At 56.7% G+C, this 116,009-nt stretch overlaps 1 protein-coding gene across 1 annotated transcript; it reads left to right on the top strand.

Annotated features, from left to right (window-relative positions):
• Positions 1–27,964: 27,964 nt before the first annotated feature.
• On the top strand, positions 27,965–107,017 carry LRGUK (leucine rich repeats and guanylate kinase domain containing). The gene is made up of 18 exons (XM_048501473.1): positions 27,965–28,309; positions 30,338–30,445; positions 34,089–34,280; positions 54,972–55,115; positions 57,782–57,862; positions 65,568–65,654; positions 67,534–67,640; positions 69,375–69,494; positions 75,633–75,729; positions 77,105–77,218; positions 80,592–80,793; positions 81,983–82,081; positions 85,690–85,841; positions 96,821–96,909; positions 100,630–100,752; positions 100,995–101,021; positions 102,699–102,841; positions 106,359–107,017. Exons 1-18 carry the CDS (start codon positions 28,058–28,060, stop codon positions 106,508–106,510), a joined length of 2,289 nt encoding a protein of 762 aa, XP_048357430.1. The 5' UTR covers positions 27,965–28,057; the 3' UTR covers positions 106,511–107,017.
• Positions 107,018–116,009: the final 8,992 nt, after the last annotated feature.

Here is a 116,009-nt window from a genome sequence, read left to right as displayed (position 1 = left end):
TTTGCATAGTTCAACAGTTAAACGTTAAACTTTTACACGCTGTTTTTTTTATCACACCCCTACAATGTGATCAAGGCACGCCCCATCAAGGCACGCCAACCAATCAGGGGAGACCGGCGAAGCAAGCTCGCCTGGTAGTGGGGATTGCTAAGAGTTCTGCAACCGGGTGTGTCTGCTGTGTGCTCGCTGCGGTGGGCAGGGAGAAACTCCGATGAAGAGGACAATTTCACAACGAACAGGTTTGGATCTGCGTGCAAATTTCAAGTGGGGATTCGACCTAAGTCTCCTCCTTTGGAGGTTTTTAAAGAGAGACTGGATTGCTTTCTGTCTTCCTGTAAGGAATTCCAACGAGGCAGAAATAAAAGGCTTTTGGTTGAAAGACCATTTATTCAGACATCTTAGAAAGCTCGTACACACGGCATGACTGGAATGGGGCCTCCCGCTTAAACTACAGAATATAACGGAATTCTCATCTCACTCTATGAGATAACAGTGTGGTTGCTGCGGATTCTGGCCCGTCGCCCGTGCCAGGGAACTCAGTCAAGGCCAAACGGCTGTGAAGAGATTCAGCACCACTGAGATCTTTACACTTCAACTACAGGGGGTTCAACTACATCCTCGGAAGATGCCAGCCACAGATGCAGGTGAAACATCAGGAGAGAATGCTACTGGAACACGACCATACAACCCAGAAAACCCACAACACCCTAGAGATAAGCACCTGTGAGAAGAAATGAAAGAATTCACACAGTAATTCACACACAAAAATCCAAACTTCACATACACGCTACAGGGGTCAGTGCTATCAGTCACAGACCAGGAGAGGGATTTGGGCGTCTTAGTGGATAGTTCCATGGGAATGTCAACTCAATGCATGGCAGCTGTGAAAAAGGCAAACTCTATGCTGGGGATCATTAGGAAAGGAGTTGATAATAAAACTGCAAGGATTGTCATGCCCTTCTATAAAGCCGTGGATGCTGACCAGCACTTGGAGTCCTGTGTCCAGTTCTGGTGCAGCTGCATCTCAAAAAAAGGATATCGAAGAGATAGAAAAAGTGCAGAGAAGGGCAACGAGGATGATTGAAGGATTGGAGCACCTTCCTTGTGAGGAGAGGCTGCAGCGGTTGGGACTCTTTAGTTTGGAGAGGAGACGTCTGAGGGGGGATATGATTGAAGTCTATAAAATTATGCATGGGGTAGAAAATGTTGACAGAGAGAAATTTTTCTCTCTTTCTCACAATACTAGAACCAGGGGGCATTCATTGAAAATGCTGGGGGGAAGAATTAGGACTAATCAAAGGAAACGCTTCTTCACGCAACGTGTGATTGGTGTTTGGAATATGCTGCCATAGGAGGGGGTGATGGCCACTAACCTGGAGAGCTTTAAAAAGGGCTTGGACAGATTTATGGAGGAGAAGTCAATCTATGGCTCCCAATCTTGATCCTCCTTGATCTGAGGTTGCAAATGCCTTAGCAGACCAGGTGCTCAGGAGCAGCAGCAGCAGCAGAAGGCCCTTGCTTTCACATCCTGCATGTGAGCTCCCAAAGGCACCTGGTGGGCCACTGCGAGTAGCAGAATGCTGGACTAGATGGACTCTGGTCTGATCCAGCAGGCTAGTTCTTATGTTCTTATGTTAATTACCCATCCCCCTGAAACACAGTGTTCACAGTTATAGTGAGCTAGTCTCCTAGCGTGGTATAGTGGTTAAGAGCAGGTGGATTCTAATCTGGAGAACCAGGTTTGATTCCCCACTACTCCACCTGAGTGGCAGAGGCTTATCTGGTGAACCGGATGTGTTTCTACCAATCCAATGCAAAAACCTTTATTAGGCATAAACCAGAATTACCATACGTTCCAAGTACAAAAACATGATCATTGTTATATATCATGTAGAACGTGGATTTAAAAATGTAGCAACTGCTTCAGAAATTTCTACATTAGGGCTGTTCAATAGCTTAGACATTCTTAGTTTTTCTGAGAGAAACATACATTCTAGAGGTAGTAAAGCTCCCAGATCGGTTCTAATATCATTATACCTTGAACAGTAAAGCAGGATATGAGGGATTGAGTCCATAGCGTGTTTCTACCCTCCTACATTCCTGCTGGGTGACCTTGGCCTAGTCACAGTTCTCTCAGGACTCTCTCAGCCCCACCTGCCTCACCAGGTGTCTGTTGTGGGGAGAGGAAGGGAAAGTAGCTTGTAAGCCACCCTGAGTCTCCTTACAGGAGAGAAGGGTGGGGTATAGATCCAAACGTGGCTGCGTGTGGCCGGCTTCTTTGTCTGCTTCGCTCGGAAACCGTTGCTGCGTGAGTCAGATGGGAACAATGGCCGTCGCGGCCCCACACGGCAAGTGGCGGCTTGTGCTGTTAGAAAACACAATTTCAGGTTCGTCCCAGAGCGAGCCAGGCCAGCTCGCTAATAGAGCAACTGATGGTTTGCCAAAAAATGTTCTGCCGCACGGCTCGGCGCGGGAAATTGCCAACGCGGGCGGCCCGAGACCCTAACAAGCCAATCTTCCCCCTTGATTGCTGCTTGCCCTTCTGAGCCTAACTGAGTAAACGCTGGATGCTGATGCAAAGGACGCGCTCATAAATTGCTGCTGATGAAAAGCAAATTCCATGATTACAGCCAGGCGGCTGCGAGGGAATTGTGTTTGTTGCCGTTTCTCTTTCCCCGCTGCCCCATCGGCTCAGGTACGTAGAGCAAAACAGCAGGAAGAAGAAGGAGGAGGAGGAGGAGGAGGAGGAGGAGTTTGGATTTATATCCCCTCTTTCTCTCCTGCAGGAGACTCAAAGGGGCTGACAATCTCCTTGCCCTTCCCCCCTCACAACAAACACCCTGTGAGGTAGGTGGGACTGAGAGAGCTCCGAGAAGCTGTGACTAGCCCAAGGTCACCCAGCTGGCATGTGTGGGAGTGTACAGGCTAATCTGAATTCCCCAGATAAGCCTCCACAGCTCAGGCGGCAGAGCTGGGAATCAAACCCGGTTCCTCCAGATTAGACAAATGAGCTCCTAACCTCCTACACCACTGCTGCTGGCAGTGGGCAGCGGGGTTGCCAACTCCGTGTTGGGAAATTTCTGGAGATTTGGGGGTGGGGTTTGGGGAAAGCAGAGTCTGGGAAGGGAAGGGCCTCCGAGGAGCATTCTGTATGATGCTTTGGGATACTGTCAGGTGTCCGGCTCAAGGTTGACTCAGCCTTGTAGCCTTCCGAGGTCGGTCAAACGAGTACCCACTTCCTAAAAACATTTGGTGGATGCCAGGAACGGTGTTGGCGGCAGAATGCTACCCACAGGTGCCACTTTGGCAGAGGTGGGATCCAACAGGTTCTCACCAGTTCCTGAGAGTGGAATTATTTGTGTATGCCGAGAGGGGGTTACTAATTGGGTCCGCTTTTCCATCTCCACGCCCTCGCCTCCCCCTCTCTTCTTCTTTTTTGTAGCCCGGAGCTTGCCGGCTAGTAAGAGGAGGGACCCTTTAACTACTGTTGGGTCCAGGGGACTCTTTACTTGCTTGCTAGGCTATTTATTTTGGCACACAAGTTCCTTGTTTAAGGAAAGTATCCTTCTTTTGATTTCTAGAAACAAAAGTAAGTATTTGAAAGTATTAAGTATTTGACAGGCAGTCAATTAGAGGAGAAGTAGTTGTTTCTGTTGGCAGTAGACGATAGGACTTGCTATAATGAGTTTAAATTATGGACAGAAAGATACCAGCTGGAAATTAGGAACTTTTTTTTTACAGTAAGAGTTTTTTACAGTAACAGAGAAATTATTAATGCCCCGCCCCCGGAATGCCCGGCCACGCCCCCATCGTGCCCCGCCCAGCCCCATTGGCGCTACACCACTGTTTGAATCCCACCACCATGGGAACCTATTACTAAAATGTTTGGATCCCACCACTCCACATTGGATCCCCTAGACCAGGGGTCTTCAAACTATGGCCCTCCAGATGTTCATGGACTACAATTCCCATCAGCCCCTGCCAGCATGGCCAAGTGGTAGGGCTCATGGGAATTGTAGTCTCTGAACATCTGGAGGGCCATAGTTTGAAGACCCCTGCCCTAGACTATAGCAAAGAGTCCCCCAGCACACACACGCGGGCCTATAGCTCACTCAAGGTTTGGATTTCTATCATAGGAGTATTGAAACTGGTCTTACTTGGCCTCTTAGCAGGGGAAAGAGGCCCAAGGGAAGTGGGGCTAGTTAGGGGTCTGCAACCTGCAGCTCTCCAGATGTTCATGGACTACAAATCTCATCAGCCCCATGCTGGCAGGGGATGATGGGATTTGTAGTCCATGGACATCTGGAGAGCCGCAGGTTGCAGACCTCAAAGAGGTGGCAACCACGGGGGTAGGGGGCAGAACTAAGATGCCGGAACAAAGGCCCCTTTTCCAAACAGTATCTGCAGTGACCGAAAATGAGCAGCTGCCCTGCGGTGCGGACCGGGCGAACGCTAATCAGTCTTTATCCTGAAATTAAAACCTGCTGAGATGTTAATAAGGAACAGCCAGCGACAGAGATTTAAAGATTATTTCCATGTGCATAATTATGACTCAGGCCTGTGCCCAGCGGTGTGATGGGAATTGTCTCCTTGGCTTCCTGCACAAAACGCCGGCCCTTTCGCATCGCCCCGTCCTCTTGCTGGTTACGAGGCTGTCCAATTATAGCTTTCTGTTCCAAACACACGTGCCCCCGCCTCGGGTCTTTCGCTGATCAGACGCTCTCTATCAGATGAGTAAAGACTTCACAGTGTTGTAGAAGAAGAAGAAGAGTTTGGATTTATATCCCCCCTTTCTCTCCTGTAAGGAGACTCAAAGGGGCTGACAGTCTCCTTGCCCTTCCCCCCTCACAACAAACACCCTGTGAGGTAGGTGGGGCTGAGAGAGCTCCGAGAAGCTGTGACTAGCCCAAGGTCACCCAGCTGGTGTGTGTGGGAGTGTACAGGCCAATCTGAATTCCCCAGATAAGCCTCCACAGCTCAGGCGGCAGAGCGGGGAATCAAACCCGGTTCCTCCAGATTAGATGCATGAGCTCTTAACCTCCTACGCCACTGCTGCTCCTTGTCGTAACAGCTAAGGGGCCAAGATCTCCTCTGGATAGCTGGGGCCGTTATACAGGGTACTTTCTAGTGAACAACAACCGCTTCTCCTACGTATGCGTTTGTATCTTCGAAGATAAGCTCCGTGGAATTTTTTTAAAAGGAGGGGAAAGCTTTATATTGTTGCGACCTGCGGGACCGGCGGAGTACGACCGTGTTTTTTTCCGTGCTGAAATGGCACCCGGGATCAGAGCCTGCATAGCAAACGTCCAGGGTAACGTATTGTCGAAGGCTTTCACGGCCGGAATCACTGGGGTGCTGTGTGGTTTCCGGGCTGTATGGCTGTGTTCTAGTAGCATTTTCTCCTGACGTTTCTCCTGCATCTGTCCTCTGAAGGATCCTCTGAAGATGCCACCCACAGATGCAGGCGAAACGTCAGGAGAGAATGCTGCTAGAACACGGCCAGACAGCCCGGAAACCACACAGCACCCCAGTCCAGGGTAGCCTTCACCACATGGCTGCATGCACGCAGAATCCCTGCAGCACAAAATGTTGGGTACCAAAACTGACAAAAAAGCTTTTACAGTTGGGGTGGGGGGAAACTTCTTTCTCCTCTGATGCCTTTTTTGTCCCTGCCGTTCGAACAAAAAATTAGGAGGAGGCTTTTTGAAAGACATCTCCAGGCGGTCTTATTTGTGCTGTGCACAACTGGCCAAAGAAAACATAAACAAAGGAACAGACAGTAGGAATTGTAAATACGAGACAGAATCCTGTGCAGATGCCAATAAGAACATAAGAACAAGCCAGCTGGATCAGACCAGAGTCCATCTAGTCCAGCTCTCTGCTACTCGCAGTGGCCCACCAGGTGCCTTTGGGAGCTCACAGGCAGGATGTGAAAGCAATGGCCTTCTGCTGCTGCTGCTCCTGAGCACCTGGTCTGCTCAGGCATTTGCCATCTCAGATCAAAGAGGATCAAGATTGGTAGCCATAGATCGACTTCTCCTCCATAAATCTGTCCAAGCCCCTTTTAAAGCTATCCAGGTGAGTGGCCATCACCACCTCCTGTGGCAGCATATTCCAATCACACGTTGCGTGAGGAATTTTTCCTTTTATTAGTCCTAATTCTTCCCCCCAGCATTTTCAATGAATGCCCCCTGGTTCTAGTATTGTGAGAAAGAGAGAAAAATGTCTCTCTGTCCACATTTTCTGCCCCATGCATAATTTTATAGACTTCAATCATATCCCCCTTCAGATGCCTCCTCTCCAAACTAAAGAGTCCCAAACGCTGCAGCCCCTCCTCATAAGGAAGGTGCTCCAATCCCTCAATCATCCTCGTTGCCCTTCTCTGCACTTTTTCTATCTCTTCGATATCCTTTTTGAGATGTGCCGACCAGAACTGAATAACCCGGCAAAAGTTTTAATAATGTATCATAATAAAATCTTAAACCTACGTAGTGGTTCTTTTGCCTTTCATCTTGCACCTGCTTCGGCTACATCAGTTCAGGTAGAAATTTAATTGCTTGCATTGATATGTCCAGCACAATACAGACAGAAATTCAACTTGCTTCCAGCCAATATTGACGCAGAACAAGCGGCAATTCAGCTTGCTTCCAGCCACTAGCTTCCACCAGGTCCAACAGAAATTCAGCTTGTTTTGATTAATATGTTGACATAATACAGGCAGAAGTTCGGCTGGCTTCCTGTCAGCGATGGCACCTAGTTGATTGAGGTGCGTTCCTGAACCGACACAGCCTGATAGTATTGAAATATATTTCTGACAGTGTACTGGTGACAAAATATATGTACACAGCCTGCTATGTGTAACCATGCTAGAAATGGATATTCTTTCCTTGATCTTTACTCTCTCACTCTTTCATACACTTTGTAGTTAACCGGGCTTATCCAGTGGTGGGATCCAAAAATTTTAGTAACAGGTTCCCATGGTGGTGGGATTCAAACTGTGGCGTAGCGCCAATGGGGCTGGGCGGGGCACTCCTGGGCGTGGCCAGGCATTCCGGGGGCGGGGCATTCCTGGGCGGGGCTGTGGCAAGGACTCAGCCACTGCGCTGGTCCTTGAGCGGGAAACAAATACATGCAGGCGCAGGCTGCTACGCACGCCGGTGCACCTCCTGCTAGACTGCTTCCAGTTCTGCGTGCTACTGCTGAGAGAAGGGGCGTAACTAAGGCAAAAATCACGTGGCAAAATCACCAATTAGTAATCCCCTCTCGGCACACACAAATAATTAGTCACCTACTCTCGGGAACCTGTGAGAACCTGCAGGATCCCACCTCTGGGCTTATCCCTGACACCTTCCTCTCCCACGGGAAGAGGACGAGGGGATGTTTCCATTGGCTCGTGGGGGTGGAAGTCCAGGTGGCTGTATCTTTATCCGTTGCTGACCTTGGGGCCCTGTGGCACCGAAATAACTTTCTTACATTCTTTGGGAAAACGGAAAGGGGGGATTGTTTCTGAATAAAGAAGGGGGCAAAAGCCAGGGTCGTCAGAACTGTCTTCTTGCAACTTGGGTGCTCCGTTGCCTTCCCAATAAACACTACTGATCAACTATCCAGAGCCTGGTTATTGTTTGAAGGATTGAGACATAAAACAAATGGTGGCCGCCCAAGAAAGTATCTGCACTGACCCTCCTGATTTGTGCTTCCCGGATGGTGCTCGGAGCTGGATCTTTTCGTGGCTAGCAGTCTGACATCTGCGTAGGAACACCAGCCTACCGGTGGTGGATGGAGATCACCTGGGATTAAGAACATAAGAACATAAGAACAAGCCAGCTGGATTAGACCAGAGTCCATCTAGTCCAGGTCTCTGCTACTCGCAGTGGCCCACCAGGTGCCTTTGGGAGCTCACACGCAGGATGTGAAAGCAAGGGCCTTCTGCTGCTGCTGCTGCTCCCGAGCACCTGGTCTGCTAAGGCATTTGCAATCTCAGATCAAAGAGGATCAAGATTGGTAGCCATAAATCAACTTCTCCTCCATAAATCTGTCCAAGCCCCTTTTAAAGCTATCCAGGTTAGTGGCCATCACCACCGCCTGTGGCAGCATATTCCAAACACCAATCACACGTTGCGTGAAGAAGTGATTACAACTGATCTCCATCTGGCAGAGGTCAGATCTCCTGGAGCAGGGGTCTGCAACCTGCGGCTCTCCAGATGTTCATGAACTACATTTCCCATCAGCCCCTGGGGCAGGGGCTGATGGGAATTGTAGTTCATGAACATCTGGAGAGCCACAGGTTGCAAACCCCTGTACCTGGATAAATGGCCACTTTTTTGGTAGGCTTTATGGCATGGATTTCCCTCCAATCCCCAGGCTCCGCCCTCCTCAGGCTCCACCTCCAAAATATCCAGGCATTTCGTGACCAGGAGCTGGCAACCCTATGGGCCTGTGGCGTGAGATTGCAAATGCCTTAGCAGACCAGGTGCTCAGGAGCAGCAGCAGCCGCAGAAGACCCTTGCTTTCACATCCTCCATGTGAGCTCCCAAAGGCACCTGGTGGGCCACTGCGAGTAGCAGAGAGCTGGACTAGATGGACTCTGGTCTGATCCAGCAGGCTTGTTCTTATGTTCTTATGTAAAAGAGACTGACCTTGACCAGAACTCCAGGGACTGAATATCACATCTGCTTTGAGTCAGCAGTCACCATTTGATGTACAACAGGGACTGTTTATCTTTTTAACATTTGTTAGCCACCTGCCTACTTTGTCACACTCAAGGTGCCTTATCGCATCAATAAGACAACAGTTACAGGATACATAAAAAAACAGCAGTGTAAAATTTCAGTTAGGATGCTACTCTGTTTCACATAAAGATGTTAGCAGATTGTATATTCCTCCGCCACAGAACTCAACATGCTGGATCTTCTGAGCTGTGGAGGCTTATCTGGGGAATTCAGATTAGCCTGTGCACTCCCACACGCGCCAGCTGGGTGACCTTGGGCTAGTCACAGCTTCTCGGAGCTCTCTCAGCCCCCCCTACCTCACAGGGTGTTTGTTGTGAGGGGGGAAGGGCAAGGAGATTGTCAGCCCCTTTGAGTCTCCTGCAGGAGACAAAGGGGGGATATAAATCCAAACTCCTCCTCCTCCTCCTCCTCCTCCTCCTCCTCCTCCTCCTCCTCTTCTTCTTCTTCTTCTTCTTCTTCTTCTTCTTCTTCTTCTTCTTCTTTGTAGAATGCTCTATCTGGATCCTAGTGCCTACCTAGCCACCCCTCCCCCCGATCCATTTGAACATTTGATGATAGTCATTCAGTGAACTATAAATGCTCTTGCATCAAAGTGCCATGTTCAATAATGCACAAAATAATGGTTCCGACAAAGGCGCTGCGTAAAAATAAATGATAATTTTCATATTTGTTTGGGACTGTATTCTAATGCAGAAGCATGCAGTGCTCCTCAACCGAACAAACAAACATCTTTATGTGAAACAGAGTATATCAGTAAATAGAAACTAGGCTTGTCAAAATGCAATCCTAAATAAAACTGTTTTCAGCTGCCTCGGGGGAAGTTGTCCCACAATCCTGGGACCATCACCAAAAAGGCCCCTCTCTTGTGTACACACCAGATGAGCTTCTTTGATTGGCGGGACAGTCATGAGAGGCGGGACAGTCAGGTGTGATCTAAATTTCCCAGCAGGAACATATAGGACATAGGTGTCAAACTCGCGGCCCTCCAGATGTTATGGACTACAGTTCCCATCATCCCCTGCCAGCATGATGCCGCAAGTTTGATACCTGTGATATAGGAGAAGATGGTTCTTCAGATACCCAATCTTAAACCCTGCATATCTTTGAAGGACAACATCAACATCTTGAATTGGGATCAGGAGCAGATAGCTAACCAATGTAAATGCTGTAATATCCTGGTCTCGTATTCCCAATAGCTGACTCCAATCAGCATTCTAGCCACAGAACTTTGCACTAGCTACAGCTTCCAAACACTCTTCAAGGGGAGCCCCAAATAGAGCGCATTGCAGTAGTCCAGTCAAGATGTAACTAAGGCATGGATCGCTGTGGCTTAATCTGAATGAACCAGGAACAGGCACAGTTGATGCACCCAGCCAAAACTGGGCAAACGCACTCCAAACCACCACAGTCATGTGGTGTTCAAAGGTGACCTTTTTTTGGGGTTACATAACACTCCTAAGCTGTGAACTTGACCCCATCCAAGACAGCAAAGATCTCAAGTCCCTGGTCTGCCTTTCTAGAGTCATAGAGTTGGACGAGACCACAGTTGGGATCCAGCAGGTTCTCACAGGTTCCCGAGAGTAGGTTACTAATTCTTTGTGTGTGCCGAGAGGGGGTTACTAATTGGTGATTTTGCCACGTGATTTTTGCCTTAGTTACGCCCCTCCTCTCAGCAGTAGCGCGCAGAACTTGAAGCAGTCTAGCAGGAGGGGCACCGGCATGCGTGGCAGCCTGCGCCTGCGTACATTCGTTTCCCGCCCAAGGACCGGCGCAGCAGCTGCGTCCTTGCCACAGCCCCGCCCAGGAATGCCCTGCCCCGGAATGCCCGGCCACGCCCCCGTTGTGCCCCGCCCAGCCCCATTGGCGCTAGGCCACAGTTTGAATCCCACCACCATGGGAACCTGTTACTAAACATTTTGGATCCCACCACTGGACGAGACCAATAGGGCCATCCAGTCCAATAAAGCACTCCCAAAAGATGGCCATCCAGCCCCTGTTTAACAACCTCCAAAGGAGACCATCCTTTGAGGCAGCGTATTCCACTGTCGAACAGCCCTTGCTCCCAGGAAGTTCTTCCTGATGTTTAGGTGGAATCTCTTTTCCTGCATCTTGACTCCATTACTCCTAGTCTCTGGAGCAGCAGAAAACAAGCTTGCCCCCTCTTCAACATGACATCTATTTAACAACCACCACCACCTTTATTTGGCATTTAAAAATAGGTTCTAGAGCGTTGCCAGACATTTTTGAAGTACATATCAAGAGTACATTCAAAGCGCAGACAGGAAGACTGTATATAGCAGTAAACATTACTTAGAGAGTTCTGTCACTTGTAAAAGAAATTTTGCTACTTTTTCCAAGAGCATGACATCTGTGTTGTTTAACAGAAGCTCCACAACAGAGCAGTCAGAGTCACTTTCAGATTTGTCTAGGGCCAGCCTGGGAGAGAAATTCCTAAGGCCCACAGATCTCGGACAGTCAAGAATAATGTGAGCAAGAGTCTCCACTTGATTTTTAGAGTGTGGACAAACCCGATCCTGGAGAGGGACGGATAAGTAACGACCCTTTGTAATGGCCGATGGGAAGGTATTGGATCTGGCCCTTGTGATAATTCAAGATATTTGGCTATGTGCCCCTGTTCCGGTATTATTCCGACAGAGAAGGGTGAGCATGATTTATTGGCTTGCCCCAACAAGATATGATATTCCGGTTCTAGAGACATCTATTTAAACATGGCTATCATGTCACTCCTTGACCAACACACGCAGCTCCCAAAGTCTCACCTCATAGGACATGGATTCCGGACCTTTGGCCATTTCGGTCAGAGGCGTTCCTCCCATTGGGCAAAATGGGCAGCTGCCCAGGGCGCCACCTTGTGGTGGGCGACAAAATTGCAGGTTCGTTTGTGTGGGATTTTGTATTTTTAGTGTTTTTTTTCATTTTTGGCCTGCAGGGGGCGCATATTTTAGGCTAGCAGCACCAAAATTTCAGGGATTTTTTGGGAGACTCTCCTGATGATATGACCCAGGTTTGGTGAGGTTTGGTTTAGAGAGTCCAAAGTTATGGACTCCCAAAGGGCGTGCCCCATCCCCCATTGTTTCCAATGGGAGCTAATAGGAGATGGGGCTACACCTTTGAGGGTCCATACCTTTGGACCCCCTGAACCAAACTCCACCAAACCTGGGTGGTATCATCAGTAGGGTCTCACGAAGATACTCTGAAATTTTGGTGCTGCTATCTTAATAATTGCACCCCTGACAACAGGCACCCCCTACATTTCCCCAGAGTCTCTTTTTAAATCCAGATTTGTGAGTTGGGGGATGTTCTATAATGTGATGGTGACTTTGAAACAACCTGGTGGAAAAAATCATTGTTTGATCACGGTGGGGGAGGGTGGCCGCCCATGGGGGGGGCATCAGGTTTTGCCCAGGGCTCCAGTTTGCCTAGGTACGCCTCTGATTTCGGTCGCCCTCCTCTGGACACATTCCAGCTTCTTGGATTCACTGTTTGCACTCCAGTTTCATTCAAGGCCGGGTCATTTCTCCGAGGATGTCGCCGTTCTTCCCTTGCAATAGACATGATGCCTCTGCACTCTGAACCGCGCTCGTGCGCTCCAAAGGCCCAGCTCACAGCCACCAGACGCACGGAAGGAGCCACTCCTCTGACTGCAAGAGAGGAGGCAACTATCTCCGCTTTGCCAAAGGTGAGCAGATGGTGGGGTTTCTCGGGCCTGAAGTTTTTAATAATCTCTTCTCTTGGCTGAACCCCGGAGAATCCCAGCGGAAGGGCAGGCATTTTCCAGATGGCAGGAAATAAACTTTGGAACACTCCAGTGGGGAGAACTCATTAACCTATGCTGGCGAGAAGCCAAAATCCCCGAAGTTCATGGAAGATGCCCTGGGCCCCTCGCTATCTCTCTCTCCCCCCAACACCTCCCATAGGGGTCTTCCATGGATGATTTACCAGATGAACCATTAATTTGATTATAGGAGGCCTTTGTCTTGTGTGTGTGCGTGCGTGCGTGCGTGTCAGGGCGGGGTTTGAGATTTGATTCTCCAGTTGGACTCTTCCAAGATATTTTTTTTAAATGAGCAATTTAGAAATGACACTTCCTTGATTCTTACAAGCAGGGTTAAAACCTTAGCTCTGAGAGCTGAGAATCTTGCCAAGCGGAAACAAACTAGGGACACATTTATTTTGCAAGAAGAGCGAAACCAGAGTTGGGATCCAGCCGGTTCTCACAGGTTCCCGAGAGTAGGTTACTAATTGTTTGTGTGTGCTGAGAGGGGGTTACTAATGGGTGATTTTGCCACGTGATTTTTGCCTTAGTTACGCCCCTCCTCTCAGCAGTAGCGCGCAGAACTGGAAGCAGTCTAGCAGGAGGTGCACCGGCGTGCGTGGCAGCCTGCACCTGCATGCATTTGTTTGCCGCCCAAGGACCGGCGCAGCGGCTGCGTCCTTGCCACAGCCCCGCCCAGCAATGCCCCGTCCCCGGAATGCCCGACCACGCCCCCGTCGTGCCCCGCCCAGCCCCATTGGCGCTACGCCACAGTTTGAATCCCACCACCATGGGAACCTGTTACTAAAATTTTTGGATCCCACCACTGAACTGATCTCCAAATAACCCAGATGGTTCTCTGGAGAAAATGGCTGCTTTGGAGGGTGGAACCATTGGCATTATACCCTGCTGAGGTTCAACCTCTCCCCAAATCCTGCGCTCTCCAGACTCCACCTCCAAATCTCTGGGAATTTCCCCGCTCAAAGTTGTCAGACCTGGGGTTCTGACAAGCTAAAACCTGATAGTGGAAAACTGCTGTCAAGTCTCTGCTGGTTGATGGTGACTCCACAGGGCTTTCAAGGTGAGAGATGTTCGAAGGTGGTTTGCCATCGCCTTCTGCTGCGTGGGCTGAGAGAGTTCCAAGAGAACTGTGACTGGCCCAAGGTCATCCAGCAGGCTTCATGTGGAGGAGTGAGGAATCAAACCCTGTTCTCCAGATTAGAAGAAGAAGAAGAGAAGAAGAGTTTGGATTTATATCCCCCCTTTCTCTCCTGTAGGAGACTCAAAGGGGCTGACAATCTCCTTGCCCTTCCCCCCTCACAACAAACACCCTGTGAGGTAGGTGGGGCTGAGAGAGCTCCGAGAAGCTGTGACTAGCCCAAGGTCACCTAGCTGGCGTGTGTGGGAGTGCAGAGGCTAATCTGAATTCCCCAGATAAGCCTCCACAGCTCAGGCGGCAGAGCTGGGAATCAAACCCGGTTCCTCCAGATTAGATACACGAGCTCTTAACCTCCTACGCCACTGCTGCTTAGAGTCCATAGCTCATGTGGAGGAGTGAGGAATCAAACCTGATTCTCACTGTAACTGTGAACACTGTGTTTCAGGGGGATGGGCAGTTACTGTCCGTGTGAATTCTTTCATTTCTTCTCACAGGTGCTTATCGCTAGGGCAGTGGTGGCGAACCTATGGCATGGGTGCCAGAGGTGGCACTCAGAGCCCTCTCTGTGGGCATGTGCAAACGGTCCCCTCCCCCCACACACGCACATCTAGGCTGGCCTGGGCCGCTGGGCTCAATTATTAGCATTAAACCTAAGACCTAGTTTTGGGGAAACAGTGTAGGTAACCCTGTTAAGCGCTGTTAAACCCCACTGATTTTCATGCAAAGAACTAAAGCGCGATCCTTTACCTGGGAGTAAGCTCGGTTGCTGGCAATGGGGTTTGCTTCTGAGTAAACCCTCCTAGGGTCGTGATTCATCCGTTGGAAGAGTTGCACGGTTGCTTCAAAGCAAAGCCACCGACTACCACCAAGCTTACTCCCGAGTAACGCACGCCTCTGAGCCAACTGTTTTTTCTAAACTAAAACCTCAGTATTCGGGTTAAATTGCCGTGTTGGCACTTTGTGATAAATAAGCGGGTTTTGGGGTTGCAATTTGGGCACTCAGTCTCGAAAAGGTTCGCCATCACTGGACTAGTCCCTTTGGTAATTCATAATTTTATTGTGAAACCAGCAAAGGTGGGCACGACACAACAGCTTTTCCTTTCCTTCCTTCTGTAACTGCTGGTGGCTCCCAAGTTCCGGACATGCATTGCCCGGACATGTACCAAACGGAGGCCAACATGCAGGCCGGGGGACCTTCTCCAGCAGACCGAGGGTGCTTAGCGGGGAAAGTGCCCATCTCATTAAAGGCCTTTTGCTTTTAAGGCTGGCAAAAGAATGAAGGAAAGTCATTTGGGCGACTTTTACTGCTGCCGCTAGTACATTCCCTCGAAGCGGCACAGATAAAAGTCAGTGCATGCGTAACCTCTAACTGTGGGTTCTGTGGGGCAGAACTTGGAAGGAGTTGCAAAGAACTAAATTTTAAAACAAAATGGTTTACTTCCTTAACAAATAACACTTTTCACATTAACATTTAACAATAACAATTTACAGTCCTTCTAGGTTGCATTTCAAGTCCTTATCTTGACAATCTACTGATAAATGCCAAGTCCAATTCTTCCTGCTGGTGGTTGGCTTATGAAGACTTCAGAGGCTTGGTGAATGGGATCCAAGATGATGAAGGTCCCCAAACGAACTCCCATCAACTACATACATAGCAAGCCCTGAAACAAGGTGTTAAGAGCTTATAAAGAATTAAATCAAGGTCCCAGCCTGGTAGCCTGAGAGCTTCCTCCAACTTCACCAGTTTTTGCAGCCTTCTGCTGCTTTGAGTCTCCACCCCCTTTCTGGGTCAACCCATTCTGAACGTAGGAGTTACACATGATGTTCAGAATGGGTCCTCCTCCCTGCCCCAATCCTTACTGAGAGGCATGGCAATCAAAGATTATCCCAACATTATGAGTTCAAGATGGAGAGTGGAACTAGCCAAGTAGCTGACTCAAAGCCTGGCTCTTTGGAGACGAGCATCAGTGATCGGAAACTGGATCTTTAGATGGCTTTTTTGTTTTTTGCAGGCAAGGGAGAAGAAGAGGATGATTTTGGCCCCTTCTGCCTTCCTACTGAAGCCCTCCCCCTGCTAGATTTTGGAAGTACCTGGAGAATTTTGGGATGGAGCTTGAGAAGAGCATGGGTTGGAAAGGGAGGGATGTTGCCAGAGGTGGGATCCAGCAGGTTCTCACAGGTTCCCGAGAGTAGGTTACTCATTATTTGTGTGTGCCGAGAGGGGGTTACTAATTGGTGATTTTGCCACGTGATTTTTGCCTTAGTTACGCCCCTCCTCTCAGCAGTAGTGCGCAGAACTTGAAGCAGTCTAGCAGGAGGTGCACCGGCGTGCGTGGCAGCCTGCGCCTGCATGCATTCGTTTCCCGCCCAAGGACCGGCGCAGCGGCTGCGTCCTTGCCACAGCCCCGCCCAGGAATGCCCCGCCCCCAGAAAGCCCGGCCACGCTCATCCATGCATCCATGCATATCTATCTATCTATCTATCTATCTATCTATCTATCTATCTATCTATCTATCTATCTATCTATCTATCTATCTATCTATCTATCTATCTATCTATCTATCTATCTATCTATCTATCTATCTATCTATCTATCCATGCATCCATCCATCCATCCAGTCATCTATCCATCCATCCACGCATCCATCCAGACATGCATTCATCCATCTATTCATCCATCTATTCATCCATCCATGTATCCATCCATCTATTCATTCATCCATCCAGTCATCCATCTATTCATCCATCCATCCATCCATCCAGTCATCCATCCATCCATCCAGACATCCATCTAGACATCTATCCATCTATTCATCCATCCATCCATCCATCCATCCAGACATCCATCCAGACATCTATCCATCTATTCATTCATCCATCTATCCGTCCGTCTGTGTATTCAGCTTTCTATTCAACCCTATTACATCCCTCGATCTAGACATATCTACATAAAATTGGCAGTTCAATAACATATGAGCGATAATCATGGTTAATATTGAAACTAAAGTTATACATCGTCGATTACATGGCGTTAAATATTTCAACAAGGAAATCGAAGCAAGGTTTCTAGGGCTGATTCCGCACGGGCCAAAAACAGCGGTGTGAAAACAGTGTGAAAACAGTATAAACCCTTTTACACCGTTTTAAACTCTTTCACACCATTTTCACACTGCTGTTTTTGGCCCATGCGGAATCAGCCTAGGAATGTAGAGAGAAACTTTATTCGTGAAGAAAAGGAGCCTCGGGGAATCGTTTCATTACAAAAGTGCCATCACGAGTTGTTTACACAAAGTGGGTATACTGTTGCTACAATTCTGCTAACCTTGTGCCATATAAGGTCAGCCTTTAGCACTGCCTTTACCAAACTGGTTACTGACACTGGGGCAGAATAAAATCAGTTAATTCCGGTCTGTTTGAATTGTTAAACAAGTACATCGTCTGCCTTAAAATAACCAAAAAATACACGTTCTGTTAAAAACCAAGGCAGAAAGATACCTTTTCGACTGGTTTCCTAGCTGAAAACAATGGCCTGTTCTGTTCTCTCCTCCCCGAAGGCTGTTGCCATGGTAAAAAATTATGTAGCTAGAAGTTTAGTTTCGAGATAAGGAAACAGCAACTCTGAACATTAGACGGGTAGAGAGAAATCACGGAAAACGCTTTGCGCATTGCTTACTGATTGGTATATAAAAACAGGTCGTAGAGATATTCCTCAATCAATACCCATTCATGGCCATACATATATATCCATTATTTCCTTCAGTGGGGAGGAGGAGAGAAAAAGGGCAGCGGCGGGGGGGGGGGGGGGAGTTGCCATGGCTGGAGGGGACCAATGTTAAGAAATGGTGACCATTTGGATCGGAAATTCCAAAGTTAGAATAAAATCAACTTGTTATTGTATTTATTATTTATTTATTGGATTTATATCCCGCCCAATCCCCAAAGGGCACTGGGCGGGTTACAACAAGCTCAGAACATTAAAATATGGCACTCAGCTCAAACTGGCTGAACACACGTTCACAACCAGCAACCCATGCTGAAAAATGATGCTCTTCTCACAGTCAACGGGAGACTTTTCTTGCCCAAAGACCGTCTCCAACCAGGGCCTGCAACACACCAAGATCTGTCCTCCTATCCACTCATTCACTCGTTCATTTGCCATTTACAGCTTCTTACCACAGTCCTATGCTCCATTGTCTTGCATACCTCTTACGTGAAATTGCTTTTGAGCTGTTGTGAGTTTTCTGGGCGGTGTGGCTGCGGTCTGGTGCTTTTGGCTCCTAATGTGTTGCCTGCATCTATGGCTGCCAAATGCACAGGCCATGCGTCGACAACTGCAAATCAATTGCACCCAGACACATGCAAACGCGCTTCCCCCGCCCACCCCCTGATATGAACATATAGCTTATAATGTTTTAAGCCATTGTATTTAATCGTATAAGTTATATGAGTGTAATTCACGAGGCACCAATGTAAAGGATTCAATGGTGTTGATGGTGAAGTAACCTTGAGTGCATTCCACAGCCCGGGTGATGGGCCAGATGCATCGGCGGAGACTTTATCTTTGCGCGGGAGATGAAGCCTCTGTTCCCATGGGAAGCAGGAAGGGGGGATGGGGTGCCTGGTATTATAACCTGTGCTTCTGGCGGGAAGTGTCATTCCTGCCACTGCGTGTACTTGAGCTTTCTAAGATGTCTTAATAAATGGACTTTTACCCCAAAAGCCTTTTATTTCTGCTTCTATGGAATTCCTTACATTGTGGCAGGAATCCTAATTCATCTATATTCCTGTGCAGTGGACCTCTTGTCTTGCGATGGAGAGGTTGAATTTTACTGCGGAAGGTGCGGTAGCCCCCAAAGAGGGCTCCGACCTTTCCCTTCTGGATCTGGAGGAACCAGCAGGAGAACGGGCCTCGCTGGTGGCTCTTTCCCGTCCTCGTATCAGCACGAGTCTTCCTTTACTCCGTTGGAACGAGGGACGTGACGACGACCATGGGGACTTACATGAGTCGTTTGGGGCGCTGTCCATGGATCGAGCGCCTGTGGATCGGATCTCTACCCGTTTTCGTGTGGATTACAAACCTCAGATGCAACCTGTCATGGAGGAGACGGGCTTGACCACCTTTCATGCGGCAACCCAGGAGTCCATTGAACGATTCCTGGACTCGTATTTTGGTGATGCTCCCAAAGAACCACCGTGGCACAGCACTGGGGCCCGTCCAAAGGACACCGGGACTAAACCTGGAATTGGGAGGGGTATCCGTACCGCTTCCCAATCGGACCCCCCTAATCCCGGGCCAGCAACCGCACCGGAGGTGCCTCGGGGAGCCACCGGTGGCTACGGCGGCTACGGTGCCTCCGATGCCTCGCTTCCAGACGACGAAGAGTCCGAGGAAAGCTTGCCTTCCCAGCCGGACCGGTTTCCTCTCCCATCGAGAGAGGACTGGGATGAGGAAGTGGGACGACTGCGAGATGCCCAAGCGGCATGGAACCGTGAACGCCAGCTATGGGAGGAGGAACGGGCACAGTTGCAGCAAGAGCGCGAAAACCTGCAGAGGGACCGGGAACAGCAACGCAAAGAAGTCCAGCTCGAGTTGGACCGTGCCAAAGACGCGCTCCAACGACAATATGCCCAGAATCGGTCAGTCCATGATAAAGTCCTGGAACATTCCAGACTGGATTTACAACGGCAACGCGAAAGCGTTCAGGCTCTGCGCACGCAAAGTGAGCTCACTGAAGCCCTTAAACGGGACGAACTGGCTAAATTGGAACGAGAAAAAGCTGCTTTGCATGCGCACCAGGATGCATTGGCTCGCAAGGAGAGGGATCTGGCTGCGCTGGAGAGGGAACTCAGGAGGCAGCAGACCGGGAAGCCCCAAGTTGGAGTCTATGCTGTTACTGATCATGCCGGTGCCAGGGGGGCCACGTACCTGGGTCCTGCCACCCAAACGCCAGCGGCACCGCCAGCGCCCCCGATTCCGGCTCCCCCCGTACAACAGCTGCCTGCCCAACCTGCTCAACCCGCGCAACCACCTCCCCAGCAGGCGCCAAGAGCCGTCGAACGGGGCTACTATCGGCCTCCGATACCAGCCCGTTTTGATGGGACCGCTTCCAAACTTCCCTACTTCATCTTGCAACTCAATGCCCACTTGGAAGACTATGATGATCTATACCGGTCTGAACGCGAAAAAATACGGGACATCGGCTCAGTCCTGGATGGGGCAGCAGCCGACTGGTTCGTGACTGTTTTGGATTTGCAGGATGAGGACTCTCGTACAGTGCCCGCATTCCTCCAAGCTTTAAGAGCGCGCTTTCAAGATCCAGGCGCTGAGAACGAAGCCATCCGCACCATCAAAACCATCCAGCAGGGCAACCGCCCGTTTGCAGAATTTGTCCGTGAATTTCGTGCGGCGGCTGCTCGACTTCCTCCTGAGTGGCCTGAGCGCATGAAATGCGAATACTTCTCGGATGCTGTGGACAGCAAACTACGTGAAACGGTGTTTTTAATTCGGGTTCCTCGTACCATTGCAGATTGGATCCAGTTGGGGTCTCAAGTGGCGTCTCGTTTGGAATACGCTCGTCAAGGAGGCCGCCCACGCCCTAAAACCACTACTGTGTCCACCAAATCAAGCCCAGCCGCTCCTACCGAAACCACCTCCGAACGCCGTCGCCGACTTGGGTTGTGCCTTTACTGCGGAGGGCCAGGTCATCTAGCCGCCAACTGTCCCAAGAAGCAAAAACCAACCACTCCAGCTCCGCGCACTCCGTCGGCCAAACCACCACGCAGGTCAGGGCCGCCTCCCACTGGCTCGTCTAAAGCGGTGACCGAAGGCGACCCAGAGGAGGGGGAAGCAGCTGTTTGTCTTTCTTCAGCCCCCATGGACATGGGCCCAACTCCTGACGCGGTGAGTGAAGGCAGCGCTCCCATTACTGTTCAAGCATTTCTGGCCAACCCCGCTAAACACACTCGCATTATAGCCTCGGCCCTTGTGGATTCCGGCTGCTCCCACTGTTTAATGCGGCCCCAGGTGGCAGAGGAGCTCGGTTTAGACCGAATTCCCCTGGCTAAGCCCATACCATTCACCCAAATGGACGGCAGCCCCCTCGGAAACGAAGGTCCGGCCCAGTACAAAACACAGCCGGTTCTCCTCCGTTGCGCCGACCATTGGGAGAAAATTAGTTTCATTTTGGCGCCAGTGGCCAAACACTCCATAGTTTTGGGCATGCCTTGGTTATTGTTACATGAACCAAAATTCATTTGGAAGGAGAGGATCCTAGAATTCACTGACCCTCCCTGTGGTGAACACATGAACTGGGAAGAAAACCCAACGTCTCCTGACACACCCCCCTCTCTGGCTTCCTCAGTGATTGCTCCCGATTCTATTGGCATCCCACCTGCATATCAGGATCTAGCCAGAGTTTTTCAGGAGCAGGAATGCGATCAGTTGCCCCCCCACAGAGACACTGACTGTAAAATTGTCATACAACCAGGGGCACAACTACCCAAGGGTAGAATCTACCGCATGAGTCCCAATGAGGAGAAGGAACTTCGTGCCTTCTTAGATAAGAACCTTGCTCGCGGTTTCATACGACGGGCTACCAAACACACACACGCTGCTCCCGTTTTGTTTGTCAAAAAGAAAGATGGGTCTTTACGGCTTTGCACAGATTATCGAGGTCTCAATGCGGTCTCCCTGTCCAATAAATATCCTTTGCCTTTGATCAAGGACCTTTTAGATGCACTCGGCAAAGGACGCATTTTTACTAAATTGGACTTGAGAGAAGCTTACTACAGAGTCAGAATTGCTGAAGGATATGAACACCTGACTGCGTTTAACACAAAGTTTGGACAGTTTGAATATTTAATAATGCCATTCGGGTTAAGTGGGGCCCCCGGAGCTTTCATGGCCCTTATCAACGAAGTTCTCCATGATTTACTGTACAAGGGAGTGGTTGTATACTTAGATGACGTTTTAATTTACTCGCAAACTATAGAAGAGCATGAAATATTGGTTCGAGAGGTATTGAAACGCTTGCTTGACAACTCTCTCTTTGCCAAACTCTCCAAATGCTGCTTTCATCAGACCTCCATTGACTATTTGGGTTACCGGATCTCGCCCGAGGGCTTAACAATGGATCCTGCTAAAATTGAAGCAGTCCTCCAATGGCCTGCCCCCACCAACCGCAAAGAACTCCAGTCGTTTCTTGGTTTTGCTAATTTCTATCGTGATTTTATACCCCAATTTGCTGAACTAACTCTCCCTCTCACAGACCTCTTACGCACTAAGGGTAAAGATCCACTGTCCGCCAAGCCCGGGGCCCCCCTTTTTTGGTCTGAGAAATGTCAAACAGCCTTTCAACTATTAAAATCTACGTTTACCACCGAACCGATCCTAAAGCACCCTGACCCGGATCTCCCGTTTGTGGTTCACGTGGACGCCTCGGACAAAGCACTTGGGGCAGCCCTGTTGCAGAAAAATAAAGATGGTAGACTGGTTCCGTGTGCTTATTTGTCAAAAAAATTCTCTGGTGCCGAACTCAACTGGACTGTGGGAGACAAGGAGACTGCGGCCATCAAAGCAGCACTCTCCACTTGGCGCCACTGGCTGGAGGGGGCTAAGCACCCCTTCCAAGTTTGGTCGGATCATAAAAACCTGGCAGCTCTTTCCACCCCCCTCAAGATGTCCGCAAAACAACTTCGTTGGGCCGATTTCTTTTCTCGTTTCTCTTTTACAGTCCATTTTTTCCCTGGGAAAACCAACAAACTGGCTGACGCGCTCTCGCGCCTACCCGGGGAGGGGGGTGGAGCTGCCTTACGAGACATTCCACGCACTGTTCTTACCCCCTCCCAGTTGGGGTTGGCGGTCACCCGTTCTCAAACGTCCACTTCTCCTCCACCCCCCGTTCCCAGTCTCGTCTCTCCTTTCCTGCGGGAATTGGAGGAGGCGGGGCTGCGTGAGCCTCCAGCAGCCGAGGGAGACTCCCAATTGCGTTTGGAGAATGGAGTTTGGCGGAGGGGGGAATGTTGGTATGTGCCTCCCCCCCTCCGCAAGCAAGTTCTTGAAGCTTGCCACGATGCCCGTTCAGCTGGACATTTTGGCTTTTTGAAAACTCTGCACTTAGCCCGCCGGCAGTTCTGGTGGCGCGCAATGCGCAAAGACATTGAGGCATACATTAAAGGCTGCTCGGTTTGTGCAGAAGCCAAAACCATCCCGGGAAAGCCCCATGGACTATTGAAGCCTCTCCCGGTAGCTTCCCGCCCTTGGGAAGTCATCTCCATGGATTTCATTACAGATTTGCCCGAAAGTCATGGCAATACGGTTTTATGGGTGGTGGTAGACTTATTCTCTAAGCAAGCCCATTTTATTCCATGTGCTTCCATCCCCTCCGCTCCTAAGTTGGCACGGCTGTTTATTCAACATGTTTACCGTCTCCATTCCGCCCCCGTTAAGGTGGTCTCCGACCGCGGCCCCCAATTCATCTCAAAGTTCTGGAAGGCGTTTTTAGGGTTGTTGGGGGCCGCCCCGGCCGTCGCCGCCCCCTACCACGTTCAAAGTGACGGCGAGACGGAGAGAACGAACAGAACCCTAGAGCAGTATTTACGTTGTTACACCAACTACCACCAAGACAATTGGTGCGAGCTTATTCCGTTTGCGGAGTACGCCTATAACAATGCGGTTCATAGTAGTACAAAAAAAAACCCCCTTTGAAATTGTGTCTGGTCGCTCCTTCCCGCCGTTGCCACAACTGCCCGCAGCTGCTTTGGACCCCCCAGAATTTCAACAATGAATTTCATCCCTAGCCGAGGGATGGAAGTCGGTCCAGACCGCCTTACAACAAGCAAAGGACTCCCAAAAACTGCAAGCGGATAAACACCGCTCGGATTTCCCTCTGCGTGTGGGCTCCTGGGTGTATTTATCTACAAAAAATCTCAGAGACGTGCATAGATATTCCAAACTTGGCAAGAGATTTGTGGGACCTTTTCAGATTACTAAAGTGATTAATGATGTCACTGCCCGCTTAGATTTGCCTAACTCTCTTAGTAACATCCATCCTGTCTTCCATTCCAGCTTACTCAAGGAGGCTCCCGCTTCCGATGCTTGGCACGACCCGCCGGAGAGGCCCCCACCGACTATTATTGATGGCCACAAACACTACGAAATTGACGCTATCCTGGACTCTCGCTTTAATCGCAAACGCTTGCAATATTTAGTTTCTTGGGTGGGATATTCCTCTGGGTATAATCAATGGGTTTATTCCGAAAACATTGAAGCCCCCACCCTTATTGCTGCTTTCCACCGCGCCTTTCCGCACAAACCTGGGGGGAAGGGGTTTTCTTTAGGGGAGGCAGAGTGTAAAGGATTCAATGGTGTTGATGGTGAAGTAACCTTGAGTGCATTCCACAGCCCGGGCGATGGGCCAGATGCATCGGCGGAGACTTTATCTTTGCGCGGGAGATGAAGCCTCTGTTCCCATGGGAAGCAGGAAGGGGGGATGGGGTGCCTGGTATTATAACCTGTGCTTCTGGCGGGAAGTGTCATTCCTGCCACTGCGTGTACTTGAGCTTTCTAAGATGTCTTAATAAATGGACTTTTACCCCAAAAGCCTTTTATTTCTGCTTCTATGGAATTCCTTACACCAAGCACTTCAAAAACTTCCTTTTGTTGGAAGGAACGAAACTCATGGGGCAGCCTGACGCTGAGCTTTGATTTGGGAAAACAGGGTCCCTCCGTAGAGCTAAGAAGTTAGCAGAAGCTCACACATACAGATAAAGATGAAGTAAAATCTTAGTTGGTCTAGAAACCAGTAGTTGTTATAGAAACCTTTTACGTAAGGTGTTTTTGACTTAAGTTTCACTAAAAATGGGAGTGGGCAAGGTGTATAAGAGGTGGGATGAAATGACCAGGTCTGTACGTCTTCTTGACTCAAACCAATGAGCAAAAGACAAGGAGGGATGTTTTTATGGCTATAAATTACGTTACACGGACGGCAGCACTCCGAACCTCCTCTCTGTCCTGCTTGACGAAGGAGAGTTCCCTCTTCTGCGCAGAATTGAAAGAAAACCATACATTTCTGAATACTGAAGAAGCTTCGGGATGGTTATTCATAACCGGCTATTGCCTTGAGGGCGGGGCTTTTGACCTGGGCCTAACACCCCCAACCGGTGAAGTGGGCAAAATATATATTCCACCACACAGTCGCTCTACACTGTGCCACAGAGATGTTACCACGGGGTAACGTGTTTAATAATAGTTAGCTAATAAGCTTGAGCCGACAAGGAATAATTAAATAATTTTTATTTAGGGTCTGTTTTAGAATCAGAGGAGTCGCCACACAATGGCTGCTGTCTCTTACTTTTATAGGTTACATCTAAACAGTTCATTAGCAAGCATACACCCCAAAAGTAGCATCATCAATCAATCATACAGAGAGGTGGAGATTTCCCAAACCCCCAAAATATTTGAGTATTCTAAGACCCTTATTGGAAGCTGGGAGCATCTGATCCTTTGACGCAAGATGAACTAGGACCTGTTGCTTTCCTATCTCTATTGCCTTTTGTTGTCCTTCTTCCTAAGAAAAGAGCCTAAACATTTTCATGTTTCTCTCTCTTCTGTCTCCAGAAGAAGGGCAAATTCAAGGCATCTAAGACCTTAAAACAGTTGAATCTGCACATTCTGTATAACTCTGGACAAAGGGCACTCTGCTGAACTATCAAGCTTGCCTAGCGACAGAAAGAGAATAGACTTTCAGGCCTGCATCTTTTCTTTGCTTAGCTGCATTATGGTTGCCAACTCCCCATTACAGAAAGAAAGTAATGGGGGGGGGGGGGCAAGAAGAAAACTTTTGCATATAACAAAGTATATCTTTTATATGCCTTCTGCGCATACAGAGAGAAGCACATCTTACTGTGTGCCTGTGGAGATGCCAGCCACAGAAGCAGCAAAATGTTTGGAGCAAAAACGACCAGACCACAAATTTCCAAACCCAGTGTTAGTGTAGGCGCAGAAGGCATATAAAGGATATACTTTGTTATATGCAAAGGTTTTCTTCTTGCCCCCCCCCCCCATTACTTTCTTTCTGTAATGGGGAGTTGGCAACCATAATGTAGCTGAGCAAAGAAAAGATGCAGGCCTGAAAGTCTATTCTCTTTCTGTTACTAGGCAAGCTTGATAGTTTAAGCCAGGGGTCCCCAAACTACGGCCCGGGGGCCAAATGTGGCCCCCTGAAGGCATTTATCTGGCCCGCCAGGCATGGCGGCGATGGCTCCATTCATGTGCAGTGGGGGCTCGAGGGAGAGGAGGAACCGGCCCCAATGGCTGTTGATTGCAATTACATGATGGCACCCCCAAATCTCCATGAATTTTCTGACCCAGAGTTGGAAACCTTACATGTGGCAATGCCTGCTCCGCCCTTCCCTCTCAGCTACTCCATGTGTTGCTCTCAGGCTTTCTGTTCCGCCTCACTCCCATTGGCATCAGCCAGGCTGGCGAATCGCTCGCTGGCTGCTAGGGAGGAAAGAACCCAGGAAGATACCTGATCCTGGGTTAGATGGAATGTTTCATTGGGAAAGTTCTGCTTTTTTTTTTTTACAGGGGAAGGTATTCCACAGCCTCCCCAACAATATTTGGAGCCCACCCTGTACTTGACATACTTTGGTCACTGTTCTAAAAATAGACCATGACAGAAAGGCTGAAAGGTGAAATCAAACATTTTACAATCATTTGTGTATAGGAATTTGTTCATAGTTTTTTTTTAGTCCGGCCCTCCAACAGTCTGAGGGACAGTGAACTGGCCCCCTGTTTAAAAAGTTTGGGGACCCCTGGTTTAAGCAGAGTGCCCTTTGTCCAGAGTTATACAGAATGTGCACATTCAACTGTTTTAAGGTCTTAGATGCCTTGAATTTGCCCTTCTTCTGGAGACAGAAGAGAGAGAAACATGAAAATGTTTAGGCTCTTTTCCTAGGAAGAAGGACAACAAAAGGCAATAGAGATAGGAAAGAAACAGGCCCTAGTTCATCTTGCGTCAAAGGATCAGATGCTCCCATCTTCCAATAAGGGTCTTAGAATACTCAAATGTTTTTGGGAAAAGGGAAAATCTCCACCTTTCTGTATGTCTGATTGATGATGATGAATTTTGGGGTGTATCCTTTTTACTGCTATTCTGATGTCACCTATAAAAGTAAGAACACGCTGTCATCTTAGGTCAGTGATGGCGAACCTTTTCGAGACCGAGTGCCCAAATTGCAACCCCAAACCCATGTATTTATTGCAAAGTGCCAACACGGCAATTTAACCTGAATACTGAGGTTTTAGTTTTTTTAAAAATGGTTGGCTCCGAGGCACGCGTTACTCAGGAGTAAGCTTAGTGAAGCAACCGTACAACGCTTCAAATGGGTGAATCACGATCCTACGAGGGTTTACTCAGAAGCAAGCCCCATTGCCAGCAACCGAGCTTCCTCCCAGATAAAGGATCATGCCCAGGCCAGCCTAGATGTGTGTGTGTGTGTGTGTGTGGGGGGGGTGATTTTCCATCCCCCTCCCACATGATGAACTCTGTGCATGAGTGCCCACAGAGAGGGCTCTGAGTGCCACCTCTGGCACCCGTGCCATAGGTTCGCCACCACTGTCTTAGGTGGTTCCCCTGATGCTGTTTGCCCATTTGTTGGCGTGAATAAAATATTAAATGTTATTCCTGTGTTGGCGTAAGCTTTTTGGCTTAGATATTTTGAACCCGTTACCCTGCTGTAACATTAGCAAGTATTAGAGTCAGTCTTCCCATGTATGAAAGCACGGGAGACGAATGAATGGGAGTTGCCAGATCCCCGTGGCCACCAGCAGGGGATGGGGGGGAATGGCTGCTGGGGAGGGGGGGGTGGGCTTTCTGGCATTATATGCCACGGAGGTCTTCCCTTCCCAAACCCCACCCCAAGCAGGCAGCCATTCCCCCCCCTCCCCTGCTGGTCCACCCCAAAACCTCCAGGAATAGCCCAGACTGCTTGGAGCAAAAACGACTGGGGATGTCCAACGCCCCCCCCCCCCCCGCCGCGACAACGTGTCCTGCCCCTGCGACCCGGCGTGCGGGAGCAGCCGAGAAAGGACCTCGTCGCCTTAAGAAGGGGGCAGTTATGGGATCACACGTGGGCCGGGAGGGGGAAAGCCAGGCCTCACTGGCCAAACTACAACTCCCATCATGCACCGCCGGGCGCCATTTTCGCCGGGCGGCGGCCTCGGCGGGGGGAGTGAGCCTCCCGACATGCCCCGCGCGGCACGTTCGCTCGTTGCCGGGCAACGGCCGGCAAACAAGATGGCGCGGCCCTGACTCCCCTGAGAGGCTGAAAAGGGAGCCCCCCCATCCCCCCCCCCCCCCCGGTTAGCGGGCCGCCGCCGCCGCCGCCGCCATGTCTCGCTTCTCCGTGCCCACCTCTTCCAAGTCGCTGGCATGGCGGGACCTGACGGAGGGAGCGGGCCGGCAGCACTCGTGGATGTCCGCCCCGTTCGTCACCTTCTCCTCCATTCTCGCCCGCCCCGACGACGACCTCCCCAAGGAGCTGGAGGAGGCGGAGCGGCCCGGCTTCGTCTCCGAGGAGGAGGAGGAGGAGGAGGGCGAGGAGGAGTCCACCGAGTCCGAGCCGGAGCCCGAACCCATGGAGGTGAGGCGGCCTCGGACCCGCGCGCCCCCCTCGGCCGGCGGGCCCTTTCGGAGCGGCGCCGCTACGAGGAGAATTACGGGAGCTCCATGGCTGGGGATGGGGCTGCGATCGTCGCGGGAAGGGACGGGGCTGTTGGGGAGAGGCCCCGCTACGGGGCGAATTACGGGAGCACTTTTTTTAAAATGGGGGTTGCTACTTTAATATTTACGGGAAGGAAAGGGAAAATGGGTGAGGGGAGAATTACACTACAGGGAGAACTACGGGAGTTATATTGGGAGGGGTGCTACTCTTAAAATTAGGGGAAAGAATAGGCAAGTGGGTGAGAGGAGGCACTACAGGGAGAACTACGGGAGTTATATTGGGAGGGGTGCTACTCTTAAAATTAGGGGAAAGAATAGGCAAGTGGGTGAGAGGAGGCACTACAGGGAGAACTACGGGAGTTATATTGGGAGGGGTGCTACTCTTAAAATTAGGGGAAAGAATAGGCAAGTGGGTGAGAGGAGGCACTACAGGGAGAACTACGGGAGTTATTTTGTGAGGGGTGCTACTCTTAAAATTAGGGGAAAGAATAGGCAAGTGGGTGAGAGGAGGCACTACAGGGAGAACTACGGGAGTTATATTGGGAGGGGTGCTACTCTTAAAATTAGGGGAAAGAATAGGCAAGTGGGTGAGAGGAGGCACTACAGGGAGAATTATGGGAGTTTTTTTGAGGGGGTTGCTACTCTAATAATTACAGGAACGCGTGAGGCTCTTGAGGAAGAAACTCTGCTAGAAGAAGAATTACAGGAACGCTTGAATGGGAGACCACCAAGGAAATCCAGGGTCGCTATGCAGAGGCAGGCAACGGCCGGCCACCTCTCAACATCTTTTGCTTTGACCTGGCTGGCCCAGGCTAGCTTGGTTTCAGCAGATCTCAGAAGCTAAACACTACTGGCCCTGGTTAGTACTTAGATTAGAGACCACAAGGAAGAAGAAGAGAACTTGCCCGTTCCATATTTTGCAACACGCTGATGTTCCTTAAGTCCAATCTTGACATACAGACAACGACATAGAGGAGATTCGCGGCCTGGAGAAATGTCAGAGCCTGACTTACCTCAGCTTGGCGAACAACAAGATCGCAGCCATCGCCGGCCTGCAAAAACTGCCCATCAGAACCCTCTGCTTGGTAAGTCTGTCGTCCTTTGCGGCAAAAAACTCTCTTGCCAGAGCGACCTGGTGCCAGTCGCGTAATCGTAGCCTCAGCAGGGTGACTGCGAGGAAAACGTGGAGGAGTGGAGAACCACCTGGCAGTCTGGAAGATGCTACGAACTGAAATTTTCTAGAACATAAGAACATAAGAACAAGCCAGCTGGATCAGACCAGAGTCCATCTAGTCCAGCTCTCTGCTACTCGCAGTGGCCCACCAGGTGCCTTTGGGAGCTCACGTGCAGGATGTGAAAGCAATGGCCTTCTGCGGCTGTTGCTGCTCCTGAGCACCTGGTCTGCTAAGGCATCTGCAATCTGAGATCAAGGAGGATCAAGATTGGTAGCCATAAATCGACTTCTCCTCCATAAATCTGTCCAAGCCCCTTTTAAAGCTATCCAGGTTAGTGGCCATCACCACCTCCTGTGGCAGCATATTCCAAACACCAATCACATGTTGCGTGAAGAAGTGTTTCCTTTTATTAGTCCTAATTCTTCCCCCCAGCATTTTCAATGAATGCCCCCTGGTTCTAGTATTGTGAGAAAGAGAGAAAAATGCTGAGGACGTGAAGGGCAACCAACTCATGGCAAACCCTGGTGGAGTTTTCAAGGCAAGAGCTATTCAGAGGTGGTTTGGCACTGCTTGTCTCCATGCGCCGACCCTGAACTTCCTCCGTGGTGTCCCATGCAAGTACGAACCAGGGCTGACCGTGCTTAGCTTCCAAGACCTGACGAGATCGGGCTAATCTGAACCACCCAGAATGGGCACCCAACATCTACTTGGGCGGATCTACCCACTCTGATTGTGCACCCTCACGGAGTTGCGCTCCTCTCTCTCCCCCTCAGGAGGAATTTGATGGCGTGCTGGATGAAGACACTGTTTCGGAGGCCTTGCACAACCTGGGCCAATCAGCCCCTGGCACGGAGTTTGTCTACCTCAATCTCTCACTTACCGTGAGTGAACCTCGGATATCTTTTGCAGTCATATCAATGATCTGTGATCCCTCCTCCTTAAAACCTGCACATGGACTCATTTAGAGGTTTCTTTTGCTAGAGCCCCTGATTGCGTGCATCCCACCGGCGATATTCAGAGGTGGGATCCAGCAGGTTCTCACAGGTTCCCGAGAGCAGGTTATAAGAACAAGCCAGCTGGATCAGACCAGAGTCCATCTAGTCCAGCTCTCTGCTACTCGCAGTGGCCCACCAGGCGCCTTTGGGAGCTCACAGGCAGGAGGTGAAAGCAAGGGCCTTAAGAACATAAGAACAAGCCAGCTGGATCAGACCAGAGTCCATCTAGTCCAGCTCTCTGCTCCTCGCAGTGGCCCACCAGGTGCCTTTGGGAGCTCACATGCAGGAGGTGAAAGCAAGGGCCTTAAGGACATAAGAACGAGCCAGCTGGATCAGACCAGAGTCCATCTAGTCCAGCTCTCTGCTCCTCGCAGTGGCCCACCAGGTGCCTTTGGGAGCTCACATGCAGGAGGTGAAAGCAATGGCCTTCTGCTGCTGCTGCTCCTGAGCACCTGGTCTGCTAAGGCATTTGCATTCTCAGATCAAAGCGGATCAAGACTGGTAGCCAGAGATCGACTTCTCCTCCATAAATCTGTCCGAGCCCCTTTTAAAGCTATCCAGGTGAGTGGCCATCACCACCTCCTGTGGCAGCATCTTCCAAACACCAATCACACGTTGCGTGAAGAAGTGTTTCCTTTGATTAGTCCTAATTCTTTCCCCCAGCATTTACAATGGTTCCCCCCTGGTTCTAGTATTGTGAGAAGGTTACTAATTATTTGTGTGTGCCGAGAGGGGGTTACTAAGTGGTGATTTTGCCACGTGATTTTTGCCTTAGTGATGTCCCTCCTCTCAGCAGTAGCGCGCAGAACTTGAAGCAGTCTAGCAGGAGGTGCACCGGCGTGCGTGGCAGCCTGCGCCTGTGTGCATTCATTTCCTGCCCAACCACAGCCCCGCCCAGCAATGCCCCGCCCCCGGAATGCCTGGCTACGCTACAGTTTGAATCCCACCACCATGGGAACCTGTTACTAAAATTTTTGGAGCCCACCACTGGCAATATTACTCCAGTGCAGCATGCAGTACATCAGTGGGGACCAGCCACGGCTCAGCGGTGGAGCATCTGCTTGGCATACTGCCCTAGTTGGTCCCTCCGTTCCTCAGAGGGGAACCTCCTGGAAATCCCTGGCCTGAAAACCATCCGACTGGCCTTGACAAGGCCCAGGGCCTTTTTGGTCCTGGCCCCTACCTGGTGGAATATGCTCCCGACTGAGATCAGGGCCCTGCGGGACTTGAGTAGTTCCGCAGGGGCTGTAAAACAGAGCTATTCCTGTTATCTTTTTCTGGCCTCTGGGGGGCGAGGAGGGACATATTAACTTAAGGAGCAGCAGTCGCGTAGGAGGTTAAAAGCTCGTGTATCTGGAGGAACCGGGTTTGATTCCCAGCTCTGCCGCCTGAGCTGTGGAGGCTGATCTGGGGAATTCAGACTAGCCTGTGCACTCCCACACACGCCAGCTGGGTGACCTTGGGCTAGTCACAGCTTCTCGGAGCTCTCTCAGCCCCACCTACCTCACAGGGTGTTTGTTGTGAGGGGGGAAGGGCAAGGAGATTGTAAGCCCCTTTGAGTCTCCTGCAGGAGAGAAAGGGGGGATATAAATCCAAACTCTTCTTCTGTAAATCGCCATCTGGAGTTAGGCTTATTTATTTATTTATCATATTTATATACCGCCCTCCCCCAAAGGCTCAGGGCGGTGTCCATCAGTCATAAAACAATTTAAAACATATAATATACATTTTATATAATTTTTAGCAATGATTGTTAACTGTTTTAACATATTTATTATGATTTTACTGTGTTTGTTTTAAAACGTTGTCGCCGGCCTGAGCCCCTTGGGGAAGGGCGGGGTACAAATTTAAAAAATAAAATCAATATATACAAGAAGTCCTGATTTCAATCCCTGGCATCTACAATCAAAAAAGGGGACGGGTAGTCAGTGTGAATAACCTCCACCAGCAAATCACTGCCAGCCTGAGCAGGCAATACTCACTCTGCTCGATCGAGGGTGTCATTCAGTGGAAGCCACCTTTCACATGCGAGAGGAGGTGCCGTGGCTCAGTGGCAGAGCATCCACTTGGCATGCACAAAGTCCCAGGTTTGATTCCCAGGCAACAGAGATCAGGTTCCCCGGTTATAGGTGACATGAAAGACCTCTTCTTGAGACCCTGGAGAGCCACTGCTAGCTTGAGTAGACCATGTTGACCTTCATGGACCAAGGATATGATCCAGTAGAAGGCAGCTTCGTACGTCAGAAAAAGTATTTTGTGATTTGTGCGGAAGAAGTGCTGTGTTGAGCAGCTAGACCAGGGGTGTCCAACTGTGGCCCTCCAGATGTTCATGGACTACAACAGTGGTGGCGAACCTATGGCACGAGTGCCAGAGGTGGCACTCAGAGCCCTCTCTGTGGGCACTCGCGCACAGAGTTCATCATGTGGGAGGGGGGTGGAAAATCACTCCCCCACACACACACATCTAGGCTGGCCTGGGCATGATCCTTTACCTGGGAGTAAGCTCGGTTGCTGGCAATGGGGCTTGCTTCTGAGTAAACCCTCCTAGGATCGTGATTCGCCCGTTTGAAGCGTTGCACGGTTGCTTCACTAAGCTTACTCCTGAGTAACGCATGCCCCGGAGCCAACCATTTTTTCTAAACTAAAACCTCAGTATTCAGGTTAAATTGCCATGTTGGCAGTTTGCAATAAATAAATGGGTTTTGGGTTGCAATTTGGGCACTCGGTCTCGAAAAGGTTCACCATCACTGGTCTACAATAACCGTAGCCCACGAACATCTGGAGGGCCACAGTTGGACACCCCTGAACTAGACTCCAAGTCCAGTAGCTCCTTAGAGATCAAGCAGGTTTTCATGGTATGAGCTTTCGAGCATCCAAGATGCTTGACACTGGAACGCTTCTACCCCGCAGAACCTCGTTGATCTCTAAGGGGCTACTGAAGTCGAATCTATTTTTTATTTATTTCACTTTTATTATATTTATACCTTACCCATACCTGGCCAAGGTCGGACTCAGGGTGGTTGACGATAGAATTAAAAACACAGCATCAATAGTACAAAATAACATGACAACCCAATATGCATAATGGCGCATTAGTATAATCCCTGCCTAAAAATCTTGCACGTTCAATTGAAGAATAATGTGGGTATCTTTTGAAACTGTGGTGACCCAGCAGCTGTTCCCTCCCCCCCAACAACAAACACCCTGTGAGGTGGGTGGGGCTGAGAGAGCTCCCAAGAACTGTGACTAGCCCAAGGTCACCCAGCTGGCATGTGTTGGAGTGCACAAGCTGATCTGGTTCCCCAGATAAGCCTCCACAGCTCAAGCGACAGAGCGGGGAATCAAACCCGGTTCTCCGGATTAGAGTGCACCAGCCCTTAACCACTATATACCACGCTGGCTCAAGAGTGGTGTGGCTTAAAAGTTTGGCCTTTTCTTATCAGACCAGTGTGTGATTATCTTTTTGCCTCGTACCTCGGTGCCCTCCAGAGAGAAGGACCAGTCCCACCCTTTCAATCTCTTCCCGCAGGACCGCTTGCTGAGCAACGTGAGCATCCTCTCCAAATACGTTCACCTCGAGAAGCTGGATCTTTCCCACAATAGAATCAACGGTATGAGGTCCACTTCTTTCAATTCCTTGGTCGTAAAACCATTTCAGATTACGGAGAAGGGGGAATGCAGCCAACCGGGGCAGTTCTCTTATTACAAAAAGCAATTCACGGCTTCACTTCCGCGGCTCTGCAGAATAGGCTGGATGTCCTAGAGAAAGATGGGACGGCTCCACCGTAGCCCATACAGAAAGCCGTAATGACATGTGCTCAGAAACTAGAACGTAAAGATTATCATCCGGTTTATTATCCGGAAATAAAATGCAAACAGCCATGTCAGTTGTGAAACTTCGATTAGACATTAGGAGCCGTCTCAGAAAGAATCAGACCAATGCATGATGTGGCTTGGGGCTGTATGTAGCACCGGGCGCTGATGGCCCCCTATAACATCAGTGGATCCTGCTGCGCCCCCCCCCCTTTCTGGTTTTTAGGGGATTTGATAGTAGGTGCCATCTATTATGTTGATTTTAGTATGCTGCGTTTTAATGGGGTGGGGTTTATTTTATATAGAGCCAACTTAATTAATATTTAATGGATTTTAGTCTTTGGTTTATGTGCTCTACTTCTGTTTTGTTGTTCACCGCCCTAAGCCCTCTGGGGGAGGGCGGTATATAAACATAACCCATCCATCCATCCATCCATCCATCCATCCATCCATCCATCCTGGTGGGGGGGGGGGTGGGGGGGGGGGGGGGTGGGGGGGGGGGGGGGTGGGGGGGGGGGGGGGTGGGGGGGGGGGGGGGTGGGGGGGGGGGGGGGTGGGGGGGGGGGGGGGTGGGGGGGGGGGGGGGTGGGGGGGGGGGGGGGTGGGGGGGGGGGGGGGTGGGGGGGGGGGGGGGTGGGGGGGGGGGGGGGTGGGGGGGGGGGGGGGTGGGGGGGGGGGGGGGTGGGGGGGGGGGGGGGTGGGGGGGGGGGGGGGTGGGGGGGGGGGGGGGTGGGGGGGGGGGGGGGTGGGGGGGGGGGGGGGTGGGGGGGGGGGGGGGTGGGGGGGGGGGGGGGTGGGGGGGGGGGGGGGTGGGGGGGGGGGGGGGTGGGGGGGGGGGGGGGTGGGGGGGGGGGGGGGTGGGGGGGGGGGGGGGTGGGGGGGGGGGGGGGTGGGGGGGGGGGGGGGTGGGGGGGGGGGGGGGTGGGGGGGGGGGGGGGTGGGGGGGGGGGGGGGTGGGGGGGGGGGGGGGTGGGGGGGGGGGGGGGTGGGGGGGGGGGGGGGTGGGGGGGGGGGGGGGTGGGGGGGGGGGGGGGTGGGGGGGGGGGGGGGTGGGGGGGGGGGGGGGTGGGGGGGGGGGGGGGTGGGGGGGGGGGGGGGTGGGGGGGGGGGGGGGTGGGGGGGGGGGGGGGTGGGGGGGGGGGGGGGTGGGGGGGGGGGGGGGTGGGGGGGGGGGGGGGTGGGGGGGGGGGGGGGTGGGGGGGGGGGGGGGTGGGGGGGGGGGGGGGTGGGGGGGGGGGGGGGTGGGGGGGGGGGGGGGTGGGGGGGGGGGGGGGTGGGGGGGGGGGGGGGTGGGGGGGGGGGGGGGTGGGGGGGGGGGGGGGTGGGGGGGGGGGGGGGTGGGGGGGGGGGGGGGTGGGGGGGGGGGGGGGTGGGGGGGGGGGGGGGTGGGGGGGGGGGGGGGTGGGGGGGGGGGGGGGTGGGGGGGGGGGGGGGTGGGGGGGGGGGGGGGTGGGGGGGGGGGGGGGTGGGGGGGGGGGGGGGTGGGGGGGGGGGGGGGTGGGGGGGGGGGGGGGTGGGGGGGGGGGGGGGTGGGGGGGGGGGGGGGTGGGGGGGGGGGGGGGTGGGGGGGGGGGGGGGTGGGGGGGGGGGGGGGTGGGGGGGGGGGGGGGTGGGGGGGGGGGGGGGTGGGGGGGGGGGGGGGTGGGGGGGGGGGGGGGTGGGGGGGGGGGGGGGTGGGGGGGGGGGGGGGTGGGGGGGGGGGGGGGTGGGGGGGGGGGGGGGTGGGGGGGGGGGGGGGTGGGGGGGGGGGGGGGTGGGGGGGGGGGGGGGTGGGGGGGGGGGGGGGTGGGGGGGGGGGGGGGTGGGGGGGGGGGGGGGTGGGGGGGGGGGGGGGTGGGGGGGGGGGGGGGTGGGGGGGGGGGGGGGTGGGGGGGGGGGGGGGTGGGGGGGGGGGGGGGTGGGGGGGGGGGGGGGTGGGGGGGGGGGGGGGTGGGGGGGGGGGGGGGTGGGGGGGGGGGGGGGTGGGGGGGGGGGGGGGTGGGGGGGGGGGGGGGTGGGGGGGGGGGGGGGTGGGGGGGGGGGGGGGTGGGGGGGGGGGGGGGTGGGGGGGGGGGGGGGTGGGGGGGGGGGGGGGTGGGGGGGGGGGGGGGTGGGGGGGGGGGGGGGTGGGGGGGGGGGGGGGTGGGGGGGGGGGGGGGTGGGGGGGGGGGGGGGTGGGGGGGGGGGGGGGTGGGGGGGGGGGGGGGTGGGGGGGGGGGGGGGTGGGGGGGGGGGGGGGTGGGGGGGGGGGGGGGTGGGGGGGGGGGGGGGTGGGGGGGGGGGGGGGTGGGGGGGGGGGGGGGTGGGGGGGGGGGGGGGTGGGGGGGGGGGGGGGTGGGGGGGGGGGGGGGTGGGGGGGGGGGGGGGTGGGGGGGGGGGGGGGTGGGGGGGGGGGGGGGTGGGGGGGGGGGGGGGTGGGGGGGGGGGGGGGTGGGGGGGGGGGGGGGTGGGGGGGGGGGGGGGTGGGGGGGGGGGGGGGTGGGGGGGGGGGGGGGTGGGGGGGGGGGGGGGTGGGGGGGGGGGGGGGTGGGGGGGGGGGGGGGTGGGGGGGGGGGGGGGTGGGGGGGGGGGGGGGTGGGGGGGGGGGGGGGTGGGGGGGGGGGGGGGTGGGGGGGGGGGGGGGTGGGGGGGGGGGGGGGTGGGGGGGGGGGGGGGTGGGGGGGGGGGGGGGTGGGGGGGGGGGGGGGTGGGGGGGGGGGGGGGTGGGGGGGGGGGGGGGTGGGGGGGGGGGGGGGTGGGGGGGGGGGGGGGTGGGGGGGGGGGGGGGTGGGGGGGGGGGGGGGTGGGGGGGGGGGGGGGTGGGGGGGGGGGGGGGTGGGGGGGGGGGGGGGTGGGGGGGGGGGGGGGTGGGGGGGGGGGGGGGTGGGGGGGGGGGGGGGTGGGGGGGGGGGGGGGTGGGGGGGGGGGGGGGTGGGGGGGGGGGGGGGTGGGGGGGGGGGGGGGTGGGGGGGGGGGGGGGTGGGGGGGGGGGGGGGTGGGGGGGGGGGGGGGTGGGGGGGGGGGGGGGTGGGGGGGGGGGGGGGTGGGGGGGGGGGGGGGTGGGGGGGGGGGGGGGTGGGGGGGGGGGGGGGTGGGGGGGGGGGGGGGTGGGGGGGGGGGGGGGTGGGGGGGGGGGGGGGTGGGGGGGGGGGGGGGTGGGGGGGGGGGGGGGTGGGGGGGGGGGGGGGTGGGGGGGGGGGGGGGTGGGGGGGGGGGGGGGTGGGGGGGGGGGGGGGTGGGGGGGGGGGGGGGTGGGGGGGGGGGGGGGTGGGGGGGGGGGGGGGTGGGGGGGGGGGGGGGTGGGGGGGGGGGGGGGTGGGGGGGGGGGGGGGTGGGGGGGGGGGGGGGTGGGGGGGGGGGGGGGTGGGGGGGGGGGGGGGTGGGGGGGGGGGGGGGTGGGGGGGGGGGGGGGTGGGGGGGGGGGGGGGTGGGGGGGGGGGGGGGTGGGGGGGGGGGGGGGTGGGGGGGGGGGGGGGTGGGGGGGGGGGGGGGTGGGGGGGGGGGGGGGTGGGGGGGGGGGGGGGTGGGGGGGGGGGGGGGTGGGGGGGGGGGGGGGTGGGGGGGGGGGGGGGTGGGGGGGGGGGGGGGTGGGGGGGGGGGGGGGTGGGGGGGGGGGGGGGTGGGGGGGGGGGGGGGTGGGGGGGGGGGGGGGTGGGGGGGGGGGGGGGTGGGGGGGGGGGGGGGTGGGGGGGGGGGGGGGTGGGGGGGGGGGGGGGTGGGGGGGGGGGGGGGTGGGGGGGGGGGGGGGTGGGGGGGGGGGGGGGTGGGGGGGGGGGGGGGTGGGGGGGGGGGGGGGTGGGGGGGGGGGGGGGTGGGGGGGGGGGGGGGTGGGGGGGGGGGGGGGTGGGGGGGGGGGGGGGTGGGGGGGGGGGGGGGTGGGGGGGGGGGGGGGTGGGGGGGGGGGGGGGTGGGGGGGGGGGGGGGTGGGGGGGGGGGGGGGTGGGGGGGGGGGGGGGTGGGGGGGGGGGGGGGTGGGGGGGGGGGGGGGTGGGGGGGGGGGGGGGTGGGGGGGGGGGGGGGTGGGGGGGGGGGGGGGTGGGGGGGGGGGGGGGTGGGGGGGGGGGGGGGTGGGGGGGGGGGGGGGTGGGGGGGGGGGGGGGTGGGGGGGGGGGGGGGTGGGGGGGGGGGGGGGTGGGGGGGGGGGGGGGTGGGGGGGGGGGGGGGTGGGGGGGGGGGGGGGTGGGGGGGGGGGGGGGTGGGGGGGGGGGGGGGTGGGGGGGGGGGGGGGTGGGGGGGGGGGGGGGTGGGGGGGGGGGGGGGTGGGGGGGGGGGGGGGTGGGGGGGGGGGGGGGTGGGGGGGGGGGGGGGTGGGGGGGGGGGGGGGTGGGGGGGGGGGGGGGTGGGGGGGGGGGGGGGTGGGGGGGGGGGGGGGTGGGGGGGGGGGGGGGTGGGGGGGGGGGGGGGTGGGGGGGGGGGGGGGTGGGGGGGGGGGGGGGTGGGGGGGGGGGGGGGTGGGGGGGGGGGGGGGTGGGGGGGGGGGGGGGTGGGGGGGGGGGGGGGTGGGGGGGGGGGGGGGTGGGGGGGGGGGGGGGTGGGGGGGGGGGGGGGTGGGGGGGGGGGGGGGTGGGGGGGGGGGGGGGTGGGGGGGGGGGGGGGTGGGGGGGGGGGGGGGTGGGGGGGGGGGGGGGTGGGGGGGGGGGGGGGTGGGGGGGGGGGGGGGTGGGGGGGGGGGGGGGTGGGGGGGGGGGGGGGTGGGGGGGGGGGGGGGTGGGGGGGGGGGGGGGTGGGGGGGGGGGGGGGTGGGGGGGGGGGGGGGTGGGGGGGGGGGGGGGTGGGGGGGGGGGGGGGTGGGGGGGGGGGGGGGTGGGGGGGGGGGGGGGTGGGGGGGGGGGGGGGTGGGGGGGGGGGGGGGTGGGGGGGGGGGGGGGTGGGGGGGGGGGGGGGTGGGGGGGGGGGGGGGTGGGGGGGGGGGGGGGTGGGGGGGGGGGGGGGTGGGGGGGGGGGGGGGTGGGGGGGGGGGGGGGTGGGGGGGGGGGGGGGTGGGGGGGGGGGGGGGTGGGGGGGGGGGGGGGTGGGGGGGGGGGGGGGTGGGGGGGGGGGGGGGTGGGGGGGGGGGGGGGTGGGGGGGGGGGGGGGTGGGGGGGGGGGGGGGTGGGGGGGGGGGGGGGTGGGGGGGGGGGGGGGTGGGGGGGGGGGGGGGTGGGGGGGGGGGGGGGTGGGGGGGGGGGGGGGTGGGGGGGGGGGGGGGTGGGGGGGGGGGGGGGTGGGGGGGGGGGGGGGTGGGGGGGGGGGGGGGTGGGGGGGGGGGGGGGTGGGGGGGGGGGGGGGTGGGGGGGGGGGGGGGTGGGGGGGGGGGGGGGTGGGGGGGGGGGGGGGTGGGGGGGGGGGGGGGTGGGGGGGGGGGGGGGTGGGGGGGGGGGGGGGTGGGGGGGGGGGGGGGTGGGGGGGGGGGGGGGTGGGGGGGGGGGGGGGTGGGGGGGGGGGGGGGTGGGGGGGGGGGGGGGTGGGGGGGGGGGGGGGTGGGGGGGGGGGGGGGTGGGGGGGGGGGGGGGTGGGGGGGGGGGGGGGTGGGGGGGGGGGGGGGTGGGGGGGGGGGGGGGTGGGGGGGGGGGGGGGTGGGGGGGGGGGGGGGTGGGGGGGGGGGGGGGTGGGGGGGGGGGGGGGTGGGGGGGGGGGGGGGTGGGGGGGGGGGGGGGTGGGGGGGGGGGGGGGTGGGGGGGGGGGGGGGTGGGGGGGGGGGGGGGTGGGGGGGGGGGGGGGTGGGGGGGGGGGGGGGTGGGGGGGGGGGGGGGTGGGGGGGGGGGGGGGTGGGGGGGGGGGGGGGTGGGGGGGGGGGGGGGTGGGGGGGGGGGGGGGTGGGGGGGGGGGGGGGTGGGGGGGGGGGGGGGTGGGGGGGGGGGGGGGTGGGGGGGGGGGGGGGTGGGGGGGGGGGGGGGTGGGGGGGGGGGGGGGTGGGGGGGGGGGGGGGTGGGGGGGGGGGGGGGTGGGGGGGGGGGGGGGTGGGGGGGGGGGGGGGTGGGGGGGGGGGGGGGTGGGGGGGGGGGGGGGTGGGGGGGGGGGGGGGTGGGGGGGGGGGGGGGTGGGGGGGGGGGGGGGTGGGGGGGGGGGGGGGTGGGGGGGGGGGGGGGTGGGGGGGGGGGGGGGTGGGGGGGGGGGGGGGTGGGGGGGGGGGGGGGTGGGGGGGGGGGGGGGTGGGGGGGGGGGGGGGTGGGGGGGGGGGGGGGTGGGGGGGGGGGGGGGTGGGGGGGGGGGGGGGTGGGGGGGGGGGGGGGTGGGGGGGGGGGGGGGTGGGGGGGGGGGGGGGTGGGGGGGGGGGGGGGTGGGGGGGGGGGGGGGTGGGGGGGGGGGGGGGTGGGGGGGGGGGGGGGTGGGGGGGGGGGGGGGTGGGGGGGGGGGGGGGTGGGGGGGGGGGGGGGTGGGGGGGGGGGGGGGTGGGGGGGGGGGGGGGTGGGGGGGGGGGGGGGTGGGGGGGGGGGGGGGTGGGGGGGGGGGGGGGTGGGGGGGGGGGGGGGTGGGGGGGGGGGGGGGTGGGGGGGGGGGGGGGTGGGGGGGGGGGGGGGTGGGGGGGGGGGGGGGTGGGGGGGGGGGGGGGTGGGGGGGGGGGGGGGTGGGGGGGGGGGGGGGTGGGGGGGGGGGGGGGTGGGGGGGGGGGGGGGTGGGGGGGGGGGGGGGTGGGGGGGGGGGGGGGTGGGGGGGGGGGGGGGTGGGGGGGGGGGGGGGTGGGGGGGGGGGGGGGTGGGGGGGGGGGGGGGTGGGGGGGGGGGGGGGTGGGGGGGGGGGGGGGTGGGGGGGGGGGGGGGTGGGGGGGGGGGGGGGTGGGGGGGGGGGGGGGTGGGGGGGGGGGGGGGTGGGGGGGGGGGGGGGTGGGGGGGGGGGGGGGTGGGGGGGGGGGGGGGTGGGGGGGGGGGGGGGTGGGGGGGGGGGGGGGTGGGGGGGGGGGGGGGTGGGGGGGGGGGGGGGTGGGGGGGGGGGGGGGTGGGGGGGGGGGGGGGTGGGGGGGGGGGGGGGTGGGGGGGGGGGGGGGTGGGGGGGGGGGGGGGTGGGGGGGGGGGGGGGTGGGGGGGGGGGGGGGTGGGGGGGGGGGGGGGTGGGGGGGGGGGGGGGTGGGGGGGGGGGGGGGTGGGGGGGGGGGGGGGTGGGGGGGGGGGGGGGTGGGGGGGGGGGGGGGTGGGGGGGGGGGGGGGTGGGGGGGGGGGGGGGTGGGGGGGGGGGGGGGTGGGGGGGGGGGGGGGTGGGGGGGGGGGGGGGTGGGGGGGGGGGGGGGTGGGGGGGGGGGGGGGTGGGGGGGGGGGGGGGTGGGGGGGGGGGGGGGTGGGGGGGGGGGGGGGTGGGGGGGGGGGGGGGTGGGGGGGGGGGGGGGTGGGGGGGGGGGGGGGTGGGGGGGGGGGGGGGTGGGGGGGGGGGGGGGTGGGGGGGGGGGGGGGTGGGGGGGGGGGGGGGTGGGGGGGGGGGGGGGTGGGGGGGGGGGGGGGTGGGGGGGGGGGGGGGTGGGGGGGGGGGGGGGTGGGGGGGGGGGGGGGTGGGGGGGGGGGGGGGTGGGGGGGGGGGGGGGTGGGGGGGGGGGGGGGTGGGGGGGGGGGGGGGTGGGGGGGGGGGGGGGTGGGGGGGGGGGGGGGTGGGGGGGGGGGGGGGTGGGGGGGGGGGGGGGTGGGGGGGGGGGGGGGTGGGGGGGGGGGGGGGTGGGGGGGGGGGGGGGTGGGGGGGGGGGGGGGTGGGGGGGGGGGGGGGTGGGGGGGGGGGGGGGTGGGGGGGGGGGGGGGTGGGGGGGGGGGGGGGTGGGGGGGGGGGGGGGTGGGGGGGGGGGGGGGTGGGGGGGGGGGGGGGTGGGGGGGGGGGGGGGTGGGGGGGGGGGGGGGTGGGGGGGGGGGGGGGTGGGGGGGGGGGGGGGTGGGGGGGGGGGGGGGTGGGGGGGGGGGGGGGTGGGGGGGGGGGGGGGTGGGGGGGGGGGGGGGTGGGGGGGGGGGGGGGTGGGGGGGGGGGGGGGTGGGGGGGGGGGGGGGTGGGGGGGGGGGGGGGTGGGGGGGGGGGGGGGTGGGGGGGGGGGGGGGTGGGGGGGGGGGGGGGTGGGGGGGGGGGGGGGTGGGGGGGGGGGGGGGTGGGGGGGGGGGGGGGTGGGGGGGGGGGGGGGTGGGGGGGGGGGGGGGTGGGGGGGGGGGGGGGTGGGGGGGGGGGGGGGTGGGGGGGGGGGGGGGTGGGGGGGGGGGGGGGTGGGGGGGGGGGGGGGTGGGGGGGGGGGGGGGTGGGGGGGGGGGGGGGTGGGGGGGGGGGGGGGTGGGGGGGGGGGGGGGTGGGGGGGGGGGGGGGTGGGGGGGGGGGGGGGTGGGGGGGGGGGGGGGTGGGGGGGGGGGGGGGTGGGGGGGGGGGGGGGTGGGGGGGGGGGGGGGTGGGGGGGGGGGGGGGTGGGGGGGGGGGGGGGTGGGGGGGGGGGGGGGTGGGGGGGGGGGGGGGTGGGGGGGGGGGGGGGTGGGGGGGGGGGGGGGTGGGGGGGGGGGGGGGTGGGGGGGGGGGGGGGTGGGGGGGGGGGGGGGTGGGGGGGGGGGGGGGTGGGGGGGGGGGGGGGTGGGGGGGGGGGGGGGTGGGGGGGGGGGGGGGTGGGGGGGGGGGGGGGTGGGGGGGGGGGGGGGTGGGGGGGGGGGGGGGTGGGGGGGGGGGGGGGTGGGGGGGGGGGGGGGTGGGGGGGGGGGGGGGTGGGGGGGGGGGGGGGTGGGGGGGGGGGGGGGTGGGGGGGGGGGGGGGTGGGGGGGGGGGGGGGTGGGGGGGGGGGGGGGTGGGGGGGGGGGGGGGTGGGGGGGGGGGGGGGTGGGGGGGGGGGGGGGTGGGGGGGGGGGGGGGTGGGGGGGGGGGGGGGTGGGGGGGGGGGGGGGTGGGGGGGGGGGGGGGTGGGGGGGGGGGGGGGTGGGGGGGGGGGGGGGTGGGGGGGGGGGGGGGTGGGGGGGGGGGGGGGTGGGGGGGGGGGGGGGTGGGGGGGGGGGGGGGTGGGGGGGGGGGGGGGTGGGGGGGGGGGGGGGTGGGGGGGGGGGGGGGTGGGGGGGGGGGGGGGTGGGGGGGGGGGGGGGTGGGGGGGGGGGGGGGTGGGGGGGGGGGGGGGTGGGGGGGGGGGGGGGTGGGGGGGGGGGGGGGTGGGGGGGGGGGGGGGTGGGGGGGGGGGGGGGTGGGGGGGGGGGGGGGTGGGGGGGGGGGGGGGTGGGGGGGGGGGGGGGTGGGGGGGGGGGGGGGTGGGGGGGGGGGGGGGTGGGGGGGGGGGGGGGTGGGGGGGGGGGGGGGTGGGGGGGGGGGGGGGTGGGGGGGGGGGGGGGTGGGGGGGGGGGGGGGTGGGGGGGGGGGGGGGTGGGGGGGGGGGGGGGTGGGGGGGGGGGGGGGTGGGGGGGGGGGGGGGTGGGGGGGGGGGGGGGTGGGGGGGGGGGGGGGTGGGGGGGGGGGGGGGTGGGGGGGGGGGGGGGTGGGGGGGGGGGGGGGTGGGGGGGGGGGGGGGTGGGGGGGGGGGGGGGTGGGGGGGGGGGGGGGTGGGGGGGGGGGGGGGTGGGGGGGGGGGGGGGTGGGGGGGGGGGGGGGTGGGGGGGGGGGGGGGTGGGGGGGGGGGGGGGTGGGGGGGGGGGGGGGTGGGGGGGGGGGGGGGTGGGGGGGGGGGGGGGTGGGGGGGGGGGGGGGTGGGGGGGGGGGGGGGTGGGGGGGGGGGGGGGTGGGGGGGGGGGGGGGTGGGGGGGGGGGGGGGTGGGGGGGGGGGGGGGTGGGGGGGGGGGGGGGTGGGGGGGGGGGGGGGTGGGGGGGGGGGGGGGTGGGGGGGGGGGGGGGTGGGGGGGGGGGGGGGTGGGGGGGGGGGGGGGTGGGGGGGGGGGGGGGTGGGGGGGGGGGGGGGTGGGGGGGGGGGGGGGTGGGGGGGGGGGGGGGTGGGGGGGGGGGGGGGTGGGGGGGGGGGGGGGTGGGGGGGGGGGGGGGTGGGGGGGGGGGGGGGTGGGGGGGGGGGGGGGTGGGGGGGGGGGGGGGTGGGGGGGGGGGGGGGTGGGGGGGGGGGGGGGTGGGGGGGGGGGGGGGTGGGGGGGGGGGGGGGTGGGGGGGGGGGGGGGTGGGGGGGGGGGGGGGTGGGGGGGGGGGGGGGTGGGGGGGGGGGGGGGTGGGGGGGGGGGGGGGTGGGGGGGGGGGGGGGTGGGGGGGGGGGGGGGTGGGGGGGGGGGGGGGTGGGGGGGGGGGGGGGTGGGGGGGGGGGGGGGTGGGGGGGGGGGGGGGTGGGGGGGGGGGGGGGTGGGGGGGGGGGGGGGTGGGGGGGGGGGGGGGTGGGGGGGGGGGGGGGTGGGGGGGGGGGGGGGTGGGGGGGGGGGGGGGTGGGGGGGGGGGGGGGTGGGGGGGGGGGGGGGTGGGGGGGGGGGGGGGTGGGGGGGGGGGGGGGTGGGGGGGGGGGGGGGTGGGGGGGGGGGGGGGTGGGGGGGGGGGGGGGTGGGGGGGGGGGGGGGTGGGGGGGGGGGGGGGTGGGGGGGGGGGGGGGTGGGGGGGGGGGGGGGTGGGGGGGGGGGGGGGTGGGGGGGGGGGGGGGTGGGGGGGGGGGGGGGTGGGGGGGGGGGGGGGTGGGGGGGGGGGGGGGTGGGGGGGGGGGGGGGTGGGGGGGGGGGGGGGTGGGGGGGGGGGGGGGTGGGGGGGGGGGGGGGTGGGGGGGGGGGGGGGTGGGGGGGGGGGGGGGTGGGGGGGGGGGGGGGTGGGGGGGGGGGGGGGTGGGGGGGGGGGGGGGTGGGGGGGGGGGGGGGTGGGGGGGGGGGGGGGTGGGGGGGGGGGGGGGTGGGGGGGGGGGGGGGTGGGGGGGGGGGGGGGTGGGGGGGGGGGGGGGTGGGGGGGGGGGGGGGTGGGGGGGGGGGGGGGTGGGGGGGGGGGGGGGTGGGGGGGGGGGGGGGTGGGGGGGGGGGGGGGTGGGGGGGGGGGGGGGTGGGGGGGGGGGGGGGTGGGGGGGGGGGGGGGTGGGGGGGGGGGGGGGTGGGGGGGGGGGGGGGTGGGGGGGGGGGGGGGTGGGGGGGGGGGGGGGTGGGGGGGGGGGGGGGTGGGGGGGGGGGGGGGTGGGGGGGGGGGGGGGTGGGGGGGGGGGGGGGTGGGGGGGGGGGGGGGTGGGGGGGGGGGGGGGTGGGGGGGGGGGGGGGTGGGGGGGGGGGGGGGTGGGGGGGGGGGGGGGTGGGGGGGGGGGGGGGTGGGGGGGGGGGGGGGTGGGGGGGGGGGGGGGTGGGGGGGGGGGGGGGTGGGGGGGGGGGGGGGTGGGGGGGGGGGGGGGTGGGGGGGGGGGGGGGTGGGGGGGGGGGGGGGTGGGGGGGGGGGGGGGTGGGGGGGGGGGGGGGTGGGGGGGGGGGGGGGTGGGGGGGGGGGGGGGTGGGGGGGGGGGGGGGTGGGGGGGGGGGGGGGTGGGGGGGGGGGGGGGTGGGGGGGGGGGGGGGTGGGGGGGGGGGGGGGTGGGGGGGGGGGGGGGTGGGGGGGGGGGGGGGTGGGGGGGGGGGGGGGTGGGGGGGGGGGGGGGTGGGGGGGGGGGGGGGTGGGGGGGGGGGGGGGTGGGGGGGGGGGGGGGTGGGGGGGGGGGGGGGTGGGGGGGGGGGGGGGTGGGGGGGGGGGGGGGTGGGGGGGGGGGGGGGTGGGGGGGGGGGGGGGTGGGGGGGGGGGGGGGTGGGGGGGGGGGGGGGTGGGGGGGGGGGGGGGTGGGGGGGGGGGGGGGTGGGGGGGGGGGGGGGTGGGGGGGGGGGGGGGTGGGGGGGGGGGGGGGTGGGGGGGGGGGGGGGTGGGGGGGGGGGGGGGTGGGGGGGGGGGGGGGTGGGGGGGGGGGGGGGTGGGGGGGGGGGGGGGTGGGGGGGGGGGGGGGTGGGGGGGGGGGGGGGTGGGGGGGGGGGGGGGTGGGGGGGGGGGGGGGTGGGGGGGGGGGGGGGTGGGGGGGGGGGGGGGTGGGGGGGGGGGGGGGTGGGGGGGGGGGGGGGTGGGGGGGGGGGGGGGTGGGGGGGGGGGGGGGTGGGGGGGGGGGGGGGTGGGGGGGGGGGGGGGTGGGGGGGGGGGGGGGTGGGGGGGGGGGGGGGTGGGGGGGGGGGGGGGTGGGGGGGGGGGGGGGTGGGGGGGGGGGGGGGTGGGGGGGGGGGGGGGTGGGGGGGGGGGGGGGTGGGGGGGGGGGGGGGTGGGGGGGGGGGGGGGTGGGGGGGGGGGGGGGTGGGGGGGGGGGGGGGTGGGGGGGGGGGGGGGTGGGGGGGGGGGGGGGTGGGGGGGGGGGGGGGTGGGGGGGGGGGGGGGTGGGGGGGGGGGGGGGTGGGGGGGGGGGGGGGTGGGGGGGGGGGGGGGTGGGGGGGGGGGGGGGTGGGGGGGGGGGGGGGTGGGGGGGGGGGGGGGTGGGGGGGGGGGGGGGTGGGGGGGGGGGGGGGTGGGGGGGGGGGGGGGTGGGGGGGGGGGGGGGTGGGGGGGGGGGGGGGTGGGGGGGGGGGGGGGTGGGGGGGGGGGGGGGTGGGGGGGGGGGGGGGTGGGGGGGGGGGGGGGTGGGGGGGGGGGGGGGTGGGGGGGGGGGGGGGTGGGGGGGGGGGGGGGTGGGGGGGGGGGGGGGTGGGGGGGGGGGGGGGTGGGGGGGGGGGGGGGTGGGGGGGGGGGGGGGTGGGGGGGGGGGGGGGTGGGGGGGGGGGGGGGTGGGGGGGGGGGGGGGTGGGGGGGGGGGGGGGTGGGGGGGGGGGGGGGTGGGGGGGGGGGGGGGTGGGGGGGGGGGGGGGTGGGGGGGGGGGGGGGTGGGGGGGGGGGGGGGTGGGGGGGGGGGGGGGTGGGGGGGGGGGGGGGTGGGGGGGGGGGGGGGTGGGGGGGGGGGGGGGTGGGGGGGGGGGGGGGTGGGGGGGGGGGGGGGTGGGGGGGGGGGGGGGTGGGGGGGGGGGGGGGTGGGGGGGGGGGGGGGTGGGGGGGGGGGGGGGTGGGGGGGGGGGGGGGTGGGGGGGGGGGGGGGTGGGGGGGGGGGGGGGTGGGGGGGGGGGGGGGTGGGGGGGGGGGGGGGTGGGGGGGGGGGGGGGTGGGGGGGGGGGGGGGTGGGGGGGGGGGGGGGTGGGGGGGGGGGGGGGTGGGGGGGGGGGGGGGTGGGGGGGGGGGGGGGTGGGGGGGGGGGGGGGTGGGGGGGGGGGGGGGTGGGGGGGGGGGGGGGTGGGGGGGGGGGGGGGTGGGGGGGGGGGGGGGTGGGGGGGGGGGGGGGTGGGGGGGGGGGGGGGTGGGGGGGGGGGGGGGTGGGGGGGGGGGGGGGTGGGGGGGGGGGGGGGTGGGGGGGGGGGGGGGTGGGGGGGGGGGGGGGTGGGGGGGGGGGGGGGTGGGGGGGGGGGGGGGTGGGGGGGGGGGGGGGTGGGGGGGGGGGGGGGTGGGGGGGGGGGGGGGTGGGGGGGGGGGGGGGTGGGGGGGGGGGGGGGTGGGGGGGGGGGGGGGTGGGGGGGGGGGGGGGTGGGGGGGGGGGGGGGTGGGGGGGGGGGGGGGTGGGGGGGGGGGGGGGTGGGGGGGGGGGGGGGTGGGGGGGGGGGGGGGTGGGGGGGGGGGGGGGTGGGGGGGGGGGGGGGTGGGGGGGGGGGGGGGTGGGGGGGGGGGGGGGTGGGGGGGGGGGGGGGTGGGGGGGGGGGGGGGTGGGGGGGGGGGGGGGTGGGGGGGGGGGGGGGTGGGGGGGGGGGGGGGTGGGGGGGGGGGGGGGTGGGGGGGGGGGGGGGTGGGGGGGGGGGGGGGTGGGGGGGGGGGGGGGTGGGGGGGGGGGGGGGTGGGGGGGGGGGGGGGTGGGGGGGGGGGGGGGTGGGGGGGGGGGGGGGTGGGGGGGGGGGGGGGTGGGGGGGGGGGGGGGTGGGGGGGGGGGGGGGTGGGGGGGGGGGGGGGTGGGGGGGGGGGGGGGTGGGGGGGGGGGGGGGTGGGGGGGGGGGGGGGTGGGGGGGGGGGGGGGTGGGGGGGGGGGGGGGTGGGGGGGGGGGGGGGTGGGGGGGGGGGGGGGTGGGGGGGGGGGGGGGTGGGGGGGGGGGGGGGTGGGGGGGGGGGGGGGTGGGGGGGGGGGGGGGTGGGGGGGGGGGGGGGTGGGGGGGGGGGGGGGTGGGGGGGGGGGGGGGTGGGGGGGGGGGGGGGTGGGGGGGGGGGGGGGTGGGGGGGGGGGGGGGTGGGGGGGGGGGGGGGTGGGGGGGGGGGGGGGTGGGGGGGGGGGGGGGTGGGGGGGGGGGGGGGTGGGGGGGGGGGGGGGTGGGGGGGGGGGGGGGTGGGGGGGGGGGGGGGTGGGGGGGGGGGGGGGTGGGGGGGGGGGGGGGTGGGGGGGGGGGGGGGTGGGGGGGGGGGGGGGTGGGGGGGGGGGGGGGTGGGGGGGGGGGGGGGTGGGGGGGGGGGGGGGTGGGGGGGGGGGGGGGTGGGGGGGGGGGGGGGTGGGGGGGGGGGGGGGTGGGGGGGGGGGGGGGTGGGGGGGGGGGGGGGTGGGGGGGGGGGGGGGTGGGGGGGGGGGGGGGTGGGGGGGGGGGGGGGTGGGGGGGGGGGGGGGTGGGGGGGGGGGGGGGTGGGGGGGGGGGGGGGTGGGGGGGGGGGGGGGTGGGGGGGGGGGGGGGTGGGGGGGGGGGGGGGTGGGGGGGGGGGGGGGTGGGGGGGGGGGGGGGTGGGGGGGGGGGGGGGTGGGGGGGGGGGGGGGTGGGGGGGGGGGGGGGTGGGGGGGGGGGGGGGTGGGGGGGGGGGGGGGTGGGGGGGGGGGGGGGTGGGGGGGGGGGGGGGTGGGGGGGGGGGGGGGTGGGGGGGGGGGGGGGTGGGGGGGGGGGGGGGTGGGGGGGGGGGGGGGTGGGGGGGGGGGGGGGTGGGGGGGGGGGGGGGTGGGGGGGGGGGGGGGTGGGGGGGGGGGGGGGTGGGGGGGGGGGGGGGTGGGGGGGGGGGGGGGTGGGGGGGGGGGGGGGTGGGGGGGGGGGGGGGTGGGGGGGGGGGGGGGTGGGGGGGGGGGGGGGTGGGGGGGGGGGGGGGTGGGGGGGGGGGGGGGTGGGGGGGGGGGGGGGTGGGGGGGGGGGGGGGTGGGGGGGGGGGGGGGTGGGGGGGGGGGGGGGTGGGGGGGGGGGGGGGTGGGGGGGGGGGGGGGTGGGGGGGGGGGGGGGTGGGGGGGGGGGGGGGTGGGGGGGGGGGGGGGTGGGGGGGGGGGGGGGTGGGGGGGGGGGGGGGTGGGGGGGGGGGGGGGTGGGGGGGGGGGGGGGTGGGGGGGGGGGGGGGTGGGGGGGGGGGGGGGTGGGGGGGGGGGGGGGTGGGGGGGGGGGGGGGTGGGGGGGGGGGGGGGTGGGGGGGGGGGGGGGTGGGGGGGGGGGGGGGTGGGGGGGGGGGGGGGTGGGGGGGGGGGGGGGTGGGGGGGGGGGGGGGTGGGGGGGGGGGGGGGTGGGGGGGGGGGGGGGTGGGGGGGGGGGGGGGTGGGGGGGGGGGGGGGTGGGGGGGGGGGGGGGTGGGGGGGGGGGGGGGTGGGGGGGGGGGGGGGTGGGGGGGGGGGGGGGTGGGGGGGGGGGGGGGTGGGGGGGGGGGGGGGTGGGGGGGGGGGGGGGTGGGGGGGGGGGGGGGTGGGGGGGGGGGGGGGTGGGGGGGGGGGGGGGTGGGGGGGGGGGGGGGTGGGGGGGGGGGGGGGTGGGGGGGGGGGGGGGTGGGGGGGGGGGGGGGTGGGGGGGGGGGGGGGTGGGGGGGGGGGGGGGTGGGGGGGGGGGGGGGTGGGGGGGGGGGGGGGTGGGGGGGGGGGGGGGTGGGGGGGGGGGGGGGTGGGGGGGGGGGGGGGTGGGGGGGGGGGGGGGTGGGGGGGGGGGGGGGTGGGGGGGGGGGGGGGTGGGGGGGGGGGGGGGTGGGGGGGGGGGGGGGTGGGGGGGGGGGGGGGTGGGGGGGGGGGGGGGTGGGGGGGGGGGGGGGTGGGGGGGGGGGGGGGTGGGGGGGGGGGGGGGTGGGGGGGGGGGGGGGTGGGGGGGGGGGGGGGTGGGGGGGGGGGGGGGTGGGGGGGGGGGGGGGTGGGGGGGGGGGGGGGTGGGGGGGGGGGGGGGTGGGGGGGGGGGGGGGTGGGGGGGGGGGGGGGTGGGGGGGGGGGGGGGTGGGGGGGGGGGGGGGTGGGGGGGGGGGGGGGTGGGGGGGGGGGGGGGTGGGGGGGGGGGGGGGTGGGGGGGGGGGGGGGTGGGGGGGGGGGGGGGTGGGGGGGGGGGGGGGTGGGGGGGGGGGGGGGTGGGGGGGGGGGGGGGTGGGGGGGGGGGGGGGTGGGGGGGGGGGGGGGTGGGGGGGGGGGGGGGTGGGGGGGGGGGGGGGTGGGGGGGGGGGGGGGTGGGGGGGGGGGGGGGTGGGGGGGGGGGGGGGTGGGGGGGGGGGGGGGTGGGGGGGGGGGGGGGTGGGGGGGGGGGGGGGTGGGGGGGGGGGGGGGTGGGGGGGGGGGGGGGTGGGGGGGGGGGGGGGTGGGGGGGGGGGGGGGTGGGGGGGGGGGGGGGTGGGGGGGGGGGGGGGTGGGGGGGGGGGGGGGTGGGGGGGGGGGGGGGTGGGGGGGGGGGGGGGTGGGGGGGGGGGGGGGTGGGGGGGGGGGGGGGTGGGGGGGGGGGGGGGTGGGGGGGGGGGGGGGTGGGGGGGGGGGGGGGTGGGGGGGGGGGGGGGTGGGGGGGGGGGGGGGTGGGGGGGGGGGGGGGTGGGGGGGGGGGGGGGTGGGGGGGGGGGGGGGTGGGGGGGGGGGGGGGTGGGGGGGGGGGGGGGTGGGGGGGGGGGGGGGTGGGGGGGGGGGGGGGTGGGGGGGGGGGGGGGTGGGGGGGGGGGGGGGTGGGGGGGGGGGGGGGTGGGGGGGGGGGGGGGTGGGGGGGGGGGGGGGTGGGGGGGGGGGGGGGTGGGGGGGGGGGGGGGTGGGGGGGGGGGGGGGTGGGGGGGGGGGGGGGTGGGGGGGGGGGGGGGTGGGGGGGGGGGGGGGTGGGGGGGGGGGGGGGTGGGGGGGGGGGGGGGTGGGGGGGGGGGGGGGTGGGGGGGGGGGGGGGTGGGGGGGGGGGGGGGTGGGGGGGGGGGGGGGTGGGGGGGGGGGGGGGTGGGGGGGGGGGGGGGTGGGGGGGGGGGGGGGTGGGGGGGGGGGGGGGTGGGGGGGGGGGGGGGTGGGGGGGGGGGGGGGTGGGGGGGGGGGGGGGTGGGGGGGGGGGGGGGTGGGGGGGGGGGGGGGTGGGGGGGGGGGGGGGTGGGGGGGGGGGGGGGTGGGGGGGGGGGGGGGTGGGGGGGGGGGGGGGTGGGGGGGGGGGGGGGTGGGGGGGGGGGGGGGTGGGGGGGGGGGGGGGTGGGGGGGGGGGGGGGTGGGGGGGGGGGGGGGTGGGGGGGGGGGGGGGTGGGGGGGGGGGGGGGTGGGGGGGGGGGGGGGTGGGGGGGGGGGGGGGTGGGGGGGGGGGGGGGTGGGGGGGGGGGGGGGTGGGGGGGGGGGGGGGTGGGGGGGGGGGGGGGTGGGGGGGGGGGGGGGTGGGGGGGGGGGGGGGTGGGGGGGGGGGGGGGTGGGGGGGGGGGGGGGTGGGGGGGGGGGGGGGTGGGGGGGGGGGGGGGTGGGGGGGGGGGGGGGTGGGGGGGGGGGGGGGTGGGGGGGGGGGGGGGTGGGGGGGGGGGGGGGTGGGGGGGGGGGGGGGTGGGGGGGGGGGGGGGTGGGGGGGGGGGGGGGTGGGGGGGGGGGGGGGTGGGGGGGGGGGGGGGTGGGGGGGGGGGGGGGTGGGGGGGGGGGGGGGTGGGGGGGGGGGGGGGTGGGGGGGGGGGGGGGTGGGGGGGGGGGGGGGTGGGGGGGGGGGGGGGTGGGGGGGGGGGGGGGTGGGGGGGGGGGGGGGTGGGGGGGGGGGGGGGTGGGGGGGGGGGGGGGTGGGGGGGGGGGGGGGTGGGGGGGGGGGGGGGTGGGGGGGGGGGGGGGTGGGGGGGGGGGGGGGTGGGGGGGGGGGGGGGTGGGGGGGGGGGGGGGTGGGGGGGGGGGGGGGTGGGGGGGGGGGGGGGTGGGGGGGGGGGGGGGTGGGGGGGGGGGGGGGTGGGGGGGGGGGGGGGTGGGGGGGGGGGGGGGTGGGGGGGGGGGGGGGTGGGGGGGGGGGGGGGTGGGGGGGGGGGGGGGTGGGGGGGGGGGGGGGTGGGGGGGGGGGGGGGTGGGGGGGGGGGGGGGTGGGGGGGGGGGGGGGTGGGGGGGGGGGGGGGTGGGGGGGGGGGGGGGTGGGGGGGGGGGGGGGTGGGGGGGGGGGGGGGTGGGGGGGGGGGGGGGTGGGGGGGGGGGGGGGTGGGGGGGGGGGGGGGTGGGGGGGGGGGGGGGTGGGGGGGGGGGGGGGTGGGGGGGGGGGGGGGTGGGGGGGGGGGGGGGTGGGGGGGGGGGGGGGTGGGGGGGGGGGGGGGTGGGGGGGGGGGGGGGTGGGGGGGGGGGGGGGTGGGGGGGGGGGGGGGTGGGGGGGGGGGGGGGTGGGGGGGGGGGGGGGTGGGGGGGGGGGGGGGTGGGGGGGGGGGGGGGTGGGGGGGGGGGGGGGTGGGGGGGGGGGGGGGTGGGGGGGGGGGGGGGTGGGGGGGGGGGGGGGTGGGGGGGGGGGGGGGTGGGGGGGGGGGGGGGTGGGGGGGGGGGGGGGTGGGGGGGGGGGGGGGTGGGGGGGGGGGGGGGTGGGGGGGGGGGGGGGTGGGGGGGGGGGGGGGTGGGGGGGGGGGGGGGTGGGGGGGGGGGGGGGTGGGGGGGGGGGGGGGTGGGGGGGGGGGGGGGTGGGGGGGGGGGGGGGTGGGGGGGGGGGGGGGTGGGGGGGGGGGGGGGTGGGGGGGGGGGGGGGTGGGGGGGGGGGGGGGTGGGGGGGGGGGGGGGTGGGGGGGGGGGGGGGTGGGGGGGGGGGGGGGTGGGGGGGGGGGGGGGTGGGGGGGGGGGGGGGTGGGGGGGGGGGGGGGTGGGGGGGGGGGGGGGTGGGGGGGGGGGGGGGTGGGGGGGGGGGGGGGTGGGGGGGGGGGGGGGTGGGGGGGGGGGGGGGTGGGGGGGGGGGGGGGTGGGGGGGGGGGGGGGTGGGGGGGGGGGGGGGTGGGGGGGGGGGGGGGTGGGGGGGGGGGGGGGTGGGGGGGGGGGGGGGTGGGGGGGGGGGGGGGTGGGGGGGGGGGGGGGTGGGGGGGGGGGGGGGTGGGGGGGGGGGGGGGTGGGGGGGGGGGGGGGTGGGGGGGGGGGGGGGTGGGGGGGGGGGGGGGTGGGGGGGGGGGGGGGTGGGGGGGGGGGGGGGTGGGGGGGGGGGGGGGTGGGGGGGGGGGGGGGTGGGGGGGGGGGGGGGTGGGGGGGGGGGGGGGTGGGGGGGGGGGGGGGTGGGGGGGGGGGGGGGTGGGGGGGGGGGGGGGTGGGGGGGGGGGGGGGTGGGGGGGGGGGGGGGTGGGGGGGGGGGGGGGTGGGGGGGGGGGGGGGTGGGGGGGGGGGGGGGTGGGGGGGGGGGGGGGTGGGGGGGGGGGGGGGTGGGGGGGGGGGGGGGTGGGGGGGGGGGGGGGTGGGGGGGGGGGGGGGTGGGGGGGGGGGGGGGTGGGGGGGGGGGGGGGTGGGGGGGGGGGGGGGTGGGGGGGGGGGGGGGTGGGGGGGGGGGGGGGTGGGGGGGGGGGGGGGTGGGGGGGGGGGGGGGTGGGGGGGGGGGGGGGTGGGGGGGGGGGGGGGTGGGGGGGGGGGGGGGTGGGGGGGGGGGGGGGTGGGGGGGGGGGGGGGTGGGGGGGGGGGGGGGTGGGGGGGGGGGGGGGTGGGGGGGGGGGGGGGTGGGGGGGGGGGGGGGTGGGGGGGGGGGGGGGTGGGGGGGGGGGGGGGTGGGGGGGGGGGGGGGTGGGGGGGGGGGGGGGTGGGGGGGGGGGGGGGTGGGGGGGGGGGGGGGTGGGGGGGGGGGGGGGTGGGGGGGGGGGGGGGTGGGGGGGGGGGGGGGTGGGGGGGGGGGGGGGTGGGGGGGGGGGGGGGTGGGGGGGGGGGGGGGTGGGGGGGGGGGGGGGTGGGGGGGGGGGGGGGTGGGGGGGGGGGGGGGTGGGGGGGGGGGGGGGTGGGGGGGGGGGGGGGTGGGGGGGGGGGGGGGTGGGGGGGGGGGGGGGTGGGGGGGGGGGGGGGTGGGGGGGGGGGGGGGTGGGGGGGGGGGGGGGTGGGGGGGGGGGGGGGTGGGGGGGGGGGGGGGTGGGGGGGGGGGGGGGTGGGGGGGGGGGGGGGTGGGGGGGGGGGGGGGTGGGGGGGGGGGGGGGTGGGGGGGGGGGGGGGTGGGGGGGGGGGGGGGTGGGGGGGGGGGGGGGTGGGGGGGGGGGGGGGTGGGGGGGGGGGGGGGTGGGGGGGGGGGGGGGTGGGGGGGGGGGGGGGTGGGGGGGGGGGGGGGTGGGGGGGGGGGGGGGTGGGGGGGGGGGGGGGTGGGGGGGGGGGGGGGTGGGGGGGGGGGGGGGTGGGGGGGGGGGGGGGTGGGGGGGGGGGGGGGTGGGGGGGGGGGGGGGTGGGGGGGGGGGGGGGTGGGGGGGGGGGGGGGTGGGGGGGGGGGGGGGTGGGGGGGGGGGGGGGTGGGGGGGGGGGGGGGTGGGGGGGGGGGGGGGTGGGGGGGGGGGGGGGTGGGGGGGGGGGGGGGTGGGGGGGGGGGGGGGTGGGGGGGGGGGGGGGTGGGGGGGGGGGGGGGTGGGGGGGGGGGGGGGTGGGGGGGGGGGGGGGTGTTTTTTACAGAGTTGGGTTAAATATTTTATAATGGCCAAAATCTGAGATTTGTCTGACCATGGTCACAACTCCAAAGTTGTCTGATAAACGAATCAGTACTTTGCAAGCAGAATTCTTATCTATCTATTGCTTTTGTAGAAATCAAACCAGATAGAAAAAGCCGTGGGCTTGGAAGAGCTCAAAGCCCTGAGGACCTTGGATTTGTCCGGCAATCAGATTAGTAGTTTGGAAGGTCTGGAGGATCACAATTTACTGGAGGAGATCAATCTGGAGGACAACCAGGTAAGATCTTGCGTGGCGAACTCTATGGATCTCCTGGCCCAAAGGGAGCTGTTTTTAATGTGGGGCAGCATTCGAGAGTTGCCGCCCATGCCCTGTGTCAAGAACAGCTATCCTGACATCTGTTACGTTAATGGATCTTTACTTTCACTTCCGTACCGTCCCTTGATCTATGCCAGGGGTGTCCAACTTTAAGAACATAAGAACATAAGAACAAGCCAGCTGGATCAGACCAGAGTCCATCTAGTCCAGCTCTCTGCTACTCGCAGTGGCCCACCAGGTGCCTTTGGGAGCTCACATGCAGGAGGTGAAAGCAATGGCCTTCTGCGGCTGTTGTTCCCGATCACCTGGTCTGCTAAGGCATTTGCAATCTGAGATCAAGGAGGATCAAGATTGGTAGCCATAGATCGACTTCTCCTCCTTAAATCTGTCCAAGCCCCTTTCAAAGCTATCCAGGTTAGTGGCCATCACCACCTCCTGTGGCAGCATATTCCAAACCCCAATCACATGTTGTGTGAAGAAGTGTTTCCTTTTATTAGTCCTAATTCTTCCCTCCAGCATTTTCAATGAATGCCCCCTGGTTCTAGTATTGTGAGAAAGAGAGAAAAATTTCTCTCTGTCGACATTTTCTACCCCATGCATAATTTTATAGACTTCAATCGTATCCCCCCTCAGCCGTCTCATCTCCAAACTAAAGAGTCCCAGACGTTGCAGCCTCTCCTCATAGGGAAGGTGCTCCAGTCCCTCAATCATCCTTGTTGCCCTTCTCTGCACTTTTTCTATCTCCTCAATATCCTTTTTGAGATGCAGCAACCAGAACTGAACACAGTACTCCAAGTGCAGTCGCACCACGGCTTTATATAAGGGCATGACAATCTTTGCAGTTTTATTCTCAATTCCTTTCCTAATGATCCCCAGCATAGAGTTTGCCTTTTTCACAGCTGCCATGCATTGAGTGGAGATTCCCATGGAACTATCAACTAAGACGCCCAAATCCCTTTCCTGGTCTGTGACTGATAGCACTGACCCCTGTAGCGTGTATGTGAAGTTTGGATTTTTGGTGCTTCAGATGTTCATGGACTACAGTTACCATCAGCCATGCGAGCTTGCAAAATGTTTTCAGTCTCCCTGCTTGTTCGCACTCACCCCCTTGAAATGATTCCTGTTTGCCATTTTGTGCTTGTTCCATTTAAAAAAAAAAATTCCCTTGTGGATCTGATTCTTCAGTGCTTCAAAGCCTCGGGTGGCGATTCTTCGTAGGTGGTGCGCTCGAAGCTTCAAAGATATCACTCCCCCCCCCCAATAAATTTTTAAAACCTGACGAAAATAAACAGGCAGGATGATGAACCGAGCTCAGAAAATGACACCGAGGAGGAAGTCCAGGAAATGTCTTTAAAGAGATTGCTCAGCAAGTCAAAATGTTTTGAAAATGTTTTGAGAAAAAGAATAGTTAATATCGAGGATGCGTTTGAAACATTTTCAGGCTGGAAATAAAACGTGTCGGGTTAAAAACGTTGAGGAACTCCTTGGAGGAAAGTTTTTATTTCCCGCCTCAAAACATTTTATTTTGGTTGTGTGGAAAGTACCAGTGTTTTGTTTTTTTATTATTCTTATTTTATAAGATTCCTCAGGCAGGGTTCTTATCAAGGCTACATTGAAACGCTCTAAATAAATAGTTGTTCACCTGTCAGCCAACATATCTTCTCCTTTGAGGTTTCTGGGTGTCATATTGTTGAGACCTGTAGCATGTGCAGAGAACATAAGAACATAAGAACATAAGAACAAGCCAGCTGGATCAGACCAGAGTCCATCTAGTCCAGCTCTCTGCTACTCGCAGTGGCCCACCAGGTGCCTTTGGGAGCTCACAGGCAGGAGGTGAAAGCAATGGCCTTCTGCTGCTGCTGCTGCTCCTGAGCACCTGGTCTGCTAAGGCATTTGCAATCTCAGATCAAGGAGGATCAAGATTGGTAGCCATAAATCGACTTCTCCTCCATAAATTTGTCCAAGCCCCTTTTAAAGCTATCCAGGTTAGTAGCCACCTCCTGTGGCAGCATATTCCAAACACCAATGACATGTTGCGTGAAGAAGTGTTTCCTTTTATTAGTCCCAATTCTTTCCCCCAGCATTTTCAATGAATGCCCCCTGATTCTAGTATTGTGAGAGAGAAAAATTTCTCTCAACATTTTCTATCCCATGCATAATTTTATAGACTTCAATCATATCCCCCCTCAGACGTCTCCTCTCCAAACTAAAGAGTCCCAAACGCTGCAGCCTCTCCTCATAGGGAAGGTGCTCCAGTCCCTCAATCATCCTCGTTGCCCTTCTCTGCACTTTTTCTATCTCCTCGATATCCTTTTTGAGATGTGGCGACCAGAACTGAACACAGTACTCCAAGTGCGGTCGCACCACGGCTTTATATAAGGGCATGACAATCTTTGCAGTTTTATTATCAATTCCTTTCCTCATGCTCCCCAGCATAGAGTTTGCTTTTTTCACAGAGTCCATGGTTTGAACCTGCTAGAACTCAAAAGATTCCATGACACCAAGGGGTGTGCCTAGAGTGGGTGGGGCTGCACCTCCTTCTACATTGGGTAACTCCACAGTTTGCTGGTCCTGAAAATGTTTCTCGAGCGTTTGTCGTGAATACCGTTTTTCTGTCCCTCAACTAGATCAGCGAGCTGGGGGAACTGGAATACATTGAAGACCTCCCTCTCCTCAGGACACTTAATTTGTTAGACAATCCAGTACAGGTAAGCAAAAGTAGAAAACGGGGCAGCCTAAAGCACAGAGCGCTCTCAGAACGGTGGGGATTGTTCTGCTTTGCAAATGGCGGGGTGGGTACACTCCTTTCCCCTGGTGGAATAAGCTGGAATTGACTTTGGCCAAGAAGGAGTTCAGGGTGTCAACTTTACTGTGCAATCCAATGAGGGAGGGGGCGGGGGGCTGTAGCCACACCAGTAGTGGCGGAAGGGTTGTGCCAGCGTCTGCGCCGCTCGTGCAGCCCAAAAGGGCATGGGTGCCTGCAAAGATGGACTTTCCTTGGCAGGGGGCTCCCATGCACCCAAATCCAACAGTTCAGCCAGCATGGAGGGGGTGTTCCCAGGCTGCAGCCGACTTTAGTCAGCTGCCAAAGGTACCTACCCCCTCCCTCTGCTGGCCTTTAGATCGGGTGCCTGTTTTTAATAACTTCTGTTATTTTAATCTTTATTTATTTTCTGTAACTGCTGCTTAAGTTTTTAATGGATTTAAGTTGTATTTTGGTAATGATTTGCTGATTTGCTGTCTTAAGAGGACAGCCATATTGTGAGCCACCTCGAGCCCTTCGGGGGTGAGGCGGCTTATAAATCTAAGTGAGTTAGTAAGTAAGTAAGTAAGTAAGTAAGTAAGTATGTATGTATGTATGTATGTATGTATGTATGTATGTATGTATGTATGTAAGTATATATATAAAAATCTATCAGTTCGTTTTTCTGCTGACAGATAATCTCCCAGACTACTGGACCGATTGCTTTGAAATTTTCACACAATGTCGCATTCACGTGGGGCCAGGTTTTCATACTGTTTCCACACCTCCTGTTGTGTACATGTCACAACTGTGGCCGTTATTGTGAATCTGCCACACCTGTGACAGTTGGAACCACAGTTCTGTTCCGCAACAGCGCCATCTGCTGGCCGTCAAAGCAACACCCTCTGATACAAGGGAACCAATCATGCCTTCCTTGAAAAACCACTGCCTTATGGAGTGAAAAGGATGAGGCGGGCTATCTGCACATGGCCCACCCACCCTAGCGGAGGAAGGGGAAGGTGAGGGAGGGTCCAGGGGTTTGCTAGACCAAATGCTCACAGAATTTTGAACTAGCATTACCCCTCCCATGCCTCCCAGCATGTTTTAAAGATAGATAATAATTAAGCCTGCAAGGAGAACAGTGAAAGGGACTGGGACCCCAGCCCACCGGGACGCTAGCCAGCCGCCTACCCTAGCAGAGGAAGGGGAACGTTAGGGAGGGACCTGCAGGGTTGCCATACAAGGGAACGGGAGAGAGGGAGGGGAGCAAGGGGCCCCTTGCCTCTCCCCTCCCTTGCAATCATTGTGCAATGACACATGTTCAAACCGTTCACTTCCCCTTTTCTTCCACTTCACCAGACTCAGCCACAGCAACGCGTGGACGGGCATGCTAGTGTATGTATATATTTTGGCCGGGGAACGTCCCTTGTCAGCAAGGCAGAATCACACCACCCAAAAAATGTCAAAAGCCATTTTCCACTATGGGTTTTCCTGGGGGAGGAAGGAGTTTCTCCCTCTCCCCCAGTACCTGCTCCACCAATTGCCTCTTTGGAGGCAACACAGCTGCTCCATTCCTGGCTGTTGCTCTAGCGCAGAGGCACGGGGAGGGGAAAGGGCACCTGGGGCAACAGCTGCCCAAGCACCCCATGCCCCCCCAGGTGCCCCACTTACCTCAGCCGGGCCGGAGGAGGAGCGGGGGGGCAGGCCCCTGGCTGCTCCTTCAGGGGTGCATATCTGCCAGAGGGAGGCTGGTTCACGGCAGGGTCAATTGAACCCCCCCCCCCCAATGTCCCTCTGGCAGATCCTAACAATCACCACTATCTTTAAGAGTGCAATGTCACCATTAGCCCAAATAAACTCAAAAATACACACGTTGCACTCTGGCTGTGCCCAATCTTATATATTGATCTTACATATAATTAAACAACTTAACACTTCTATTTGTATTTACATTTCCTTATTTCTCTGACCAAGTTCTTAAAGATACAGCATAAGTCTTCCAACCCTTATAACTAAACATAAATAATCACTTAGTCCATTCAATTCTTTGTTCAGAAACAAAGCTTCAGTTCCATATAGTCCATATTCCAATTCTGTAGGTTCTCCATAAAAACGTCTCGTGCGTATAGAACGTTTTTCGTGTGTCTTCCTCAGTATGTCAGTATGTTCAATCAACTTCCAACAGTTCTTTGAGGCTTCTAATGGGTATATTGGCTCTCTGTTAAGAGTTGCCTGCTCCCATCTCTGCCTTCCGTTTGTCTCTGGCAGATCCGCCACTGATGTACCACCAACCACTTCCTTTGGATTGGAATGGCTTTTCTTTTTTAAAAAAAATGGGATACAAATGCATTCAACAGTGCTAAAGATCTTAAAGACTAATGTACAATTGAAACCAGAGGACTTTCCTTTGGGACTCAGGGACAGATGCGTTGGGGAAAAAAAATATGGATTTAATATGACAGCAGCCGCAAAAATATTATATGTGAAAAAATGGAAAACTTGTTCCATATCCGCAATAGAAGGACAGCTCGCGAAGTTGTTAGAATCGGCGGAGCTGGCTAAACTTGCACCTTTTGATTTGAGAAAGGAACTTATCTAAATTCTTGGATAATTGGAAACCCCTGATACGCTTTTTGAGTAAAATAGAAAAAAAAGTCGATGATTTGTGGGTTTGAGGAACAGAACATTAAGCAAAACGATATAACAGAGGAAAGTGTGAAACTCAGTAGTAACAAATGAGAATTTTATAAAGGTCATTTCTTGTGTGTGAATACTTAGTACAGACGAAATCGGGAGACTTTTGTTAAAGGTGTTTTCTGTGTTTTTCTCTCTTTCTTACTTGTAAGCTTTATAAGTTTTAATAATAATAATAAAAACTTTTGAACATGAGGATAGCTTAAGTCTTTACTCTGGATTGTCAGGCCCACATAAGAACATAAGAACTAGTCTGCTGGATCAGACCAGAGTCCATCTAGTCCAGCACTCTGCTACTCACAGTGGCCCACCAGGTGCCTTTGGGAGCTCACATGCAGGAGGTGAAAGCAATGGCCTTCTGTTGCTGCTGCTCCTGAGCACCTGGTCTGCTAAGGCATTTGCAATCTGAGATCAAGGAGGATCAAGATTGGTAGCCATAGATCGACTTCTCCTCCATAAATCTGTCCAAGCCCTTTTTAAAGCTATCCAGGTTAGTAGCCATCACCCCTTCCTGTGGCAGCATATTCCAAACACCAATCACACGTTGTGCGAAGAAGTGTTTCCTTTTATTAGTACTCATTCTTCCCCCCAGCATTTTCAACGGATGCCCCCTGGTTCTAGTATTGTGAGAGAGAAAAATTTCTCTCTGTCCACATTTTCTATCCCATGCATAATTTTATAGACTTCAATCATATCCCCCCTCAGCCGTCTCCTCTCCAAACTAAAGAGTCCCAAAAGCTGCAGCCTCTCCTCATAAGGAAGGTACTCCAGTCCCTCTATCATCCTTGTTGCCCTTCTCAGCACTTTTTCTATCTCTTCGATATCCTTTTTGAGATGTGGCGACCAGAACTGAACACAGTACTCCAAGTGCGGTCACACCACGGCTTTATCCCCCAGAGGCGGGGGATCTCCTGTCCTGGTTACTCCGCCCCCACCACTGATCAACTGGCTGGTGGGAGGACTTAGCAGCAGCAAAGAGAGACCCTCCTTGCTTCCAGCCCAAACCCCACCCATGGGGTCTGGCTGTTCCTTCCCAGCCTCTGGTCTGCGCTGCCACTCAGTATGCGTCATGGCACCTGTTTGTATGTGCCCACTCCCCCTAACTTCAGAACCTGACTATACTCCTGCTATCAGCAATATGTAGTCTGGGAGAACTCAGATGTTCAACCAGAGTGAAACGCCATTCCACCAGAAGTCCTGAATTCAGCTGGAATTGTGAAAGAGAGAGGAAGAAGCTAGTTCTTCAGATTTCTGACCAGGGTATCTGTAAAGGCACTTTGATCTTAACCTCTGAGCATTCACAGAGTGTAAACCTAATAGTCACATCAGTTAGTAGAATGTTTTTACACAGATTCTGGTGGGGAGGGTCATGCGATTCTGGGCTGTATCAATAGGAGTATAGTGTCTAGATCAGGGATCTTCAAACTATGGCCCCCCATATGTTCATGAACTACAATTCCCATCAGCCCTGCCACTTAGCCATGCTGGCAGGGGCTGATGGGAATTGTAGTCCATGAACATCTGGAGGGCCATAGTTTGAAGACCCCTGGTCTAGATCAAGGGATGTAATTGTACCTCTCTACTCTGCACTGGTTAGACCACACATGGAATATTGTGTACAGTTCTGGGCATCACAATTCAGGAAGGATATTGACAAGCTGGAATGGGTCCAGAGGAGGGCAACCAAAATGGTAAAAGGCCTGGAATCCATGCCCTACGAGGAGAGACTTGGGGAGCCTGGGATGTTTAGTTTGGTGAAGAGAAGGTGAAGAGGTGACATGATAGCCATGTTTAGGTATCTGAAGATGGAGCTGCTCCAGAGACTAGGACCAGGAGTAATGGGTTCAAGGTGAAGGAAAAGAGATTCCACCAAAACATCAGGAAGAACTTCCTGACAATCAGGGCTGTTCGACAGTGGAATCTGCTGCCTGGGAGTGTGGTGGAGTCTCCTTCTTTGGAGGTTTGTAAAGAGAGGCTGGACGGCCATCTGTCAGGAGTGCTTTGGTTGTGTGTTCCTGCACGGCAGGGGGTTGGACTTGATGGCCTTTGTGGTCTCTTCCAACTCTATGATTCTATGTCCCCCCAAGTTTACATATCGAGCATCGCAACTGCCCTTTCTAAAAGTTTCCATAGCTGGCTTTAGAGTCCCTCCTTTGCAGCCTGGGTGCAATTTCTGTGGGATGCGCCGGATTCTTATTCAAGTGTCTTCCCTGATTAACGATCCACAGCGTTCCATTCATCAATGACAGTGGCATTTAAAGACAAGTAAAATCTCATGTATCAACCTGATGCAGCATATGTTTATAACTTGTCCGGGATGCCGTGGAAGATTAACAGCCCTGGCATCTCGATTTTGACAGTTTTAGGTCCTTTTTGAAATTATTTTGCAGGGTCAGAGGAAGAAGGTTTCAGTGTCTTCCTGCTTGGTCGTTGGCGCTGAGCCCAATGCACCAGGGATTTCTCCCATGCAAAGAGCTAGTCTTTCATTTCAGTAGGATTTTTGATCTGTTGGACTTATTTAAAGAAACTTTATTCTTATTTAAGAAGAAAAAAAAGAAGAGTTTGGATTCATATCCCCCCTTTCTCTCCTGCAGGAGACTCAAAGGGGCTGACAATCTCCTTGCCCTTCCCCCCTTACAACAAACACCCTGTGAGGTAGGTGGGGCTGAGAGAGCTCCGAGAAGCTGTGACTAGCCCAAGGTCACCCAGCCGGCGTGTGTGGGAGTGCCCAGGCTAATCTGAATTCCCCAGATAAGCCTCCACAGCTCAGGCGGCAGAGCTGGGAATCAAACCCGGTTCCTCCAGATTAGATACACGAGCTCTTAACCTCCTACGCCACAGATTAGATACATGAGCTCTTAACCTCCTACGCCACTGCTGCTTAAAGAAACTTTATTCTTATTTAAAGAAACTTTATTCTTAAAGAAACTTTCTTCTGCCTTTCTACCGAAATGATTCCCGAGGCAACGAACGTTAAAATATTTGAGCATGGAAGCAGCATTTAAAATGCCTGCGTGCATTCGTTTCCTGCCCAAGGACCGGCGCAGCGGCTGCGTCCTTGCCACAGCCCCGCCCAGGAATGCCCCGCCCCCGGAATGCCCAGCCCCGCCCCCATCGTGCCTCGCCCCTCCCCATTGGCGCTACGCCACTGTTTGAATCCCACCACCATGGGAACCTGTGACTAAAATTTTTGGATCCCACCACTGGCTAATTCCCACTGTGTGTTTTGTCTATGCCCCATTTTCTATTAAAGGAGCCATTATTTCACCCCAAAAGTGTTGCCAGCTAGTAATGTGGGCCGAGCACCTCTATTTAAAACCAGACTTCCTCTAAACCTTTTCAGACCTCGCTGGCAGTTCTCCTCAGACCAGCCTTTCACCCCATTTTAACATCCTGACAATTAACCTTTCGGGTTTCTGAGAGCCAGCGTGGTGTAGTGGTTAAGAGCAGGTGGATTCTAATCTGGAGAATCGTGTTCGATTCCCCGCTCCCCCCCTTGAAGGAATGTAAGAATGCGGAAACACAGGGTGGCCAGCCAGTTATTCCAAAGGTAGAGGCTGAGGCCATCCCCTGATGTTGTCTCCAGGCACTGGGGTTCAAAGGTTGATTCTCTCTGGTCATCATGGATAGGAGCCATTGAAAGAGTTCTCCTCTAAGAACCAGTCGATTTCGATTTCGAATACCTTTAATGGCATACAAATAGTTTAACATTAACATTGCAAGATAATAACAGCCTTTACAACTTCTGACGAGTTAAAATAATACCATTTAAAAATTGAGCCACCGCTTCCAACAGCTCGTAGTTGTGGCTGTTTAAAAGATATATAACCTTCTGTTTATCTGTAATGCCTTCACTTCCATGCAGGAAGGGGATTATGTGCTTCTTCCTACCTATCTCATAAAAAGGACAATCCAACAGCATATGAGATACTGTTTCCCCAGAACCCATGCCACGTGGACATTTCCTTTCTTTATGTGGGATTCCAAGGTGGCGTCCAAGGCTAAAGGCAGAAGGCAGGGCATTACACCTAGCTAAGGCGATTGCTCTACGCCACCGGGCCTCAACCAGGAGATAAAGGTACCGGGCTACAATTAATCTATCCACAGGTATTCCCAGAGAGATCGGGGAACAGGTTTTATTAGCTTCCTCTAGCATCTGTTGAAACTCTCTATCAAAAAGTCTCTTCTTGATAGCCCCATAGACCTCCTGCTCTGTTAACATTAGCAGGTCCTCCGAGGAAAGGCCCAACTCATTCAGTTTGGCTTCGATTTTAACCCACCACTGGGCTGTGTGGAGGATGGAGCGTCCCTGGGATGTATAGTCCAGTTCATCTCGATTAAAACAAATCCTGGCCCAAAACTTGAATGTACGGCCTAAGAACCAGTCCAGCCTTTTTAAAAAGCCAGCTATGTTTGTGGCCATGACTACTACATCCTTTGGCAGTGATTTCTGCATTTTGATCATTTATTGACTAAAGACGTCGACTAAAGAACGCCTGCAGTGTAGGTTTATGGCAGGATGATCCAGTTGTGGGTGACTCAAAGCGGCCATCAGGTGTTGGTGGTTTTACCGGTAGTGAAGGGAAGGCTGTGGACAAAAGTGAAGAAAGCAGAAGAAGGCATCGAGATTTTAGAGAGAAGGGGAAATAAGTTTGCTATAACGGGATGGGAAACAAGAGGAGGGGTTTGAATGGTGAGAAGAGAACTTCGTTTCCCTCGGCACTGTTCCACTTTGTCTCCGCCTCCGCTCTGCCGTTCCGGCTCTCTTCCTTCTGCTGTTTGGAAGAAGAAGAGAATGGCCAGCCATGAATTCACATGGGTGGTTCTCCTAATTTTCAGCGTCTGTCTCCTGCTTTCCTAATATCCTGTGACAAAGTATGACAGAATGCCCTCTCAGGTTTCGGTGTTGCGGAGCTGCATTTCAGTATTCTTCCTGCCAATGACACTGTGATCTATTTTATTCTCCTTTTTTGCAGCAACAGCCCGATTATTGGCTCCTGGTCATTTTCATGCTGCCCCGACTGACGGAGCTGGACCACAAGAAAATCACCGTGGAAGAAAAGGCAAGTGCCCCGTTTTCACTGGAAATCGGATGATTTCCTGGTTTGCTGCTGGTGAAGCCAGAGAAGAAATGCTCCTTCCCAGTGTCTTCGGCCCCCAAAAGATGGAGGGGTTAACGTTTCGGTCCTGCAATGCACCAGCGGGATACGGTGGCCAAGAAAGCCAGAGCAACTCTGGGCTATATCAATAGGACTATAGTGCAGCCATTCTCAACCAGGGTACCACCGCCCTGAGCCCTCTGGGGGAGGGCGGTCTATAAACCCAATAAATAATAATGATGATGATGATGATGATGATGATAATGATGATAATAATAATAATAATACCGTGGTACCCTGGGGTGCCATGAGCATGTCCCAGGAGTACCGCGGCAACACTACCCCCCCTCTCATTTTTGTGGTGTCTCCCACCAGCGCCAGCAAGGACATGGAGCTGGCCCATGGGGCAGGGCCCATGCACAAGGTCAGCAGCCACCACCACCCCCAGTGCTTCCCTTCACCCTGGGAGGGGAAGGTGAGGGGGTGGCAATGGGAGGGGACGGTGGAGGGTGGCGGCAGGGGTACCGTGAGATATGAAGAGTGAGGTCAAGGGTACCCTGACCTCGAAAAGGTTGGGAAACACTGCTATAGTGTCTACATTGAGGGATGTAATTGTACCTCTCTATTCTGCATTGGTTACACCTCACCTGGAATACTGTGTGTAGTTCTGGGCACCGCAATTCAAGAAGGCTATTGACAAGCTGGGACAGGTCCAGAGGAGGGTGACCAAAATGGTAAACGGTCTGGAATCCACGCCCTATTAAGAGAGACTTAAAGAGCTGGGAATGTTTGATTTGGTGAAGAGAAGGTTAAGAGGTGACAAGATAGCCATGTTTAGATATCTGAAGGGATGTCATGTTGAAGAGGGATCAAGCTTGTTTTCTGCTGCTCAGGAGTCATGGGTTCAAGGGGAAGGAAAACAGATTGCACCTAAACATCAGGAAGAACTTCCTGACAGTACGGCTGTTCGACAATGGAATGTCTCTGAAAGCTTGCTTGCCACATTTCCGCCATTCACATTTCATTTCATTGTTTCTTTTATATTTATGAACAGTATGAGAAGCGGAACTGTAGTATGATACACAGAGAGAATTATTAGCACCTGTAGGTGTTGGTATTGCTGGAGGACAGAAGAAGTTAGTAGCTCGATAGATTTTGTAATTTTGGAAGAAATGTTTAGTGTACAATAATAATCGTGATTGAACATTGTACAATCAGTTGAACATTATATGCCCTTACAGAGCATCATTTGTATAACATTACTGGCTCTCTATATGTATATATTTAGAAGAAAAAGAGAAGAAGAAGAGTTTGGATTTGTACCCCACCTTTCTCTCCTGTAAGCAGACTCAAGGTGGCGTACAAGCTCCTCTCCCTTCCTCTTTCCACAGCAGACACCTTGTGAGGTGGGTGGGGCTGAGAGAGTTCTGAGAGAACCGTTACTAGCCCAAGGTCACCCAGCAGGAATGTAGGAGTGCGGAAACACATCTGGTTCACCGGATAAGCCTCTGCCACTCAGGTGGAGGAGTGGGGAATCCAACCCAGTTCTCCAGATTAGAATCCACCTGCTCTTAACCACTTACACCACGCTTAGAATTGTTATTAAGCTAAGTTTTGGCTCAAGTGACTGACATCCAGAAGTCTTCTAACACTGTTCAGCCATCATGGCGAACAGCTCAAAGCGGCCCTATCCTCCCTGACGGTAACCGGCTCTTAATTGATTTCAGGAAGCAATGTAAATGTTAATTAGGAGGAAGGTCCCCCCCATACGTTTGGGCTGCTTTTGTTCAGGGGGGCATTAGCAGACTGAATTAATCCCTTTCCCTGTAATTACCGTGCACAGGTTGCAGCTGTGAACAAGTACGACCCTCCTCCCGAAGTGGTGGCGGCTCAGGACCACATGACCCACATCATGTACAGCATGATGCAGCCGCAGCGGATCTACGACAGGTAGCCCTACCTTTCGGTTCACCTTTTGGCCCCGCAGGAGGCCCGAGAGCAAAGCAATTTGCAAGCGTGGGTCCGTCTCCCTTCCAAGTTGGCTCTTCCTCCCAAAGCTGGCCTGCCGTGTCTGTCAGGGTGGAAATTAGGCAAATCTTGCTTGGCTGAGCAGATTACGAAATGAAGTTACGCTGCTCACCTCGAAGCTCCAAGACAGATTGCCCATTGCTCACTCGCTCCGAAACAGTCTGTCGGAGCAGATGGCCGTTCGCACCGCAAATGAGAGTCGCAAAAAATAAAAAAAAAATCCCATCATTAATCGCAGACTAGATTAAGAACTCTCCAGAGGTTGACGCACGCCCGGCTTCTTCTGGGAGCGTCTTCTGGCTCTCTTTAACTCTCTCCCTTCAGGCCGCTGGCGTCCCCGGCAGACGAAATGGCTGGATGGCCCTTTCGTTTGTGGCTCGCAGGGCTGTTTTGTGGAGGGTAAAAGGAGGGGTGGACGCCCAATTTAGCATGAAAGCGTGCCCCGTAATTACTTTCTTCTCAGTCTCCTGTAAACATGACACTGGTCAGTTGCAAAACACATCCTTGTGGAATTTTGCTACCATGTGACCTCTAAGGGCTCTCTGTAGGAAACAGCATATTTTGTTGAAGCAGCGGGTTTACTCGGAGTAGACCACCTTGCAGGACGCAATGTAGGCAAGAACTGACAGACACACAGTCACCCGTGCAGTTCTCTTTATTGCTATCTGCTGACAAAGTGCTTCACCAGACCACAGGTGTTTTCAGGCGCGAATCACTCTGCTGTCTGTGTTAACTATATACAAAAGTGGTACCAATCAGGTGCCATCACCGTATCAGATTTGCAAACGGTACAAGCTGTGCACTCAGTCCTAATCTGCTCACGGCACCTGCTAGAAGGAGGGCCCCTCTGTAGATTTTGCTCATCTAAACATTTACACATGTTCTGACATATTTAACCCAAGCCTCGGTTAGAGGTGCTGAGCTCCAGGAAGGTCTCTGATCTCTGAAAATCACCACTGACGACAGAAACCATTTCCCCTCAAGGAAATGGCTGGTTTGGAAGACGGACTCTATGGCAACATGTATTATATCCTGCTAAACTCCCTCTATTCCCTAAACCAGTGATGGCGAACCTTTTTGAGACCGAGTGCCCAAATTGCAACCCAAAACTCACTTATTTATCGCAAAGTGCTGGCAATTTAACCTGAATACTGAGGTTTAAGTTTAGAAAAAACAGTTGGCTCTGATGATGCGTTACTTCGGGAGTAAAGGCTTGGTGGTAGTCGGCGGTTTTGCTTTGAAGCAACCGTGCAACTCTTCCAATGGGTGAATCGTGACCCTAGGAAGGTTTACTCAGAAGCAAGCCCCATTGCCAGCAACCGAGCTTACTCCCAGGTGAAGGATTGCGCTTTAGTTCTTCGCATGAAAATCAGTGGGGTTTAACAGTGCTTAACAGGGTTACCGACACTGCTTCCCCAAAACTAGGTCTTAGGTTTAATGCTAATAATCGAGTCCAGCAGCCCAGGCCAGCCTAGATGTGTGTGTGGGAGGGGGGGACTCTGTTTGTACGTGCCCACAGAGAGGGCTCTGAGTGCCACCTCTGGCGCCCGTGCCATAGGTTCGCCACCACTGCCCTAAACTTTGCCCTTCCCAAGATCTTGCTCCAGGCAAACAAAACCAAAACAAAACCACAGACGCCTCTTTGCCTTTTTGCAGCACTCTGCCTAGCCAGGATGCCCCCTACCCCATGCTGGTGCTGACCGGCCCGCTGGCGTGCTGGAAACGAGAACTTTGCCACAGGCTCTGCAGGAAGTTCAACAACTATTTCAGATACGGGTATGTCCAAACGGCCTTAGGAGGCCTTAGGTGGCCTTTTGAAATGAGGGGTGTTGGCCGTGTGATTGTGCGGGTTGTCTCGAGAAGACACAATTGTACAGAAGGCGGTGTGAGCTGTTGCGTGTGTTGCCAGGTACTAGAGCTTCTCTCCCCCGCCTCACCCCCCGGAAGCCAACAGTAGTTCCACACTGCATCTGACTGTAGGCCGTTAGGCTGCAATGCCGCTAGTGGCCTGAAGGTGGTAGCAGAGCATAAACCCTAACTGTGAAAGGCAGCGAGTGGGATATGCTGGAGAGGTGAACGTCTCATTGAGGTCTAGCAACTTGAGACCTGGGTAAGATGAGTAAAACCAGAGGTGGGATCCAGCAGATTCTCACAGGTTCCTGAGAGTAGGTTACTAATTAACTGTGTGTGCCGTGAGGGGGTTACTAATTGATTTTGCCACGTGATTTTTGCCTTAGTTACGCCCCTCCTCTCAGCAGTAGCGCGCAGAACTTGAAGCAGTCTAGCAGGAGGGGCACCGGCGTGCGTGACAGCCTGCGCCTGCGTGCATTTGTTTCCCGCCCAAGGACCGGCGCAGTGGCTGCGTTCTTGCCACAGCCCCGCCCAGGAATGCTCCGCCCCCGGAATGCCCGACCACACCCCCGTCGTGCCCCGCCCAGCCTCATTGGCGCTACGCCACAGTTTGAATCCCACCACCATGGGAACCTGTTACTAAAATTTTTGGATCCCACCACTGAGTAAAACCTTCATTCTTCACAGTAAAGAAAAGGGCTGGTTGGGTACGTCTTATCACCGCAGAAGGCTCAAAGACAACCTATTCCTCACTGAGGATCCAATAGTTCAAAGCTTGTGAATTGCCCCCCAAAATGGACCAATCCCAATAGTCCCGAATTTAGCTGTTTCTGATCCAACCTTTATTGGTGCACTTGATGGCAGAGAAGCTGAAATCGTGACCTTTCTGCGCATTGCACTTACCCCATTTCAGAAGTGCTTTCAATCCCATTGTTTACCTCCGTCTGTCTGTACTCCTAGGAAAAATGTTTCATGGCTAGCATAATTCTTTTCTTTTTTTTGCTTTTTTCACTGTAACGATGCATTTGTAGCTTTGCTAATTCAATATTCCAAAAAAAAAAAAACCCTGAAAAAAACCCTCACAAAATAATAGATTATTGAGAGGAGAGGGCAGTGGTGGGATCCAAAAATTTTAGTAACAGGTTCCCATGGTGGTGGGATTCAAAGAGTGGCGTAGCGCCAATGGGGCTGGGCAGGGCACGACGGGGGCGTGGCTGGGCATTCCAGGGGAGGGGGCATTAATAATTTCTCTGTGACTGTAAAAAACTCTTACTGTAAAAAAAAAGTTCCTAATTTCCAGCTGGTATCTTTCTGTCCACAATTTAAACTCATTATAGCAAGTCCTGTCGTCTACTGCCAACAGAAACAACTACTTCTCCTCTAATGGACTGCCTGTCGAATATTTAATACTTTCAAATACTTAATTTTGTTTCTAGAAATCAAAAGAAGGATACTTTCCTTAAACAAGGAACTTTACCATATTTCTAAAACACGTTTTTAAAACAGCCCAACAGGGAGAATTGTCCCGTTTTTTACCTTTGCTAACCAGCCACAAAGGAAACAACAGGACTTTATGATTTTTGGACCGAATGGAATTTCTAACGGAAAAGCAGACCCAATTAGTGACCCCCTCTCGGCACACACAAATAATTAGTAACCCACTCTCGGGAACTGGTGAGAACCTGCTGGATCCCACCTCTGGGAGAGGGGGAAAGGACTGAGGCGAGGCACCGAAAAAATGGCGGAGCAATCACCCAGGGGCCAGTCGGGCGTTTTGGCAGGACAGAAAAGACTGTCAAGTATGTTCACACTGTGAGGGAAGCTAGCTCCAAAACGTTTCAGTGAAAAACAACTCAGAGCAGTTTCGGAAACGAGGCAAAAGGCTCTTCGAAACATTTCCAGAACCAAACGGGGAAAAACGTGCAGCGCTCCATATAGGAAACATTTTGTTAGCGGGCTGGAAATGATGTAAACGGCTTGTGCGGAAAAGGTCTACATCTCTGCTCTTACTGACTTAATTCTTTCTGTAGCTCAGATCTTAGGACACCCCACTAAAAGCCTTTTGGCTCTGAAAACTGTTCGATTTGCAAAAATGTGGGTTGGTGGGTTGATAGAGACATCAGTCATAATTTTGTTGCAAATCCAAGCGCTTTGGAAAAAAAGAAATCTCCTGCAGGGAGAAAAATCCAATATAATGCACATTAAATAAATTATCCCGTTTGAAAAGCCCGGTTGGAAATACCAAATAATTGAACGCTGGTGGGAAAATTTCCGAGAGCTATGAGTTTTGCGAGAGCCTTGTTTGTTGTTTTTATTTCATATTTTATCCCCTCGTAAGTTTTATGCATATGAAGAAAACGACGGAATCTTAGCCGAGCAGAAAATTGATACCATAAAGCAAAGTTGTGTTTTAATTATTCAGGAGAGATTTCCGTTGCTTGAGTGTGCGTTCTTTAAAATTTCAGGCATGCCACTCATTAAAAATGCCATTTATGGAGGATCTTTGGCTGGCTCGAATGTAGACATGACCTTGCCGTTAAAAAGGAGCTTGTAACATGCTTTCAGGTTGCTAGCTTTGGGGGGGGGGGGGGGAGGAAGGCAGTAAAATATGACATTGGAAACATCTGTCCAGGAGCCAGGAATAACCTTTCAAGATGTATGTTTTTTGAATAATAATATCCCTAAGAAAACCAGCTCTTTGAAGTTTAAGCTTTAAAGACTCCACAGGCCCCCCACATGGTTTGCATTTGATGCAGTTTAAGGTCAGGTGGTACCCCAGTCGTGTTCCAGGAAATAGTTTTGGCGGGGGCTGCTGGGATATCTATGCTTGACATGCTGAGCCCCGGCATGGTTCCTTGTTTTCCCTGGCAGACCGGGCTGAGACATCTAAATCAGGAGTCTCCCACTATTGTGGCCCTGCACACAACTTTGGAACTCTGGGACAGGGAGAAGCGCGCAATCGCAACATGGCAGCCTCAGAAGGCGGAGCCAGTCACAACATGTCAGGGATTGGGGCTGTAAACGACTGTAATAATAACTCTTCAATGTTTCCGGGAAAAGCTGTGCTTCTTAGGAGGCCTTTTAAAACGAGCCTATCGTTGAAGAATATTTTGTTGCTTATACGCAGCTTCGCTTCAGTCATGCGGTGCAGATTGTTGCGGCCGCCGCCGCTGCTGCTCACGCAGTGGGTTTGCATCTACCCAGCCAATCAGATCTTCAGTGACCAATCAGAAGCTGTGGTGAGGGAAAGTCCCATCTGACCCCACCCCTCCCTAAAAACACTTGGCGGGTTCCAGGAATGGGGGCGGACGGCGGGTGTCCAGATACCCTTGGGCTCCATGTTGGAGATCCTCTCTTTCTCACAATACTAGAACCAGGGGGCATTCATTGAAAATGTTGGGGGGAAGAATTAGGACTAATAAAAGGAAACACTTCTTCACGCAATGTGTGATTGGTGTTTGGAATATGCTGCCACAGGAGGTGGTGATGGACACTAACCTGGATAGCTTTAAAAGGGGCTTGGACAGATTTATGGAGGAGAAGTCGATCTATGGCTACCAATCTGGATCCTCCTTGATCTGAGATTGCAAATGCCTTAGCAGACCAGGTGCTCGGGAGCAGCAGCCACAGAAGGCCATTGCTTTCACATCCTGCACGTGAGCTCCCAAAGGCACCTGGTGGGCCACTGCGAGGACCAGAGTGCTGGACTAGATGGACTCTGGTCTGATCCAGCTGGCTTGTTCTTATGTTCTTATCCCTAACCAAAATAAAGGGTGTGGCAAAATGTCAGGGCGGGGCTGTGATTCAGTGCTACACCAGTTTGCTTCCAGAAGTTCCCCGGCTCCTGGTAAAGACCTTTTCTCTGCAAAAGACCCCGGGGAGCGGGAGCCAGTTCAATGTAGCCCAGGCTAAGATGGATGGACGAAGGATCTGCCTCCATGCATACAACCTGCAAGGAAGACCCTGATGTTCACCAGGGGAAGCAATGGCAGACTTTGGACTCATGCAGGGGCACTTGCATGTGTGAAGACCAGTGGCGTATCTATAAGAGGGACATGGGGTGTCAATTGACTCCAGGCACTTCCCATTATATCTCTTGGGGGGTGCCCCTCAGCCTGGCGGAGCAGCCTGGCAGAACCGGGCCGAGGGGCGCAGGGGCGGTGGGGGCGCCCTTAGCAGGTGTTGTCCCGGGTGCCATTTTCCCCTGGTACGCCTCTGGTGAGGACCCAAGGAGAGCAGCAGTGGCATAGGAGGTTAAGAGCTCGTGTATCTAATCTGGAGGTACCGGGTTTGATTCCCCGCTCTGCCGCCTGAGCTTTGGAGGCTTATCTGGGGAATTCAGATTAGCCTGTGCACTCCCACACACGCCAGCTGGGGGACCTTGGGCTAGTCACAGCTTCTCGGAGCTCTCTCAGCCCCACCCACCTCACAGGGTGTTTGTTGTGAGGGGGGGAGGGCAAGGAGATTGTGAGCCCCTTTGAGTCTCCTGCAGGAGAGAAAGGGGGGATATAAATCCAAACTCCTCCTCCTCCTCCTCCTCCTCCTCCTCCTCCTTCTTCTTCTTCTTCTTCTTCCATTTCAAAAGAGTTGGGGAGGGCAAGAGAAGCCTTAAGAACTCAGATCCAAAACAGGTGTGATGCAGAAGCTCCGTAATTGGTATCACGCTTCAGGCGCGCGCGTGCGTGTTTTGGTTAGCTAGCAGCTTGAAGATCGCAGCCGGGTGAAAAGCTGTCCGGCCCTTTTCTCTCTCGCCTCTTCCATGATTTAAAGTACGCCTCTGAGTTGTTGGGGGTGGAGGGAAGAATTCACTGCCGGCGCTCCTCCAGTGCAAAACTGAGTGCAGCTTTAGAAGGGGCATTTTAAATCATGGGCGAGACCTGGCAGGAAGGGGTTAAATAACACTCCTCCAACTACCCCTCCCCCAACCTTCAAAGCAGCCACGGGTGCTGCTGTGTGTTTAATTCATTCATTCATTAAACTTAATAGCCCACCCTTTCCCAGCTGACGGCCGGGCTCCGGCTGGCTATCATGCATAATTGAAACATTCCAACATCGAATAGAAAGCAACAATCACAATTAAATGTAAGTTAAACATTAAAACCTAAGTATCAGTGCTTCCTAAGATGGCGGCTACATTTAAGTCAACGTATGGGCACCAATATGGGGCCCCAATAAAACTAAACAACAAGCAGCAGTGGTGTAGGAGGTTAAGAGCTCGTGTATCTAATCTGGAGGAACCGGGTTTGATTCCCAGCTCTGCCACCTGAGCTGTGGAGGCTTATCTGGGGAATTCAGATTAGCCTGGGCACTCCCACACACGCCAGCTGGGTGACCTTGGGCTAGTCACAGCTTCTCAGAGCTTGTTGTGAGGGGGGAAGGGCAAGGAGATTGTAAGCCCCTTTGAGTCTCCTGCAGGAGAGAAAGGGGGGATATAAATCCAAACTCCTCCTCTTCTTCTTCTTCTTCTTCTTCTTCTTCTTCTTCTTCTTCTTCTTCTTCTTCTTCTTCTTCTTCTTCTTCTTCTTCTTCTTCTTCTTCTTCTTCTTCTTCTTCTTCTTCTTCTTCCCCTCCCCACAATTTAGATTTTCAACCACTGGGGAGGAGAAAAAATACTTAGCATTATTAAAACAATCCCAATCACACTTCTGGTGTTGTGGGAAGGGAAGGAATTCTGCCCCTGTTCCCTTCCCTCTCCGTTCATCATTCTGGGAACTTCCAACATGTCCCCATCAAACTACAGTATAGTGTAGTGTGGTGGTGAAGAACCGTGGGCTCTAATCTGGAGAACAGGTTTGATTCCCCACTCCTTCACATGAAACCAACTGGGTGACTTTAGGCCAGTCACAGTTCTCTCTGAACTCTCTCAGCCCCACCGACCTCACAAGGTGTCTGTTGTGCATCATGCTGGCAGGGGATGATGGGAACTGTAGTCCATAACATCTGGAGGGCCGCGAGTTTGACACCTGTGCCTTAAAGGTAGAGAAAAGTGGGGTATGAAAACCAACTCTTCTTCAACAGCTGAAAAAGTTTTGTTTCTGTGTCTCTGCCCGGCTTGCCTTTCAGTCCGTGCCACACCACAAGGCCGGCTTACTTTGGAGAAGAAAATCGCCTGGATTACTATTTTGTGTCCGAGGAGGAGTTTGATAAGATGTCGTACATGGTAAGGGGGTTCAAACCGGTTTCATTGGGGCTCGAGGGGAACCCCCCAGGCTCAGGCTTCACAGATCCACATCGGGGTGGGGGGGGGGGTGACTGGAATTTCACGGATTCTTGAGATGACATTGATCCGAGAGAAATCCTAGAAGTTTTCAGGTGGCTTGTGTAGGTACTCCTATCTATACTGAGAGCCAGCGTGGTGCAGTGGTTAATAGCAGGCGGGTTCTAATCCGGAGAACTAGGTTTGATTCCCCACTCCTCCACCTGAGTGGCAGAGGCTTATCTGGTGAACCAGATGTGTTTCCGCACTCCTGCATTCCTGCTGGGCGGCTGTGGGCCAGTCCCAGTTCTCTCAGAACTCTCTCAGCCCCACCCACCTCACAAGGCGTCTGTTGTGAGGAGAGGAAGGGAAAGGAACTTGTAGGCCACCTTGAGTCTCCTTACAGGAGAAAAAGGTGGGGTATAAATCTCCTCCTCCTCCTCCTCCTCCTCCTCCTTCTTCTTCTTCCTCCTCCTCCTCCTCCTTCTTCTTCTTCCTCCTCCTCCTCCTACTTCCTCCTCCTCCTCCTTCTTCTTCCTCCTCCTTCCTCCTTCTCCTCCCTCCTCCTCCTCCTCCTTCCTTCTCCTCCTCCTCCTTCTTCCTCTTCCTCCTCCTCCTTCCTCCTCCTTCCTCCTTCCTCCTCCTCCTTCTTCCTCTTCCTTCTTCCTCCTCCTTCTTCCTCCTCCTCCTTCTTCCTCCTCCTTCCTCCTCCTCCTCCTTCTTCTTCCTCTTCCTTCTTCCTCCTCCTCCTCCCTCCTCCTCCTCCTCCTTCCTCCTCCTTCTTCTTCCTCCTCCTCCTCCTTCCTCCTCCTCCTCCTCCTTCCTCCTCCTCCTTCCTCCTCCTCCTCCTTCCTCCTCCTCCTCCTCCTCCTCCTCCTCCTCCTCCTCCTCCTTCTTCTTCCTCCTCCTCCTCCCCACAATATTTGGTATCAGCTTGTCAAGCAAGTCCAGGGGGACTTGCCGCAGCTGGCCACAACCTGTGCAGTTTGTTACACTCACATCATGACACTGTGCATCTGCGTATATGGCTGGCTACTGAAATGGATGACAGTCCTTAAATGGCACTTTCTACATCCTGAGGTGTCGATCTCAACCAAAGGAATCTTCCCCCACTGCAGTCTGAGAAGTCCCATCGTAGGAAACGCCCTGACTTGGGTGGCCCGGGTGAGCCCAGGTCTCATCAGATCTTGGCTGCTAAGCAGGGTTAGCCCTTCAGGCCTGAATCTTGGTGGGAGGGAACGTGGGAATCTCCGTCGTCAAGACCCAAGGCTGTGCTCCCTTGCAAAAGTTAGTTTCCTTTGTTTTTCAAAACAACCGTATCTCATGGTTTAAATTACAGGGGAAATTTATTGCGACTTTTAAATATAACAGCTTTCGGTACGGGCTGGGCCGAGATACTATTGATTCTATTGCCCGGGAAGGGCTGGCGACCTGCGTTCACATGGAAATAGAGGTAAGAATGGTTTTTGGGTGCGAGACGGTGCCTAATGAGGCATCGTGAACCAACATAACTCAGTAACTTTCACTCCCCAATCGCAGCGAAGTCTGAACTCCATCTAAACTCAGCTGTGTCAGGCTGTTAAGTCCTGTCCTTGGGTACGTAAATGGCACAGAATGAATAATAGCAGAGACAGATGTGCCCAGAAGCAGTTGAGTCCCTAGATAGATGGGACAGTGGAAAATGTAGATCGTAGAATCTAAGAGTTTGGGGGGGGGGGGACTGGTAAGCTATCTACATGAGCCCCCCTTGAATGCAGGAATTCCACCTTTCCTCCACTCATTGGTTCCCATCTCTCTTTCTCTCTCTCTCTCTCTCTCTCTCTCTCTCTCTCCATCTATCCATCTATCCATCCTCTATCTTCTATCTATCCTCTATCTTCTATCATCTATCATCCATCTATCATCCATCTATCATCTATCTTCTATCTATCATATATCTATCATCTATCATCCATCTATCTAATCTAGGAACCACCCACCCCCAAGGAGCTCTGGGCGGCGTACAACTGAACAAAAAATACACTAATACATAAAAATTAAAACAGTTTAAATTTACATATACATTAAAACAAAAATAATTTAAACCCTATACATAGCAGCATTCCATTTCCCAATACGACACAATACAAATGATGCAAGATAATGGCGCCCGGTCCTAAGGCCGGGAGGAGACAGGCAGTGCTGAAGAGACGTCATATTGAGTGTACCAAAAACGTCATGGCCCACAGCATGGGGCATCCAGGGGAGGGAATCCGCGGCCAGCCTCCCCAAAGGCCTGGTGGAACAGTACAGTTTTAAAGGCCCTGCAGAACTCACCAGGGTCCCGCAGGGCCTGCTTGTCTGATGGAAGCGTGTTCAACCAGGCAGGGGCCAGGGCCGTAAAAGCCCTGGCCCGGGTGGAGGCCAGCCTCATCATGGTGGGGGATCACTTGTGGGATCCCTTGTGAGATCAGCCACATGGAGAACCAGTGTGGTGCACAGATTAAGAGCATCAGACTTTGATCTGGAGGACTGGGTTTGATTCCCCATTGCTCCGCGTGAGCAGCCGACTCCAATCTGGTGAACTGGGTCTGTTTCCCGGCTCCTCCACACGAAGCCTGCTGGGTGACCTTGGGCTAGTCACAGTTCTCTCAGAACACCCTTAGCCCCACCTGCCTCACAAGGCGTCTGTTCTGGGGGGAGGAAGGGAAGGCAATTATAAGCCACCATGAGACTCCTTAAAGGCGGAGAAAAGCAGGGCGTAAAACCCACTCTCCTTCATGTCCAAAGCCCCGCTCTGCCATGGAAGCTACACTGGTGACCTTGGGCCAATTACAGACACGCAGGGTTGTTGTGTGGATAAAATGGTGCATCAGGGAATGGCAGAAACCACTTTGTGTCCCCATCGTGGTGACAAATGGGATATAAATGGATGAATGAAGCAGTCAGCTGAAGTCTCCCCTCCTGCGGCTTAAGCCCATTAGAGCGAATTTGACCTTCTGGGGCATCCGGGAACAATCAGCTCCGCCCCGATGATTGTGAAAGTGGATCTGGTGGGAGGAGCAATCCAAGCCCATGGGACAGGAGTCTCCAGCCTTCGTGAACCTGTAGGTACCTTTGAAGTTTTGACACGGTGTTACCGCTGCAGCTCGGGTAACAATACGTGATTTCAGCTCAGCACAGTAATGAGGCGCAGGAAGCCGACGTTCTTCAAAGCAAAAGGATTTTATTTGCAGGTAATGGTCCCAGCTCGGTCAGGAGAATCGTGCCCTTGCAACGCAGTGCAAGAACCTTTATTCCGAAACTTCAAAAGGGGCAAAGGGGCAGGGAAGCGGGAGGTGAGGGGGCAAGTCCCTCACCAAAACAGCAATCAAAACAAACAAGCCAAAAGCAGTTACACATTTGAATGGGATTACCAAATCCTGCTGTCTGCTGTCCTCCTGCGAGATCTTGCAATGGTGCTGAATGGAAAGCAGATAAGGCCCATTCATGAACTTTTTCTTTAGGTGTATTGGCTGCCGCGACTCCAAAGTTGAGCGTCCTTTATCAGATGGTTGTTTCCCCTTTTAGCACGCCCTTGGGGCTCCTCACTTCCACATCGCTGCAACAAAGAAGAAAAGTTCAAACTGGGTGGTCCAATGGTGGTCCCTGCATGTCTTCCTAAGTAATGGCTGGGGACCTCTGGGTGCATGGGCAACAGATTCGATCTGCTGCAAGTCCAAAGAGGGTCTTTGTCTTTGTTAAGGAGTCGGCTGGGTGTTGGTCTAAGCTGCATTCCAGAGCCAACTTTCTCGTCCCTTAATATCAAACCTTTTCTGGCCACTGCTTTGGCCATCAGACACAAATTTCAAAAATAACATTTCTAAACTTTAAATGTTAGGGAAACCTTAAAGGGATAAACACATATACTTATAGGCAAGACTTTCCTAAACCTAACAAGAACAAAACCTTAAACTTAACTGGAGAACCTATTCAAACTAAAATCCTAAACAGTAAGAAAATCATAAACTCAACTCTAAAAGGGCTTTTATTATATCCTAGAATGGCATAAACAAGAGGGAAACCATATATTATTGGCACAAACATACATAAGCGTTCTCTGTGAGCCTTATGGAGGCTTCTGATCCACACAAGTCTCCATGTCCTGGCATGGAGCCAGTGTAGCCAGGCAACCTGACTCAGGAAAATATTTTGTTTATTTTCCTGTGGCGGTAACAACAGCACGCTAAGTGCAGCCACAAAATCGCTTCTACAGAGTGGCTGCTGCAGGAGGCAGAGTCAGCTGCAAACCGGTGGTGACAGCTGTAGAAGCAGGGTTTTTAAAAATCTGCCCAGGCAATCAAATTTCCAGTGGCCGATTTGAAGCCTTGCTGGACAGAAGCTCCACCTGACCCCACCCACTTTCTAAAAGCCTTTGGTGGGTACCAGAAATGATGTGGGTGGGCACCCCGGTGTCCCCGGGCACCACATTGGGAACCCTTGGCCACATGGTGGAGCACCTAATTCCACCCCTTCCTTCTCTGACTCTTTGGGGGCGACTTGAAATCATGTGTGATTCCACCATGTCAATGAAGACCCACAAAATTGGACCTCAGTGATGAACCGGGCACTAGGGTTGGAGATTTGGACGGTCCGAATCTGGATTTTGACCGAATCTGCATTGATTTGGACGGATTCGGACGAGCAGGGTCCGAATCTGAGCTGTCCGAATACCATCTGATCCGAATCCATGGGAGGTTTGGATATGGGGGGATCCGACCCCATACACCCGAAGTGGACTTGAATCCGAATTGGGGCCGAATTTTTTTTCCATTTACCAACCCTACCGGGCACTCTCTGCCTCACAGGGGGTGAGAAGCCTGAAGAATTCCTACTTCGAACCCCGCTACATCCTGTTGATCCCCGTGAACAAAGAAAGATACGGGGGTCACCTGCGAAGGATGGGCCTCTTCAGCAGACCGGAGATCGAGAAAGCCATCCAGAGGGTGGACATGTACTACAAACTGAACCAGGATTACCCAGGTTTCTTTGATGCAGTGATCGATGTAGGTGAGTCAGCACGGTGTGTGCGTGTGTGATGTTTCCAGGGTGACGGCACAAAACCTCTTATTCTGAAGCGAAACAGTCGCATTTGTCGTGACCAGCCTAGGAATATCACAACGACCACTGTAGCATCTTCATTTGCTGTCCTTTCCATGATACTAAAAGTGGGTTTTCAGGGAACTTGTTTGCATCAGAGTGATCTGGGCTTGCTATGGGCAAGGACACTACAGTATAAATCAGTGGTGGTGGCGAATTTATGGCACTCCAGATGTTTGTGGACTACAATTCCACCAGCCCCTGCCAGCATGGCCAGTTGGAAATGCTGGCAGGGGCTGATGGGAATTGTAGTCCATGAACATCTGGAGTGCCATAAATTCGCCACCATGAGTATAAATCCTTCTTTTTATCCAGCAGGCTGTAATAATCCCAAGGCAGCTTCTCACAGCATTTGTTGTTAACCGCTTTTGTTTTAGATTCTCAGTTGTTGCCTGGCTTTTATTATTACCTCTTCCCAGAAGAACAAGGGTGCAATTTGACCCTAGCAACCCTTAATCTATTCGGGTCTGCCAGGCATTCTACACAGGACGCTGACAAGAATCTCTGAGGCTAGGACCTGAAAAGTTTTCTCCCTTCCCTGACCCACACGACCAATCTTGGGAACTGGAAATAATTCCATAGTTTTGAGTTGTCTTTCTTGATTCTGATCGAAGGAATTCCTTGGCTTTAGGAGGAGGTTAAGAGCTCGTGTATCGTAGGAGGTTAAGAGCTCGTGTATCTAATCTGGAGGAACCGGGTTTGATTCTCCGCTCTGCCGCCTGAGCAGTGGAGGCTTCTCTGGGGAATTCAGATTAGCCTGTGCACTCCCACACACGCCAGCTGGGTGACCTTGGGCTAGTCACAGCTTCTCGGAGCTCTCTCAGCCCCACCTACCTCACATGGTGTTTGTTGGGAGTAGGGAAGGGCAAGGAGATTGTAAACCCCTTTGAGTCTCCTGCAGGAGAGAAAGGGGGGATATAAATCCAAACTCTTCTTCTTCTTTAGTGTATGGATCACTCCATGAGTTTACTCTGCGACGTTATGCAGAATTCAGACTCGAAGCTGCCTCTTTGAACAGCAGTCCGACATTATCGAACCTTGCCGCTTCACGTATTTCCTCCTTTATTCTTCTTTTCCTCCCCTCCGACCTCACGTTTAGATGACTACGATGAAGCGTTCGCCAAGCTAGTCCGCCTCATCGAGGAATACCTGGGGCTAGTGAAACCTCCGGAGTCGGAAGTGACGGTTCCAGCAGCAGGTAGCAAAGTAGATCCAGGTGCTATGCATAATGTTTCAGAGGCACCCTTTGTGAGCCAGCACCCAGTTTGCTTGCAGGGAGTTACACTGGTTCATACCTTAGATCAGTGGTGGCGAACCTATGGCACGGGTGCCAGAGGTGGCACTCAGAGCCCTCTTTGTGGGCACACGAGCTGCTGCCCCAGTTTGGGCACTCAGCAGTGGCATAGCGCCAAGGGGGTGAGGGATGCACGACAGACTGAATGCGCGCCCCTGTGGGGCTGTGGCGAGGGTGTTTTGGGGTTGAGGCGGGGATGTTTCGGGACATTCTGGGGGCATTCCAGGGCAGGACGGGGGCATGCAAGGGGCACAGGGCGCATGCGTGCCCCACGTGCAGTTTCCCCTCGCTCCGCCCCTGGCACTCAGTCTCTAAAAGGTTCGCCATCACTGCCTTAGATGGTTTGGATGTCTATTAAAGATGGAACCTTGTACCTTAGTATATTGTCAAAGGCTTTCCCAACCAGAATCAACTGTCGGTTGTGGATTTTCCGGGCTGCGTGGCTGTGGTCTGGGAGTTTTTACTCCTAACATTTCGCTCGCATTGCTGCAGGCAAAAAACCTAAGGAGCAAAAACTACCAGACCATGACCAGACTGCCCAGAAACCCCACAACAGCCGTGTACTTACATTGGAACGAGGCATTTTGCACAGAATCTGCCGCTATACCTTGTGGAACAACCCACGGAAGTGTGTTACTCATCTATTTACAAAATTTTGTATCGTGCCTTTCTGCCTGTACAAAGGGCCACGAAGACAGCAAACAATTTAAAACATATGATAAAGGAGCAGCAGTGGCGTAGTGGCTAAGAGCAGGTGCACTCTGATCTGGAGGAACCGGGTTTGATTCCCAGCTCTGCCGCTTGAGTTGTGGAGGCTTATCTGGGGAATTCAGATTAGCCTGGGCACTCCCAACACACGCCAGCTGGGTGACCTTGGGCTAGTCACAGCTTTTCGGAGCTCTCTCAGCCCCACCCACTCACAGGGTGTTTGTTGTGAGGGGGGGAAGGGCAAGGAGATTGTCAGCCCCTTTGAGTCTCCTACAGGAGAGAAAGGGGGGATATAAATCCAAACTCTTCTTCTTCTTCTTCTTCTTGTTCTTCTTCTTGTTCTTCTTCTTGTTCTTCTTCTTGTTCTTGTTCTTCTTCTTCTTCTTCTTGTTCTTCTTTTTCTTCTTCTTCTTCTTCTTCTTCTTCTTCTTCTTCTTCTTCTTCTTCTTCTTCTTCTTCAGACACATTTTAAAAACATCAAAATCAACCCTCCAGACAAATAGCATCAAACCAAATAAAAGCAGAGCTAAAACATTGGGAAGAACTTTCTGACTGTCAGGGCTGTTGGACAGTGGAATTCACTGCCTCAGAGATTGGTGGAGGTTTTTAACCTTCTTTGGAGTTTTTTAAACAGAGGCTGGGTGATCATATGTCAGGAGTGCTTTGACTGTGTGTTCCTGCATTGCAAGAGGTTGGATTTGATGACCCTTCTTGGAGCCTCTTCTAACTCTATGATTCTCTGAAAATTTACAGCCGTCCCAAAACTATTTCCAGTCCATAACTGAGGAGAACAAAGGGCAAAATATCAGTTCCCTCATCCTTGTCTATAAACTGTCTGATGTTCCTTGAAGGGACTCATAATCGCCTCAAACGCTCTTGCCATCCCACTAGTTCTGTGCTTCTTTGCGACTTCATTAACAGCGCTTCGAATTTGCGGCAATTCTGCCGTCCATAAAAGCAACTTTAAAATTTACTGCGCTTCATTAAATTCATTTAGTGCCTCATTTGTAGGTGTTTCAGATAAATGTAATGATGCTATCTTTGGAGAGATTGCTTCACGCTGTAAGGACGAGGCACGGCAAATGTATTTATTTATTTATTTTGAAATACTATTGTTGCCTTAAGGCAAAGCCTTAATATGAACATTTGCAATAATAGTGTAATAGGGAAGGATTAGCTGGGCCATAGAATGGCAGGCTGTTAAAATCTCCCTTAATGAACAGATATCCCAGAGCTTTTCTTAAAGGACAGAGCACAGACACTGGGAAAGGGAGGAAATAAAATGAAGATGGAGGATGGAGGCAGAATGAATTCTGTCCCAAGTGCTGAAGGGGGTACAATGGAGTGACAGCGGCTGCATCCCCTGGTGGAGGCAGGTGAGCCCCCGTGTGCTGTTCCTGACATCAGCTGCTGCCTGGTGCCCATGGGCACCATGTTGGGAAATTCTGACCTTACACCTGAAAAGGAGATAAGAACATAAGAACAAGCCAGCTGGATCAGACCAGAGTCCATCTAGTCCAGCTCTCTGCTACTCGCAGTGGCCCACCAGGTGCCTTAGGGAGCTCACGTGCAGGATGTGAAAGCAATGGCCTGCTGCTGCTGCTGCTGCTGCTGCTGCTGCTGCTGCTGCTGCTGCTCCTGAGCACCTGGTCTGCTAAGGCATTTGAAATCTCAGATCAAGGAGGATCAAGATTGGCAGCCATAGATCGACTTCTCCTCCATAAATCTGTCCAAGCCCCTTTTAAAGCTATCCAGGTGAGTGGCCATCACCACCTCCTGTGGCAGCATATTCCAACACCAATCACACGTTGCGTGAAGAAGTGTTTCCTTTGATTAGTCCTAATTCTTCCCCCCAGCATTTTCAACGAATGCCCCCTGGTTCTAGTATTGTGAGAAAGAGAGAAAAATTTCTCTCTGTCAACTTTTTCTACCCCATTCATAATTTTATAGACTTCAATAAAAGAACTTCAGAATCTGTAGAAGAAAACGACGATTGGGAAGCAATCATTGTGATTTCTTTCTCCATTTAGAGTGTCAGCATGGGTATAGTGGGTCAGAGCAGGCGGATTCTATACTCTGTTCAACAAAAAAACTCCGTGTGGTTGTTTGCGCTCCAGCAGAGGTCGGGACAGTGTGCCCCCTCGTTGCAAAGAAGGGCAGATTCTCTGGCAGCATTTTAACATTTCAAAACGAGTGGCGGAGGCTGATCTGGTGAACCGGATGTGTTTCTGCACTCCTACATTCCTGCCGGGTGGCCTTGGGCTAGTCACAGTCCTCTAAGAACTCTCTCAGCCCCACCGACCTCACAAGGTGTCTGTTGTGGGGAGAGGAAGGGAAAGGAGCTTGCAAGCCACGTTGAGTCTCCTTACAGGAGAGAAAGGCAGGGTATAAATCCAAACTCCTCCTCCTTCTCCTCCTCTTCTTCTCCTCCTCCTCTTGCAGCTCAGCCAGCACCGTGCTGTCTCCTTCCCATGAGAAAGGGTGGGGCACAATCTTCCTTTGGGAACTGGTGCCGAGGGGAGGAGTTAAGTGATGTGGAAGGAACAGGAAGAGGGGGCATCATGGGGGTTATTTTGGTGCCCAGCTTTTTGTTCTGTCAACGGAACTCTAACTACCTTATCCCGGTGCTGTTTTCAATAAAAGAACTCTTCTGAACATGAAGTCTTATTATTGAACAGTTCTAGGGCACAACATAAGGTTGGGGGCCACTGGTGTGGGGGTTGGTCTAGATGACCCCTGAGATCCCTTCCAGCTCCATGTGTCGACGTTCATCAGCCCAGGCAACATGATTTGCTCTTTCTTAGCTCCTGAGAAAACGACGGATAAGAAAATGGCAGCCATCGTCAAGGGCGCTACTGTCGTCCCAGGGCCTGCCACCAATGAATTCTTGGACTCATCAGCCAGAAATCACATGGCCAGAATATCAGCCAAACTTTCAGAAGAGAAAACAGCAGTGGTGAGTCTGTGGGGGAGGGGGGGATTTTCCCAAGATCAATCCAGGAGGTCTTAGATACGTGTTGATGACTTTATATTAGTTCTTAATAGCATTGTAACCTGCCTTGGAGGAGCCCCGTGGCGCAGAGCGGTAAGCTTCAAAACTGCAGTCCAAGCTCTGTTCATGACCTGAGTCCTATTCAGAAGCTTATAGAAAGTTAAAAGGTCAACTATTGGATAGAGAGTTCTCTACCCTAATCACCGCAGCCAAGAAAAAGTGCTCCCCCCTGTATTTTTCTCTCCCATTTGAAAGGGGCCACTTGGCACACTACCTGTATTGCTTAATAAACCCTGCTCAAAGGAGAGCCATAATGCTCGCCAGGTTTAATGTTATGCCTTCTGCCTTGTTACACAGCAGATTTAATAAGCAAGAAAAGGCTAAAAGATTGTGCCCATGTAAGGATGGCTCAGTTGAATCTCTGGCCCACCAATTACTACACTGTCTCAGGTTCAAGGAAATCAGATCCAAGTATGTGAATCTTACTCCTTTACATTTACCCCATCTCCCCGATTTAATTAGATTACACTACTTGTTGGACAATCCTGATCCTTCTCTCTGTATGATAGCGGCAGACTTTCTCCTGGAAATTACTAAACGCCAGTAGATTTCCTTCGACCTAACATTTATTTCCTGTATTGTATATGCTTTTTAAATCCATTTTTTTAATTATTGTTGTACTGTTGTCTATGCCAATAAAGGCTTGCTACACTCATGACCTGAGTTCGATCCCGAGGGAAGTCATTTTGACATAGCCGGCTCAAGGTCGAGCCTTCCATCCTTCCGAGGTTGGTAAAATGAGTACCCAGCTTGCTGGGGGTAACGCTCAGATGACCAGGGAAAGGAATGGCAAAACACCCCGTAAACAAGATCTGCCTTGTAAACGCCAAAATGGGACTTCACCCCATAGGTCAGTAATGACCCAGTTCTTGTACAGGGGGATTTCCTTCTACTTTTTAACCTGCCTTGCGGCTGTTGATCAGAGGCTCCTTCTGCCCAGAAGGCACTTTCGACCCACCTTCAATCCACTTCGAAGCTGTGTTACCTGGTAACTTTTACTGACTCCCAAGGTGCCCTGCTCTCGGCAGCGCAAAGGAACCCAAGCAAGACCCGACACGGCGCGTGTAATATCAAAGAAGATTTATTGAGATGCTGACCTAAGTGTCAGCACCTCTGTTCCACACAATGACTGCGCCGCCTAGCAGCTCCCCTTCGGGGAGGGCGGTATACAAATACAATAAATAAATAAATAAATAAATCTCTTAAATACCCTTTCTCCCGTCGGGAGTCCGGGAGAATACAAGACAGCCCACCACCATTCATTAGCAAAAATTCAAAACAACCAATCATGCATTTGCAACATACAGGAACCAATCAGAGTTCGATAGGCATCTCCTTCTTGGATTTCGCGCCGGAGTGGGGCGAGGCAATGACGTATGCACTGTCAGGAGAGTCACAAAGGGTCCTTCAGGTGTTCGGGGTCAGGAAATGGAGCTTGATGACGATGGCCCCCTTATCTGCCTGCTGACGGGATTAGGCAGGGCGAGGCGCTTTCCCCGAGATCTTCTTTTGTGTGCATCCATCAGGGACCTTTACACGTGAAAGGATGGGCTCAGGTGGGGCCGAGGTGGATTCCTGCCTTGAGCCAAGGAGGTTCCACGCAGTCACAGATACAGAGAAACTTATAAATCCTATTTCCTATCTAATACAGTTGGCTTCTACCTAACACAGAAATAAAACATAATTCAATCTTTACTTAAAATAAAGTCCAGAAGTGGAATGAATTTACTTCTGGCTCCGCTATCAGCTGGATTTACTGTGCGTGTTACCACAGGTTTGGGGTACAGACCCAGAGGCAAATGAGCCAAACTGACAACAGAATAAAATTAAAGAAATAATTTTATTCAGACCAACAAGGGCTTCCGCTAGAATCAGGAGAGTCACGCTCAACTGAGCAAATCCAGGTGTTTATAAAGGGTACAAGCCGGAGTACATCAAAAGAAATAAAATGGCCAATTGGTGCAGATAGAATTGCAGCAATAGTGTCACAATTAAGTCATCAATATGCCAACATGCCAGGAGATGGGTCTTAATGTTCCCAAACATGTAGAGATTTAGATTCGTAGTTTGACCTGATTTAGCATATTTCACACTATTGACATCCTGTTCTTCGGATGTTTCTATTCCCTCACCTAAATGTTCCTTTCATGGCCCCGACTTAAACTAAACAAAGGGAGCCAACTATTGGCACTTCTCTGGAGAATCTCAGAATCCTGGTGCCAGGGAGGGTTTGTTTCTAGGCAAAGACAGGAGTTTTCCTCTTTATCATTGAGATGCCTAAATTCCTGGGCTTGATTTAGAACAAAAGGGGTCTTCTGATGACACTATGAATTCCATTAGGCCAAATGCTAATGGACTAGGTCAGAGAGCCTCCGTGGCCCCTCGCTCAGCAGATTATGGCTGCTGCCATCCGGGCCCTGGCTGGAAAAAGGAAAGAGGAAAAATCTGTTTTTCTGATATGTGCCTACATGCGGAATAGCAAAATCCACTTTCAAACAATTGCGCAGGTCAATTGAATGTGCGTTATTCTGCATGTGCAGAAGGGACCAGAGAAATGTGCACTAAAAAGTTATTTTTTTCCTGAAGCCTTAATTTTTTTTCTAATGGCAGAACTAGAACATTTGGGGGCATGCTGAAAAATCTCCTGTTAAATGTTTTTTTTCTTTCTAAGTGAAAAAACCCCTGGTCTTACAAAGGATTCCACACGTTCCAAAGTACAGCATGAAAATGTTTGCAGAATTTCCCAGTTTTTCCAATTAAAATTTTTGGGAGAGCACTAAAAACAATCTCTTACGCAGTAGACATATAAAACATTGTTCAGTTTAATAGCCAGACGTCCTGGCTTGGAGATCTCTTGGGAATTGGAGCTGCTGTCCAGATTACAGAGATCATTTCCACTGGACAAAATGACTACTTTGGAGGGTGGAATCGATGGCATTGCACTCTAGAGAGGTCCCCTGGGATTTCCTGTTAGGAATGAAGTCTGATGTATGCAACTTGATTGTGACTCTCATGTAACCTGATTGATATGCAACTTGATTGATATGTAAAAGGGGCTTTCTCCAGTAGTGGGATTCAGTTGGTTCGCACCACTTTGGCAGAACCGGTTGTTAAAATGGTGCTTGTAAACAACCAGTTGTTAAATTATTTGAATCCCACCCCTGGCTTTCTCTCTCTTTCCCTTTCCCCTCTGATCTTCATAACTTTAACACAGGTTGTAGATACGTAACTAGGCTGAATGACCATGGTGAACCATCAGAGGAACAGGATGTGACTGCTGATCAAGGGGGGAGGCTAACCAAGTGGTTGGATCTGTTGTGGCCTTGAGGCGCCTAAGCCTTTAAACAACTCCACACTTTCTCTGGGAGACAAGGAGGGGGAGAATTAAGAACATAAGAACAAGCCAGCTGGATCAGACCAGAGTCCATCTAGTCCAGCTCTCTGCTACTTGCAGTGGCCCACCAGGTGCCTTTGGGAGCTCACATGCAGGAGGTGAAAGCAATGGCCTTCTGCTGCTGCTGGTCCCGAGCACCTGGTCTGCTAAGGCATTTGCAACCTCAGATCAAGGAGGATCCAGATTGGTAGCCATAGATCGACTTCTCCTCCATAAATCTGTCCAAGCCCTTTTTAAAGCTATTCAGGTTAGTGGCCATCACCACCTCCTGTGGCAGCATATTCCAAACACCAATCACACGTTGCGTGAAGAAGTATTTCCTTTGATTAGTCCTAATTCTTCCCCCCAGCATTTTCAATGGATGCCCCCTGGTTCTAGTATTGTGAGAAAGAGAGAAAAATTTCTCTCTGTCCACATTTTCTACCCCATGCATAATTTTATAGACTTCAATCATATCCCCCCTCAGACGTCTCCTCTCCAAACTAGAGTCCCAAATGCTGCAGCCTCTCCTCATAAGGAAGGTGCTCCAATCCTTCAATCATCCTCGTTGCACTTCTCTGGGGATAAAGGGTGCTCAGAAAGCCACGTCTGGCAGAACTGGCTTTCTCAAGCTAGGGGCTTCGCTGCTTTTCAATAAACATTTCTGATCAAGAATCCAGAGTCTAGTCGAAGGCTTTCACAGCCGGACTCAACTGGTTGTGGTGGACTTTCCGGGCTGTGTGGCCGTGGTCTGGTGGATCTTGTTCCTTAACGTTTCGCCTGCATCTGTGGCTGGCTTCTTCAGAGGCATATCCCAGAGAGAAGTGTGCCACACACTGTCCAGTCAAGATCCACCAGACCACGGCCACAAAGCCCGGAAAGCCCACAGCAACCAATCCAGAGTCTGTTTGTTGACTGAAGGTCCGAGACCTGACGTTTCCCAACCAAACCCTAAGCTAAACTCAGGTTCTAAACCAGATAATTTAAGACCCGGGAGGACAGTTCTGTGTGTCTCTGCATGTGTGTGGGTAAAGAAGGGGGATAAATCTGAAGGAGGCTTTAAGAGAGGGAGGAACCCTCCGTTCTAGAATGATGAAGTCCAAATGCCGATTTTTCAGGACAGCTTTAGAGTTATTCCCCTCCTGTCTTCTTGCTAAGTAAATCGAGCCCCACTTTCCGATGTCTGAAGTTATGGCTCCAGATGGAGAGGAACAGCCGAAAACCTGGCCCGCTACCCATCGCTTAGCAAACGGCTTTCATTAATACTGAGAGAGAATAGCGGATATAAAAAAGGAGCAGCGTTCCAGTCATCGCCGCGCTCCGCCACTTTTAACTGCATCCCGACCGGCAAGAAAAGAAAAATCATGTTTCCTTTCATATCGCTTCATCTCCACGCCGAAAAGTGTAGCCGGCAAAGTTTCTTCTTTCCAAAGCCCAGGAGCCCAGCCTGCCATGCCTTTAACATTCATTGTAATTTTATTAGTATATCTTTGAGACCAGTTTGAGGCAGTTTCCAAAAGAAATCACAGAAGCCGATGGAACGGGGAGGAAAATGGCATGGCTGTACAAAGCCACATAAAGGTGCACCACGCAGCAATAGTGGCAGTGTGAAATTATAGAAGTCGATCTATGGCTACCAATCTGGATCCTCCTTGATCTGAGATTGCAAATGCCTCAGCAGACCAGGTGCTCGGGAGCAGCAGCAGCAGCAGCAGCAGAAGGCCATTGCTTTCACATCCTGCACGTGAGCTCCCAAAGGCACCTGGTGGGCCACTGCGAGTAGCAGAGTGCTGGACTAGATGGACTCTGGCCTGATCGAGCAGGCTTTTTCTTATGTTCTTACATTTTTAAAGTAAACGCAGCAAAAAGCAGTTTAAGTAAGACAATATGGCCAGAAAGTCTTATGACTGGGGCTGGCAACCTCGGGGCGATGTCTGGCATTTTTCTGGAACCATAATTAATTTCCAGATCACAGAAATCAGTTCTTCTGAAAAGAACGGCAACTCCCGAGGGCAAAGTCTATAGTATACTAGCTGGCCCGGCGACGCTTCACTGTGGCTCCCCGTGGGGGGGGGGGGTTAGGGCAATCAAAGCAACCCCCGTGGCCCCTGTGGCAGTGGCCCTCACTGGAGTGGTCTTGCTGTGCAGTTCGCTGTGGCTTGGGGGGGTTAGGAATTGAAGGGAGGAGGAAGGGGAGAGGCGTACCGGTCGTGTGCTGCGCCATGGCTGCGAATGCTCCTCCTTCCTCTTCTTGTGTCTGGAGCAGGTGGTTTCGCGCAGTGTGAACGCGCACGCCGTGTGTAAGGTGGGCAAGCCACGACCCCCCGGCCCGGCGGGCCCTCATTGGTCCGCTGGGGGGTTGGGGAACGTGCATTTTACCCGGCTCAGGAGTGACATTGGAGCCTGCTGAAGGCGCCGAAACATGCCTGCCAGGGGAACGGACGTCGTGGGCAAATTTGGGAGGATTCGGTCCAGCAGTTCCTGCATTAGGGCATGAGTAACAAACTCACGGTTAGCTTTTTATACATATAGATGGAGCCAGTGTGGTGCAGTGGTTAAGAGCAGGTGCGCTGTAATCTGGAGAACCAGGTTTGATTCCCCGCTCTACCACTTCAGCTGTGGAGGCTTTTCTGGTGAACCAGATTAGCTTGTGCACTCCAACACATGCCAGCTGGGTGACCTTGGGCTAGTCACAGTTCTTTGGAGCTCTCTCAGCCCCACCCACCTCACAGGGTGTTTGTTGGGGAGAGAAAGGAGATTGTAAGCCCCTTTGAGTCTCCTTACAGGAGAGAAATGTTGGGTATAAATCCAAACTCTTCTTCTTCTCTTCTATATCACAGATTATAAGTAAAATCCCTGACCAGATTCCTCTCCCCACGGGCTGCACCCCTAAATCCCCAGGGACTTCTCAAGCCAGAGACAGTAACCTAACTTATGACTCAATAAACAAAACAATAAAATCAGCAGTTAAGAAATGCTAGGGAAAATCAAAATGCATCAGCCCAGGACAAACAGGCTCAGAGTGGGTTAGGAGGGAGGACATTCCTCATTTTTAACAAGTGCGCCGCATGTAAGGTTGCCAGCTCCGGGTTGGGGAATTCCTGGAGAATTGCCAAGCCCCTTCTATCATCCTCGGGACTCCTTGGAACCCTTCTCTTGATTTGTCCTTTGAATGTGATACCCGAAACCGTCCTTCTTGCAAAGGCTGAAGTAGCAGGAACCGCCACTGCAATGAATTGCCACTGGTAGCTGAAGAAGGGAACCTTCATAAGAACATAAGACATAAGAACAAGCCAGCTGGATCAGACCAGAGTCCATCTAGTCCAGCTCTCTGCTACTCGCAGTGGCCCACCAGGTGCCTTTGGGAGTTCACATGTAGGATGTGAAAGCAATGGCCTTCTGCGGCTGTTGCTCCCGAGCACCTGGACTGTTAAGGCATTTGCAATCTCAGATCAAAGAGGATCAAGATTGGTAGCCATAAATTGACTTCTCCTCCATAAATCTGTCCAAGCCCCTTTTAAAGCTATCCAGGTTAGTGGCCATCACCACCTCCTGTGGCAGCATATTCCAAACACCAATCACACGTTGCGTGAAGAAGTGTTTCCTTTTATTAGTTCTAATTCTTCCCCCCAGCATTTTCAATGTATGCCCCCTGGTTCTAGTATTTCAATGTATGCCCCCTGGTTCTTCACTCTTGAAAGTGTTACCGCGCTGCCTGGGTAACTTTTACTCTCCCAGATCAACCAGCTCTCAGCAGCGCAGAGGAACGGAAACAGGACCCAACACAGCGAGTATAGTAAAATAGAAATGAGTTTATTAAGATGCTGACCTACGTGTCAGCACCTCCACACCACGGCAACTGCAGCCGCCTAGCAGCTTTACAACAACTTTTATATACTTTCTCCCACCCGGGAATCCGGGAGGATCCAATACAGCCTGGAACCAATTAGAGTCCAGAGGGCAGTTCCTTCTTGAATTTCCTGGCAGAAGCAGGGTGAGGCGATGACGTAGGCACAGGCGGGAAAAACACAAAAGGGTCCTTTGGGTGCTTGGGGTCAGGAAACGAAACCTAACGACGACGGCACCCTCATCTGCCTGCTGGTGGGATTAAGGCAGATGGATGTGCTTCTTCCGGGTTCCCTTTTGTCTAACGTCCGTTCGTGGTTTTTGCAAATGAAAAGGGACATGCCCAGGTGAAGCAGGGGTGGATTCCTGCCTTGAGCAAAGGAGATTTCATTCAGATACGAATACAAAATACAGCTACAATTCCTACTTTCTATCTAATACAACTTTTTCCTATCTAACTTATAAAGAAATGAAAACATAATTTCACCTTTATTGAAAACACGATCAGAAATGGAATAAATCATTTTTGACTCTGCTATCGTAAGCTCATACCCGCCCCTAATCTTGTTGGTCTCTAAGGAACCACTGGACACAAATCTCACTCTTCTATTGCAGGCCAACACGCCTGTCCGCCTGAAATGCAGTTGCGCCCCTGAGCCAAGATACACCACCATCACACCGTTATCTGTTCTTGGACTCATTATGGCTATATATAAACCTGGCATCTTTGCTTGGAATATTTCCCCTTAGCCAGTTACTCCCCACTCCAGTAACTCCATTGGCAGAGAACCAGTGAAGCATTTTTCGTGTGTCACAAAGACCCAGCAGATGGAGACAGGGGCAGAGGCAAGAGGCGATCCCCCACCCTCCCCCCACCCCAGATTTAGAGCCGTAATCATCCAGGGGCAAATAGTGCCATCTAGAGAAATCTGGTAAACAGGGATCCGCACATCCGTCCCTAGGACCTGGTTCGGATTGGATCAGCACATCATTTGCCCGCACCCCGAAGAAGTAGAATCCTCTGCAGGACAAAGAGTTTTTACTTTCCCATTGTGCAGTCATAGAATTATTGTTGTTGTTGTTGTTGTTGTTGTTATCATCGTTATTATCATTGTCATTATCATCGTCATTATCATCGTCAGTATCATTATTATCATTATCATCATCATCATCATTATTATAAAACAGTTATACACAGCAAACAAGATCAATATGCTGGATTTTGTATTACATCACACGTCGGACACTTCCCAAGCATCTAGGACTGTGTGATGTATCGACGAATAATGCGTGCAGAGCCGAGTAGGGTGGCCTTTTGCAGCTGACATATGGTGATTTTGTCAGCGCCAATTGACAATCATCATCATCATCATCATCATCATTATTATTATTATTATTATTATTAATTTATTTAACCATCCCGAAGGGGCTCTGGGCGGTGTACAACATAAAACATCATACATAAAACATCATACTATATTAGCTAGAGGAGCGAATCAAAATCATAATTAATATCTACGCTCCATCACTATAAAATCCCATTTAAAACAGCAGTTATTTCTTAGTACAGGCATCCCACGAAACCCTTACTTAAAACCTAAACCCTCCCAGAGAAGAGGGGGGGAAGACAGTGGGTCCCGATGATGTTAAGGACCCCTATATAGCAGAGAGGAATAAAGGGGGAAATATCCATAAAGGCCGTCTAGTCCAACCCCCCCATCCACCCCCCACCCCCGAGCTCTATACAGGACATTATTTTATTTTATTTTTTATTGGTTTGGCTCAGAGCATCTAAACAGATTTAAAAATGCATCCCAAAATGCAGGGCTGTATCCTCTCTGAGAGGTGCTTTGCTTGAAGGTCTGTGCCCTGGCTCTGTTTTCGAACTGCTCTCCACTGCTAGGAAGTTTCTCCAGATGTTGAATCAAAATCCCACCTCCTGTAACGTAGTCTGTTTGATCCAGTCTTGCTCCCTGAGTTACAAAAAAATGGATATTTGCCTTCCTCCACGAGGCAGCTTTTTAGGTATTTAACAAGCGTGAGCATCCTTCCCCCGACCCCAAGTTTTCTGCAGGCTAGACTTGTCAACTTCAAAGTGGGGTTTGGAGATTTCCCAGAATTACAACTGATCTGTAGACTGGAGATCAATTCCTTTTGGAGATAGGACTCTGTGCAGCATGCCCCATTAATATTGTGCCAGCTGTGTTGCGCCAGCTGCATTGGCTCCCAGTGGAATTCCGAATCATCTTCAAGGTGTGGGTTTTGACCTTTAAGGCCTTACGCAGCCTGGGACCCTCGTACCTTGGAGACTGCATTACCCCATATGCCCCTACTCGGCCTCTGCGTTTAGCAGAGGCCAATTTGCTGGTGGTTCCTGGCCCCTCAATGATGCGGCTGGCCTCCACATGGGCCCCGGCCTCGTGGAACACTCTTCCTCCAGCTGTCCAGGCCCTGCAGGACCTTGGTGAATTCTGCAGACTGAGTTGTTCCGCTGGGCCTTTGGAGTGTCCAGTCGCTGAGTCCCCCTCTTACTCACTTATTTTTACCATTCTATTTCTGTTTACATCTACTTTACCCTCCTAGGGAGGAGTCCGGCCATTCCCTCCTTTTGGGGAGGCTTTTTAATAAATTGGGTTATGGGACGCCTGTTATTATTGTATTGACCACTGTTTTAATGGATTTTAATGGATTTTAGTAAATGTAACAATTGTTTAAGTGGTCACTATTGTGATCCTTTGTTATACACTGTATATATGTTGACGTTGTTGTGCACCGGCCAGAGCCTCTTGGGGATGGGGCGGTCTACAAATCCAAACAATCAATCAATCAATCAATCAATCAATCAATCAATCAATCAATATCACTCCCTCCGCAAGCCCCACCCTCCCCAGTTTCAAATCTCCCAGAATTTCCCACCCTCTCGATCACAGGTGTCAAACTCGCAGCCCTCCAGATGTTATGGACTACAGCTGGCGGTGGACGATGGGAACTGTAGTCCATAACATCTGGAGGGCCACGAGTTTGACACCTTTGCTCTAGATCAGTGGTTCTCAACCTGGGGGTCGCGACCCCTTTGGGGGTCGAACGACCCTTTCCCAGGGGTCGCCTAAGACTCTCTGCATCAGTGTTCTCCATCTGTAAAATGGATAAACGTTAGGGTTGGGGGTCACCCCAACATGAGGAACTGTATTAAAGGGTCACGGCATTAAGGTTGAGAACCACTGCTCTAGATCAGTGGTGGTGAACCTTTGGCACTCCAGATGTTATGGACTACAATTCCCATCAGCCCCTGCCAGCATGGCCAATTGGCCATGCTGGCAGGGGCTGATGGGAATTGTAGTCATAACATCTGGCTGCCAACGGTTCACCATCACAGCTCTAGATGGACCACTGATCTGACCCATCAGGGCCTTGACCTCTGTGCGTTGTTGTTGGACCTTCGGAGGAACTGGTTGTCCACTGAGCGGGACAGGATGCTGGGCTAGGTGGACCACTGGTCTAATCCAGGAGACCAGCAGAGTTCTTCCGATGTTCTTACCAGGGCTTAGCCTCCATGCCCTGTGAACCCTCCAGAGATACAGGTGAGCCAAGAAACTGGACTAGATGGACTACTGGTCTGATCCAACAGGGCTTTTCCAATGCTCTTATTGTGCTTCCCCTTCAGGAAGAGGCCTCTCTGCAAAGGCGGCAAGAAATGGCTCGGCTGGGACTGATGGGGAGAGTGTCCAGCAGCTACTGTCATCTCTTTCCAAGGTAACATAACTTGGGCCCCTGCCTGTGATAGTGGGGGGCAGGGGAGGCAAGATATAAACACCGTAGTAAATAAAGTCAGGGCAGCTAAAAGAGCAATTGTGAGTGGAAGAGAGAGGAAAGATTCATGGAGGAGAAGTCGATTTATGGCTACCAATCTTGATCCTCTTTGATCTGAGATTGCAAATGCCTTAACAGTCCAGGTGCTCAGGAGCAACAGCCGCAGAAGGCCATTGCTTTCACATCCTGACATGAGCTCCCAAAGGCACCTGGTGGGCCACTGCGAGTAGCAGAGAGCTGGACTAGATGGACTCTGGTCTGATCCAGCTGGCTTGTTCTTATGTTCTTTCTTATGTTCTTATGAAAGGGATAGGGTGCAGTGGACCGAGTGGCAGGCTAGCGTCCTGTTGAGGTGTAGAGTAAACACCCCTGTAGTAGAGCAGCACGGAATACTGGAACCCTGTAGGAACAAAGACACTCACACAGAAGTTCTCCTTCACAGAAGCGGCCTGCATTCATTGGTTCTCAAGTATGATTCACTCGGACAAAGTGCTTCGCAAAGCAAAGCGAAGACACGAGTCTCGCAGTCCTCAGTATGCTGCAGCCTTATATACTGTTACCCAGCCTATCACAGTTCACTGTTAATTATACTCAGCAAGTGGCTGCAGCTGTTGGCTGTCATGTAAATGCCAAATAGATTTGGAGGATCAGTTTACTGACACCGACACGTCCTGGGGGACCTGGTTTCGAATGGTCACTTCTGCCACGGAAGCTCACTGGGTGACCTGGGGCCCGTCCCAAACTCTCAGCCCAGCCTTCCTCGTCAGGTTATTGTTGCGAGAGAACACGGGGGGGGGGGGGGGGGGGAGGGGTGCTAAGCCACTTTGCGTCCCAACTGTGGGGATCAAAGCAGGATATAAAGAAATGCACAAGAAATGCACAGAAATGGGTTAGGACCTCTCGTGCCTGCCACAAGTTCCACTGTCAGAGCACCCAAGAGGTTTGCAGGCGGTTTCAAAAAGGATCCTTAAAAAGACAGGAGAATCAGAAACTTGGGGTTTTTTTTGGGGGGGGGGGTTACTCCCCCAAATGTTACACCTACAAAATCTGCCTGCGACATCCACTCATTTATAGCTTTACCTCATGAGCAGGGAGTTCAAGTTTGGCGACATCTTGATGTTTGCAGATTTGTTTGATAGTTTGGTGACATCTTGATAGTTTGTGGATGATACCAAATTAGGTAGGGTGGTGAGAAGCGAAGGATTGCGAAGAGCTCCAAGCGGACCTTGATAAATTAGGTGAGTGGGCTAAGAAATGGCAAATGCTGTTCAATGTAACAAAATGCAAAGTGATGCACATAGGGGCAAAAAATCCAAACTTCACATACATGCTACAGGGGTCAATGCTATAAGTCACAGACCGGGAAAGGGATTTGGGCGTCTTAGTTGATAGTTCCATGGGAATGTCAACTCAGTGCATGGCAGCTGTGAAAAAGGCAAACTCTATGCTGGGGATCATTAGGAAAGGAATTGATAATAAAACTGCAAAGATTGTAATGCCCTTATATAAAGCAGTGGTGCGACTGCACTTGGAATACTGTGTCCAGTTCTGGTCACCACATCTCAAAAAAGGATATTGAAGAGATAGAAAAAGTGCAGAGAAGGGCAATGAGGATGATTGAGGGATGGAGCACCTTCCTTATGAGGAGAGGCTGCAGCGTTTGGGACTCTCTAGTTTGGAGAGGAGACGTCTGAGGGGGGATATGATTGAAGTCTATAAAATTATGCATGGGGTAGAAAATTTTGACAGAGAGAAATTTTTCTTTCTTTCTCACAATACTAGAACCAGGGGGCATTCATTGAAAATGCTGGGGGGAAGAATTAGGACTAATCAAAGGAAACACTTCTTCACGCAACGTGTGATTGGTGTTTGGAATATGCTGCCACAGGAGGTGGTGATGGCTACTAACCTGGATAGCTTTAAAAGGGACTTGGATAGATTTATGGAGGAGAAGTTTATCTTTGGCTACCAATCTTGATCCTCATTGATCTGAGATGGCAAATGCCTTAGCAGACCAGGTGCTCGGGAGCAACAGCAGCAGCAGCAGAAGGCCCTTGCTTTCACATCCTGCATGTGAGCTCCCAAAGGCACCTGGTGGACCACTGCGAGTAGCAGAGTGCTGGACTAGATGGACTCTGGTCTGATCCAGCAGGCTCGTTCTTATGTTGGGGGAGGGGACAAAAACCAAACCCAGTTTGGGACCCTGCTTCAGTGCAAAGCAAAGCCCTATTATTTGCCCCAAAGTCGTGGAAACAATTTCCTCATGCTATACTGTTTCTAGGACTCATTTTCTCTGTTGTAGGTTTGGGGTCAAAGTGAGCCGGGCTTACAGAAAGCCCAAAGTTTCTTTGGATGGTCTCTTCGATGCCAGAAGGCTGCTCTTATTTTCAGTTTGCTCTCTCTGAGACATAGTGGGTTGGAGCTCTGTTTGTTTGTTGGTGTCAAAGGAGAGAGCTCCCCTCTCTGGCAAAGTAATTGGGAAAAATCCATAATAGATTTCTGCCTTTTTTTATGTGGCTTTTCCCGGCTCCGCTCTTGAAAACACCCACCCATTTTAATTCAGAGCCGAGCGGCCACTTTTCACAAAAAAATGGCTCTTTGCTCCCAGAGTTCAGCAGCGGCAGCTAAAGCGAGAACTGTACTCCTCCGTTCAACCACTCTGTTGCCAAGAGACAGAGAGCAGTCCTTTTTTTATTATTAAGAGCCGGTGGTAAAACAAAGTGCTGAGTTTCCTTTTTTTCCCCCCTACGTGTGCCACGGCACAGAACAAACGTAATGTCATTCGATTAGGGAGGGCGCTAATGGGCTCCGGAGAGGTGCATGCCGATAGGTCGTGTTTACTTCACACCTAAGTGGAAACACGGCCCAGGAAAATTGCCCCGAAGGACAAAGCTTGGCCAACGAACGGTATACACACCTTTCAGAGTAATGCTGTGTAAAAAGAGCTCGGCTGTTGTGAAATGGAGGCTGATATCCGATGTGAATTTCAGTTTAATTTAGCCCATTTTTCTCCTAGACCAGCGCAGCAATTTAGAGCCCACAGCACTGAAAAGGGTACTCAAGGTGGGGGTTACTATAGCTTCAGCTTCAGCAAGGCAGGGGGGCGAAGCGCTTTTGAAAGCCCCGCAGAAACCGGCAGCCAAGGCAACCGGCTTCTGCGGGGCTTTCAAAGGCACCTCATTCCCCAGCAAGGCAGGGGGGCCAGTCAGGGTCATCCGGCGGGCCGGATGTGGCCCGCGGGCCGTATAATGCCCAGGTCTGTACTAAAGTCACAGAAGTAGAAATAAGGACAGCTGGGGCCAAGATTTGGGTAGTGACTGGGAATGTTCAAGAATATTCGTACCAGGGGTGGATGCCACATAAGGTCTTGGTGTCAAGCAGACTATGTTTTGGGGTGGGGAAGAAGGTGCAATGTTTCTTACCTCTCACGGTCATTCTAATAACCTGAAGGAAAGGAGAAAAGAAAATTAAACAAAGGCAGATCAATTCTCTTTGCCTTTCAATGGTTAAAAACAGCGCAGGCGGTGGTTTTTCCTGGAGATTCCATGTTGTTGCTTCAGCGTTATCAGCGTTGGGCAGCAGTGGGTTCCTCCCGCTCGCACCTCCACCGTCTTGGTATTGTATTTATGGGTATGCCTGAAATCTATTTGCATGTCGTTCCAGGGATGAAGCCAGTATCACAACCGTAGCCAGCACATACCCCCAGTATCTGGAGCCCACCGCTTACGGCGGCCGCTGCAGCATCGCTGCACAGGGTGCCGGCTCCCTGGACCGCAGTAGCCAGAGGTGGGTTCCGTTCTGAGCAAAAGCCAGCTCTGTTTGTTCCCGTATTCATTATTAAGGGAGTGGGAAATGGAAATCCTCAATCTGTTGGCGACGGGAAGCCCCGTCAAGTCACGACTGACTCACGACAACCCCGCGTAGGATTTCAAAGCAAGACTCGTGCAAGAGCCCCGTTGGAGAGCGCTCGAGCGAAATGTAATGTTCCGTCCGTTTCAATTTCATGCTTCCATCCTTTGGGATTAAAGATCGAGTGAAGTCAGAAACCTTTCGTGGTGAGTACGTGGCAGGGTTTGCAGGAGTTGTTGCCCCGGCCACACGTCCTGCCTGTGGGTCTCTGTTGCTGTACGTCACGCTCGATTCACTCGCTCAGTGGCTTGTGGGCCACACTCGATGGCAACCGATAGGCATCATAAAACCCGGTCATGGTTTCCCTGATGGCCACAGGAGTGTCCCAGAGCATTACGTTGCCGGCTTGTGCGCCTACCTGCCAAAAAGGCCCTGTCTCATGTACCTACCAGAAGAGCTTTTTTGATTGGCGGGACAGTCAGAAGAGCCTCTCCTGTGATAGAAATTTCTGGGCAGGAACACGTGAGAACGCGTCTTTCAGGTACCCTGGCCCCAAACCGCTGCTACTAAACTCCATTCGAGCTCTGGAGTTGAGAGATTCCTCGGGTAGCTGACGTACTCTCCGAGTCTCAAAATCTAGTCAGTTCAAAACATGCATCTGTGTCCACCAGTGTTTTATCTACACAAAGTAGACATGCCGACAGTGGTGCTAATTCTTATGGGCAAGGTGGCTTCTCCATCGGGTTCTGGATACCGCAGTGATGGCGAACCTTTTCGAGACCGAGTTCCCAAATGCGACCCAAAACCCACTTACTTATCGCAAAGTGCCAACACGGCAATTTAACCTGAATACTGAGGTTTTAGTTTAGAAAAAACGGTTGGCTCCGAGGCGTGCGTTACTCAGGTGTAAGCTTGGTGGTAGTCGGTGGCTTTGCTTTGAAGCAACCGTGCAACTCTTCCAACGGGTGAATCATGACCCTAGGAGGGTTTACTCAGAAGCAACTCCCATTGCCAGCACCCGAGCTTACTCCCAGGGAAAGGATCCTGCTTTAGTTCTTTTCATGAAAATCAGTGGGGTTTAACAGCGCTTAACAGGGTTACCTGCACTGCTTCCCCAAAACTAGGTCTTAGGTTTAATGCTAATAATCAAGCCCAGTGGCCCAGGCCGGCCTAGATGTGTGTGTGTGGGGGGGGGGGGCACTCTGTTTGTGTGTGCCCACAGAGAGGGCTCTGAGTGCCACCTCTGGCACCTGTGCCATAGGTTCGCCACCACTGGAATACTGCAACTCCAAAGATTGCCAACAAAAGGTCCTGGCACGATTTAGCATTACGCAGATTAAAATCACTTGGAGCAGCAGTGGCATAGTGGCTAAGAGCAGTGGCTAAGAGCAGGTGCACTCTGATCTGGAGGAACCGGGTTTGATTCCCAGCTCTGCCGCTTGAGTTGTGGAGGCTTATCTGAGGAATTCAGATTAGCCTGTACACTCCCACACACGCCAGCTGGGTGACCTTGGGCTAGTCACAGCTTCTCGGAGCTCTCTCAGCCCCACCCACCTCACAGGGTGTTTGTTGTGAGGGGGGAAGGGCAAGGAGATTGTAAGCCCCTTTGAGTCTCCTGCAGGAGAGAAAGGGGGGATATAAATCCAAACTCCTTCTTCTTCTTCTTGTATCAGCCAGGACTGAGCCCCGCAATTTCAGCCAGTCAGTATCCAGAGGTTAACAGAATCCATACTAACTACAGTTGCTCGGCTGGCTCTAACCCCTGAGCCACACAGCCGCTCTCGGTGGCGTTCACCTTTGAAAACAACCAGACCTGCGAAGTGCACGGTAAACTTTTTCTTTTAAAAAAGGAACTGTCAGTAGAAACGTGTGTTCCTTTCCAGCTCCAGAGAATCGCGAGGTTCAGCTCGATTGTCACTGATCACCTCGGCTAGACTAATTATGTCCATGAGGTCTTCGAGCAGGAGATCCGTCTCCCCTGCTTCGCTGGGTGATGGGGCCGAAGGTGACCATGTGGACAAGAAAGGTAAGAATGAACGTTAAGCCCCGCGGGGTCGGATGGGTTGCCGCAGGCTCTTTCGGGTTACAAAGGATGTGACGTCTTGTAGCGCTGGGAATTCAGTTTGGGATTCTCTCAAATCCAGATGTGCCTATTTCTCACCAGAGGCTGAGAAAAACAGGAGCAGATGTTGGCCCGAGCCCGTCACAAAACCTCCCTGTCCTAAAAAACAAACAAACAACCATTCAGTTTGGGGGGTGGGATGCAGTGGTGGGATCCAAAAATTTTAGTAACAGGTTCCCACGGTGGTGGGATTCAAACTGTGGCGTAGCGCCAATGGGGCTGGGCGGGGCATGATGGGGCGGGGCACTCCTGGGCGGGGCTGTGGCAAGGATGCAGCCGCTACGCCGGTCCTTGGGTGGGAAACGAATTCTTAATTCCATTCGAGCAGAGTTGTATGGCCTATTACCTTTATGTTCTAACGAACCCCCGAGCAAGGAGAGCTCTCACCATCGCGCGATTCAACGTTATGCCCTCTGTCCTATTAAAGGGTAGGTTTAGTAATGTAGAAAAATCTGCAAGGTTATGCGGCTGCAAACCCAATGTGGTTGAAACCCTGGCCCGCCAACTCCTGCGCTGCACCAGATTTGTTAAAATCAGATCTAAATATATCCATTTACATTCTCTTTTCCAATCTGGGCTGCCAGATCTGATTAGGTTCTCTTTATTGCTGAATATTTCTGACCCTGGTTTTTGTGAAGAGGCCGCCAATTATGGAGATAGCTGAGTGCAGTGGTGGGATCCAAAACTTTTAGTAACAGGTTCCCATGGTGGTGGGATTCAAACAGTGGCGTAGCGCCAATGGGGCTGGACGGGGCACGACGGGGCCGGGGTGGTGGTGTGGCAATGTTCATCCGTGATGCCATCCCCTTTAGGGCTGTCCCTGTCCCAGAGATCACGGGAGTTTTTCCGGGTGGGTTGAAGGAGGCAGTGGTCCGCCCACTCTTAAAAAGACCATCGTTAGATCCTGGTGATCTGGCCAATTACCGCCCCGTTTCGAATCTTTCGTTTCTGGGGAAGGTAATTGAGAGAGTGGTGTTGGAGCAGCTTCAGGGCTTCCTGGAGGACACATCGGCTTTCGATCCCTTCCAGTCCAAGCCCGCGTGCTGGGCATGGGATCTGAGACTGTTCTTGTCGCCGGCCACAGACATGCTCCGCATGCAACTCTGACCGAGGCGGATCGGGCGCTGCTGGTGTTGTTAGATCTTACCGCAGCGCTTTGATGCGGGTCGATCACGCATCTTTTGACCCACCGCCTGGCCGCTTTCTGGGGTATGCGAGGCACTGTCCTTCAGTGGATTGCCTCGCTTCTCCGGGACCGGACTCCAGCAGTAGTGGTGCGGGGACTCAGCCTCCTGAAAGTGCCCACTTCAGTGTGGTGTACCTCAGGGAGCGCTGTTGTCCCCGCTGTTATTTAACATCTATATGCACCCCTTGCTCAGTTGGTACGGAGCTTTGGGCTGACTCTGTCATCAATATGCTGATGACACTCAGCTCATTCTGTTGATGGAGGGTGGGGAACGGTCATCGCCCCTGTAGCTTCCTCCAGCATTGCTTTAAGAGGCGGCTCGCTGGTTGGTTGAAGCAGAGCAGGTTAAAACTGAATCCATCGAAGACGGAGATCCTCTGGCTGGGCCGGGGAGGGGTTGGGGATTTCCAGCTGCCGCGTGGGAGGGGGGCTACATTGGCACCGGCCTTCCTCCGCTCCGGCAGCCTTCCGGGGGTCCACCTGGATTCGCCTTTTCAATGGAGACCCAGGTGGCCCATCTTGCGTAACCCGGTTATGCGTTTTTTTTCATTACATCTCCGGCAAGCCCTCGACGGCTGGCCCCTTCCTCTCCCAAACGGATCTGGCTACTGTGATCCATGCAACGGTCACCTCCAGGCTATGACTATTGCAACTCGCTTCTACGCGAGGCCTTCCTTTGCTATTGATTCCCGAAATTAAAACTGGTCCAGGAATGCGCCCGTCTGCTTCCACCAAAAGCGCGGAGGTGCCGCCAGAGATCGGATATTCTCACCTGTGCTGCGCGCACTGGTTACCGGGTTGGAATCTCCAAATCATCTTCCCAAGGTGTTGGTATTGGACTCTTTAAGGCCTTTGGCGCTGCCTGGGGACCTCCGTGACTTGCGGGACCGCCTTCCTTTTGCCCCATATGTCCTCAAATCGACCTCTGCTTTCAGCAGAGGCCAACCTACTGGTGATCCCTGGCCCCTCACTGATGCTGCTAAGCTCTTTCCACCCGGGCCACAGAGAGCTCTTTACAGCTCTGGCCCCTGCCTGGTGGAACACTCTACCTCCAGCTATGCGGTCCCTGCGCGATCTTAATCGATTTCCGCAGGGCCTGCAAGACAGAGTTGTTCCACCGGCCTTGGAGAGGCTGGCCGTTGATGGCCCCTTTAACATCTGTGGACCCTGCTGTCCCTCTTCTCTTCTTCTTCCCTCCCTTTTAGGGATCTATTAGTAGGACGCCATTGCTTTACCTGATGTTAGAACGCTGCATTTTAATGGGGTTGATTTTAAATATGTATAGAGCCGTTATTTAATGATTACTGATTTTATTGTGCTCTATCTATTTGTTTGTTCACCGCCCTGAGCCCTTCGGGGGAGGGCGGTTTATAAATATAATAAATAATAATAATAATAATAATATGATGGCTCCAGATCATTTAGGGAGAGCCAGCGTGGTGTTGTGGTTAAGAGCAGGTGGATTCTAATCTGGAGAACCAGGTTTGATTCCCCACACCTCCACCTGAGCGGCAGAGGCTTATCCGGTGAACCAGATGTGTTTCCACACTCCTACATTCCTGCTGGGTGGCCTTGGGCTAGTCACAGTTCTCTCTGAACTCTCTCAGCCCCACCCACCTCACAAGGTGTCTGTTGTGGGGAGAGGAAGGGGAAGGAGCTTGTAGGCCCCCTTGAGTCTCCTTACAGGAGAGGAAGGTGGGGTACAAATCCAAACTCTTCTTCTTAAAGGTAAGCACCAAAACCTGGAATCTGATTTAATACTCCGCTCGCAACCTATGCAGCTGGCGGAGCACGATGCCCATGGTTAGAAGAAGAAGAGTTTGGATTTATATCCCCCCTTTCTCTCCTGCAGGAGACTCAAAGGGGCTGACAATCTCCTTGCCCTTCCCCCCTCACAACAAACACCCTGTGAGGTAGGTGGGGCTGAGAGAGCTCCGAAGAACTGTGACTAGCCCAAGGTCACCCAGCTGGCGTGTGTGGGAGTGCCCAGGCTAATCTGAATTCCCCAGATAAGCCTCCACAACTCAGGCGGCAGAGCTGGGAATCAAACCCGGTTCCTCCAGATTAGATACACGAGCTCTTAACCTCCTACGCCACTGCTGCTCAGAGGTTACCCTCTGCGAAGATCAGACAGCGAGTCTGCCAGGTAGCCGGCGGCACTAGAGCATTCGTCTTAGTAAGGATTCTCATTTCTCCTTCCATAGCTAATCCCGGATTTTACTTTCTCCCTTCCAGAGCAAGACGCTTCTCCTGAGGTCAAAGAGAAAAAGACGCTGAAATCTAAGTCTTCCTCCCCGCATATTCCCCACGTCACAATCCGGCCGGGGTCTAACACCAAAGCGGTGCTCCCTCCCATCCCGTCGGGACGGAAAAAACACAACTCGTGAGGGCGAAGCGGCGTCTTTTCCCCGCTGCTGCCTCGTGCTGAGTTCCCCCCCCCTTTGCTCTGTCCCCCTCCACGAAAAACCTGCACAGAGTTTTCCGTTTCTGATGGCTCAGTGCTGATTCCTCTCCTCTGAAACACGGGATCTTTAGCCGCCGGGGATGTCTCGCGAGCGGAACAGGCCACGCATAAGGGGCACAGAATCCCTCGGGGGCCGGGAAGAATGCGCCGCTCCTCACAAAAATCCAGATCTTTGCTTTTCTCGCTAGCTCGAAATTGTTTGTTTTCCCTCCTTTGGAAATGTCGGAGCCGCTCTTTAGCCGGTTGTGGGTTTGCTGTAGCTGTTTGAAGGCCTTGGGCACCGAAGGTGTATTGTATTGAAGGAGTATTGAAGGCCTTGGGCTCCTAAGGCTGACGTGTATTGTACAGACGGATGGATTTTTCTAGTGCTGTATTTTCCCTGCAAGATGAAATAGGTTATTGTTTTCCTATAAAATAACAAAATAGCCCATCTGGCTGTTGCATTATTTCAGTCAAACCTTCATGGACCTTTGTTCAACCGCATTCGACTCCTGGCAGAGAGCTAGCGTGGCGTAGTGGTTAAGAGCAGGCGCACTCTAATCTGGAGAACTGGATTTGATTCCCCGCTGCGCCACTTGAGCTGTGGAGGCTTATCAGGTGAACCCGATTAGCTTGTGCACTCCCGCACACGCCAGCTGGGTGACCTTGGGCGAGTCACTGTTCTTCAGAGCTCTCTCAGCCCCACCCACCTCACAGGGTGTTTGTTGAGGTGGTGAGGGCCACTAATCTGGATAGCTTTAAAAGGGGCTTGGACAGATTTATGGAGGAGAAGTCGATTTATCGCTACCAATCTTGATCCTCCTTGATCTGAGATTGCAAATGCCTTAACAGACCAGGTGATCGGGAGCAGCAGCAGCAGCAGGCCGTTGCTTTCACATCCTGCACGTGAGCTCCCAAAGGCACCTGGTGGGCCACTGCGAGTAGCAGAATGCTGGACTAGATGGACTCTGGTCTGATCCAGCTGGCTTGTTCTTATGTTCTTATGTTGGGGGGGGGAGGGAAAGGAGCTTGTCAGCCCCTTTGAGTCTCCTTGCAGGAGAGAAGAGGGGGGGATATAAATCCAAACTTCTCCTCCTCCTCCTCCTCCATCATCTTCTGTAGGATGGCCAGTGCTCAGCTACCTTTTAATATACGAAAGTAATAACCGAAATGTGTTTTGGGTGGATTTAAAATCTGCTCTCTGCCCCCAAGTAATTGAATTCAGTGGTTACAAAGTAAATCAGAAGGCTGGGATGAAAGGCGGCATGGGATAGCTCAGCCTTGAAAGATATGGAAAGCTGAGAGGAGTCAGTACTTGAACGGGAGACCACCAAGGAAGACTTTGCAGAGGAAGGCAACGGCAAACCACCTCTGCTTCTCCCTTGCCTTGAACGCCCCTCGCTCGCTCAACTCTAAGGTGGAAGCTAAGCAGTCAATACTTGAATGGGTGACCACTAAGGAAGGCTCTGCAGAGGAAGCCAACGGCAAACCACCTCTGCTTCTAACTTCTCTTGAAAGCACCATGCTGGTATCGCCACAAGTCGGATATGAACCAGGGGGCATACATTGAAAATGCTGGGGGGAAGAATTAGGACTAATAAAAGGAAACACTTCTTCACGCAACGTGTGATTGGTGTTTGGAATATGCTGCCACAGGAGGTGGTGACGGCCACTAACCTGGATAGCTTTAAAAGGGGCTTGGACAGATTTATGGAGGAGAAGTCGATCTCTGGCTACCAATCTTGATCCTCCTTGATCTGAGATTGCAAATCCCTTAGCAGACCAGGTGCTCAGGAGCAGCAGCAGCAGAAGGCCATTGCTTTCACCTCCTGCCTGTGAGCTCCCAAAGACACCTGGTGGGCCACTGCGAGTAGCAGAGTGCTGGACTAGATGGACTCTGGTCTGATCCAGCAGGCTCGTTCTTATGTTCTTAAGGCCCTCGCTTTCACCTCCTGCCTGTGAGCTCCCAAAGGCACCTGGTGAGCCACTGCGAGTAGCAGAGTGCTGGACTAGATGGACTCTGGTCTGATCCAGCAGGCTCGTTCTTATGTTCTTATGACAATGGCGCTTACGTGCAAAAGTCAGAAAGTTAGATTCTGTAGGTCTGTTCCATCGACAGCGGCCTTCTCTCTGTTCCTCATAGAAGAGGCATCCTGTTCTCCTAACAAGAGCGGCATCAGTGTGGGATCACAGCTTGCATACTCTAGAGCAGCGATGGCAAACCTATGGTACGGGTGCCAGAGGTGGCACTCAGAACCCTTTCTGTGGGCACGCATGCACAGAGTTCATCATGTGGGGGGTGGAAAATCACCCTTCCACAAACACACACACCTAGGCTGGCCTGGACATGATCCTTTACCCAGGAGTAAGCTCGGTTGCTGGCAATCGGGCTTGCTCCTGAGTAAACCCTCCTAGGGTCATGATTCGCCCCTTCAAAGCGTTGCACAATTGCTTCACCAAGCTTGATCCCAAGTAACATGCACCTCGGAACCAACTGTTTTTCTAAACTAAAACCTCAGTATTCAGGTTAAATTGCCATGTTGGCAGTTTGCGATAAACAAGTGGGTTTTGGGTTGCAATGTGAAGAAGAAGAAGAAGAAGAAGAAGAAGAAGAAGAAGAAGAAGAAGAAGAAGAAGAAGAAGAAGAAGAAGAAGAAGAAGGAGAAGAAGAAGAGGAGGAGGAGGAGGAGGAGGAGGAGGGGAGGAGGAGGGGAGGAGGAGAGGAGGAGGAGGAGGGGAGGAGGAGGAGGAGGAGGAGAAGAGGAGGAGGAGGAGTTTGGATTTATATCCCCCCTTTCTCTCCTGCAGGAGACTCAAAGGGGCTTACAATCTCCTTGCCCTTCCCCCCTCACAACAAACACCCTGTGAGGTGGGTGGGGCTGAGAGAGCTCCGAGAAGCTGTGACTAGCCCAAGGTCACCCAGCTGGCGTGTGTGGGAGTGCACAGGCTAATCTGAATTCCCCAGATAAGCCTCCACTGCTCAGGCGGCAGAGCTGAGAATCAAACCCGGTTCCTCCAGATTAGATACATGAGCTCTTAACCTCCTATGCCACTGCTGCTCCTGTGGGCACTCAGTCTCGAAAAGGTTCGCCATCACTGCTCTAGAGTGGCTCGCTAACCTCAGACCAAGCCATGCTGAGAAGAGAGAGCCAGCCTTAAACGGTAACAGCTGAGAGCAAAATGTACCTCTGTGACAAATGAAGGTATCTCTCAAGGCCAAAATTGCTGGCTGCAGCTCAATTATCCTGACACAGAATTTGCTAAACCTACGTGTGGCGATGTACATGCTGGCAGGGGCTGGTGGGAATTGTAGTCCATGAACATCTGGAGCACCATAGGTTGGCCACCCCTGCTCCAGGGCACACGACATGCCTCTGAAGATGCCAGCCACAGATGCGGGCAAAAAAGTTAGACGCAAAAACTCCCAGACCGCAGCCAAACAGCCCAGAAAACCCACAATAGCCTGCAGATTTGTAGTTTTACAGAAGCAGCATCAAGGACTCCCGGTTGTAGAATTCAGGGCCGTGTTTTGAATTGGGTTAGTGGGAAAACTCACCTTGAAAGACAAACAGCCATTTAGGTTTCTGAAGACGAGTTTTAGGCATGGCTCTTGCAATATCACCGTTTCCACCCCAAAAAGGCAAAAACGAATGCTTTCCAAGGCTGGGCGCGCAAAGCACAAGAGCGTTTACCCACCTGTAGGCCAGTGTTGCACACAGCGGGTGCGAAGCCGGCCTCCGTCTCCGACAACTCTCATAGAAGGAGCCAGCTGGGAGCCATTAGCAAAACAAGCTGCTTCTGACACCCGCCCACAAGGGGGGGAGCACCCAGCAAAACGCCGAGAGCTTTCAAAGGCACCTGCTGTGTGCCACTTGAGCACGACAACGCCGGCATGATTCAAGGCCCCCCCGTTGCTGCTCGGCAGCTGGTATCTGAAACCTCGGCGAGGGGGTCTATTTCGCAGCTGAAAAGAACAGGACGCGAGCTCGTGCATTTTTGCAACGTTAAGCACACTTGTTATTCACAGACACATCTTCCTAGGCTAGAGATAAGGGTGGAATCAGCACGGCAGGAAGTCATTGCGGCAACTTCCTTGCATTGTGCTAGTGGTATCTCACGCTGAGCAGCAACGCGTAGGATTGACACCAAACAGCCGGAGGCCTGTAGAGACAGACAGACCCAGACCTTTCCTTTTGTGTAGTGTTTCTGTTGCCAGTTCCCAGTTAACTCACACGTACCAAATCTGCGCAGTGGCGATGACGCTACTGACTCACCCCACGAGTAACCTAACAACTAATCGTCGCTATTCACCCCTTATCTCCACATACTCTCCCGCAGCATGGCTGCTAACAGGTCTCAGGGCTGGCGCTGCGATGCTGCTCAGCAGCCTGAATGTGTGTGAGCATTCCGTGACGCCACAACGTTCCACTTCCTTATTGGATTTAAACCCCGCCTTTCTTCCATTGAGGCAATTTAGCTGGGAGTTTCCCAGCCCATCCAAGCACTAAGACAGCCCAGACCTCTTTAGGTTTGGCAAGCTGGCTGTACCAGGTCCAGAGGTGGGATCCAGCAGGTTCTCACCAGTTCCCGAGAGTGGGTTACTAATTATTTGTGTGTGCCAAGAGGGGGTTGCTAATTGGGTCCGCTTTTCCGTCTCCACGCCCTCGCCTCCCCGAGAGGCATCCTGCCTTTGAACGTGAAGGTTCCATACAGCAATTGCGACTAATAATGTAACTCCCTGAACTGGGTGAATCCCTTCCAGGTACTGCAATTCATGGATTCTCAGCCTTTCGTGCCTTTTATCTCACCAATCTCTATCAAAGAACCTGCGTGTTTCACCATGGCTGTGGTCAGATTTGTGAGTTGGGGCATTTTCTATCATGTGATGATGATTTAGAAATGACCTGGTGCAAAAAAAATTTTTGGGGTTGTGGTGGGGTGGCTGCCCATGGGGGGGGGCATCCAACTCAGGTTTTGCCCAGGGCTCAGGTTTGCCGAGGTACGCCTCTGCCCCCTTTGCTGAGGGGGGGGCTGGCGAGGGAACCTGTTACTAAAATTTTTGGATCCCACCACTGACCAGGTCAATTTCAACCTAAAAACTAAATAAACCGAGGACAAGGCACTTTTAGTCAACAGCGACAGAGATGCTACAGGCTACACTGACCTTGGCCTTTTCACCAGCAAAGTTTGTAATGATTTAGCTACTTAGGAAAATGCTCATTTCATTTACTATGGCCAGGACTTCAGCAGTAATGGGGGGGGGCGCGTTGGGGAGGGCCATGATCAGTAAAGCTGCATTGTCCCCCATAAAGCAAATATGATTGCTTTCATTCTACCCCCAAGGGGGTTCAGTTATTGGCCAGCTTCCTCGCTGAGACTCAGATTATGCACTATAAAACAACGCAAAGAGTGTGAATAATCTAAGAGGCAGTGCACCAGGAGTTTTGTTTACAGCAATTGTTTACAGCAATTTTGTTTGCGCCTTCATTTCTATCATGTGGTGACCTGATTAATTAATCGTCCCCAAGTGTCCTGTTGCTAACAGCCCTGCTCAGGTCTTGAAAAGCAATGGCCACAGCAGTGGCGTAGGAGGTTAAGAGCTCGTGTATCTAATCTGGAGGAACCAGGTTTGATTCCCCGCTCTGCCGCCTGAGCTGTGGAGGCTTATCTGGGGAATTCAGATTAGCCTGTGCACTCCCACACTCGCCAGCTGGGTGACCTTGGGCTAGTCACAGCTTCTCGGAGCTCTCTCAGCCCCACCCACCTCACAGGGTGTTTGTTGTGAGGGGGGAAGGGCAAGGAGATTGTAAGCCCCTTTGAGTCTCCTACAGGAGAGAAAGGGGGGATATGAATCCAAACTCCTCCTCCTTCCTTCCTTCCTTGAGGGAATCAGTCCATCTCGGGCTGGGTCTTCCTCTTTTCCTCTTTTCGAAAATCGCTGGTAAGGTTCAGCTGGTCCAATCGCTGGTTAGATTCAGACTCAATCGGTAAATTCCATGGATTTCCCACTTCCTGCTACAGACATTCCTCAGCGTTCCTTATCCGAGGAAGCATTTTGTGAAGATCTGTGGTTGCAGTAATTTGGGGGTTGGGAAGACACACAATATCTTCATTCCATCATTGGAAATTTGAGTCTACGTCCCACCCACCTTGTTTCAAACAGGTTTCTTCTGAGCGCAGGAAGAGGGCCCATGCGTCCATCTTTTGTCCCTAGAAACGGGGCTATCAGACTTGGGGCTTTTTCGCACACATGGTTTGTTCTTGAATTAAGGCAATCCGCATCGACATCTTGACCTTTCTGTTGCTGTTTCGTCGCTCGAGATCATTCACACATCACCAGGTTGTTGTGGATGTTCTTGTTGCTTCAGAAACCCCTTGGTTTTGCATTGCCCTGGAATGCAGGACAAACGAGAGTTCCGATTGGCTGTTGTGCCATCCAAGGCCGTGTTCCATGTGACGCTGGGCCCCTGTCATCACGAGCTAACGAGTCAGCATGATTTCACTATCTCAGAGTACCACTGCGTTGAGAATTCACTATCTTAAGATATCGGGGTGGCGTTGGAAACAATGCACTGCATGAGCGACCGCGGAGGAGGGGCGGGAGGGAGAGTGAGACTGAAACGAAATAGTGAAATGTGCGCAGTGCGGCAACTGGCAAGCTCTACCGCGATCCTGATTATTGGAGGAAATCGCGATCACACCAGATAATCGGGGTGGCAAGAAACAATGCACTCGCATGAGCGACCGCTTTTGCAGTGAGGGGCGGGAGGAGAGTGAGACGGAAACGTAAATAGTGAAATGTGCGCCAGCTTAACTGGCAAGCTTCCTTACCGCGATCCTGATTGGTTGGAGGAAATCGCATCACACAGTCGCTTGTTCCAGTTGCGTTTTGCACCTAGGCACCAGATTGTGGGGGGAATTTGTTTTATCCAAGAAAGTTGCACAATTATCGAGCGACAGGAAAAATGTGAGACAAAGGCTGAAATGAGTGACAGATTAGGGGTCGGGCCACATTACGGCTCAAGTGTGTGTGAAAAAAAGGCAGAAACCATGACGACCTCATATATTAAATCAAGAACAAACCGTGTGTGCGAAAAAGCCCTTGGTAGCAAAGCTCAGCTCCACCCACAAGTGAGTCAATTCAAACTGTAGAAATCCATGTTTGTCACCGGTTAAACTTTTAGACAACGCTGCCAAATTAAATCGATCTGGTGAAACCATGATGGTCAGGGACAGGAAAGAAAGGTGGCCCAAATCCAGCAGAAAACAGCAACAGGAAAGACACGCCACCCCACTTCACTCAACCAGGGGCGGCCTAACCAGAGACAGTGGTCGGGGTCAGCTGGGTTTAATGCCCATTTCAGACAAGTCCAGGTGAAATCTTGAAGAGGGCATTCAGAAAAGAAAAAAAAAGATATGAATGAACACAGAGGAACCCCACTGAGGTCAAGTTCTTTATTTATCTGTAGACACCCTTCCCATTTCCAGGAAGTTCACAGTATTTCTGGCTCTCCATGGGCCTGTTCCCAGCCTTGCAAGCATTTATTCAAGTCACTGACAACTTTTTTCAAGCGTCTGACGAAGTTGCTCCCCCCCCCCGCCCCAAATATTGGACACTTCCGACATGAACCCTTGAAGCTCCAGACTCTTTGGAACTGTGGGAGTTATGCAAGGGGGGGGGTTTAAAATTGCCAGCAGAAACAAAGCACAATTTCTAAATTTTTTAAAAGGGGATGGGGCTGCCCCACCCAATTGTTAAAAACCAAGTCAAAAATGATACAGAGATGCCTATTTTCCTGGCTGAATAGCAGAAACGCAAGCTTTCGTTCCTACCCCGTGGAACCTGTAAACTCTCTTCAATTGGGGCAATGTTACATAAAATAAATTATGAAACTGCTCAAAACTACTGTCTGCGCCTGCTGGGAGCCAAGCGCAAGAGCGTCGTCCGTTCCCGATTCCATACGCAAGAGCGCCTGTGTCGTACGACCAGGACAAACGCCAGCCAGGCAGCACAGAGGAAGATTTGGGGGCCAGAAGGTTTACACACGACGCTTCTGTGAGCATGTAATTCTATCCCGGCCACTGGCCTACGTGGAAATATGCTTTCGGCACACAAGCAGCACATAACTGTGAATTCTCAAAGGACCTGCGGCGTCCAAGAAGTACGCAAGTTTGTCAGGTGGTTTCCCAGTGTTACCTTGACGTGAATATTCAGCCAAACTTAACACGGGACCAGACATTCGGCTACGATAACAAATGCAGGGACGTATAAGCAAAACTAGATCACTGGCTCACGCTCAGCAGTAAAGAGAGCGCCCGGGCCAGCTTGTAAACACAGGGATATATAAATATGCATGAACATGGTGGAAAGTATACCATATTTTTGTTTAAAAAAACCAGCTAACACACAACAAAACCCCTTGACACGTACCTAGGAGAACTAAATACAGAATTAACTTATTTGCATTAGGCGCATTAGTACTTACATACTGTGAATGTACATGGGATGATTCTTCACTGGAGACGTCACTTCAACAGGGTTCCTGAACCATTAAATACCACTGGGGAAAACTACAGCTTTTTCCCAAACGAGAGTAACTACCAGAATTGGATGGGATACTGCAGTTTTTTGCCCTTTTTAGCACCCTCTGGGTAAGAAACCAGCAACACCGACGCCTCGTAATGGTATAGCTTCTCCTGTGCCCTTTTCGGATCAAGTTTCGGCCTTTGGATTTCTGAGACCTAAAGAGCGGCAGCTGATCGAACCCTGAATTATTTCTACATATTCTCGACCCCTAATTCCATTTCTGAGCCCCTCTGGGTATGTCTGCTCTCCATTTTGAATTAATGTTGAAAATAGCTTTTAAGCTATCCTAGCGTCTCCGAGTAACCCTGGGAATTGTAGTTTCAGGGGAAATATTGTCTTATTGATGAGCCTCTTCGCAGAAAACTTAGAATTCCTCAGCTGAAAGCGACGATTATTAAAACCAAGTGGAAGCCAATGTTTTAAGGGAGAAATCATTCCTTTCCCTTCATCTCGGCATTCGTATGAATCCTCAATGGTTGTGAACGGGGTTTTAGCTGTTCTAAACTCTTTCCAGGACATAAAGGCATGATTCGGCATACCCACCTGGGAGAGAAAATTTATCCTGGCCGACACATGTGGATTCAGCTGAAACAAAGAAGAAATGCAGGCAGTCCGAATGTCACTCCTAAGGTAACTGCCTTGTGCAAACAGGTTTCTAAGTTGCTTGCGAGAAAAACAGATGATGCTATTTTACAAAAAGAATGTTAAGAAAGAAGGAACTCTAAAAGGATACAATTCACCAGAGGAACAATTCTGCCGAAAAAGGAAGTAACTGTTCAAATGAAAGGACAAACTCCAATATTATTGTATTGTCGAAGGCTTTCACGGCCAGATTCAACTGGTTGTGGTGGGTTTT

Source organism: Sphaerodactylus townsendi, linkage group LG06 (assembly GCF_021028975.2).
Source record: "Sphaerodactylus townsendi isolate TG3544 linkage group LG06, MPM_Stown_v2.3, whole genome shotgun sequence".
Lineage (NCBI taxonomy): Eukaryota > Metazoa > Chordata > Lepidosauria > Squamata > Sphaerodactylidae > Sphaerodactylus > Sphaerodactylus townsendi.
The sequence above is the reverse complement of the archived record's forward strand: the minus strand, read 5'-3'. Positions and strand labels throughout refer to the sequence as shown.

Bases quoted from the DNA above. Each gene is read 5' to 3' on its own strand.
- LRGUK (XM_048501473.1), top strand. From the start codon at position 28,058: ATGTCTCGCTTCTCCGTGCCCACCTCTTCCAAGTCGCTGGCATGGCGG. The intron at 30,446-34,088 runs GTGAGTGAACCT...CTCTTCCCGCAG, and splicing joins ACCTCAATCTCTCACTTACC to GACCGCTTGCTGAGCAACGT. The intron at 80,794-81,982 runs GTGAGTCAGCAC...CCTCACGTTTAG, and splicing joins TGATGCAGTGATCGATGTAG to ATGACTACGATGAAGCGTTC.